General features: G+C 47.4%; 7 protein-coding genes and 2 long non-coding RNA genes across 11 annotated transcripts; 5 read left to right on the top strand and 4 right to left on the bottom strand.

Moving 5' to 3' along the window:
• Positions 1-2,848: 2,848 nt before the first annotated feature.
• Positions 2,849-7,279, top strand: GDF9 (growth differentiation factor 9). Its single transcript, XM_019286109.3, has 2 exons — positions 2,849-3,443; positions 4,508-7,279. The coding sequence occupies exons 1-2, from the start codon at positions 3,014-3,016 to the stop codon at positions 5,461-5,463; spliced, it is 1,386 nt and encodes a 461-aa protein (XP_019141654.2). The 5' UTR covers positions 2,849-3,013; the 3' UTR covers positions 5,464-7,279.
• Positions 7,280-7,869: 590 nt separating this feature from the next.
• Positions 7,870-8,884, top strand: LOC120410768 (cytochrome b-c1 complex subunit 8). The gene is made up of 2 exons (XM_039559927.1): positions 7,870-8,201; positions 8,656-8,884. The coding sequence occupies exons 1-2, from the start codon at positions 8,048-8,050 to the stop codon at positions 8,748-8,750; spliced, it is 249 nt and encodes an 82-aa protein (XP_039415861.1). The 5' UTR covers positions 7,870-8,047; the 3' UTR covers positions 8,751-8,884.
• A 2,212-nt stretch (positions 8,885-11,096) lies between these two features.
• LOC104689483 lies at positions 11,097-14,877 on the bottom strand. Its single transcript, XR_751831.3, has 3 exons — positions 13,832-14,877; positions 12,960-13,088; positions 11,097-11,495 (listed from the first exon to the last, which is right to left on the bottom strand). It is a non-coding gene; the product is annotated as an uncharacterized LOC104689483 (long non-coding RNA).
• On the top strand, positions 13,087-15,178 carry LEAP2 (liver enriched antimicrobial peptide 2). The gene is made up of 3 exons (XM_010399606.4): positions 13,087-13,268; positions 13,692-13,843; positions 14,843-15,178. Exons 1-3 carry the CDS (start codon positions 13,212-13,214, stop codon positions 14,877-14,879), a joined length of 246 nt encoding a protein of 81 aa, XP_010397908.1. The 5' UTR covers positions 13,087-13,211; the 3' UTR covers positions 14,880-15,178.
• A 543-nt stretch (positions 15,179-15,721) lies between these two features.
• Positions 15,722-62,800, bottom strand: AFF4 (AF4/FMR2 family member 4). The gene is made up of 22 exons (XM_039559926.1): positions 62,532-62,800; positions 46,196-46,322; positions 43,955-44,731; positions 42,607-42,651; positions 41,652-41,738; positions 36,571-36,607; positions 35,030-35,078; positions 33,816-33,836; positions 33,200-33,254; positions 32,183-32,220; positions 31,623-31,785; positions 30,227-31,144; positions 28,002-28,090; positions 26,274-26,511; positions 25,153-25,250; positions 24,561-24,624; positions 24,280-24,416; positions 23,806-23,877; positions 23,056-23,149; positions 22,307-22,350; positions 21,310-21,530; positions 15,722-20,766 (listed from the first exon to the last, which is right to left on the bottom strand). The coding sequence occupies exons 1-22, from the start codon at positions 62,702-62,704 to the stop codon at positions 20,648-20,650; spliced, it is 3,666 nt and encodes a 1,221-aa protein (XP_039415860.1). The 5' UTR covers positions 62,705-62,800; the 3' UTR covers positions 15,722-20,647.
• A 12,773-nt stretch (positions 62,801-75,573) lies between these two features.
• On the bottom strand, positions 75,574-76,226 carry LOC104689482. Its single transcript, XR_751830.3, has 2 exons — positions 75,946-76,226; positions 75,574-75,861 (listed from the first exon to the last, which is right to left on the bottom strand). It is a non-coding gene; the product is annotated as an uncharacterized LOC104689482 (long non-coding RNA).
• Positions 76,227-76,281: 55 nt separating this feature from the next.
• On the top strand, positions 76,282-92,384 carry HSPA4 (heat shock protein family A (Hsp70) member 4). The gene is made up of 19 exons (XM_039559457.1): positions 76,282-76,440; positions 80,558-80,615; positions 82,256-82,396; positions 82,600-82,722; positions 83,175-83,274; positions 83,626-83,759; positions 85,082-85,326; positions 85,701-85,777; positions 86,059-86,210; positions 86,333-86,439; positions 86,789-86,922; positions 87,356-87,537; positions 87,899-87,985; positions 88,489-88,641; positions 89,110-89,235; positions 89,942-90,049; positions 90,347-90,466; positions 90,838-90,999; positions 91,204-92,384. Exons 1-19 carry the CDS (start codon positions 76,334-76,336, stop codon positions 91,399-91,401), a joined length of 2,514 nt encoding a protein of 837 aa, XP_039415391.1. The 5' UTR covers positions 76,282-76,333; the 3' UTR covers positions 91,402-92,384.
• Positions 92,385-92,840: 456 nt separating this feature from the next.
• RNF14 (ring finger protein 14) lies at positions 92,841-99,937 on the top strand. 3 transcript variants are annotated; one of them, XM_010399600.3, is made up of 9 exons: positions 92,841-92,911; positions 93,214-93,358; positions 93,863-94,044; positions 94,539-94,690; positions 94,980-95,507; positions 96,217-96,445; positions 97,044-97,216; positions 97,725-97,855; positions 98,448-99,725. In XM_010399600.3, the coding sequence occupies exons 3-9, from the start codon at positions 93,891-93,893 to the stop codon at positions 98,509-98,511; spliced, it is 1,431 nt and encodes a 476-aa protein (XP_010397902.1). In that variant the 5' UTR covers positions 92,841-92,911; positions 93,214-93,358; positions 93,863-93,890; the 3' UTR covers positions 98,512-99,725. The 3 variants fall into 3 exon arrangements, with proteins under 3 accessions (XP_010397902.1, XP_010397903.1, XP_010397904.1); XM_010399601.3 differs by lacking the exon at positions 92,841-92,911 and having other exon boundaries at positions 92,966-93,358; positions 98,448-98,530; positions 99,239-99,937; XM_010399602.3 differs by lacking the exons at positions 92,841-92,911; positions 93,214-93,358 and having other exon boundaries at positions 93,962-94,044; positions 94,543-94,690.
• Positions 99,938-100,237: 300 nt separating this feature from the next.
• Positions 100,238-105,048, bottom strand: GNPDA1 (glucosamine-6-phosphate deaminase 1). Its single transcript, XM_039559618.1, has 6 exons — positions 104,748-105,048; positions 104,570-104,671; positions 103,270-103,452; positions 102,505-102,689; positions 101,748-101,922; positions 100,238-101,476 (listed from the first exon to the last, which is right to left on the bottom strand). The coding sequence occupies exons 1-6, from the start codon at positions 104,869-104,871 to the stop codon at positions 101,379-101,381; spliced, it is 867 nt and encodes a 288-aa protein (XP_039415552.1). The 5' UTR covers positions 104,872-105,048; the 3' UTR covers positions 100,238-101,378.
• Between the last annotated feature and the right edge of the window lie 4,556 nt (positions 105,049-109,604).

Genomic DNA, 109,604 nt, shown 5'->3' with positions numbered 1-109,604 from the left:
TTTGAGATGGGCCTGACACGGGCCAGGGATGAGAGGATGCTTGGACACACAGCAATCCTGCCAGGCAGCCTCAGGCAGGAGCAGGGAATTCACAGTTTGGGGTGATTTTGTGCCCAGGTCTGCAGCATGGGGAAGGCAGCGAGAGCCTGACCTAGTTCAGCAGCATGGGGAGAAACTGCTGGGAAGCTCCTGCCAGGCAGATGGAAAACCTGTCTGTGCTGCAGGGCCAGGCCAGGCTCCACCAGGGCCCCAGACAGCTCTGCTGAGAACACTTGGCAGCACAGTTTGTTAAATAAACAAACTGCCTGTGCACAGAGAAGCAGAGCAGCCTGAGACTCGTGCTCAGTGCTTTCTGTGTCAGTGAGACATCGCAGGGGACATTCCAGCAGATCTTGTCCCCTCCGTGCTGCTTTTTAGCAGAAGCCTCTGTGCTGTGACCCCCGTGGTGTCCCCAGGGTCCCGGGGAAGGGGACTGGCTCAGGGACAGGTGTGGGCTGGGGGTGCAGTCCCTGCTCAGGATGCTCTGCCTGGTGTGGAGGTGGAACAACTCAAACAATGCCCTGCTTGAAAAGCTGTCAGTGAGTGGAGAAGGGGTTCATACTGCTTTTGGGGTGAATAATGCTAAAATCAGCCTGACTCATTGATCCCAAAGTTAAATACCCTGAGAGTGAGGTGAAGATGTGGCAGATGATGAAGTGCCTGATAAAGGAACAAACAAGTGATGCTACTGACACCTTACCCAGAGGTGCTGAGCTGGCACAGCTGGCCCAGACACATCTGACTGACAGCCCAGGCCCACTTTTTAACAGAGGGTTTTCCTACACACCCTTCTGGGACTGTGTGTGGCGATTCCTCCCTGCAGTGGGGACATCCCTCAAGGCCACTCCTCAGGACTGAGCCAAAGAGATTTGCTCACAGTTGTTGGTCTGGGTGAGTAATACCATTCTCCAGTTAATTTTTTTTGTTATCTTTAGTATAATTGCCTCAATATAACTGCTTTAATATAAATGTTTCAATTTTGTTTCAAAAATAGTGCACTGTACTATACTAATAGTTCTAGCTACCCATACTAGGTAGCAAATAATTCTGTTTAATGTTTTTTTAGCCTTATCATTGGCATGATAAATCATTTATTTCTATATAAATATAACTGGTTTGCCATTCTTAATCCTGCAGGACAAAGTCACCTAAAGGTTCAATCACTGCTTCTGTGCATGTGCTGAGGGGGAGAACTGGGAGTGCTGAAATGTGGGTGACCATCAGTTCCCAGCCCAGGACAGGGCTGTGCCCCAGCCTGGAAGGATTTCCCCTTGTTTACCTCTGAGCACTCACTGGTTTCATTGCTAGGTACTGACCTTGCAGCCACGACAATTTAACCAAATGACATCATTCAGCAAATGCCAGAAAAGTTGAAATTCACCCAGAGGTTGGAGGGAGCCTAAAAATCCAGCAATAACAATGGGAGTGTGCCTCTCACCAAAGATAAGTGTCAGTGCTTTGGGGGTTTTGGGAGATACTAAGGGGAAGGAAGAAGCATTTTTCCACCCAACAGGCCTCCAGACTTAGTGTGGGATGGTGATTTGAGTAATTTTTATTGCCCTCCCTAAAAGCAGCTTGAAAATCTGTAAGCAGTCTACAGAGAGTGATTGTCCCTCTCCAAAAAACCCCATAAAAATGAGTCAAAACCCTGTTTAAACTTAAAGGATGCCCTTGAGACCATTAGCTCTGCCTAGGAGCTGCAGCCCTGACCCATTAAGATAAAAATAAATAGAGCTTATTTTAGGAAGACGGAAGTGGGAACCAGCCCAATCACCAGTGAGCCACTGCCAACACTGAGCAGATGCTGTGTAAAGGTTGGGATTTTTCTCTTTGTTCCATGTACCTTCTAATTCAAAGTAAATTCAACAACCTTTTTGACTCACCACAATTGGTCCCTGCCTTGATGCCAAGTAACATAGTTAGACAAGAAAGGATTTCTGAAAATGACTTGTATTTCCCAATTACAAAAAACCTCCAGCCCCCCTGCTCTGGAGTCTGTAGCAGCAGACCTGCACCTTAGCCATATCCAATAATAATGTAAAATAAACAAGACACCAACAAAATGATAAATCATTTCCCTACTCCTACCTTAAAGCCACAACGGAACCCCATGGTGAAGATGCTGCAAAAAGAACCAGAACTGTTATTTTATTTAGAAGCAATAAAAAAATTCTGAAAAATAACTCACAGCTGGTGTACAGCAAGTTACCTCAAACCTCACCTCAGGCAGCAAACAGGGCAGGTAGCAGCAGCAGGCTTTCCATTTTTCACAATTTTGATTCTTCGGGGCTTTCTTTGCTCTCCAGTTTGTAAGCAAGAACTTGTCAGGCAGGAAAATACACTAGGGAAGCTGAAAGAGATAGTAACGAGCTTGGCAAACTCAGCTTTCCACTGCAGCACGCCAAGGCAAGAGGGAGAACATCCAATCTAGACCCCAAATTAATCTACCTGTAAGATGCTCTCAAAGCAGCCTCTATACTTCTCCCTAAAAAACCCACAACTTTATACCCAGTGAGCAGCTGGGGGCTGGGTTGTTCAGCTCAGAGCTGGTGAAAACGACTCCACCAGCACATGGAGAGAGGCCAAAGGCTAAGAGCAGTAATATTTAGCTTTATATATTTCTGCAAATAAACCAGGATTAATTAGACCAGGCAACACTAACGCCTCCCCAGCTCCCTCTGCGGGCTGGCACTCGGCTCCCAGCCTGTTATTTCCCATGTGAAAAAGGTTAACTCAGAATTAGGATCTCGTTTATAATAAGCTTCCCGGGCCAAGGCTTAGCCCAACTGCAATGAAGCTGTGGCTTCAGGGGCCAGCTGCAGATCTTTCTCTTTGCTTTCTAATTAGAAAGAAACCTCCCTCACACTTCACAGCTGCAACCTATATAAGGGATGGGGCTGAAGCACTCTCGTTTTTCCTTGAATGTTTGAGGGGAGTTATTTTTTTCTTTTTTTCACCTGCAGCCCTCAAGAGCATGGAGAGCACTTGGAGGATTTGCGTGTGTTTGTACTGCTGCCTGCCCTGGCTCTCTTCTGGCACCCAGTACTCGCCCCGCTCCAGGGGCCGGGGGGGCTCTGAGAAGGCCCCTGGGTTTTCGGCAGCTCCTGAGGATGCTGCCAGGGAGCTCAGCGCGGTGCTGCAGCTGCCCCAAGGCGGGGGACCGGCCCCTACCCTCCTGCCCCCGCTGCTCAAGGTGCTGCACGGCCGCGGCCCCCGGGGCTGGCACAGCGAGGCCCCGCGGCTGCAGCCAGACTCCAGGGCTCTCCGGTACATGAAGAGGCTGTACAGGATGTCTGCCACCAGGGAGGGCATCCCTAAGGCGCACCGAGGCCGCTTCTATAACACGGTGCGGCTCTTCACCCCGTGCTGGGAATGCCAGCACCGCCTCGGGGGCCTGGGGAAAGGTAGGTGTGCAGTGCCTGGGCTGGAGAGGTTACACGGGGTTTCTGTGTGTTCTGTGCTGGCAGCAGGAGATAAAAATACCTCCTTTCTTCAGCGCTGTTGCTATTTTAGTCCTGGAGCCTCTTCTCCTAAACTGTAGGAGTTTTTCATAACCTACTTCTCCTTGAATGGCATTAGGCACAGGCTTCACAGGCTGGGGAACACCCCACAAGTAGTATGTACAAGACAGGCTGGTGTTCCGGGCTGACTCATCTGTTCATGAGTCAGAAAAAGCTATAAGCAGATCTAAGTAAAGTAAGAGAAGTGGAAAAAATGTTTAGGCATAACAGGCAGCACATTTCCTTCTACAGCCCGTTTTGGTTTTGCTTTTTTCTAAAAACTGCAGCACTGGTAAAAAAATTTGTACCAAACTGCCAGCACCTGTGCTAGAGAATCCTCTCCTTGTCTGGTACATTTGCTAGAGAAGAATCATGATCAAAACCTGAAGGGAAGAGAAGAATTACTCACAAATTGGGCTCAGGACTGGGATGGCTGGGCACCCTGTAACTTAAGATGCTTCCATGGTTTTCTTAAATGTGGGCTGGTCACAACAACAGCACCTAGAAATCCTTGGCTGATAAACCTACTGAGGTGACCTGAGTTCTCCTGACTCGGATTTTTCACTAGAAAGACAGATAAACATAGAAAGATAAACACAAGCATTGTACTGCTGCACAGGAACAGCACTCTGAGGTGGAGTTCATGGTTATTATCATCTGGAGTGTTTAGTTCCTGTTACCCCCACACCAGCACTAAAGAGACAACAGCTGACTTCCTCCTGTGCTGGTTCTTTTAATGAAATGAATCCTAATAGCTCTTATAATCAGGGGTTTTCTTGTGTTTATTTTCTTAATTTTTAACTCTTATGTCCCTGACCAAAGTAGAAATTTCATGCAATAAATGTAAGGGCATCTGAATTGTTTTCTTCTGCTGCTGAATCATTTTTACTTATCAACTACAACAGTGTTCATGTCTAGGTGGAAAAATAAGATGCAATAACACTACAGGAATCTGTTTCCCTTCACAGGAGATGTTCACTCAGTGGATTTACTCTTCAACTTGGATCGTGTTACTGCTCTGGAGCACTTACTCAAGTCTGTCTTGCTCTATTCCTTTGACACATCTGTTCCCATTTCCTCTTCCATTACCTGCATATGCCATTTATCCCTTAAGGAACATGATTCTTCCAGCCAAGTTTGCCCCAGCATTTCCCACTCTCTAGCTTTGAGCCTGCACTTTGATGTTAGAAAACGCAAATGGGTGGAGATGGATGTGACTTCTTTCCTCCAGCCTCTGATTGCTACGAACAGGAGGAATGTTCATATGGCTCTGAACTTCACTTGTCTGATGGGTGACCCACAACAGAGCACGAAACTGCAAAATGCTGTTAATGTGACACTGGTTCCCCCTTCCCTTCTGCTGTATCTGAATGACACCAGTGAGCAAGCTTATCACCGTGGGAGCTTGCTCAGGCACAGGAGGAAAAGCCCAGCGTGGGCCAGGCAGAGCAGCAGCCCGCTCGTGGATCCTCCAAAGGGTGACAAAGGACAAGGCAATCCCCAGGGTAAAAGGGCCTCTCGCCAGCGAAGGAATGAGAATCCAAAAGCAGCACCAGCCACTTCACCTCACAATCTGAGCGAGTATCTGAAGCAATTTGTGTTTCCTCAGCACGAGTGTGAGCTGCACAACTTCCGCCTGAGCTTCAGCCAGCTGCGGTGGGACCGCTGGATCATCGCCCCGCACAGGTACAGCCCCCAGTTCTGCCGGGGGGACTGTCCCCGCGCCCTGGGCCACCGCTACGGCTCCCCGGTGCACGCCATGGTGCAGACCCTCATCTATGAGCGCCTGGACCCCTCTGTGCCCAGGCCCTCGTGCGTGCCGGCCGCCTACAGCCCGCTCAGCGTGCTGACCATCGAGCCTGACGGCTCCATCGCCTACAAGGAGTACGAGGACATGATCGCCACCAAGTGCACCTGCCGGTAGTGGGGACTCTGCTGCACTCCACTTTGGGGTGGGTTTGCGCTCTCAAGCACAGGTTTTATCTTTGCATTCTCAAGATCTGTAGCTACAGTTGACTGAGAAGTGTTGCTGTAACTCCGGGAGCTGGGATTTAGCAAGGAGTTAGCAGAAGGGGTTCACATCAGAGCACTGATTTTTTTGTACTCACTCAGCCTTTCTAGAATGTGCAATTAAATGTAAATAGTGTCTTTTTATCGGGAGAATTTTGCATTTAAAATGGGGGAAAGGTTTCAACTACTAAATGTCTATTTTAAGCTGCTTTATTACAGATTAAAAAAAAAAAAAGAAAGAAATGGCTATCACACATACCCTGACATACAGTGCCTGCTACTCTGCCTCTGCAGAAACCTTGTGTGTGACATCTCCAGTAATGACTGGGAAGAGAAGAAAGCCCTTAATGTTAGAATTGTTTCCTTGGTCTTTCATTCTCTTCCAAGCAGGATGACACAACCCTTCCTCACACAGTTCTGTAAAGAGTTACCACGTTGTTTTTTGCTTTTCTTCTCTTGCACTCTTTGGGCTTTCTCACCTAAAAGGAGGGTAAGAATTTAAGGGCAGCTGTGGGTAATTTGTGAACATTTAAATTAGGGCACTATTTTGGTAAGAATTTGCACCACCTGAGGCTTCATTTGGTTCAAGAACAAGGGGCAGCTGTCCATGGTGTGAGGGCAGAGGATTGCCCATTGGAGCCACACTGCCACTGGCTTCTGAACTAGGAAGAAATGTTTAAAAAGCTTAATCCCCAAAAATGGCTTCTAAAAGCTTTAAATGAGTTGATGTAAATGCTGTTCAATGAGTTTAATATTCTGAAACATGGGGCCACAGCCTTGTTTCCTCTCACAATGAAACTGTAGGTAACAAGTGCCTCAACTCTAGGTGCTTTCACACCGAATTCTTACTGCAATTGATTTATTATGATTTATTGTCTCCTCCTAGACCTGGGGCTCACACACAAAACCTCTCAGCTTTAGTGGGGATTTTTCTTGTTTGTTTGTTTATTAAAGGCTGTGCAGCAGCACTGTCTTGTAAAACTTGTTTAGAACAGCCTCTAACATTGACTTGCTAATGGATTAATAAATAAATGCTGTAACTTTCTACACTCAACCACCCAACCAGCCCCTACCTTATATCCTGAGCAATTCCAGAGGCAGGGAATTCAGCCTGGCAGGGCAGGCCTGAGAGGCTGCTGTGTGGTGTCACTTTGATGGTTCACCTGGTCACTGAACCCACTCATGTTGGGGTGAGTCTGGAGAGCTCCTGGAGGTGCAACAGGCACAAACCTGCCTTAAAAGTGGGGATCCTGCTCCAGGTTTCAGTCTCTGACTGCTGAAATCAAAGTGGTTGACACCAAAAGCTCAAAATGGTATCCTGGTGTCACATAAAACCTTCCTGGTCCCAGCACCGTGGGCAGGTGGGTGAGTTTGGATTGTGTCACTCCTGCTCATCCCTTCAAACTCTGGGGATTTGGCTTTGCTCATCTGCCAGAGAAGAAAATAAATGGCATCGTTTCCTGACACAAATCCTTCTAATTATTGTGAAATGCATAATGTAGTCCAATAATCCTAACATATTCTAATGTTCCATTAATGGGGATCATGTTTAATATAGTCTAATAATTCAAATAATATATTAAATATGTGTCATATATTGTAATAATCCCAATAATGTTGAACCTATCTAATATATTGTAATAATAATTCCAACAATGCTGAAGTTTAACATATTCTAACAAATCTAATATATTCTAATATTAGTTCAAATAATGGTAAATATGTCTAATATATTGTAATGATCCAAATAAAGCTGAAAGTGTTTAATACAGTCTAATAATTCTACTATCATACAAATGGTAAAAATGTCTAATATCCTAACCATTCTTATCTATTCTAATAATAATTTAAATAATTTTGATGTCGAATATATTCTGTAATTCGAATAATATGGAATATATCTAATATAGTCTAATAATTATAATATAATCTATTAATGATGCCAGTAATATTGAAGATGTCTAATACATAATAATTTCCATTATTTGGAAGATGTCTCATACATTCTAATAACAATTCCAACATTGTTTACGATGCTCATTGCGGGGGGGTGTGGCGAGATATTTAACCTTTAAAAGCCTTTTCCAGTGCAAACTATTCCATAATTCCACGATTTTCTGCTTCAGCCACTCCCGTTGTTCAGCGGAACTCCACCATCGCCACATAAAAGTGTTTTTTCCCCATTATTTCTTTGGGCGGTTTCCGCGCTGAGGCACCGCCCCCCCCCCCCCTCCCCTCCCTCACGGCGCGGGTGCTTCCCGTGAGTTCCCCCCCCGTTCCCCTCAGGGCAGCGCCCGTTTCTGGCGCACGTCATTTATTACAAACCGCGTGTTAAAAACACGCTTTAGTAGAACTCTGATTTACCACCCGCCTATTTCACCGCCTCTATCGTTTATTACAAGCAGAAAGCGCCGCTGGCGGTGCCCCGGAAGGCGTCGCGCAGGCGGTTCCGGGGCGGGCGGCGGCCATTGCGCGGTGACCGCGGGGACGCAGCGGCCATGGGGAAGCACTTCGGGAACCTGGCGCGGGTGCGGCATGTCATCACCTACAGCCTGTCGCCCTTCGAGCAGCGCGCCTTCCCCAATGTCCTGTCGCACGGGCTCCCCAACGTGGGCCGCCGCTTCACCTCCCAGGTGTTGAAGGTGGTGCCCCGTGAGTACAGGGGGGATTCCCCCCTTTTTGTGCCTCCTTCGCAGTGTAAATTTGGGGAGGGGGACTGCCGGGGCTGAGGGGGAGGTCGTGGCTGGTGGTTTTGTGCTGTGCGCGGTGCAGTTGTCTCCTCACTGCGGTGTCCCCATATTGTGAGTATTCCGTCATTCCAATGCCCCCGTATTGTGAATATCCCCTTTTCTCAGTGTCCCCATGTTATGGAATCCCTTTATTCCAGCGTCCCTTTCTAGAAGTGTCCCCTCATTGTATCGAATGCTCCTTTATTGTGAATGTCCCCTTGCTGCAGTGTCCCCTCACTGTTAAAGTCCCCCTATTGTGAGTGTCCCCTCACTGCATTATCCCGTTAGAGCAGTATCCCCTCATTCCACTGTCCCTTTCTAGCAGTGTCCCCTCATTCTGGTGTCCCCTGACCGTGCCTGTCCTCTGTCCCTGACAGCCCTGGCCACTGGTTACCTCATTTATTCCTGGGGGACGCAGGAGTTCGAGCGGCTCAAGAGGAAGAACGCGGCTGGCCATGAGCACGAGCAGTGACCACGAGCAGTGACCACGAGCAGTGACCATGTGGCTCCGGAACTCCTTGGGGACCTGCTGTGCTTGTTCCCATGGCCGGAGGGGATTAACAGGGAGATAAGCCTTGGCTAATAAACTGTAACTTTGCCCCATGACTCTGTGTGAAATCCGTGTCTTGAGCTGTTTGAGGTGAGGAGCATCAAATCCCTTGTCTGGTTCTCTCTGTACAGGCAGATAATCAGGCTGAAGTTCCATGTGCTCGGATGTTTTTATCTCAGAGCACTTCCAGCTTTCGTAATTCTTACTTCTTTGAAATATTCTTCAATATAAAGCGCAGCAAAGGCTGGTTTGATATTGTTCCTTGTCCCCTTTATTTTTCCCATCACTGGCCACTGCTTTTCCTCCAGCCTTGAGATCTGTGAAAAACAAACACTCGCTGATTTGGTATTGATTAAAGCTGGATGAGCTGGCTGGTGGCTTGGGATTTGGGATGAACCCTGACCTCTGGCCGAAGGCTCGCTCTACACGGGAGCCCCGGGCAGAAGATGAGTGGGAACAGGTACAGGCTGCACCAGGAGAGGTTTCATCTCCGTGTAACAAAGGAATTTTTGCAGTGAGAACAATCAGTCCCTGGAACAGCCTGGGGGCTTCAGGAGGTGACTGGACGGGGTGCCAGGTAACCTCCTCTGGGCTCCCTTCCCACAAATGCCTGCACCAGTTGATCTGTCAAGGTCCCTTCCAAACTGGGCTGTTCTCTGATCCTGTGATTCTAATTACCTAGTTATATTAATGTTAATTGGGTGATTAACTACACTCTGATATCTGATCAGTGGTAAGAGGCTGCATTAGAACCTTCTCGAAAGCTGCCCGGAGAAACAACTTCTTAATGCCTGAAGATGATTAAAAAGTAGCTGCTGGTAGTAAAGTCGCTTAAATATGTGACAAATTCACCCAGTGGCTCTGAATACAGAAACACCTTCACTGTTGGAAGCTCAGAACATCTGGCTGGTTCCTTTATCCTAATTTTTTCCTCCCAGTGTTCCACTGACTGCCTCCAGCTCCCACCCCATGCAGAGCAACACGTTGGCATTCCTGCTGTGCTATTCCTGTAGCTGTCCTGGGAGTTTATCTTATCTGCAGGGCAGGAATGACGTTTCCCTGTGTGAGTTTCCCCGTGTGCTCAGGGCTGGGCTGTCAGGAAGACAATGATGCTCAGGCTGTCACTTCAGGAAGCTGGGGCAATGCAATTTTTACAGCTCAGTGCTGGAGTATTTTGGGGCTCAGAGCACACAAGACTGAGCTCAGCCTCTTGTGTTTCCTCCAAGCACAGCTCGAGGCTGGCATAAGTAACAATAAAATCAATCAGCCAGTGCTCCCAAGTTGTGCCAAAAATATTCTGTACTTAAATGCATTTTGGGTCACTGGTATTTTCTAGGCAGCTTAAGCAAGTGGTGAGCAAAACTGGCTGCTGTGGTTGTGAGCTGGCAGGGATGTATAGAGGCAGATTTATCCCAGAAGAGACCTTAGAGCTCACCCAGCCCCACCCCCTGCGCACCCAACCTTCCACTATCCCAGGTTGCTCCAAGCCCTGTCCAACCTGGCCTTGGACGCTTCCAGGGATGGGGCAGCCACAGCCTCTCTGGGAAATGTATGCCATGGCCTCACAGGGAACAATTCCTTCCCAATATCCCATCTAACCCTGCCCTCTGGCAGTGGGAAGCCATTCCCCCTTGTCTGTCACTGTCTGCCTGTATAGAAGTCCCTCTCCCTGAGATGTTTCATTCAGAACTTGGAGTCCTGCTCACTGTGCCTCCGAGAGCTGCAGAGCTGGGTGGCCTCAGTGACAGCCCCTGTGAAGCTGTGCCTTGGCAGCTCAGTCACTGCCCGGTTCTCAACTGTGTTGTCCCAGCAGCTCTGCTGGAGGGCAGCAGCTCTCCGGGGCTCTCATGAGGTCCCTGCTCCTGCTCCCAGACAGCTGAAGTGTGCCTGGCCCAGGGGCCAGACTAATGCAAACAGAGGGGCAGCGGCACTGCGGCCACGAGCCGGTCCCATGGCAGGGTCAGTCCCATGGCAGGGTCAGCATGGAGGGACAGGCCCAGCGCCAATGGGCAGGGTCAGCACTGAGCTGCTACATCAGCAGTCTGTTGCTACCCTGCCTGGCCATCCCCTGCCCCATCCCAAACCTTCCCAGCCATCCCGACTCTGCCCCGCCGTCCTGTGATCGTGCCCACCCATCCTGACCCTACCCAGCCATCCCAAGCCTCTACCTGGGATGCAGCCCCCATTCCCAGCTGGGATGGCTCCTGCCAGACCTGCAGCAGTGGGAGTTCAGCCCATGGGCATTTCAGAATCTGAACAAGGTGCTTGAAAAGTTTTCACTCATTTTATTTATTTCTGTTCTCTTTTGGGTAACTATTAGAAGTGGCAACAGAGCAACATTTGTGTCTCTTCTCACATCTCTGCTATGGCCTCTTACCGGCCTCCGGGAATTGTGGGCATGGACAGGACTGGCTCAGTTGTACTTTTTTCCCCAGTTTCTTGCACTGAGCAGTTTGTTGCCTGACAGGGACAGTCTGATGCTATTAGTGACCCAGAAGGACACAGCAATTCTGATGTATCATCACAGAGTACCAGCCTTCCCCAGCCAAAAAAGCTGAGAGATGATGACTTACAGAAGGCTCTGCTGCTATTCCAAATCCTGTGCTCCAGGGATGAAGTCAGGGCTCCGGCTGCTGCCTTGTCCTCCTTTCTGTTCTACACTAGTGCCTGGTGGAAACAGCAGAAATTAGAACTCAGGTGCGTGAAAAGAAAGGACTCCATGGGAAAAACAACTGAGAAATTCCCAGCCAATTATAAAATAAACTTTTTAAGTTCAGCTAATTGTCTGACATGATTTACTGTCCCACTTCCTTCCCTTTTTAACATCCAGGAAGGTGAAATAATGAAAATTTTGCTTCCTCCTCCCACAGAAGCAAAACAAATAAGGCAGAGGAAGGTGTGTAAGAACCAGCCTAGGAAGGGAATAATCCAATAGTGGTTGTAGACTGTGCTGGGAAGGTTTTTAATTTAATCCCAGTGAAATTTGGGCTAAGGAGTAGTCATCTGACATCACGGCATTATCTTAATCTAAGTCACTTGCCCTCCACGCTGGCACTTGTGCCTTCATATTAAGCAATCACAGAAATAGAGCCTGTGACATCCAAATCTGTATTTACAATTTAGCTAAAACACAGTTCATTATACACTTATTAGTTTATCTATAAAGTATTTACTTGAATTAAAACAGTGTGTTCCAAAACCTGCACACAATGACACAAGTAAGTTGGAATTCTCTGTCTCTTGGCAATCTCAGATATCTTGACCTGACAGATGTGGGGCACATGGGACAGATGTGGGAGCCAGACAGAACCACAGCATGGTTTGGGTTGGAAAGGCCCTTAAAGCTCTTGCAGTTCCCCCCACCTTCACCAGGCCAGGTTGCTCCAAGCACCACCCAACGAGATCCACAAGATCCCACAGGTGAGGAGGAGCAAGACAGTGGGACAAGCACAAGTGTGTAAGCACAGGAGATGAGAGGTATCACCTCTGCTCAAACACTTTTCTCTGCTGCTGCAATCTCACTCCACAATGGAAAAACTGAAGCTTCCTCTCAATGACAAAGAGCCCCTCCATCTCTATGGGAGCTGCTGGCACCTTTGGAAGCCTGATGGTGAGTGACACAGCTCGGGGCAGAGATGGCTCATCCAGGGAAACCACAGTCTGCACACCAGAGCTCCTCAGCTCCAGACAAGCCCTGAGCAGCCTCTTTCATTATCTACCTAGAGATGATTATCTTTGACACCTTTGGATTCCTGGGAGGAGAGCTCTCTGAGTTATCACACAATTTCCATTCCCAAACCCAGCTGGAAAGTGTTACACCTGCTTTTTGAGCACTGTGTGCCTGGAAATAAAAGTTTAAGCAACTTCCTTGTGGTTCTTTCACGTACCATGAGTGAGAAACAAATCAAAAGCACAATTGTCTGTTCCAAATCAGCTTGGCAAGACAATCCTTACCCCTGGTTGGCTAACTCAGAGCTACAGAAGTTAAATAAGGATTTTGATCTTGACCATAGTAATTTGGGCCACCCCCCCCCCCCACCTTTGCTTACAAATAGACCATGGGGTTCTGGTAACATCTTAGGTGGGCTTTAAAAAAAGGAACAGTTGGCACAAGGGGTCAGCACAACTAACCAAAGTACAAGTGGAAGCGGAGTAAATCATTAGCTTGAGCCAGGCCTTGAACCAGATCACTGCAGCAGATGTAGACTTAGCAATTCCCTCTTGCTCCAAAGCGAACTTTGGTCCTGTAATAACTGGCACCTGATGTAATGATAAGAGAATGAAGTCTATAAAAATGTAGCTGAAAGCCTGGGGAGTCCTGACTGGAGCTCTTCGTGCCTCCTCCGCCCACGGCTGCTCCAAGTGACAGCTCCCGCTGGGAAGATGCACTGGTGGAAAGTGATGGCAGCCCTTCTGCTCTGCTCACTGCTGCTCAGCCAGGTAAACTGAGATACTACTGAAATAAACTATTTAAAGGGCTAATTCAAAGGACAGGCAGTCCATAAAAGCTGTTATGATTTGGATGGACAACTGGCAGGAGTTAAGAGGTGACAGCAGGGCTTTTTAGAGGATTCAGCATCATGAAAATGTAGAGTTACTGCCTAGTGAATACTGGGCTACTCTGAGCCATAGCTCAGCCAGTGATTCTGCCTTCCCTCCCAAGAAGATTAAAACCATCATTAATTTTGGTCCATACTTCTTTGGGGTTGGGCTGCAAGCAACGCTTTACCAGAGGGTGCTGTGATCTGAAAACCAGAGAGATTTCAAGTGCTTCACTTAAAATGAAGTCTGTTGACCTCAGCAGCAGAACACAGAAGCGCTGCAGCTGCCACACATCCTAACAGGCACCCTGCTCTGTTTCAGACCCACGGCGTGTCCCTGTCCCTGAGCCAGCCCCACAGCCAGCCCCGCAGTCCCCGGCAGCGGCGGATGACGCCCTTCTGGAGAGGGGTGTCCCTGAGACCCATCGGAGCCTCGTGCAGGGACAACAGCGAGTGCCTCACCATGCTCTGCAGGTAACCACGCTCAGCGTGCTGGGATGGAGAGGAACTTCCCGCCTGGGCTCATCCAAACGGGATCCAGAGGTCACTCTGTGCATAAAAAAAGATACCAGGAATAGGGATGGGGCAACAGACTCAGACTCTTTAGTAAGCAGAGCAAACAGAGCAGAGTCCAGGTCTCCTGAGTGCCAGCCCCAGTCCTTTCACTGCAACCCCAAATAACCTGGCTGGGCAAAGGGAACAGAGGGCTCCAGACAGCTTTTGGGCAACTTACAGACCTTACCATTAATCCTTCCTTTTAAAGCATGTACTAATGAAAAGTGAAAAAGCCTGTATTAATATCTTACCCTAAATTAATCACTTTAACGTGATTGTTTAAGCTCATAGTTTAAAAAACAACTACAATATAAAAAGCTATTTAGTTCTCACTAGACATGAGCAAATTGTCCAACTACATATAGTTAAATTGATTAGTTAAAATTATCACTTAATTACTGAAAGGTGATTTTGTGTGGCACCTGCTGTACACATACACGAGCACTCAGAGACAGGATAGAAAACAGTCATTTTCTACTATATGTGAATAGCAGTAATGTGTAAGTATATCCTATTATTAATGAATATTATTCGAAATAAGTTTATTTTATATTATAAATAAATAGGGTAAGTAAGTAAATAGGAAAGGGTAGTTGGGCTGTTATGCTGTGTTTGAAACGCATCCCTGGGTTCTGCTGACCCAGAGCTGAGCTGGAACAGCAGCTCCAGGAGGTACAGCCAGAAAGGAGCCCATGGACAGCACTGCAGCTGTTCCCCATCCCTTCACTGCAATGAGCCTACAGCCCTGGGCAGCAGCAAAGACCAAAACTGTATCAGGACTGAATAGCTGAGGGGAACAGAGTGTGCCTGAAACCAGCACTGCTGGCACAGGGGCACAGAGAGGTACCTGGGCCCCTGGGCTGAGCCTGGCAGGGGCAGCCCCAGCCCTCAGTGCCTCATGATGGTTTTTTTTCCCAGGAAAAACCGCTGCCTCCTCTCCACGGCCTCGGCGTGAGCTGGCACCAAGCACAGGCTGCACTGTTACTGCTGACCATGCTCCACGCACTTGGGATGTATTTATTGACTGCTGAGGAGCTGGAAGGGCCTCGAGCAATCAGAGTATTTAATATTTCTGTCACATGTGCTGATAAAAGGACTTCAAAGAGCTCGAGAGCATCTCCTCCCACAGCCACGCCTCAGGAGGCCTCTGGCCAAGCTCAATAAAAGGGCTCTGCATCTCCTGCTCGTTTGGTTTTTTTGTAATGCTTCCTATTATTTATTTGAAGGTGTGAATTAAAATATATATTCAGTAAAGCAGCTTGGTTTTCCTTGTATCTCGAGCAAAGTGGACGGTGAGCACAGAGCTGGGGCTCAGCTCCAGCCAGACTTTGGACACTTATCCTTCCACCTGGCAAGAGCATGAAGTAGATCCTCCCAATCTCCTCCCAATCCAGCTCTTATCAGCCCTCAGATAAAGGCCTGTTAGAAAGAGGGAGGCAAACTGATAATACTGATAGCAATTCCAATATCCCAATATATTCAGCGATAACTGGAAAACTATTTACTTCTAATCAAATTTACTGAAAATACATGTCCTAGACTGACTTTTGCCACTGACCTTATCTCCTGTCTTAAAATAAATTGATCAAAATGCTGTTTTGATCTGCTGGATGTCGACTTGGAGGCTGAAAGACAAAAAAAAAAAAAAAAAAATTCAAGTCTGGACACACACACTGAATGCTACTTTTCTTTTGTTTCACAGAGCAATAGGATCAAGGAAAGAAAATTCTGCCTAAAAATGCCCTTCCAGGGAGGAGAAGGCCCCACAAAACAGATAAAAGCACAGGGGGTTGGAAGTTTAATACAGAAAATCTATTTGATATTTATTAAACTTAGTTTCTCCAGTTACAGTTTTGCATTGTACAAAGCATTTTAATGACACAGTAGTTAAAAAGATCTTTACAAATTGAAATGTGATACCCTTTTCTCCAAATATTTTAATTGCCATAAATTTGTTTAAAAATACACATTAAACGCATGTTTCAGACACTAAACTTTCTATAATCTCAATACCACAAAATACATAGAATATACTATACAGATGTGGAAAAAATCTAGTTAGTATATAATACTTTGCTCACCATTAACAGCTTTATTACGTGAAATGCACATACTGACTTAGAAATCCTAATTTTGAGCCCCAAAGTACCCTTTGAAATTTCAAATGTATTGCAACAAATAAAATCACAGTTTATTTTTTTTTTCTGGTTTTGGTTGAAGACAGATGCCCAAATCTTTTGATAGAAAACAAAATGTAACACATGGATTTGTCATGTACAAAGCATAAAACAGAGACATCCCATTAGTTACTAATAGTACCTTTCTGTAGGATTAATCAGGGCTTCATTTATAAGTGACAGGTTAAAAGTTACCTCCCCTCCCCAACCCTCCCCCAAAAGAAAAACCCCTTCTTCACCAAATAATAATTTGAAATAAGATAAAGGATTTTTAATAAATATATAAGCACTTTATCCTCCATATACAAAATTTTTTTAAAACAATTTAAAAGGGGGACCACATACAAATGTCAGGAACTGTGCTTGGAAAGTCATGCCTGGTCCTGGGAGTAGAGTTTGGGATGTGGAATGCCAAGGCAGCGCCAGGAGCCGTGTCCCGGGAGAGGGAGAGAGACTGCCCCAGGGATGGGTACACTGCCACGGGGAATTAAATTCCCAGGTGGAATTAAAACAGGGGAAGCACGGCCACAGCGCCAGCCCAGCTCCCTGGAGCTGCCACAGCAGCTGGAACTGCTCCCACAGCAGCTGGAATTGCTCCCACAACGGATGCGGGGGCTGAGCCGGAGCGGCGCCGGGGGCACCGCTGCCCCTTCCCTCCCCAAGGGCACCACAGACCAACCCTCACACACTCGGACACACCACGATTCCCACTGACACTTCCTGCCTGGGAAACCCCTCCTGGAACAGCTCTGGATCTGGGTGAGTTGGCGAGCAAAGCTCTGGCTCCTCCCTGTCCTTCGGGATGCCCAGCACTGACCTCATTGCTCGGGAATAGGGGTTTTCCAGAACACTGACATATCAGAGGGAGAAATTTCAACCCTGACCCAAGGATTTGTTGGGAAGGTAAGAATTTGGAAGTTGTTTACTCCCCAATGGGTAATTCAAACTTGACTTGCTCAGGCCCTTGTGGATCTGCCTCAATAGAAACACTGCAGTGACAGCAAAGATCTGTTCAGAAAATGACATTAAATACAGCAAAGGTAGTTTCTCTCTCTTTCCAGCAGTTTGCCTTTTGGGCAAACTCCATAATTCTCTGCCTACGGCTTTATTTTACTTGCCCCAGGCAAGTGCTACATCATTCCCATAAATTCTGACTCTGTGTGTTGGGGCCATTCATAAATACATTTCAGGGCATTTTTTGTTACCACAGCAATCAAGCCTCAGCAATCTAAAGGAATATACATTGCACTCCTGGATAATATGCAATATTTATCACCAATAAGATGGTGACTCAGCACTCAATAAATAATATATCAATATAGTCAGTTGCACCATAATCTAAAAACAAGTATAACATATACTTTGGACAGACTGAGTCATATATATATACATATATATTAAAAGACACATACAATACAAATTGCATACTGCCATCGAAGCCAAGGAGAGCCGTCCGTCTGCTCTGCTTTATGGCTGAGATTCAAATCAAAACAAAACTCTTGGGCTGGTTTACTCTGGTGTCCTGAAGATTTGTTTGGAATTAGAAATGGTTTGCACCTTTATCACCTGGAACCTGCAAGTCTGAGAGCAAAGTCAAACAGCACAGATAGCTGAGCAAGCCTAGTCTGATTGAGCCATTTTTAAGATTCACCAACTGGGGCCATGATCAGCAAGGGAATTAAAATTACAGTCTTGATATGTATTGATACATATTCCCCATCCAGGGAATCATCTGGGAAGCCAAGATTGGGGAGTCCCTCCTTAGTCACTCCTGTGACCTGCACTCCCTCTGTGGTGCTGGGAGCTGCCAAGGACAGGGACAGAGCCCTCCTACTTTGGCAGAGGGATGGAAGCCTAGGATGTACTTGCTTTTTTTGTTTTGGCTATAAAATCTGATCAAGTACAGAACTTTCCTCTTGGAAACAAGGGTCAATCCCAAATTAAGATATGCTCCTGGAACTGTGAGGTTTGAACTGATCTGTTTGCACCAGCCCCAGCTGCACAAGGCATTTCCTATCCATCCCCAAGCCCCCTGCGGATGCCCCGCACAGACACAACACCTGGGACAGCACTCCAGAGGATATTCCACCATGGAGTTCACCCTTCAGCTGGGACACTTCCAACCAGCTCAGGTCCACATTTTGACACAATGCAAAAAAAGCCTTCTGGTTGTTTGAAGCCAATTTCTAAGATCCACTGCTCTAGGGATAAGCGATGCGATTTCAAGAGGCCAATTTCGCGTGACACCAAAAGGTATTTGTGGGACTCTAGTTAAGGAAAAAAAATTCCCCGAGATGAGACCATTCCTGCTGACAGCAATGGTGACTGTGCACAAAGGAGCAAGCCAAGAACAGCCACGCTGGCTAGTGCAGCACTACACACAAACCCACCCATGAATGCAACTTCTACCAAGGGATTTCTCAGCGTCAGAGGTGTGCGAGGCACTTCAGAGGAGGAAAGGAAACACGGCTGACAGTGTCCCATGCCCACGGCGGGGAGTTCGAGGGTACAGAGTTCTGTCTCCAACAGCAAAGACTAACAGAAAGGTGACCTTGCACAGTGATTCCATAGAAAGGATGCTCCAACAGACCTGAAGAGTCGAGTCAGGGAGAGCCCCAGGTCTGTTCCCCGTTTATCAATCCGGACGTAGCAAAGCTTTTCTGGAAGTACAAAACACGCTGGGACGCAAAGGAAGCTCTACGAAGATGCAGCTACCTTGTAGTAGGTTACTAATTTGCAAAACTTCTAAACTCTTAAAGCCCATAGGACATACTGCAGTACTAAGGAGCGTAGAATTCTATTCCTTCTCTCGAGGTTGCCGTGATTTTGGCACTTAACTACACCTACACAAAAAATTTAGTGCAATAATTTTCCTGAACATGCACGTTCATATCTGGTACAGAATAAAGGGTTCAATGGGAGAGAAAACAAAGCAGCATTCCACAATCTCACTCCAAAGGATTCAGAGTTGGACTCTGGGGAAGGAGACCACCGCGATGAGTCAGTTTGTGTGACAGACACCGAGACTTTGAAAAAGGAAATGGAATTTTACCCAAGTACTGCAGAAGACCACTGCATACAGTATACCTGGTCCTGCTGTAAAACATCTTGTAAACAGTTCATAAAATCTTCATCTAAAAGTAAGGCATAAGGCACACCAGACATGTTGGGGGCACTAAGCAATACTGAAAGCAGTAGCATTTGAAACCTTTAACTCAGACAAGCACCTCACGTGGAAAGGTACTTTGGTTTGCACTCGGAGAGGGGCCACCTGCAGCTCCAGCAGCCCTCTGTGGCACCCAGTGGCCCCTTGGGAGTGGACATTATGTGACACGAACGGGACCTTCATCAGCACGGGGTAAAGCCAAGTTTGCCATCCATCCTGCACAGAACAGTGCTTCCTGCAGGAGCAGCTCTGCTCCCACCCCACGGTGGCTGCTGCACTGCCAGCCTGTAGTGTCCATCACCCAGCAGACCCTAAGAGGACAAAATGGACCTCGAGTTCTACTAAAGATTCCTGGTTTCTCAGTCAATGGAAAAGATGCAAATGACGGTTCTGGTAGGAATTGAACTACTCTTGGGTTTGGAACCACAAAGTTCCCCGATTTCGTAACTGTCAAAAAGCGACAAGCACGGAAACAAAAGGTATTTGAAATGAAGAGATGCAAAAAAGCACGAGATTGTCCTTTTCCAAAGCCTTTCCTGTTTGCATCGCACCCATCGGACTGAAGGTCATTCCTACACCATTACCTGGACGTTACATTAAATGCAAATTACTGTAATGTTTTGTGATTGTTATAGTGTTAATCGATGGCTTGAAGCTGCCTTGGAAACAATCCAAGGCAGATCCAGCTAAATATTTTTCCATATAAATTTCTTTATAATTCATTTAAATGAAGTATCTCAATACGTAGAAGAATATCTGGAACTTTTCTATTTAGTACAAATTCTGCAATAATAAATCTGTAGTTGTCATTTATTAGTCGACTCATAGGCATTAGGCATGAGAAGTATGGTGTCCCTACTCGTTAGAACCTATCAACCCTAGTTCCTTTTACAGGCTCTACCACCACAAGACATTACAGAGTAACAAAGCTCACGAAGTACTTAAATAAAGTGTCTAGGTTTAATTTCTAAGTACTCAAAAGGGGAAATTTAGGGAAGAAGAAATAGCTAAAATCAGCCCCAAATGGGGCTTTTCAAAATTAAAATTAAAAAAATTAAAATAAATAGGATTTAAACTGACTATTCATGTATTGTGACTGGAATTCCAATGATCTATCCATGACAGATCAGCAAAACTACAACTTTTATGTAGCATAATTTTCAAATATTTAAATAACTTAAACCGGGAATACTGAAGAAGTCCATGAACCAGCTGATTTGGGGTTAAACACAAACACAGATGAGGATGGGAGACATGGGAAAGCATTCCTTGCTCTTAGTGTCAACTAAGCAATGTGTTATGGCAGTCTTCCTTATTGACATGACACAGTGTTGTGGAGAGGAATCAGAGGCAGCTGAAGAATGGGCTGGGTTGGGTTCCTCACTTGGCGTCGAGGCGCAGCCAGTGCAGGCCCTGCCGGGTGTAACGCACCAGCTCCGTCATGATGCTCGTGTTAAACACCAGGGGCCCCATCACCTTGTCCAGTTCAGCAAAGAACTCTAAAACAGCACAAACACAAGTTAAAGGAGCACATTTGTAACCACATCAAGCTCCAGTTCCCAGCGTGAGTCGCTGGGCTGGAGAGAAAGGGGAGTGAGGAGAGGTGGCGCAATGGGGGGAGTCAAGGAGAAAGGTCCTTCCTAATCCATCTCTTTACTCTTCTGCACAAGACTGCTTGGAAACAATTAAACCATTGCCAAAATTCTTGGTTTTCCTCTAAAACTCTTATTTCACTAGTTGAAAATAAATAAAGCACGGCCAAACTTCATTAAGAAGTCTTCATGAAAGAATTTCAGAAAGGGAAATGCACCAAGTTCCTCCTCCTCTGAACATTTTACAGGAAACACAACAAAGATTATGTCACAACTCCAGCACCACCTTGACAACCACAACACCCAGCCTGGGGTATCCCTGCAATCCAAGGTGTCACTTTCTCCCTGATTTTGCACAGGTTCAGCACCCAGGGCACCATCAACAAAATCAAAGCCTGGGAGTGTTCCAGCCCTCTCTGGAGGTTTCAATCCCCCTGAGGCAGCCCTTACCTTTCTGTTCTCTTGAGAGCTGTTCTGCTTGTTCCCAGATTTCAGTGGCATAGAGGAAGTTGGAGGTGACCTGGACGTAGCTGGCAGCCATCTGATGGATGCGCTGCGGGATCGTCACCGAGGACCCGCTCCCTGAAGGGTTGGCTGCCCCGGAAGAGTAATTTCCTGAATTCCCTGGAGACAGCTTTGGAGAGACTGGAGATGGCATCCCGACAGGTTTGCTGCTCGCCCGGAGGGGAAGATGGAATTGGAAAGGCAGAAATGCACCAGCTTTAGACACATCATGCTCTGAGATGTCCCCTAAGATCCCTCTGCCCACAACTCAGCGTGTGGGATGGGAAAACACTCCCACTTTACACACCGAAAATCAGGATTTGCCCTACAACAAATGAAAATCTCAAGCTGGGAACTGCTGAGGATCCTCCAACAATTATTTATAGCTTGCAAAACCTAATTACCAAACCTCAGCATCTCTTAGTTCAATAAAATCTTAAATTCATTGTTTAAATGAACCTTAAAGAGTAAGAACAAAAAAATTACAGCTACCTGGTAACTCCAGTGCCAGAATATTGCATTATATAACATTACTGCAGCTAACACAATGGAAATCTGAAGTGCCCTCCTTAAACTCATTGAATAATTTATCAGAGGTACATTATTGGGTTTAAAAGAGCAGAAGTAACTGCTAAACTATGGAACAGAGAACCCTGCAAATACTGGTAACCTCTGGCCTTGCAGCACTACTAACGCTCTTGTTTGGGGGGAGAAGCATTAAATTAAACACCAAAACCCCCTGGGATAGGTGACTTGTGCGTCAGTGGCACGCTGCCCCTTTTTTGGCCTGACAAACCCTGCAGAGCTGCAGCACCTCCTGATAATTACACAAAAAACGGATCAAAATCCACACCCAATTACCCCAAAAGCTGCTCCCTGAGCTCCCTGGGCACACAGGAAAAATTTGAGTTGACAAATACAGAAAACAGCTTTTACCACTCACCTTCCCATACCAGGTGATGGTGCTTGAGAATTATTGTAGCAATTCTGTGTGGGGAAAAAGACACATTTCACCTGATTTGTGTTTATGCTTTCATGAGGTACATTTTAGCTGGTTGTTTAATTGGTTCTTTTTGACCAAATTATTTGTTGTAGTTGTACTTTCACGTAATGTTCTCAGTAATATCACAGTAAACTGAAATTTGGGGAAATATGCTTTTTTACTGATGGCTAAGACAAAAACTACGGGATTATTTTAGCAAAACAAACAAGTATTGGAGTAGTCCATTGCCCCTTATGGGAACACTTCAGTTTTTTCAGCCCTTTAATAGAAAGAATCTGTTATCACTGGCATTGAACAATTAAAGATGTCCCAAATCTGAGAGACTGGGAATGTGATGAGCCTGTTTCCTCTCAGCATTGAGAGCTGGAAGCTTCAGAATCTGCTGCACAGAAATTTAGATAAATTCATGAGGAATTTACCTAAACCCAGCCAACATCCCACTGCAAACAACCTTCTCCTTGAAGCCTACAGCATTTACTAAAGAAGATCAAATTAATAAAGAGTTGTCATGCCAGGACCAGCAGGGTTATGGTTATTAAAGCTCTGCCCAGCTTTAATACACCTGCAAGTCCAGTTCTAAACAGGTGTTCACATGCAGCAGTCCGAAAATTGGATTTGGGAACTTTAAGTGATGTAGAGCTTTCATACCATTAGGCTTTAATGTTCTAAGGAAATACAGATGCAATTACCTTCAGATGTTCAGTCAGAGTTTTTGAGTATTTCAATGCACTTTCCTTTTTCAGTTTGAAAAGCCTCAGGTACAGCAGAGCTTGGCACCGTAGGCTGCCCAAAGACAGGACAAAAACCAATGTCAGGTTTATCTCAACTCTGAGTTTCAAAGATCCAACAGCTGTGTTCTTAATGTTGTTCTCTCTGCCAACTCATCTCTCAAGCTGTAACTCAACCAAAAAATCCACAACCACCTTGAAATTCTGAAGGGAACTGGAACAGCTCTGTGTGCCTCAACCTGGAACTGGAATTCTCAGTGATGCTGCTGCTGCTGGGCTTGGGAGACACCACCCAGGAACGAGGGGTTCATTTATTGTTCACCTGTGCCAGGACACCCTGAGCCTCTCCCAGGGCCTTCCCTCTCCCTTCCCCTGAGCCAAAGGGTTCTGGTCCTCTCCAACTTCTGCAGCCACTCCCTCAGCCTCAGGGCTCCTGACAGTCCCCACAGCCAGTCCCAGTGTGATTTATCCCAGGCTCAGTGCTCAGGATGCACCTTCTGCTGTCACTCTTCAAGGTTTCAAAGCCTTGGCCTTTGCTGGCAACATCCCCACTCACAGCAGTCAGACACAGCTTCACCTTTGTGTACAGCCAAGTGGGAATCTGCAGTGTTTGGTTCAGGAACAGCCAAGGGCTCAGTGTCAAATAGCATTTTGTGTAGATAAAAGGTGTGAAATGCACGAGGGCACTGTAGGAAGCCCCAGCACACTCACCAAAGCACTGCCAGCCTTTTATCTGCAGCCGTCGCATCCGGGGCCAGGTAATTCTTCAGTTTCATAGTGTATCTGCAGAGAAAGGCAGCAGATCAGCCCCCGAACAAAAACTACTTTCATTTATCATTCACAAAACACTCATGTTCTCAGAATTTCCAGTTTCAGCTGTCTCCACTGTTTCACGAACATCTCTTAGCCCTGAATAAAACATTGACTCAGCAGTAACCAGAATAATTTTGCTCCTCGTGGGTTACTCACTGCAGAGGGACTTGAAGAGCCTCAGCAGAATCCACCTCAACCTTCCTGGAAATGCTTTAAACCCCAGCAACTGGAATGAACTGGTCACTGCTCCAGTGCTACTGGGAATGACAACAGATCCCAAAAGCTGGAGGTAAAACTTTCATACACCGCGAAGCTCTGATTCCCAGAGCTCCCCCCGCCCACCCGCCCCTGCAGGAGCTCTGCAAAGCTTACTTGATTAATTCCACAGTTTCTGAATACATAGGGAACGGGGACTTGGATTCCTGAGCATTTTTCTCCAATGCATTCCCACACTCAATGAAGGACACGACAGCATCCAGGTAGTACACGGCCTTCTCGAACCTGTCCGACTGCGGGGAGGGAGGAACAGCTCAGGAACAGAAAGCAAAGAAGTGCAAGGAAATTCCAGCACAGAAGGGCAGGAGAATGGCAAAGGCAGCAAATAACCCCTGGATCAGGGGCACACACTGGGTGGGCACTGGAGATCCACTCACCAAAGCATCTGCATTATGCTTCAGCTTCTTTGCTTCCTGCAAATAATGATCAGCTGAGTAAGTCCTGCAAGAGAGGACACAGATTTAGGGACTGGAGCCACCCACTTACATGGCCTTTTATGACTGGAGCTTCTTAACATTGCCACATTTCAGGGCTTTTTCTGTTCTAACTCAAGCTACACTCTGATAAACCTGTTTAAAGGAATGTGTTAAATTAGTTAACTACTATGACAAAATTGTTAAAAGTAGTTTCTAGTTAGTTCTCTAGTTTCAGGTAATTCAAACAGTATTTCAAGTAAGTTCTTAAGCAGAAAGTTATTTCATATTTGGTGCAAACAGAATTTCGTCTGTAAAGGGGATTTAAAGAAGTGCTTTCAGATCCAGCTGAGATCTGAACTGGCCCAACTGAAACCTCAAGTCTGCACGAGATGGTGAAATATTTGTTTTATTTTCTTTTCAAGGTATTTTCTTTGACAATGAGCTCGTGTGTAACATTTTCTGTGGAGCAAAATGCCAACTCTCCTCCATGGGGAGCTGCCTGTGCTCGAGATCCAGAGCCCCCCCAGATGGAAAGGGAATTTTCTGTCCTCACCTATCATCAAAAACGAGCTTGGCTCTCCTCGACTTTACACTTTCCGTGGCCTGAGCAGAGGCAGGAGGGCAGCTGGAAGAATTGTTCAGGATCTTTTCCTGAAAGGGAAACCCATGCCGTGATTACAAGAAGAGCATTTGTTGGATGAATTCCCCCGTGGCTTCCCCCTTTCCGTGTAGGAAGGACAGGCTGCAGGTGCTGGAGCCGCCCTGGAGCACCTGGAAGAACTCGGCTCCCAGGAGGCTCCCACAGGGCTGGGCTGGGGCTCCTCCCTGCAGGGGGGAGGATGCAGCCAAGGCTTTCCAGACATACCCAGGGCCAGGAAATGCCTCCCTCCACCTCCCCTGGCACTGATTCTAAATCCTGTTTTTCTACTCTAGCAGAGATGAGGAGGATCAACAACACTCTCTCTGAATGCCTTTGCCTTGAAAAAACCCCACAGGAGCAGCTACTCCTCTGAGAAAAGCATGAGTAAGCACACCTGAAGTATAAAACAACAAAGGTATCACAGATTAACAGCTGGCTTAGGGACATTTGTATTTTAAAATTCCATCACATTGATCTTCCCAACCTAAATCTCTTACCAACCATTTTCTGCATCACCCCCATAACCATCCATGTTTCCTCCTCTCCAGCCACAGAGAGCTCTGTAAATTGCTGAGCTGGAACTGAAATAATCTCTCTACAATGTCATAAAATGAGAGCCAGAGCTTCCCATCCCAGCACTGAGCACAGACTGAGCTCCTGCTCTCCTTAAAAACCAGGCCAAGTTGTGTATCTGCTCTGAGGAGCCAAGAGCAGCCTCACAGCTCCATTTCCAGTGTGCAGACAGCTTTCCAGTGATGTTCTTATGAACCACCGCAACAACAAACAGGCAGCACCAGTCACCAGGGGATGACTAAACCCATTCCTCCATTAACACAGGAATTTGGCAGGATAAGCATTCCTATTCCACACTCTCTCCAAGTTGTCTCCTCATTTACGGCCTTCCAAGGCACTTGAGCTCTGTGACAGGAAACAATGTGCATCTCAAACTAATGGCATTTTAAACTGAACTGCAAATGGATGTTTAGATCAAACTAAAAAGCAAAGACAAGATCAGGACAGAACCAGCCCTCTACCTTGGCTTCCTTGGCACTGCTGGACCCCTTCCCCTCTGTCTTCTTCTGCTTGGAAGAGGAGCTGCTCTTGCTGCCACTGCTGCTCTCCTTGCCTGGGTTGCTGCTGGATTTTAGGGATGAGGATTGACTGACTGTTCTCTTCCTGGAGCCATGTTCCTGCTTGGAATCCTTCTGCAGGGCTGGGGCAGCAGGGGAGGGCAGCAAATCCTTTTCTTTAACAGCACTTGGCTTAGAAGACCTGGAAAAGAGGAACAAACTCAGGGTTTGGGTTTCTGGGCTTTACAAACAAAGCCAAAACCAAAACCAAACCAAACAAAAACAACCCCCCAAAAAAATATAAACAGAAGTTTGATTTTTAAATCTTAAACTAAACACCTTTCCTCCCCCCAAGATTTTTACTGTCAGACCCAGCTTTGGAGAAAAGCAGAAGAATCCTCTCAGTGAATAGGTTTCTCCAAAGCCAGACTGAACTTGTTTTCCCCATTCTATTCGTTCTGACCTGAAAACACAGGCAAAACCAGACAAGTTCTAACCATAAAACCACACCCCTGCACCAGTTCTGTAGAAAAACCACCCCAAACCCTCCCAATTTCAGCAGTGGGAGCCAATGCCAGCGCCAGGCTGTCTGTGCACAGCAGCCAGCCCACAGCTCCAGGGAAAGATGCTCCAGATAAACCTCTGGAACCCAGGGAATGGGAAACTTCCCCAGCACAGCCTTTCAGGACACTCTCACCTGGCTGCTGAGGGATGCTGTTGGCTGTTCCTGCCTTCCCATCAGTATTATTTCTACACATTATGGCTAGAAAATCACAGTTTCATTTAATTAAATGTCCTTCAGAGAACTGCACTGGCAACCAAGCAAATACCAGAAAAAAATCAAGTATCAGGTAAAAAAGCAAACTAGGAATGTATCCATTAATTCTACAGCTGTTTCCTAACAAACAGTAAGACACTGTTTAATTCAGAAGGGCCAAACAAGAGTTGTAGCACCCAAAGTGCTGCAGCTTCTCACAGCTTTGCTCACTGGACAGGAATATTTTCCATGACACAATTGCACCAGTTTTCAGTTGCTTGAACTGAAACAGAAGTTTTAAAAAGCAGTGGAAAAAATTTAATCTTTCCTGTGGATTAACACTGACCAAGGAATCAATCAAATAAAGGCACAATAGGTGTTGCAAAGAGCGTGGCAAATGCAGAAATAACATACTAAACAATGGTACTGAGCTGCTAATTCTGTATTGCTCACACTTTTCTTGCACTAATAAACCAAGGAGATGGGAGGCTAAATCCATGGATCCAGAGCTCAGTGCCATCAGCTTCCCAAAGAAAGCCAGTTCAGGAATTTATTCCCAGTTTAAAACTTGCTAAATAGAGAATTACCAGATGGGGTTAATTTAAAAGCAGAGATTTTGATTTCTAGACCAAACCCAAGCCCCACTGTGTATTAGAGAAAACCAGGAAGGAAATATTCCCTTCACAGGAGGGGTCACCTCACTTTGTTAAGGAGCACAATTGTCCTTGGCCAGTGTTTTTGGGGATGGAAATTCATTTCCACCAATTGCTTGTAGAAGCTCTGAAGTAAATTTGTTTGAAGGATAAGAAAAAAATGAAATTTTACCAATTATTTGAGGAAAACTTGGGGTGGGAGAGAGCAGAAGAGGGGGAAGACAAACACCATCCTCTCCATGGCCACCCTGACCCTCAGTGCTGGGAAAAGCAGATACTCACTCCCTGCTGCTGGAATTCTTGTGTCCTGAGGGAGCTTTTTCTTCCAGTTTCGTTTTCTTGCTTTCACTGGCTCTGTTTTCATCCTCGTTCTGAGCAAAGCAAATGAGAAAAACATCCAGCAAAAATCCACATTTACACGTCCCTGATGTGTAATATTTCACATTGAGAGACATCATTCAGCAGGTGTTTCACAGTTAAATACAGACCCCAAAACCATGGTCTGCAGCAGCTCATCCTTAGCAAACCCTTACCAGACCCTGCTATTGGAACAAAATGAAAATCCCAGTCTGGCTACTAAATGGCAGCCTGATAAAATCAGCAACAGCCAAGTTGTTCATTTCAGCACAGATAAATTATCAGCACGAAATCCCAGGAAAATCTGCCAAAGGCTTTGGCAGGATCAGGAGACAGATTTGATGTCTAGGGTCTACAGAGGTGTCTGATGAATGCCAGGAAAGGGTAAAAATCTAATCAATCTATTTAAGTCAGCTCAGAGATGTTGAAGAGTAGGTATTTATATCAATTTAATCCTCAAGTCACAGGGTCTTGAAGGTAAATTTCTATGCTGTCTTCATCAAGCACTGGAGGGATCAATACAGTGAGTAAGAGAGAAAATGGGGCCTCACAGAATAAAACATTTGGTAACAAACCCCAAAGGTCTTCATTTGTTACTGATGCTGAAACCTGAGAATTGTGAGCAAGGAAACCCAGGAAATGTAGAAAATCAAGTGGTGCCACTTGTGCTTGGAGCACAAACCTAAAACTGCAGGGGTGGGAAGGGGTCCTGTCCTTGCCCCACACAGGTTTCCATCCTCTCAGGAAGCATCAGAGTGACCTGAGGCTTCACAGCATTCAACCACCACCATTTCCTGGGATAAGGCCTAAATTTAACTGGTCTCACCAAAGCTTTGTGGTTTGGATGTGAGAGCACAGATCTTTAACGCTGTAATTCCAAATGTGTGGTGAAAGGCAAAAGTGACCAAAGAGAGAGAAGTCCGGGAATTCAGGCCCACTGGAACATGTGAGTGCATTCCCAGGAACAGCAGGAGTTACACAGTAACACCTCCAAAAGGTAATTGTTCACTGTACTGCTCAGTTATTCCCATTTGACAAAAGCAGCTCATTCTCTCGCTTCATTTCCCTACCCAGACAAAAGAGGAATCTTAGGAACAGCACGGGATAAATCTGTTTGCAGTTACATGTCAGGGCTCCTGCATGACACTGACTTCAGCAAGTGATCAAGTTTACTTTGGTTGCTCAGTAGGAAACTGGTGTAACTGCAATGACCCACCTCCTCCAATGACTCTGGGAATGATCTCCCAGAATCCTGGGACTGCAGATATCAACAGAGTCTCCCAACTGCTGTCAGATCCCTTTGACATGGCAAAGGGGAATTTTCAGAATGACATCCAGAGCAGCACAGGGATTTTTGAATCCCTGCCCCAGGGCCTCACAGGCCTAAATTCATGGAAACCAGACTCCCTGGATCTCTGAGCCCATCTGACAGCTCCAGGTTTGCCCTTTATACAGAGTGTCCCTTGCTGAGCTTTCAAAAAGCAGTTTAAAATTACACCAGCATTGACTTCTCACACTCCCCCCTCCATGGGTATTCCCTCTATTCAGTTCCCCCACTGACTCCTCCTGCCCATTTTACTGCCCCCCAGCCATTCCTGCTTTTTACTTCTAGTTGGAAAGATGAAATGCTTTTTTGGAAAAGATTAATTATTATTATGGAGAGATCCCCTCTCTCAGTAAAGCAGCACCTGAGATGTTTTCTGCTGCTGCCATGCCCCAGGCCAGTCCTGCCTCATCCCTTATCCTAGCAACAGGCAATTCCATGGCTCAGGGAGCTGATCCAGCTGAAAACTGACTTTTGGGTTTTTTTCCAGGTGGATTTTCCTTCGGGATCAGCTGCCTGAGTTGGCCTGCAGAGCACCAGGGGCTGGTTCCAGGGAGGCAGGAGAGGGCTGGATGCAGAGCTCAGGGGCACAGGATCTGTGACCTCCCTGAGCTCTGGCTACAGGGCTGACACTCCTACAGGTGTTTCCAAAGGAAAATCCCAACAGTCTCTCCTGGAAAAGCATGGGGATGATCCAGCTGCTCTACACAAGGCAGCAAAGCCACTCCTGCACGGCTCAGTCCCTACCCTGAGGCGTGACCTGGATTTTGGGGTACTCAATGCTCTGAGGGCTGAGAAAACAGGGAAATGTCTCCAGAGTCCTCACCTGCTTGTGTTTCCTTTTGCCTTTTGTGGAGCTCTTGTCTGAGGGCTGTTTCTGGGATTCCCGGGCGTGTTTCTCCGGAGCGCTCTTCTTCTCTGTCTTGGCAGCGTCGGCGTCCTTGTAAGGCTTCCCTGGTATCCTGGATAAGAGGCTCAGGTCAATCTTCACAATGAGTGGGTACCTTTCATCAGGATCACTCAGTGGGGACAGAAGCTCTTTCTCTTCCATAGGAGAGAACATTCTTTGCCGAAAAAAGCTGTCATCCTCCTCCATGGAAGATTTAACAGGAGTCCTATTGCTCTCAGAGTATTTGGGTGTTTGTGAGGAAGGAGGCAGACTCTCATTTTCATCTGAATCAGAGGATGAGGTATCTGTTTCGATGAATTCCCTGGATTTCTGGGCAGATTTGCTTGAAGCCTTGTATTTCTTTTTCTCTGTTGTAGGCCGAGGGGAAGACTTGGGCTCCTTCTTTATATTGGGTTTCCTGGAGCCTTTGGTGGCTGCCTTGTGCCTGTTTGAAGGGATATTTGTTGCCATGTCTACTGGGGTTTCACTTTCTATTTTAAGACCTCCTCTGGGCTCTTCCACAGATGTCTTTTCTGCTTTCTTGGGCTGTTTTTTGCCTACAGTCCTCCTCTGAGTCGAGCTGTCGCTCTGGGCAGGTGATTTCTGCCTCCCACGACTGCTCTCCGAGCCCTTCTGGGTGGGTTTGGAATCTCTCCCTGGCGTAGAAGAAATGGAATCCTTGGATCCACCTTGATCAGTGTACCCACTCCCTGTACCCTGATCCCGTCCCTCTTTCTTGTAGCCTTGGGAAGAAGGGATATTGCTGTCCACGGAAGAAGCTGGTGACACTTTATGGGAATTAACTTTGTTCAACCAGTTATCCAATTGCCACTTGTTTGTGGGCGGTGGCTCTGGCTAAAAACAAAGTGAAAAACAAGAGTTAGATAAAATATTTCCCATTTCTTCCATCTTTTCCCCGTGGCAGCTGTAGGATGTTGCACACCAAAGCACCAGGTACACCCAAAACCTGAGACAAATAAACGAAATACAGGCACAAGTAATACAAATTTTCCCTCTGCCTAGAGCAGCTGCTATCAACAGGCAATATTTGATGCCATCAGTTTTTAGGGCTCTGATACCATATCCAACTCTGCTCTCCAACAGACAACTGGTGGTAAAAACCACCTCAAATCAAACGTCCAGTGTGGGCTTATCTAGAGAATTGTCACATCCACCACAGGGACTGCAGCAGAATGGCGCAGCCTGACAGCGAGCGAGCCCATGTTGGTCGGTCTATTTTCTCTCAACAATGTGAGAAAATTTATTGAACTTTTGTGCTGTCAATGTCAGGATGAGAGCCAAGCTGCTGAAGGGCAGGCCCTGGCAGCCCTACCTCGGGGGATGCACTCTGGGATGGCTCGTTGGCCTCGCTGTCACTGGAGCTGCTCTCGCTCTCCGAGTCGGAGCCAGAGCTGCTCTCGGAGCCGCTGTGGCTGCTCGAGTCATCCCTGGAGTTATCTGCTCCTTCACTGTTGTGCTGGGAAGGCTCAGAATTACTGCAACAAGAAGGAGGGAAACCAAGCATTACGTGAGGCACAAGTACATCCTTAAAATCCTTTAGAAGTAACATTAATGTAACATTAATTACATTAGAAGTAACAAAATGTAACATTTTAATCACCATTCACGAGAAAATTCAGTGTAAGTGAACGTGGTTCAGCCTGGAAACAAACAGCCTCTGGGTGCTGCCCCTTCCCAAAGTGGTCAGTCTCGTTTGCAGGATATATTTAGTATTTACATTATTTAATCATTGATTAAATTCTCATCACCTTTTTCTTTAGTACAAGCCAAAGGACAAAGATGAATTTTGGCAATGAGACCAAGCCAGGAGTGCTGACTGGGCTGAACATCCCCACTGTGCTGCCTATGCTGCAATCCCCCAGGAATTCCTACCTTCCAGGTGTGCTCCTTGGCACTGTCTTATCGCAGTCCTGCAATTAAAAACAAGAGCGTGAAGCTTCTAGAAGCTATTTTAGGCTTGTATATACCATTAAGTTGCAAAACATCGATTTAGAGCCTTTGATTTTTTAAAAATTCGTTACTTGCAGTAGTTTAAATTTATCTGCATTTTCCTTACACAGAAAGAAAAGCAGAGTTATTTTCTCCAAGTTTTCAGCACAAATCTCTGTATTTTGACTACAGTTTTGAGAGTTCCCATTTCTACCACTAATTAATATTCTGTTTCCACCTTTTTGAATCAGCATTTCACAATGATTTTCCTGAGGTGCCCAGGGTACTTGGAATTAACCAACTAAATGTATTATCTCCAAGTTTTCCACCTGAAGAAAAAAAATCAAGTACCAGAACTTGGAACAGGAATAAAAGAAACCCCAGAGCAGTGGAGGTTACTGGGCAGCACAAACATTCTATTTTTATTTAGCATGTGCCAGTCTGGCAGAAGCTGCACAAAGTTAATCCTGAAAAGAGTAAAAAAGAGAGTTTTGGATAAAAAAAAAAGGTGCAGCTGTACTCCCAGGGACAGATACAGCCCCTTGTCACCCCAAACGGTCCCAGAGCACCAACGCACACTGACACTCACACCATGAGCTCTGTAGTGGGACGGTAGAACACAGAGGGGTTTATCTTTAATTAAGGAGCCATTATATAAGCTTTAAGTGCACTATTGTCATTTGATGTTCAGAGAAGGCCCACGTGAAATCAGTTAATAAGAATTTCTAGGTAAAAGCAAACTCTTTCCACAAAACACAAAACTTCAATTTATTTGCACAAAATTTCCACCAAGATTACATTTAGGAATACCTGAGGTTTGCCTAAAAACATTCCATTAGATTTTAATTTCTTAATCACAGATCTGCCAAGCTGCCCAGTTTGCTGCTGGGCCACTCATCCCTGCCTGGGGCTGGCCCACGCACGGGTGCAGTGTTTTGGGAAGTGATTCAAGGAACATACCTGCTCTCCATCGCTGTCTTCACTACTGCTAAGTTTTAAGTCATCTTTCAACATACTAAGGGAAAAGGGAGAAAGTGAGACAAGTTTTTCCAAGTACTTTAATTACTTCCAAAGCATTCTGCTGGATTTCAACATGGCACTGTTTATCCTGCAGAGGCTGCGTGGGTGAGAGCCACCAGACACCACTCACAGGTTTCATGGTTAAGAATGGTGAGTTGAGTCATTCTTCAGAGAAGAATGAGGATTCAGGTACTTTGGCTCCTGAGTCCATTCTGTTAAATTTAGAAAGGAAATTTGACACAATTTACTGGTGTGGGAGGAGGTAACTGGTAAATGTTCAACTTCGCACACACCATGGCCAAGAATTGTGTTTGAAATGGAATAAAGAAAGCCAACCCCAGTGGCTGCTTCCTGTCTCGTGGTGTCTCATGGCAGCAGTGCAACTGTCCTAAGCCATCATTAATTATTATTATTCAAAGCCATAATTACTGCTGGTAGTCACACACACACAGTTTCACAAGACTGAGAATACACGAGCACAGTGAAAACACACAGCAGGGTACAGGGCCTTTGTGATTATTGGGAAACATTTGATGATAAGAATAAAACATCTTACTCTGTCTGGTTCGATTCACATCTGCAGAGAGAAAATGAGAAAGGATTAGAAGTGTGACTCTCCTGAGTTTCACAGTGAGCTGCTCTACCAATGATCTGAACAGGAACATCAAAATCTAGGAGCTCATTCCTGAACTATTGGTCACTGCTATCATTTTACAAAGGATGCATTTATCTCCTTTTAAGGGTTTTCTTTACCAGATGATAATCACTTAAAAAAAAAATATATATATTTGAAGTTGTATTGTCACAGTAAACATCATTTAAACTTCCTTCTCCTGCATCCCAGCTCAGCAGGTGTCCAGGGCTGCCTCTTGTTCTCAGGGGTTCTCCCATTCCCAGCCCTGGGAATAGCACGGTTCCCTCTCAGCACCTCCCTAAACTGCCCGGGTTTGGGACACTGACTGTAAGTTTGTATGAATGAAAGGGGGTTTCTTCTGTTTTATTTCTTTCCCATAGGTAAGGTACTTTTCCATCTTGCCAATTCTGTGGCAGAAGCCGCAGGCTGAATCCTGTGAGTGCATCCCAACAAAAGTTACCTGAGGAATGTCACTAACCCAGTCAGTTTTCAGAGTCTACAACCTTCATTAGCATACAATCAGCTGGTAAATACTTATTTTTATGGGCATATTTATTTGGAAACAATCTTTTAACTGCGTATCATTGATTTTTAAGTCTGGAAGATGGACTGCAGCCATGCAGAACATTCCAGTTGCCTTTGGGTTTTTCTGTGCTGCTGGGTCTGTGCGCAAAACGTTTGTCAGGGAGTGAAAGACTGAGCAGAACAAACCTCACAAGATCCCAGACCCAGTTTTCTGTCTCCTCCAATACAAAACCTTTCCTCATCCTGAACTTGTGCAACCTCCAGCTGACAGCTCTGCAAGGCCTGTTAGGTCCCATCCCATCCTGTCCTGCTGATCCCTTTCTGGTTCCCAGGCCAATTCCAAGGTCCAAACTCCTGCTCCTCTCCTGGCAGCTGACAGGAAAACACAGGAGCAGAAAGGCAGCTTGGGCCATTTTTTACTCACTCCAGTGAGCAGTATTGGGTTTATTGTCCCAAAAAACCTGCTGGGATATGATCCCCTTTTCCTGCCAGCCAAGGAGAAGGATGCTGGAGTGCCTGTGCAAGAACTGCCACACTCTAGCGAACACTATTTCCTAAATCTCTTAAAATCCCACTATTGTTTGTGCAATGTTTTCTCAGCAGCCACTTACGATTTGGATTGATGACCATTGGATGTTTTGGATGAGGGATTGTATCGTTCTAGGAGAAGAAAAGAAAAAAAAGCACAGCTGAAAACTCAGGCACAGCAGGAGAAGTCACCCCAAAGCTGCCACAAGGATGCAGGGATGGATAAAGCAAGGCCATGGGAGGGGACAGGAGGGAGCAGCACCCAGGTGACACCAGGTACAACCTCCCCCAGGCTGAGGGAGGGAGGGAATACAGAGGCAAAACACCAAATACAGCAAATAATTTAATCAAGAAAATAGAGAAATCATTTAAATCATTGCTGTCTAAACCAATACAACAATAATTTGTTATTAATGCTGTGAAAAACTGTTCTGCTCCTACCAAGATGAAACTACTGCCTTTTACATGCAGGATATGGGATACAGATCCATCTGCTGAGCTCTGACTGCTCCAGATCCCCACACAGCTTCCGATGGATGAGAAGCTCCACATCCCAAAATCCAGCTCACACACCAATTCTGACAGCAGGAGTACACCCTGATTAAGTCTGCTTTTCAGTCTGGGGTTTTTTCCCTTCCCTTTCATTTAATTCTGGTAAACAACTGAGTGCAGCTCAACAAAAGCAAGAACTGAGGCTGTTAAAAGCTCTCCAGAAAATCCAAACAGACACAGGAAACTGGCTCTGTGTTTAATTAACCTTGGCTCTTCTTTTCCGCACCCAAAGTCCAGCTGCTCCTATAACGTGAGCCTATGGTTTAGCATTATGGAATTAAGCTTCAATTTGTTTCCTTAATTCCCCACTGTATCAGGTGTTCAGATTAAGCTGCTTGTGAATATCTAAGAATAAACCATTCTTCTTTTACTATTTAAGCTGTTTAATCACTCCAAGAGGGAATGGAAGGACTTTGGGAAGGTAACAGCACAAATTTAATTCAATTTTACCTGGTATTTACCCGAGTTTTGTGTTCATTTCAGCAACATTCAAAATAATGACATAGTTTTAAGAAATAAAAGATGCTTTTGTCTAAAGTCCAAAAGTGCAAGAAATTCAAGGATAGAAGGATTCACATGATAGAAGTTCTTGACCAGTTCTCTCTCTTGATTTTAAAATGTCAAAGTGAAAATGAACAGTGAAACTGCCATGTGCTTCTTCTACTGAAATAAAAGCAAAAGCACTATTTTGGTTTCTAATATGTCCCTGAGCAGGGAGTTGGGTTTTCTAAAGTGTTTTGGCTTAATACTCAGTTATTTTCAATTCAGTCAACCATAGAGGCATTTTGTGAAGAATTAGAGCAATTAAAAACACTTTTTTTTTTTCTAGAACATACCACCCTTCCAACTCAGTGATAACTTCCAAGATCTGACCAAGAAATGCAAAAGAAAATCAAGCAACTGTTTAACAGCTTAAAACTTGAGAAAGCAGAGAAAAGTTGAAGTCAGACTCCATCCTGTGACCAGTCTGGAAAACCTCATTTCCTAAAACCCCTGACATCTGAGGAGATGCTGAGAACACCGAATGGCAACAAAAGCATTCAACACATTCCAGGAAGTTTCATGTACTCACTCTGTTCTCCAGTGCCAAAAGTGGACTGCTGGGACTCCTGGGGGAATAAAAGATCACAAGTGGGTTTTTTTCAGTGAGAATTTTAAGGTACAAAAAAGCAGGCTGTAAGGAAGGTATTCCTTCTACCTAATGGATGACACTTAATCTCTGGAAAAGGGGAAAAAATAGCAACAAGCAAAAAAAGGGATTCTTCTCTGGGCCCAGGGGCAGCCCAGGTGAGGAGACCGTCACACTCCTCTTCCTCGCCCACTTCCTGCTGTTCCTAAGGGCACATCAGGGCTGAAAGTCCCAAATCCCTGTGTGACTTCCCTAAATCCCCTCCTCCTCTGTGTTTAGGATGGAGAGGAACTGTTCAGGATGTTTGTTTATGCTCCTCATACACACACAAACTCTGCTGCTGTTTGAAGCGTTTTCTTTCCAACTCTTTTCTCGTCCTTTCCCTTCTCCAGGCACACACAGCAATGGGAACAAGGAAAACCTCTCAACAAAAAATACTCTCAGCCACAAAGGAGCCTTGGGGACAAGGTAAGGTTTAAACTGTGACCAGCTCTGCACACTCTGCCCCAAAGGCTCCATGTGGGTCCCTGGTAACCCCAGCCTGGGCAGACAGCACAGCATTCCAGCCTGGAACAGCCAAATCTCCAGGAGATCAGACAAAAGCCAGTAAAAGATGACATTATAGATTTACAGGATGGGCTGCAAGGGACCTCAAAGCCCACCCAGTGCCAGCCCTGCCATGGCAGGGACACCTCCCACTGTCCCAGGCTGCTCCAAGCCCCAATGTCCAGCCTGGCCTTGGGCACTGCCAGGGATCCAGGGGCAGCCCCAGCTGCTCTGGGCACCCTGTGCCAGGGCCTGCCCACCCTCCCAGGGAACAATTCCTTCCCAGTCTCCTATAAAACCAGCCAGGAAAGACAAAGCCTTGCAAATTTTAGCACTTGTATCATCCTCAGTATTCCCATTCCAGAAACCCCAATTCTGACTCCCAAGACACAGCAGATTATGAACTTGTTTGAAATCCTAAACCATTGTTTTAACAAACACACAGAGGCTACTGAGCCACTGCAAACCCCCTTCCAGGCTTGAGTGCCTGTTTAAAATAGGACCTTCCTGACCTCATTTCAAAATGAGGACAATGACGGCCCCAGAAAAACAAATCGAGTCCAATATTTTTAATTTCTAGTTCTGTACATGCATTTTACTTACGTGCTCTGGCAATGGCAAACCAGAACTACAATTCAACAATGAATTCCATTTTTCCTGGTACACCTGTGACCTGGTTTTCCCTCACACCAAGCCAGTGCCAGGCAGTGGTTACAGAGGCAATTTACAGAAGGAAGTTTTTAAACACACGAAAGCTTTACACAGCAAAGCACCCTTGAGATGTTTTCAATTTCCCTCAGCATTGTATTTCAAAAATGGAACAATGCATTGAACAAGAATTTTGTGGATGGGGAACTTCATAAGGAGATTTCCTTGGGAGGTATTTCAAGTACCTCTGATCTTTACTAACTGAAAGGAAGGGACAATAAAAATAATCTAAAAAAAATTAAAGAGCAAAGCAAAGATGGAGAGAAGTCTTGTGACTTCAGCAGAAAGCAACAGCCACACTTCCTTCAAAATAAATCCATTTTTTATCATTTACACAGGTAGGAGGAGGCAGGTGTGAATCCCTGGTTGCTTTTTGCCACTGGCAGCTCAGCCAAATCAACAAACTGAGTGAAAAAAGAAACAAAGGCCACAAACTCCACATTTCCAGAGCCACAGCACTGGGGGAGCATGGGATGGGGAACTGGCACCCCTTCCAGCAGCACACGGATTGGGAATTCTGCAGAACACACCTGCCTAATTCCTCGCTTGAGTCAACTTCCCATTTCAGAGGCAGAGCACTGGCTCTCAGCTAAGTGCACTTTAATGAGGTGTTATGGCTCGATGCGCAACTTTTTCCAACTCCCTTGCCATCTACTGGATATGTATTCCTTTAAGAAACTCAGAGATTTAAAAAAAAAGCCCTACTTTCAACTCCCAGGTTATTTAGAGCAGCAGCTTCTAAAGGTCTGCTTCAGAAAGAAATTGCAAACAACTGAAAGGAAGGAAACCCTTTAAAGCAAAATCTAATGGACTGAGGTTACACAGGGAAGACACTGGAGCAGGAAACAAAAACTCTGACAAAAGACCTGGAGAGAGGAATTCTCCAGCTGGACAGGACAGGGACTCCCATCCCACAGCCCTGGCTGTGGGGAACGGGGCCCAGTCCCAGTTAACACCTGAAACCTCAGGTCAGAGCTCATCTTTACTTCCCAGCAGGAAGTTTGTGTATTCCAGCAGGGAATGGAGGGCTGAGGGGATCCTGCTGGCCCCAGCTCTGCAGCACAGAACCACCTCTGCAGAGGTGCAGGCACAGCCAGGCCTCCCCTGGCGCCGGAGCCCAACCCTTCCCTCCCCACAGCGGCTGCGCTGCTCAAAGCGTTCATAAACGCTGCCAGTGCTTCTGGAGTGCCCGACTGTGAGCCCACGGATAAAATCAGAGTGTTAGGTCACAGGATAACATTTTTTATCAAGACACAGGAATCTGCATTTTTCCATAGCGTCCATAAAACTTTCCCTGACCTATTTCCATGGAGCTTTCTCTTCTGATCCAAAGACTTCCTGGGAACTATTAGATATATTTATAGTCATCAGAGAGGCCCCAGTCAGGAGTGTGGGTTCCTTCGAGTTACTCCCTCCCTCCCTACACACAGGGAAAGTGATCCCATCCCAGGAGTCTGACAAATAAAATCAAGTGGTTCACCAAGGGCAGCTTCATTTTATGTGAGCAGGAAAAACACACCAAGCTCTGCCCACAAGGGGAGTGCTGTGAAACACTTCGGCAGATGACTGGCAATAAATGGAGCACAGTATTAAAGAGAAGGAGCTTTCCTCCACCAGAACTGGCTGATTAAAGTAAACCACTGTTGTGTTTTGTTTGGTGGATTCTGCTCTGGGCCCAGACTGCACAAGCCTATGGCTCACTAACTCCCTGGAATTCTGCAGAGCTGCTGCTGCTGCCAAGAATGACAGAGGGGAGAAGGCAGAGGAAATTATAGGCTTTGGATGCAGAGAGAGAATTTGACAGAGTTCCATGGCTAAGATGTGCAGCCACAAAATAAAAAAGCTGGCAAAAAGTCAAAAGACTCAAAGCAGCCATAAATGGAATTTTTTGCAAACTGGGTGAAGAGACACAATCCAGGTTGAGAGGCTCAAAAAGCTCCACAAGCCACTTTTTATGTTCAAACATCACCAGAGCTGAGCAGTGTTACAGTGTCACAGCCACACGGATTTCTGCACACTTTCCTCTTCCCAAACTCAGTCAAGTGCCAGGTAAACTAAAACCAAGCAGCTCCACAGCCATGTGTGCCCAAAATGCAAAGGGAAAATATCTCCCTAAAGGTTCAGGAATGAGTACTCAAAGCAGCGGAATAAGGACCTTTGTTGATGAGGAAAGGTGTGGAATTTCTTTCCTTATAAGAAAAGGTACGAATTATTTCCAGGCTGACAGTTTTATGTAACACACAAATAAACCCTGACTAAAAGTAGTATTTGCAAGATTAATATTGATCTAATGCTAGCAAAACAGACAACAGGATTTATTTCTAGGCATGCCTTCCAAAGTAAAGCCCAGAACTGAATGGTAAATTCTGTGTTTTTTGATACTGGAGAGAAGCAAAATGCAGTGAGACAGGGACAGGTGATACAGAGGTGGTGACAGCAGGGCTGCCCCTGGCTCTGGGATATCCAGCCAGGATGAGAACCTGCACTCAGACCAGTCTGGGGGAAATCTGTGGATGTGCCCTTCCAACAGGGACTGGAACCTTTGGCTGAGGGAAGGTGATGTCGAAGCATTCACTTAAAATGATGGGATTAGTGAGATGACAGTAGAGACTTCAGTGAGAAAGCCTTCTTAAAATTATTCTGTCAAATGTCCTGTTTTGGGGAGCAATTTGGATCAAACAGGAAATTAAGAGCTGCAAGTGGTGTCTAGAACAGCAGCTGGTCAGAGAGAGCTTGGTCTGAGTTACTACAAAGGTAACTTTTAAAAGACAAACAGTGCAATTTCTTCACTCTGAAGCTCTGCCAAGTTAGGGGTGGAGCACCCCAATTCACCCCAGAGAGATGTTGAGTCTGGAGAAAAATCACGTTGTTGAGTTAAATCTTTTACTGGTAATCAGCAGATCCAGGAACCAGACCACGAATTCCTGGGTGAGTCAGCTCCCCACACTGGGTTTTACCCACAGCTGCCTCCCCTGCCTATCCTGGATTTCCAGGATCCTGCAGAGCTGCTCTTCAAGGCAAACAATTCCCAGTGCCCTGGAACCCTGGAGCTGCCAGGCCCAGCCTCAGGGGAGGCAGCAGGAGAATTCCTTCCTCAGAGGTGTCAGCTCCAGCAGCTCCCCTGGACACGTGCCCTGTGCTGTCAGCAGCAGCAGAGGTGGATTTCTCTCTGGAATTAATTGCTTAAACCCTTCAGCAGTTCTTAAGAACACAGGAGGTTGGGAAGGGGATCTTTTGGAACGAGTGATTTCTTCAGCAAAACACGTGATTCTTAAACTGTCTTAATCTTTTTTGTAATTAAAAATGTAAAAAGATCTCATACCACTATTAATGGACTTCAAAACTAAGAGGAAAATTCAGTTTATGCAGAAAAGCCCTTTTAAACTTCTCAGCATTTACCATTCAGCCTCTGTTTTGCTACATCGGGGGAAACTCACTTGGCTCTACACAAAATGGTGCAAAGCATTTCCCTGTTAGGGAAAGGGCTCAAAGGCATTTTTAAGCTTCAAAAGTTTGAAGGCTTGAATTTATCACATAAAAATTTAAAAGGCAAGTTGTATGACAGATAACCCTGCAGACTGTCTGTGCAAAGCAGAGGAAAACCAAGGACATTTTTCATAAGGCCACTGCTGACAGGTGGGGTGAAGAAAAATAAAGAGGGACAAAGCACTGAAACAAACGCAGATTATACAGAACTGAATGTGAGAGTTCCAAAATCCTGATCTTTAAGAGGCGTTACTTTTTCAACAGCAGTTTGATTCAGCACTGACCTTGGTTGGAAAGGGGAATTTGGAGGGTTCAGTTTTGCAGGGGGTGTGGATGGCAGTCAGTGGAGGAGGCCAGGAGTGGGTCATCTCCTAAAACACAAAAAAAAGGAAAGTTATTAACAAAATAAAGCAGATTTCACCTTGCAGTCTGGATTCTCTCCATTTTCAGTTCATTGCTTCACTCAGCTTTATATTCAAATCTTAATTTCCCAAATGTGCAATAAAGATTTTGCATGTAAACCTGAATGTTAAATTGCTACCCACAAGAAGAGAGAGTTATGACATAATAACAAGCAGCAAGGCATAAATCAATCAACTTGGTTGGCCTGAAGATAAACTGCAGTGCAAGTCAGAGTCTGATCCTTTCAGAGTGTGTGGGAAGAAGAATCCTAGGAAAGGGAAGCCTGTAGAGTTTGAGGAAAAGGAGGAAATCAAATTCCTGCAGCTGGAATGAAAGTGCCTGGTATTCTCTCAGAGCATCTCCAAGGCCCGTGAAGCACTGAAGGTCAGAGGAAATAATAAGCCATGGAAATGCTCCAGAGGGACCTGACAATCCTTTTGTGAGAGCAGAAAAAGGACCGGGGATCACAGGAGGGGTAAAAGGACTTGGAAAAATAACCCAGGTAGGGGAGAGGGAAAGTTCTGCTGTGGGGCAGCAAAGCATTAACTGTAATCTACAGTATCAAAATTAAAAACTGTATTTTGGTGGAAGAAATGGGTGGATCTGGTTCCCAGGAGGAGGAATGCAGTGAGGACCTCCAGGAGATGATGTGCACACCGCAACACCCAGCTCTGCTCTCAGTTTGGCCCAGTGTCCCAGTGCTGGAGGAGCACTGGAGAGCCCTCCTGCAACCATCTGCACTTGGACAGGCTCTGAGAACAGCAGAGCCCTTCCCCCTCCTTGGGAATGGTTGTATTTTCAACAAAGAAATGATGAACAAGAGCACTGAGAACTTACTTTGAGGATTTCGTCCACGCAGCTCACCTCACCAGAGGCTGATGCCTGCAAATCAAAACTCGAAATTAACATCTCCCAAATCTTCCAGGGACTATAAACAGTTAAAAACAAACTTTAATCCCTATCGTGACTCACACTGACTCTACATAGACACAAACAGCCCTTGCTAACTCTTTTCATCAATTTTAATATCAGATAGATCCATGTTTTTACGGCATGAGTCACATTCAGTTATGAAAAGCAAATACATGACATCTATAAAACTGTGATAATAATCTCTTACTTTTCACTTGACAGTTAAAGTGATCGCAGGCAGTCAGTGATATTAAAAACTTGTAGAGAGGGCAAAGAGAATCCCAGCTTTCAATCATTTCCTGGAAGCAGCCCCAGGAAAATATCTGAATTCAAGTGCAGGACTGTGAATGCACAGGAATGACAAACTGCATTCCCAAGTAAAACACTCATCCCAGAGTGATCCCAGAAACAGCAATAATTACCAAACTACGAATCTTCTGCATCCCTGGCTGCCACGAGCAGAAAGAAGCAAAGCTACTACAGGACTCAGGGCATCAGCACTGATGTGGCAAGTCTTCACAAATAAAGTAATTTCTGGTTTCCTTACCTGTGTCCTGGATTTTACTTTGCTATCTGCTGACATCCCAGGAACAAGGGCTTTTGTCTGGCTACCATGATTCAAGCAGTTAGACAGGAGATGAAATGAGATTTCATTACTAGGAAAGGCACTCTCCTTGTAAGTGAGCTGGAGTCAGAGTCTGTGTCTTAATGATTTGGGAATTACCAAACTCCTCAAAGTTGTTAACCCAATAGGATTTTATATCCAGCACAACTGATAAAAAGTTGTGCACCCTGTTCAATTTGGTGTGAAGGTATAATAATCACATCTAGTAATTGCTACTCACTTCAAAAGAAAATCCGATACAGGCAGATTGTATCAACAAGTCTAAGTCAACTCGGCTCCCAGGAACAACAATGTATTTACCCAGCTTGTCAAAATATTTGTGGATATCCTCCTATTTCCCTAACTCCTGACTACAGAAATACTCCATGAAAATTGGCCTCTTAGGGTTAAGTAAGCCTTTCTGAATGCCTCAGCCTTTATTTAATAAAAACCCCAGTATTTGCATGGAAGAAGCAGAAGACAAAAATAATTACTTTTGCATGCTCCCCATGGAAAATACAGCTTAGGTGAAGGTGCTTTGAGTAACAAAAACACAGTGTTTACTAAAAACTCCATTTGGGTTAGGCAAATTGGGATTTCGGAGACGCTGGAAAATCCCAGCCCAGGTGGATTTACATTGAAGAAGGCAGGACACAGCTGGCAACTTACATCCAGCGGCTGAGAAGGAATTTTCAGCTTGGTCAGGTGCGCTTTGCTGCTGGGCTTCAGCTCGTTGACGCCGCTGCTGTGGGTCTGGCTGCTGTAGTGTTCCGAGGATAACTTTGGTTCCATGGATTCCTGCCCATCCATCGGCCTGACGTAGGCAGTGGGTTTCTGTAACATTGAACTGGACTTGGACATTAGCGACGGTGGGAAGGACTGGTTCGAGTGCTGCCCGCTGGCGAACGAGGGCACGCGGGAGGGAGAGTCCCAGCTGGGGTCGGGATCCCGGGGCGACTTGGAGCGCTGGTGGTCCTTGCCGTGGTGGTCGCTGCCGTGGGCTCTGGAGTGGCCGGAGCCCAGCGAGGACACGGCCGGCGGCTTCCCGGGGCTGGCGGAGCGGCCCTTGGAGTGCTCCGAGCTGTGCTGGCCCTTCTTGCGGCCGCCGCCGTAGGAGTCGCGCTCGTGCCGGGCCCCAGCGCCGCCCGCGCCGCCCCCGGAGCGCTGCCCGTGCCCCCCCAGCCCCGCCGAGCGCTTCTGGGACTGGGCCGAAGTGCTGGGGGCCGGCCCCACCGGGGTCCATTTGCTGCTCTGGTGCGAGCCCGCGCCGTGCCGCTGCTCGCCGAAGAAGCCGGGCGCGGGTTTGTCATCGGGCGCGGCGGGAACGGAGGGCTTGGGAATGGCGACGATCTTCTGGAGCGGCCGGTCCCCGATGAGATCCGTCATCTCATCATAGTTACCGAGCATGCTCTGGATGCGGCTGGACAGCTTGTCTTCTTTGCTGGTCTGGGACAACAAGCCACAAAAATCAGGATTCAGAACCGATCACAACCTCGCTTGCAGTTAAATGATCTGGTAACTACAGCACTTAACCTGAATTGCAGCTAGAATCCACCTCTTTCTTTGCCAGCATTTCCAATTCTGAATTTTAGTTCTTAAAGCAGCAATTTGACTCCCTAAAACGTATTAAAAATATGTAATAATACATATTTAACTCCCTAAAACATAAGAAAAATTCAGCAGCAGGAAGAGCTGAACCACCAACAATCAAATAATGCACTGCTGAGCTGGATGCAAGTTCCGAAGTTGCAGATGGCTCCTGTCACCTTACAGACTGTAATTTCTCTAATACAGAATGCATCAGTCCTAAAAGGTTTTAATTAGCAGTAAAATAAAACCAACTTAACCTCACCCCTGTAAGTCATTTTTAATTGGTATTTATATTGGCACAATGTTTGTTGCACACAGTTAAAAGGGTTCTTTCTTCTATAACCATTTTGTTTTCCAGATCTGGGATCCTGGATCATTCCCTCATGCATCCCAACCAGCTCTGGTTAACTTCACACGTGGAATTTTGTTATCAAGCACAAGAAATTGATGGGAGGACAGGAATTAAAAAAAAACCACCAGGTATTTCTCAACTTTCCTCCTGAAGGAAGAGCTTTCAGTCATGATTTACTTCTTGCAAACCAGCTGAAATTGCAACAAGGGAAGGGTTTGCTCTCAAAGTGAGTTTTGAGCTACGTAACTAAAATCTTAAATAATATTTTATTAGTTATTCCAGAACTAGGTTATTTTTTCCAGTTCTGTTCAGCAAAGCAACCTGGAAGGAAACCCAGCACAGGCTGAAAGCTGTGCAAGATCACTAACAGAATCAACTCCTTCAAAACAAACTAAAATATCAGAAACAAACTACTGGAGTACTAGTTAGCACGGATAATTCTGTCATACCAGAATTATTTAATTTTTAATTAAAATTAATTAATTAATTAATTAATTAAAATTATTTAATTTTTAATTAAAAATTAAATTTAAATTTATTTTAGCATTTAAAATTAACTTCCCATTTAAACATTGTCTTCCTGAACTTATCCAGGTCTGGATTGCATTGATGAAAGGTTAGAAAGTTTAGCAACAGGCTAAAGCACCCCCAAAATAGCAATTTGGCATCACACAATGGACAGTTGAATTGTTTTGAGTCACTGTACAGAAAGTGAAGGAAGGAAAATAATTCGATGGTTTTATTTTCCTTTTTCTCACTCCCTATAAAGCTTCCTCCCCTTCCCAAGCACTCTAAATACCCCAGGGGAGCTGTGACTGTCCAGCTTTATTTTCAAGCCCTGCTTAAACCCTTGGTTGCCATAAGAGCCTTGAATTTAAAAAGAACATGGATAAAAATAAACATAAAATATGAATTTGCACATGATTTCTGTTATAAAACCTGCATTTTTCCGAGGTGCAGGAACTCACCACTTTGTATGGTTCAGCAAAGAGAGGAGAGTTGGGTGGGAAGGCTTCGTCACCCTGCTGAATTTCTTGATTTCGCCTTTCCCTTTCTTTCATACGCAGCACATTCCGGTCTTCACGGTTCATGTTGCTACAAGCAAAAAGATCAGTCCTGATCACAGAGGGGAACAGGAGGGATGTGAGGGCCCAGGGGAGGGATGAGAGTGCCCAAAGAAGGGATCCAAGTGCTCCCAAGAAGTCCCTGGCCCTGTTTGGCCACAGAATGAGCTCTGTTAAGAACCCTCTGAGGGCCACAGCTCCTCAAAACTCCCAATTTCAGCCCCTTCCAAAGGGCTGTAACCCCCAACCCACAGCTGGCTTCTAACAGGGAAACTTTATGCAGCAATTAAAAAAAAAAAAAATTGAAAAAAATCCACCAAGTCCTCAGGCAAGTAACTATTTCAAACCACTTCACCCGCTCGAGTCATCTCGGTTCCAGCCCACGCCGAACATCTCCAATTCTTTTCTAAAATACCTTCTCTCCCCCAGATGTTCTGCCATCCCCCCACCCATTCAGTGCTTAACTCCTCCTGCAGATTAGGGTTATTTTTGGTGCTGACATACCTTTTTTTGGCACCTATTCTCCAACATATTCTAACCTTAAGCTTTGATGTGGTTTTCAGGTCTCTCTCCCTCCCTGACTCCCAAAAGGCATTTCTACTCAAAGCAGTAATTTCAGGGAAGTTCTGGCAAAATTGCACCTTTTGCCTTGGACCATATCCTCCTACTGCAAAAATGCAGATTCAAAACCTGCCAATCCCCCTTCTCAACAAATTTTCCTTTGCAGTTTGGTCTTGCTACTTGTGTTATAAGAAATATGTCAAATTCTTGCAAAACACACACACACAAGAGTTGGAAAAGATTCCCTCTGAGCTTGACACAGCATCGGGACTGAAATTGCAACAAGGGAATAAAGGGACATAAAGGAGTAAACAAAATGAGATGATAAATAAGGTGCCACTAACTCCTTTAACATCAAATCCCAGAACGGTTTGGGCTGGGAGGGACCTTAAAGCCCACCCAGTGCCACCCCCTGCTATAGGCAGGGACACCTCCCACTGTCCCAGGCTGCTCCAAGCCCTGTCCAGCCTGGCCTTGGACACTGCCAGGGATGGGGAAGCCACAACTGGTGCTAAACTCTGTATCAAGAGATTTAGAAATGCTCTTTACTGATCTGCACAAAGTAAAATAAGTGCTTCCAGGAAAGAAACTGATGTTCTTCCACATAATTTACACCTAAAATGAAAATGTTGAGCTGCTTAGAAAATCATTATTTCATGTCTTTAGACAGCTGTCTGAATATTAAAAATAATAAATGATTTGCTAGAGCATGACTCTGAAAGCTGTGCAAACCCAGCCATTGCATTCTTAACAAGGAAACTTCAACCCATCACTCAGTTTTTAAAACATGAGTCTTTTCACCTCAATAACATTTTAGCCTCTTACATTTCTTCACCATTTGGCTTCATTTTGTCTATTGCTCTGAAAGCAGTGAAAGCTCAGAGGCTGCCCAAAGCAGACTAAACCCAGGGTGTAAGCTGAGATCTTTGATGCTTTCTAAGGCACCAGGTTTGTTTTATTTCCCTGCACTGCAAACAAGGCACAAGCACTGGCACAACCCAGCTCCGTGCTGATATCAAACACATGAATACAACAATTTACATTTTATGTGAAAAATCACTTTTTTCTTCAGTTCTCCTGTAACCTGCTGAACTCATGTAACCAGAGGTGCCTGTCAAGGCTGAGAGAGGGACCTGGGCACTAGAATGTGGCCAGCAAACTCCAGGGATCATTCTGGCATTGATGACAAACTTGTTTTATAATTTCGAGGCTTAAAAAGCTCATTCTTGAGAGTGCAGCCCAATTTGTTACATATGTAGGATTTCAACACAGATAAATATCAGATTTAATTATAGACACGGATCAGTTAAAGCCAACTGGAACAGTCTGAGTCCATGGCATTTACTATTAAAGGCAAATGTTGAAGCAGGGAATAGGAATGCTCTGGTTTTGGATGGTTCATTCCCACCAATACACTAAGATCAAGGATTATATACAGCTATACATCCAGAATATTATAATCTTAGCAAAGAGTTTTACATCTCTGTTTTCCAAACAGAGGCTTAAATATTTACAAAGACCTTCACTATTTTTTACAGAGACAAGCATCATCTTTTAAAATTGCATCAACATTTCCTGTAACTCTAGGACTGAAGGAAAACCAGCATTTGTACCAACACTGCCACACAAAAGGAAGATTACAGCAAAGATTCACTTGAGATCTGAGCTGGTGCAAACCCAGAGCTGATCTGGCTGTATCTGCCCAGGTGAATGTAAAATTAATCATCAGAAAGGCACCAGTTAATGACACTTTTAACCACTTCTCCCCAGCCTTTTGTAACACAGTACATGATAAACACCCTCATGGGGAGTCACCTTGATTTATGGGGATTTGGTTTGGGTTTTTTTAACTCTTTTACATTTTTTTATTAAAGCAAATAGTTTGACTATGATACAAGTTAGACTTGTTTGTATCTAATCATCCAATCTCCACACAGAGCTATTTTAAGTGCCTTGAACCTGTACGAGGCCATTAAAATCACACCAGCATTAAATGTGTAAATAGAGGAAGTTCGTGGGGCTTCCTTAGCTCTGTACTTCAGACAACTTCCCATTCAAACCCACATCTTCCACAGCCACGAGCCTGCCAGAAGGGAAATGTTCCCATGCTCAGGAAAAGCAAGAAGAGGTACTTTGAAAGGCAGATATCCAAGACCTGTCTGCTGATCAGCACCGCTGGTAAGTAACTCCAGCAGGTAGGAAACTACAGAAGTTCAGTTTTCGGACCACTTGAAGTTGCAATAAACCTTTAATATCCACTAAAATGTAGTGGTCCCATCACCCCTACCCCATCCTCTGGGAACAAGGACAGCACCTCTGCTCCCTCCCTGCACAGACTTGGAAGCGGAAGATGAAGGAGTTTTTGCCTACAAGATGATCCTGCTAAAATTCCCCTTTTCTCAGGAGGCCTGAGCTAAAGCGTGAAGGAGTAGCAGAGCCAGGCTGAGGGAGCCAGAACAATGTCCCTGCAGCAAGGGCCAAAGTCATCTTAGTTTCCACATCTGGGAAAAGAGAAGTTCCAAAATTGAAAAAAGAAATTAGAAAACAGGCCTAAAGCAGAGTATTTCCATTTTTAGGAAGTTGAACTCCCCATGGTTTGAGTCACTCCTCCTGCAGTGTGTCCCACTGTACTCTGCACAGTCCCTGTGTCTGAGACTTCCCTGCAAACCAACCCTTCACATCTCACGCCTCTGCTCCAGCTCAATAGGAAGAGTTGAAAGCAAGCAGGAAATCCAGCAGGGAATTCACAGAAACTCCTGAGCCAACCTCCCCGTGTGTATTCCTGCAGCACCAGTCACTGCTGCTCCAGGCGCCCCGAGCGTCATCGCATCACCGAGACCAGACACACAGTTTTCATTTCTCCTTCCAAGCTCTTCCTAAATCCCAGTTGGTATTTCTGCTCATCCCTAATCCAACAAGGGCATGGCTTTGGTTTGAGAGACCTTCACCTTGGATGTGTAACTTGTGGTATGAAATGGCAGTGTTGGTGCTGCCTTCTCCTCCTGCCTCCCACTTCCCACTCCCTCAGCTCCGGGCAGGGGGCACATCCCAGCTCTGGGACTTTTGGACCACAACTCCAGACTAAAAATAAACCCCAACCAACACACCCACACTGCCTGAGATTTCCTGGCAAAGCTGTTAGAAGAGGACCTTGGCCAAACCCTTCTTACCCCCCTGAACCACATCAGGCACCCAAGTCCTCACTCCAGCTCAGCACCAGCAGCATCTCTTCATCTTCCCCAGACACTGTGAGGCAAAACCATCAAAGGCGAAGGTTGGCCCAAGGAACCCTCCACACACAGCCCATCCAAAGGGATCCGACCCCACCACACCTCACCCAGCCATTAGTGCATCTTCAAAGCCTGCTTACAACACCTCCACTTCCTTCAAGACACCCTCATTTAACTCGAGGGCTTCTTCAGTCTCAATTGGTTTCATGAGCAAGAGGAATCAAACAGTTAATTGGTTAATTGGCTGCGATGAAACCCCAATTCTGTTTGACAACATTTGGCCACGAAGGATAAACACGCTCAGAGGGAACGTGCAGGATCCCAGCTCTGTGCGGGGCACACCCAGCTGCGGGGGCACGCTCAGCTCCCATCATTTCACCCTTTTTTCTTAGAAGAAAGGGGAAAAAGAGCTGAAAAGTCTGCTTGTAATAAGGAATTATGTTTTCAGGAGGCAGTTAATAATACTTGAAGCTGCCTTAATGCTGCATCCAAAGACGCCTGTTAATTATTTAAAATATTCCTTTTACCATGAACAAGGGGCATCTCAGGAGCTGGCACAGGACACTTCTCCCAGCTTGTGCATCAGGGCATCACCACAAATCCTGCCCTAAAATCATGTGCACAAGCCTAAAATGCTACTCTGTCAGCTAGCACAAATGCACTCCCAGAGGAGCTGTTTAAAAAGGGAGACATTGAAAAATAACTGCCCTGCAACAACAAAATTAGCACAAAAACACTGACACACAAAGAGGAACATGCCCTGGTGTCACCAAGAGTTACTTGTAGAAGTGTACATATAGCCTTAACGTCCACTTTCTGTGTGATGGTGAAGAAAAAAAATGCAGAAAAAAATATAACATTTCCTATTAAAACAATAGAGCTTTGCCCCAAAAAGCACAAACAGGATGATTCTCCAGGACAGGTTTAAAGGATGACCACGATGCAAATGGTGCATGACCATGATGACCATGGTGCAAATACAGAAGCAGCGGAGTCATCTTCAGAGTTTTATAACTGAAATAGGGAACACGACTAAAACCAAGAGTTTACATAGAATTCAAATAGTTTTTGTATTTGTCCAGACAGGAAAAAGCCAATTTCTCAAAAGCGTGGAGTTTTCTGTTTCTGTCCCTCACCTTCTGACAACACAAAGGCTCTGTGCCAAGAGAGGGGGATTTGGTTTGGTGCACATGGGATCTGCTCCACCAAAGGAAAGGTTGTGATACCACCAGGATTCCAAAATTCTACCCCAGTAAATTGGTATCACAGGAAGCCTTGAGCCATCATCTCACTCAGCTATTGCGATGAGAATGAACTTTTCCACAGCTCCTTCTCCCTCCTTCCAAGGTTTCACTTGAGCTCTTGGGAATACAATTCAAATGCGATTCTACTGGTAATAGGACACAAATATAAATCAGTGATTCACCACTAACTGAAGCACAAATGTTTCCCATTCCTACAACACAAACGTTTCTATCCCACCCTTCACATCAGGAATGCTGCTGCACATTCAACAGGGAGAACATAAAGTGCCCCAAGAGCTGTCTGGGAACTACTCCTTTGTCCGTACTGAGGGTGGGAGAGCTTTAAATAAAAATAATAAAAAACTGAGTTGACCTAGGTCTGGTTAATGTTTGACAAGAACTCCCAGGGAGGGCAGAGCCAGCAGTTTGCTGCAGGCACTTCTCCTTCCCACTCAGCTCTGGAGCACCCAGAAATCCCCACCAAGCACGATGTGCCTGGACTTGTGCTGCTCCCCAGACAAAGCAGCACAAATCCTTCACCACCGTTAGCTGAGAGAAATTCCACAGCACTTTCTGTGGGAGCACGGCCTTAATTCCAGCGTCTCAGTCAAGTGATGGAGCAAGTAATGACATCCTGCTCTTCGGTTTTAGCTGCCTGAGTCCCCTTCATCCCTCACATATCAGGTTACCTGAGGATCAGTCAGCATCTTCCACGTGAGAAGCCAACACACGGCGACGGTGGATAAAAGAATTACAGTGATCATTTGTAACTCAACACTAACCACTGGAAAAGGACTTGGGGATCCTTTAGAAAGAGGCTCTGCAAGTGTAACATTTCGTTTTACAAGTCCAGATGAGAACTGGGTGCATCATTCATCATGCATGAGATTCAGCACACAGAAGCAAGGCAGAAATGGAGTTTGGGTCAGAAGGGACCTTAAAAATCATCCAGTTCCACTCCTCCTGCCAAGGTAAGGTAAAAGAACTAAGGTGAACGTGAACCCCCAGCAAGTGGATTTTAGAAGCCGAGTTAAGGAGGACATTTGTAACTTCAGCACTTGCAGTGCAGCTCATTTAAAACCATTTTAAAGTCCATTTTTAAATTACACTACTAAAACAGCTTAAAATTGTTTATATCCAAGAATTTACAAGACTGGTTTGATATAATTCACTCAAGGGACCTTAAAAATGCACAACCACATATCTTAAATGTCTCATTTTTGTGCAGAAGTACCACACAGGAGGGAAAACGCCTGGTCCCCCCTCTCTGATGAACACAGAAATTAATTCCCAACTCTCTTCCTTTGCAGAGAGCAGAGCTGCTCAAAGGACATCAGTCCCTCCTTCCTGTCCTGTCTCTTCAGCAATGGGAGAGGAGCAGGAAAGCCTAGGAAGCGACAGCACAACTCCCTGCTCCCTCCTCCTCTCTCCATGGACAGGGAGCAGAGGGAGGGTCACTCCTCCACCCACTGTCCCTCTGTCCCCAGGCTCCATCCTGGGAGACACCACAGATCCCACAGTGACCCCACAGAGCCATCCCTGATTCAGAGGAGAAGAACCTCAGGGATTGACACCATGAGACCACAAAGCCACTAAAATGGTCATTTTCTGCACCTACCCCAACGCCAGGTCAGGATTCCAGGTCGGGTAAGACACAGGAGCCTCAGTGAACTCGTGTCACAAGAGCCAGCCCGAGCCAGGAGAGGGAAGTGAAGCTGCTGTTGCTCAGCAAAGCTGAATTTCAGCTTTGCCTTCCCAAGCCTTTGCATTTCTATCTGCTTCATCCTGCAATACCAAAACTACTCTGAGGAACAGGGGACTTTCTTGACCAGGCAGTGATATTCCTTGCCCTGACACCCCACAGCGGAGGAGATCCCCAAACCAGCAGCCCAGCAGTGCAGACTGACCTCGAGCTCAGCCATCCACCAGGAACACTCTTTTCTTTCCCACTTAAATCTCCTCTCAGCCAACTTCAGTCCAGTTCCATCTCCCACTCCACCAAGGACAATCCTCCCCATCCCCTCCACTCTCCGTCGCTGGGAAAGTTTTTAATTCCCCCAAGTGCAAAGATGGACCATCACAAATTCAGCATTTTTCCATGCACTCCTTTCATGTCCACACAGGCTAACCAAAGCGTATTCCAGTACAGTTTCCCAACAAATTTCTGCCCTTTAATTGGGCAGAAATTTAATAACCCAATTCCTGTGCCTACATGTTCATCTGCTTAAACTTTGAAGCCAAGACAATTGGCATTTAGATTTTATTAAGCAATAGTTATTCAGACATCTAACATTAATCTGGCTATTATCATTCTGACTTCCTCACATTAATTTACTTTCATAAAAGACATCATTACATTTGAGTGCTATGAACTCTGTGGCATTAGGATTAAGAAAGGATTCACTTGACAGAAATTCTCTGATAAATCTGCTCTGTGTAAGATTTGAAACAGCAGACAAGGTTTTAATGAGGTGCCACCTAAACCAGGAGTGAAAAGGCAAAAGGGAAAATCACATTTGAGGCTCACATCCTTCTCCCATCTCAACTACAGAAAAAGAAAAGAGAAAAATTTTATCAGATACTTTACCCTGGTTTAACTGTCACTTCCTCCAGCCTCAGTGTAAGATCATCTGTCTGCACTGTCTCACAAGACATTCATCTTGGACTTCCCATCGTGACCAAGGTTCACCCATTGTGCTGCATCACTCACTGAGCTGAACATCAGGGTTTGAGATAAAAATTCTGTAACGTGGTTGTGAGGGAAAGGGTGCTGGGGAGCAGCTCAGCAGAGCAACCAAAATTAAAAACTTCACCATTCAATGACTTAACTCTCCTCAGAACCATGGGAAACCACTCGGGGTGAGCCACAGAACAACTGCGAGGCCTAAAGGGAAATATCAGTGTCCAGGCTGCTCCCAGAACAACTGGAGGGGGAGCACCAAAGCCACCGGAGTGATGCATGTCAGCATCCGTGTGTTCTCTAAATGATCACCAATGTATTACATCAATATCTGTTCAAAAGTGGTGGCTTGACCTCTCACAGGGCCAGTGCTCCCTGCTGGCAGCTGCAGCAGTCCCAGGATTGCTTTACAGCTTGAAGATTTCACAAAATCCACAATTCTGAGTATCAGAAAAATGAAAATACGAATTTTCCCTCCCAGATTTCAGCCCTAACTTGTATGCAAAGAGTTTGCCAAACTCAGCATCGTTTCCTACCTGTCTAAAATCTGCTGTCAGAATGTGACAGCTCTGAGACCTGGGATGCTTCCTGGTACCTTCAAACTTTCTTTTTAAACTTAAACACACTGAAGAGGAGAGCCGAGACTAGTTAAAAACTCTGGAAAAACCTAGGGAACAGGAGCATTTAAGATTTGCAGGCAAAGCAAAAAAACTTGGAAGCGAGAGGAAGGGCCCAGAACCATCTACAGAGGGAAGCTGAAATGCAGCAGGAAAGCCACAGCTTTGATGTGCTGTGCTTCCAAACAAACACTGCTTAAAAAGTTGGAAAGTTTTCACCTTTCATCCTACCTACTAAATGCCACCTGTACTTTATAATCCCCCTGAGCAGACTGAGAGAAACATTAATATTTCTGCCCCCACTGAGTAACAGCACATTTAGTGCAGTATCTTTTACCTCAAGAAAACAGTTGATAAATGTTAATTTAGCTGTACAAACTCTTTTAATATAAATGACCTCATATTTTCCCATAATGATGCTGTTTGGGGTTTTTTCCCCCAAAGTTCTTACAACTTTTTGCACTTTTCTGGATGTGGCCTTAAACCAAAAGCCATGAAACTACAAAACACAGAATACTAACACCACATTTCACTTCCAGCCAGTGAGACTTGGTGAGTTTTGCCACCAGGAAAAGAAGTTCAGCTTTTTGTGGCACGAAGTTAAAGACAAACACAAGAACCATTGCAAAAGCCGTCTCAAAATTTAGTTGAGTTTCAAAACCCTTCATGCAAGAGGCCACTTCACACCAAGCTGGGTCAGAGCTGGAGCCTGGAAATGTCTCTGGAAGAGCCAAAACTGCTTCCAAGTGCCACAGAAATTCCATGGTGAGAACTGCTAAAGCTCCCAGGCTGTGCTGGGCAAACCAGCTGCAGCTGAGCAGGCACCAGGCACTGATGGACACCCCTCGTTAGGGGTTCAATTAATGGAATTCTACTAAGCACAAGCTCAAATTAAGTTTTTTTAAAGTATGACTCACTATTTATAGTGCAAGTCACACATAATAATTTTTCAAAAATTGAATAATGCATTGAAATAAATTGTATAGCAAGGAATCAGCCCACTAGAGCAGCTAATGAGATCCAAATTTCATACTCTAAAATAGCAACGAAGATTAAACCACACCCATTTCTGACCATCTTGAGCTTCAAGTTTGTCAGCAAGTCCTGACTGGATGGATTTGAACATTCCTCTGAATAAATAAGAAAAAACAAACAAAAACATTTTTGAATGCCAATTCAGCACGGACCTTGCTTCACGTAGCCAGGGAATAATGCAACTTTTTCCACTAAAAAAAAAAAAGAGAAGGCTGAAGAAAAAAAACTGAAGAAAAAACCTGAAGAAAGTTGTCTTTTAGGAGGTTATTAGTGATTAACAAATTTAAGCTGAAGACTACTTGTTAAAACTCTCTCCTATTAAAACACATTTCTGGTAATTATTGGCTAAGAATGTGTCACAGTGCAAAGTCCTTACCTGTGTTTTTTGCTCATTAAATGTAATTAGTGGAGCTCTTTCAGCACCAGCAATTGCTCCAGGAAAATCTTTTCACCCTTTATCTTTTAAAGGCTGGTCTACACCAAACACCAGTTTCCACCATGGCAAATCAATGCTATAATATGATGCTAATTTATCCTATTGGCATCAGAAGGCTAATATAAAATCCTAATTAATTAATTAAAAAATAAATTAATTAACTAGAGATCCTGAACTTCACCAGGCAATTTAAACCAATATTCCAAGTGGCCACAGTGCTTTTCACCCACAGCCAGGGGGGGTTCCAGTAGCTCCACACCAGTCAGAGGTGAACTGGACATTTAATGGGAAATGTCAAACACACACAGCACCTCACCCCAAAATATAAAAACCTCCTCAAAACACACAATCAGGAAGCTCTGCTCCATAGAGGATCACTCAGAACATAAAAACCCCAGGAAACAGGGAAAATATCACTACCTCAATCCATTTAATCTCCTCTTGGACAATCTTTGTGCTTCAAGGCCTCTTGCAGTTACAAAAACACAATAATGTTGGGAGATCTTTGTAAAATCAAGTATTTTTCATTCGGCAATTTTCATTAGGTTGATTTAATGTATGCCAAAGCACAGGACAACTTGCTAAAGTTACAACGTGTTCTTTTAAGTTCTTCAACCTGTTTCCCATATTCAATTTTCTGAAATCTCCATCTTAATGGCTCATGTTTTCAAATCTGGATTTTGACCAAACAATTTTTAAATTATCTTTAAATAAGGAAATGCTTATGCTAATTGTAACGCAACACTGGAAAGTTACGTTGGCAAAGCTCTCAAATTTTTTTTTTTTTTTTTCCCCACAGAAACTCTGGTTATTCCTCTGCCCACGAAATGCATGACATCACACAGACTAAATTCCCATTTTGATGTAGCTTTTCTTGGTTTGCTGTTCCCCTTCTCTGTGGGAAAAACAGAATTATAGAATTGTTTAGGTTGGAAAAGCCCTCCAAGTTCCTTGAGTCCAACCATTCCCACTGCCCCAAGTGCCACCTCCACACTTCAAACCCCTCCAGGGATGGGGACTCCAGCACTGCCCTGGGCAGCCTGTGGAAGGCTGGACAGCCCTTTCCATGAAGGAATTTTCCCAATATCCAGCCTGAACCTGCCCTGGCACAGCTTGAGGCTGTTTTCCCTTGTCCTGTCGCTGCTCCTGCGCCTTTGGGATTTCCTGAACACTTCCTCCTCCGTGAGTTCCTCTGCAGGCAAACCATACAAAGGGAATTGTGGACTCTTATCTCTTCATCCTCCTCGCTTTAATGATTTGTGCACATCAAAGCCTGATTAAAACCATTTAAGCACTTCCATCACTGAAATCTCTTTAACGTCTTTTGGAAATTAAATTAAATGCAGAAACAAAAAAACCTCCATGTGAATACACAAATCTGGACAATTATGGTTTGAGCTTTTATAGTAATGTCAGCATGAATGGGGAAATACATGCGAGCACACAGTATTTTGAAGCGTAATTTATATAAAAACATAGCAGACAACGGATATAAATATCAAATACTCATTTAAATCAGACACCTTCAACAGGATCACACCAAGGAAAGTGAACATTAGGAATTTCAAAGGAAATGAAGTGGAAAGTTGAATGACTGTTCAACGGTGTGAAATTTCCACAGGAACCAACTGTTGAGGGAAATATCTACTCTGGAACAATTTACCTCGGTGAAATCTTAGAATCCCAGCTAAGGACAAGTGGAAGGAGTTTCCTCTGTCTCAGGAGTTTAACTTGTTACTGGTCACAAACATTGTTTTCCCAATGTCTGGTTCTGCAAATTAAACATCCTTTATTTTCTTCTTAAACTGGAAAATGTCTGTCAATAAAGTGAAGTATGACCCAACTACAGTGAGGCACCACGGCCTCGCCCCCAATTCCAGGAGATGACAAAGTGACACCAAAACCTGGCTGCCCTCTCATTTTAACACCACACACAGCAAAGGTTACAGAGTTGGAAAAGCTCAACGTTTTGGGATGTGCTTTGGTTTTGAGACCTTCTCTGACACTTCCAAACCCTCAGCCACCCCAGGAGCTGTAGGAGGGGCGGAACCATTCCAGGGCTCATTTCTGCCCCTCCGTGAGGAACCCACTGAGCTGGAACACTCAGGAAAGTTTCCAGCCCAAAGGACAAACAGCTTAAAGCTGCTCCTGGAAACTGCAAAACAACGTGAGAAACATCAATCCTTCAGAAACAACCACATTGAAGAGAACCACACCATTATCCTGCCTTTTGTCTCCTACCCCTTCATGTTCCCAGTGTAGCACTGGGAATGAACAGTGAGAAACTGCTGTGGGGCTGCAGAGGAGCACACCTATCCATAGGGAGAGATTTGGAATGATAAAACAGCCTCTCCTGGAAAACACGATCACTACAGGATTACACATTAGTAAAAGTACACTCTATTTGTTTAATTATAAAACATGAAAGCAGCACATTCAAGAAATTTATCAATAAATGTTGTGACATGAATAAAAACGAAGATGAACTTTTAAAAAAAAAAAAATCAGTAAAAGGGGGCTCTGAGCTGCCTCATGACGTGTTGTTTTCCGTGAAAAGATGAGCAGGAAGATTTCTCTTAATGAGCTGTTAACAGAAGAAAATTAGTTCAAGACTTCAGGGCAAGAACTTCCCTTATTCCATGTTTGTACAGTATGGAGTGCAAAGAGATATTTTTTCCTGCTGGTACCTGGTGCTACTGGCAGTTAATAACCCAGGTTTTACATTCATCAGCAAGAATTAATGAACCAAGTAAGAACAAGAGACAGGACAACCTGAGGAACTCCAAGCACTGGGGAGAAGTGGCAGTGTTAGGGAAAAGAGGCGTTTGAAAGATGGAGCTGAAGAAAGAAACTTGGAAAGTAGTAAAGGTCTGAGAGCCTGGGGAGATGGCAGACACCGAATGAGACACGAGTGCATGAGGCAAACAACCTCCCAGCTCCAGGAAACATAGAATTTTGGCCGCACGTCTGAGACTGGCCCAGCCCCAGGGAGCTGTGCCACGCCGAGCTCTGAGCACGGCACACGGTCACCTCAGAGCACCAGCAGTGCTCCAGACTGGGAAGTGTTAATTCAGCTGGAATATGGGCATCTAGTGCAAGCAGCTAAAAAGAGAATAAACCTGGATCCCTGCAGGAGAGAGCCACAGGCAGAGAACAGCACAACTTCAGCACTTGGGGCTGACTGCGCTCACGAGAGCGGCTCGGTGACAAGGAAGGAGCAGGGGCTGTGCACTTGGATTTCCTAAGCACTGACAGCAGCCCTGTCATTTCACAAGCTGCAGAGGGTCTCGTCAGTCATTAGTGATTGCACAGAAGGAACCATCCTGCAAGAGAAGAATAACTGCCACACGAGTTCTTTCATCCTGAGTTTTGCAATTCTATGAACTTGATTGCTTATTTTCTTAGTTTAACACAGTTAGCAAGATATTTCACTAATATCTAACCCTGCTCTAGCTAAATGGAATCTGTTAAAGTTTCTCGCCGCGTCTGCAGGGCTGCACCCTCTCCATCCTACAGCCTCTCCATCTCCCCACAGCTTGGAGTGATCTGTTCTCCCAGTTTAGAGAAGGTGACACCAACCTCACTTTGGTTTTGGTACAAACTCTGAGGCAGACACTGAAGGCAAAGGAAGACGAGGCCTTGGTGGGAAGGGACCTTAAAGCCCATCCAGTGCCACCCCTGCCAAGGGCAGGGACACCTCCCACTGTCCCAGGCTGCTCCAAGCCCCAGTGTCCAGCCTGGCCTTGGGCACTGCCAGGGATCCAGGGGCAGCCACAGCTGCTCTGGGCACCCTGTGCCAGGGCCTGCCCACCCTCCCAGGGAAGGATTTCTTCCGTGTATCTACTCTGAACTGAAGTTTAAGTATCTAAGCTCAAGTTTAGTTATTGCTGAGCCTCTGCTGAAGATAACTGAGACACCATAGTAGGAGAGAAAGGAAACAGGCCTGTAGAACAAACCACAGGCGAGTAACAAACCGAAATGATGTGGCCAAGAACAATTATTGCCACAGAAAAGAAACCTCAGTCACCAAATCTCCAGTCTATTCCTACATCCTCACCCGGGGGACTCCAAACACGACACTGCAACTCCTGCTCCTCCCAGCCCCACACACACATTGCTGGCACCTCTTGGAAGCTGCTCGAGCTCTCTCCACGTGCCCGATCTGCCCATGGCAGAGGTGCTGCTTTCCTGGCTCAGCTCCCAAGACTCAACTCTCAGTATTTCCGCCCTCAACACTGTACATTTCTGCCGATCTGGAGCAAAGATTTCTGGCTTGCCGTGTGGCTTCTCACACAGAAGCTGAGCCCAGGGGCTCAGTCTCGCTCCCTCCGTGTTTGACACAAGTCATAAAGCAACAACTGCAAAGACGTTTCGAGGCACTATCAGGGGCCTGAGACAGCTTTTGAGATCAAAGCTGAAATCCACTGTTTTCTTTCCTTGCTGTTCAACTGTACTGGAGTCTGGGGGCACTTTTGGGCGCCACAATATACAAAAGATACAAAGCTGGCAGCATCCAAAGAAGGGACGTGGGGATGGGGAAGGGTGGGGAAGGACCATGAAAGAGCTGCTGAGGGCACTGGGTTTGTTCTGGTAGAGAAGTGTGAGGTCAGAACACATCGGGGCCTCCAGCTCTGATCTCTGCTCCCTGGGACACGGACAGGACCCAGGGAGCAGCTGGAGCTGGGCCAGGGCAGGCTCAGGCTGAGATCAGGGAAAGCCTCTTCCCCCAGAGGCTGCTGGGCACTGCCCAGGCTCCCCAGGGAATGGGCACGGCCCCGAGGCTGCCAGAGCTCCAGGAGCGTTTGGACAGCGCTGCCAGGGATGCCCAGGCTGGGGTTGTTGGGGGGTCTGGGCAGGGACGGGGCTGGGACTGGGTGATCCCTGTGGGTCCCTTCCAGCTCAGGATATTCCAGGATTGTCTCACTCCCCAACAGGGGAGAGTCTGCTCTCACACAGAGCTGCAAACACACTGTGCAGGAGGCAGCAAATGACAAAAATTGACATTGATACATTAATAAAGCCAAGATATTAAGCAAGCCAAAAGATAAATTTTCCCTTTTGCTCCTGACCAACAAGACCTGTCCCAGTCTCAGCACAGCCACTAAACAACTCCAGTGTGACACCGAGACTGTCTCACACCTCGAGGCCGACACACAACAGCAGCACAGCACCGGGAGTTTAATCACGTTTCCCTCATTAGAGTAGACAATTAAATGACCGCTCAGGTACACAACCACTCCTGCAGAGCGCTTCACTAGACCCCGTTTTGCAAGAACTCCCCCAGGCTGCAAAGCCCCATTTGCCAGGGACCTGAGAGAAGAATTCGGTAGTTTTAAAGGAATGTCAGGAACTAGGAATACACCTGAGAGGAGTTCAGTAGCTGGGAGGGAGCCCAGGTGACAAATGAACACACAGGCCCCAGCAGAACCAGCTCATTCCAAAGAGTGGCACTGAGGAAGGGCCTGGGCAGTCCCACAGGGGGCAGGTGGGCACCTGCCTGCCAGCACTGGGAACACAGGAATGTTTCAAAGCACCGGCACTCCTGAGAAAATGACCAAACAAGGCCGTAATAAGGCGAGAGATGAGCTGGGGGCGGGGGCAGTGGGTCCCACACCTGCCCCTTTTCCCTTTCTACTGTACAGCATCTGCCCAGGCTGTGAGCGAGCTTTGGCACAAGCACTCAGTTCTCCCCCAAAATCCACTGAACCACTTGCTCATCTCCCAAAGAGAATCACAGGCACAGCACTGAATGCACCGGATACCCGGCTTACACCTCTCAACACTTTCTCGCTTTGTTTTGCTCATTGAAAAATGGCAAAAAAGGAAAAAAGTCAGCCCAGAGCCCAGGAATGTTAAGCGACTTTTACAAAGTCCAACACAACCCCCCCAAGGATGAGGCTTTACGGAACAGCCACCCGCTCACTCCGGGACGGGATTGTGTCCAGACCCGCGACTCTTCCCTCCCTCACCTTCGGCAGCAGCCGCCCGAAGCCAATTCCCCGAGCACGGCAGCCCCGCGAAGCCGCCCAGAGCCGCCCCCAGAGCCCCGCAGCCCGTGCCGGTGCCAAACCGGGAGAGCAAAGGGGAAGGAACAAAGCCCTGACCAAGGCAATGACCGGAACAGGATTCAATCCATCAGCGGGGAGGGCAGCGCAGCGGCCCCGCCCGCCCCGAGTCCCCGTTCCAGGGAATGCCCCGGGTTGCGCTGCCCGGGGAGGGACCCCCGCCCTCCCGGGGTGTCCCCCACCGCGGGGCGCGAGCGCGGGGAAAGCCGCGGGTCCCGGCGGGAGCTGTGCCTGCAGCGGCCGATGCGGCCCTCGGGCCCGCCGGTGCCGCCCAGGGGGCGGCCGGGATGTCCCGGGAGTGCCCGGGGCGGGGACGGCGCGGCCCCGGCGCTGCCCCGGTGCCGGCGGGAGGCCAGGCCCGGCCGCGCTCACCTGCGCTGGCCGCTCCGCGAGGCCCGGACCATCTCTTGGCTGCCGCCACCGGCGAACGACGGAGGAGCTGAGGAGCCGCCGGGGGGCGCGGGGCGGGGCGGGCCCGGCCCGGGGGAGGGGGGGGGGGCGGCTGCCAAGCGGGCGGCCGATCCGGAGGGGTCCCAGCGGTCCATGGCGGGCCGGCGCCGGGCTGGCGGCTCGCAGGGCTCGGGCAGGGCCGCGGCTTGGCCGGGGCTGCGCTGGGCCCGGTCCCGATCCCGATCCCGGCCCGGTCCCCCCTGGCGCTTCCCGGCGGCCCCCGCCCCGATCACGTGACGCGCGGGGAACCACGTGACCCCGGCGGAGCGCGCGCGTAGGGGGCGTGGCGCGGGTCAGGCCCCGCCTCCCCGCGGGATCGACCGGGAAACACCGGGACACACAGGGACAGACCGGGAAACACCGGGACACACCGGGATACACCGGGAAACACCAGGACACACAGGGACAGACCGGGAAACACCGGGACACACCGGGAAACACCGGGACACACAGGGACAGACCGGGAAACACCGGGATAGACCGGGACACACCGGGACAGACCGGGATAGACCGGGAAACACCGGGACACACCGGGACATACCGGGACACACCGGGAAACACCGGGACAGACCGGGACACCCCGGGACAGGCCGGCAGAGCGGGCAGCGCTCGGCCTGCAGAGGAGCAGCTTCGGGGTGACCCAGCTGGGGCCGCCCAGGGCCTGAAGGGGCAGCAGGAAAAGATGGAGAAAGAGGATTTCCAAGGGACGGAGGGGACAGGACCCAGGGAATGGCTTCCCAGTGCCAGAGGGCAGCAATGGATGGGAGATTGGGAATTCCTGGCTGGGAGGATGGGCAGGCCCTGGCACAGGGTGCCCAGAGCAGCTGGGGCTGCCCCTGGATCCCTGGCAGTGCCCAAGGCCAGGCTGGACATTGGGGCTTGGAGCAGCCTGGGACAGTGGGAGGTGTCCCTGCCATGGCAGGGCTGGCACGGGATGGGCTTTAAGGTCCTTCCAACCCAAACCATCCTGGGATTCTGGGATTGTTATAAATGTACTGTGGTGTTGGCTTTTTGCATGTTCCATCATTGTTATGGATGGATTGTGATGTTGTTTTTTTCATGTTCTTTAATGTGAGAAAAGCTTTGCCGAGGTTCTGTAACGTAATGCTGCAGAACGTCTGTAGTTTGGGTGACAGTTTGGGAAGGACGGGGGGGGTCTTCACATTCCTGGAAAAGGAGTGGACTAGAACATCTGAGCCTGGTGATACCAAGGTAACTCTTAAGAGGGAACTGGGGTTGATGCGCTGGGAAAACCCAAATGATTCAAGAGATACACCAAGAATCACACCTGACTGGGAAATAAAGCCAAGCTTATAGCAGTGGTTTCAAGTGTTGCCTGGACAAGTCCTGAGACACCTCCGGTACCCTCCTTGGGGAGGAATCCTTCCACTCCAAACAGGAGGATCAGGACTATTTCGGGCTGAGGGTTCTCATGTTCTGGCCTTAGCCTGTGATTTATTCAAAAAGGAGGAGGAATTGCTACCTCCAACAGTGCCACCTATGCGTGTTCACCCAGCTCCGACCCCGGGCTGGGGCTGCTTTTCTCCATCGTGGCTTTCTGTGCGATCGATCTTCGGCGCGGAATAAAATCTATTTCTTTATGTAATTTAATTGGCTGAATTTCTTTACCTCATTCATAACAATGACTGTAACATGCGAAAAGCCAACATCACAATCCCATTTATAACAGAGGGATCCGCCCGAGGCACCCGCGGTGCTGCGGTCCTGGCCGCGGAGTGATCTCGCCGAGGGACTATTTGTGATGCGCTCCTGCCCGCGGAGGGATCAGCGGTGATGCCGCCCCGCCCGCGGAGTGATCCGCGAGGGACTGTTTGTGATGCGCTCCTGCCCGCGGAGGGATCAGCGCTGATGCGACCCCAACCGCGGAGGGATCCGCCCGAGGGACTATTTGTGATGCGCCTGCCGGGAGGATCGCGGTGATGCCCCGCCCGCGAGTGATCCGCGAGGGACTATTTGTGATGCGCTCCTGCCCGCAGGGTCCGCGAGGGATCGCCGGAGGACGCGAGGACTATTTGTGATGCGCTCCTGCCCGCGGAGGGATCAGCGCTGATGCCGCCCAGGCCGCCAGGACTGCTCTCGCTCCCTTTTCCCGCTCTCCCCTCTGCTCCCAGCGCTTCTCCTGCAAAAGGGCACAGCTTTTCCTGGGCTCTTTTCCTGCCGGGCTGCAGCGAGCGCTCCCCTCAAGGAGAGGGGCAGCTTTGCTCGCGGCAGCAGCGATTAAACAGAGCAGGCCCGGAACGATTCCTGCTTAGCTGGGCTTTGATCATCATTCCTGAGCCAGCACGGCAGCAGTCGAGTGAGGCAGCGGCACAGAAGGAGGCTGCAGGCTCTGGGCCAGGCTGGGGAGGGGTTCCTCTGTAAAATAAGAACATGGAGAGACAAACCAGAAAGGGCAGGGAAAAAAGAAAAAGCCAAGACAAACTAAACTTTTTTTAAAAAAAATAATCCGGATCCAGAGGGACTTCTGGCTGGAGAACTTGGTGGGGAGCAATCCTGCCCCTCTGGGAGGCAATGCCAGGGCAACTCCAGCTGAAACCTGCACACAAACACCACAAAGATTTCAGATATTTGCAGGAAGCATCCACTTAGCAACTGCTGGTTAATCATTTATTCACTTTCCCATTAAATGGTACATTCAGTCCACAAGACTTCAACACCTTTCTGGTAGTTTTATTTACAGTCTGCAGCGTGTTCTGTAAAACACAGGAGTGCTCACAGACACACACACAACATAGGGATTTGCAAACATTTAAATAAGTACAGTTTATTCCAAAGGAAGTCTACGTACTGCTTTTTCCATAAAAATTATAAAAAATACTTTAGTTACTGTATTTTACCTAAACCAAGATACTTGAGAATTCTTCCACAAGTGATGCCCCCTCCCCACAAAGGGCACTGTTTGTGAAAAGAAGAAGAAGAAGAAATTCAGGAGACTGCATCACCAAATAAAATCCTAATGGCAACTGCTTCAATGCACCAGAAGAACAAAGAACTCCCACTCTGCATCCAGCAATCCCTGCTCTGCAGCCTGTCTGCATCTGCTTTTGTAGGGCTTGTGGGGCTTTTGCACTCACTTCCTTCTCCAGGGCAGTTCCCACAAACAAAGAATGACTGAATTTCTGCAGACTGTCACTCGGCAATCCTGCATTTCACACATCCAAAGGGAAACACTTTCCTTTGAGCCCTTTATTTCAAGGAGCCTCTTTTTTACTGAGCATCCAGTGAGAACAGTGCCCAGTTGTGGCTGTTATTATTTCTCTGCTTTTGCTGCGTGGCAATATTGTGCTGGAGCTCTGCAGAACACGCACTGCAGCCCTTGTCTCACTGGGGCACACCGAATTGACAAAAAAAAGGCACAAAGATGAAACTCCTAAAGCAGCAGCAGCCCCAAGTCACTGAGCTGCTGCTTCCCACCACCAACACTCTGTGTCTCAGCAAACACTTCCAACACATGAGCCAAGGCCACAGGGGAGTGAAAAGCCCAGAGCCTGCGGGCAGGACAAGCACTCCATTGATCAGTAACAAACCAACACAGCTCAGCTGGATGGTGCACTTAAGACTGGACCTGGAAGCATCAGGAAAAGCCATTGGAACACAAGCTCAGCAGCACAGAATCCATTTGTCACCAGCTGATGAGATGGGAGGCTCTGTGTGGGACACGCTGTGCATTCAGCTTCAACAATGCCACAGCTCCACAGCAGCGCTGAAAAACTTCTGCTTTTAACTGTTGGAGAGGATTTTCTCAATGGAAGTGAAGCTGTCATTAACAGAGGAACAGCACATGATGCACAGCATAACCTGCAATAAAAAGCTTTTGCTTTCCAGCATGTAAACATCCAGGTTACTGGACTTTAGCTCATATCAACGAATCTGATGATAGATTTTTTTTAAATTTTTCTTGGAACTAAAAAAGTAAAATCTTCCATAAAAGGATAAAGCACAAAAATACTCTCTCAGTAAGTCTCAGGAAGCCATTTAATGCCTTCCATGTCCTAGGAACAACTAGGCAAAACACTTGGAAAGTGTGAGCAGTAGAAATGTTGACCATTGAATGTTTGGCAGCCGTGTGCTCCAGCCCCTGGGAGGGGCTTGTCCCCCACTCCACACCAGTCCTGCAGCTCCCCAGCTATTTCTTCTTCTTCTTTGGGAGCTCATCCTTCCTCAGAGCTGCTGTCACTGCTGCTGCTGCTGCTGGAGGAGCTCGGATCCGAGTCGAAGTCGGAGGAGGAGGAAGAGCTGCTGGAGGAGGAGGAGGAGAAGGAAGAGCTGCTGGAGGAGGAGGAGGAGAAGGAGGAGGAGGAACTGTCCTCACTGTCACTGTCCTCGGAGGAGGTAGAGGAGTCCTGGCTGGCAGAGGAGGAGTCGCTGGCTGAGCTGTCACTGCTGCTGGAACTGGTCACACTTTTGGACCTGGGAGAGAACAAAGAGCTGAGCACAGCCCTGCCAGAGCCCACGGCACCGTGTTCTCTGCTCTGCTGTAATATTCCAAAGATCAATTAGTTGCCTTGAAAATTTCCAGGCCTCACCACCTAAGATGAATTCCTGTGCCCTCCCTCCCTTTCCCACTCCTGGATGAGTGGATTTTGGCCATTTGAGCAACAATGCAGTAACACAGTAGCATGACATAGCCCAGCAGGACTGCAGAGAGGGGCAGAGAGGGAAAGCTGGCCAGGATCTCGTTCCCAGCCCTGAGCAGGGGCTTTACTGGCCTGACTGTCCTGTACTACCCGAGCTCTGGGGACAATGAACCAGGCTCAGTCCCTGCCTCACCACGGCCACCCTGAAATTCTGGCACTGCAAGAGTCAGGGGAGATTTCAGCAGTGATTTCAGCAAGGTCAGAGCTGCTCCCAGCAAAAGCTGTTCTTAGACTACTCCTGGCAGAAGAACCCAGAGTACCTGCCACTGCAGGATGCTTGTGACTTCCAGGTGGAGGAGAAGGGTGGAAACAATCCAAGATGAAGACAGAATGATGAACACAGCAAAGAGGATTTCTGTATGCTCTGCACTGTTTTGTCACGTTCAGCCCTTCCTGGGCTGTTCTCTGCTTGTTGTTCTCAAGATCAACATCTCCGACTAAGGGGGGGTGATGTGAATTCCAAGGAAGTACAATTCAATTCTCCCCTAGATCTTTCCCTAAAGTACAAGATACTGATTCACCTCCCTTCCCACCAGAGTCAATCAAAGACTATCCAAAAACGTAAATTATGATAATGCGGAATCTGGTCTCCATTAGAAAAATTAATGTAGTATTTTTTATCAGAGCTTTGGTTAAATGTAACAACGCAGGAAGTGCCTGTGCTCAGGTTATTGGAGAGTGCGAGGTTTTCTCATCGCATCAGCCCTGTCAGCTGACAAATGTGGGTGTGCACTAAGGCACAAAGCACCGACGTTTGCACACTACAGCTGGAATCTGCTATCTCCGTGTGCAGACACAACCACTGCTCATTACAGATAAACCCACAAGGGCTGCTCCAACACTGACTTACCTGGGGAAAAACCAGCACTAAGAGGAGGAAAATAAAAAGCATGGGAGTAGTAGTTTCACCCTGACCAGCTCCATGAGATGGGCAGCAATCAGAGGATCCCCTGAGTAACTCTGAACTTGCTTTTCCTGATCACCTTTCACAGAATCCATAGCAGCAACCCATGGACATCCCGTGTGTAGGTTTATTCCAAAACCCACTCCCAGAAACATGAGGATATTGCACCTAAAGCTGCCTCTGCCAGAGGGAAGCAAGAGCTGGGGCTGGGAGAGGAAACAGGCAGGAACTTGCTCTCAGGAGAGGCAGCACTTGGGCTGCTGGCACTGCCAGCAGGAGGACGCAGGTGGGAGCAGGTAAAATTCCAATACAAAATGCAACTGGGGAATGTGACGGTGCAGAGGCTGTAGGTTGGCAGTCTAAGACTTTGGGGTTTATCACAGCTCTGTGAAAGCACCGAATTTCGCCAGCAGGTACCACTCATCCTCCTCAGGACAAGCTTCCAAGAGTTCATCTCTCAATCTGTGCCCCAGTGTGGGCCAAGTGCTGGTGGAGCCTGGGCTGGCACCCCGAGCTCTCACCCCCAGCTGGCACCCCCAGGGCTTTCCAACATGCCACTGCCACCCAAGCCACAATGGTGGGGCCTGAGGAAAGGAAGGAATGAGCAGGGACTTAGGACACAATCCTGCCCTTCAGACAGGCAGATTTACCTGTGCTCCAGTCCCAAGGGGGCTCTCAGTGGATAACTCAAGCATCCCACGTGGGACACGGGGGCCAAGGAGCAGCTGGAGGCAGCTCTGTCCCCGGGGCTCCCAGGGCTCTGCAGCAGCTGCTCTGCCCCAGCCTGTTCTTCTGCTGAGGCCTGGGCTCCCTCAGTACTGCTTAGATCAAAACAAACACACTCTGGGCAAAAGAGTTCCTGCTCCTCCTGCCAGAACCCAAGCTTTTACAGAGTTTTATTTTAAATCTGGAAGTTATAAATTTGCTGCATTCCCCACATTTAATTCTTCTCATATTAAAATAAAAATCTAAATAGCAAACCATCTGGAAAGGAATTTATATTGATGGACTCTGTGCCTGCATAGAAGCTGGAGAATCATTCAAATTTACAAGAGTTTTAAAATTTCAAGGGAAAAGTGCCCAAACCACCCCCTTCTCCACGAACCCTTCTGCTCTGCTCATTGTTGCGCTGGTTTGGAGCACAAATACTCTGTAAATCATGATGCCAGCACAGGCTGCAGCACCTGAGGAAGCTGAGGCAGGAAGAGGCCTGAGCTGCCCAGCTCAAAACCAGTTAATTCGTGATCTCACCAGTCCCGAGTAACTGCAGCAATAAACTGGCACTTCTGGGAAAGCAGCCTTGGCTAAACCACACGGAGCCAGCAGCCCAGCATTCCAACAAAGCACATTCCACAGGGCAGCCTGGAATAAAGGAGCCCTTTGGACTTCTGCTCTGCCTTATTTCCTGCCTTCCACACCCAGCAAAGGCCTGCCCTTGAAACACCTCCTGAAAACGGGCTGAGATCAGACTGCGAGACAGAGAACTGACAGTAAAGGGGAAGAGATGCTGGGGCTGGTACTGCTCAGCCTTTCCCCGGAGTCAAACTCCCAACACGATGCCAGCAGTGTCAGAGCCACAGCTCTGGCTGCTCCTCCTTTCCATTTGCTAAGAAAGCAAATTCCCAAGTAAACATAAAGTACAAACAATGTGCAAAGAGTTCTTGGCTCCAACCAGGACTTGGAGAGGGGCAGGGTTATTTCCTGGATTTTGGTTTAGTTTGGGATCGAGGGGGTTTTGTTTGGTTATGGGCTTGGAGTTTTTTAGATGTTTTATTGCATTCTCTACACAGAGCTTGAGAGAGAGAGAACTGGCAGGAGAAGGGAATGAAAACAGCACAAGTCAGAGCAGGATGGGCAGGTGGAGCACTGAGGGAGCAGAACCCCTGAGCCAGTCTTGTTTCAGAGACTCCTGATGCCCTCTGAGGCAGAAATAGGAAGACTTTTATTACTACAGCAAGATCACGCAGGGGGAGGAAAATCAGCAGGGAGGAAAACAGAGAGTAAAAACTTGAGAGTTTTTGGACAGGGAGGAGTAGAAATTCTCCAGATGTCTGTCAGACAAAAGCCTCTAACAGGCTCAAAGCAGTAAAACCAAAAATAATTTGCAAAGTTGACTTTTGCCACCCCCCCTGCAAAAGTCCTGCTGGAACAGCCAGTGCAGGACCAGTCCCCACTGGTGCAGGACCGGTCCCCACCGGTCCCCACATACCCTTTTTTCTTGGTCTTCTTTTCTGCAGCACTTTCTCCAGCGCTAATTAAGGGGGGAAAAGTAATGGCTCTGATGAATGCAATAGGAAAATGAAATAACAGCAGCACAGTGAGGCTGAGTTCAATATTCCAAGGGCACTGGGCAGCTCAGTGCCGTGCAAAGCAGAGCAAAGGGGAGGAAAACCCAGCAATTCACCTCTCATTTTCTGTGCTATTTATGCTCTACTCTCCCCTTTGCCTCCTTTTGTATGGACAGCAGCAGCTGGGATGCAAAAGGCACAGGAGAAAAGGGTACAAAATTTGTGTGTAGCCATATTTAGCAATATCTGAATTGATTGAAATAAAGGGTAAAAGCTTGACTCAGCCTGTAACTTTCACCTTTCTTTCAAGTGCAAAAAGAAGCAGAAAAATCCATTCCTGTTGATGCTTTCCAGGTATGTGCCTTCCAGATTCCCAGGTGTTCATCCCCTCACAGAGTTTTAGTGGTGACACAGAAGAAAGTTCTTTGTGTGCTGCCAGAAAAATGAGATTTCTCCAATTTTTTATTTTCACACCTAAAGTATGAAAACATTATCATCACACAGAAGAGTTCTGCACACTCTCCTGTGGGCAAGGGGAAGATTCCCTGATAGGCAGATTCCAACCCCTCCTGTCCATATTTACATCCCTAAGGCCTCAGACCCTCTATAGGTAACCACGGGGTTCCCAGGTGAGAGGAGTCACTGTGAGAACAGAATTAAACTCCAAAGCACCTCTGAGGAGACAGCGCCTGACTCTGGGAGTGCCTCCCTCTCACGTGGAAGGTGTGGGTTACTCAGGAGTTACTCCAGGAGTTCCTACTCTGCCCAGGCCAGGCCTGCTCCGGACACTCCCCATGCCCTCAGAGCCACAAACCCAGCTCAGGGCTGGGCTCAGAGCTCCAACACCACCAGCAATGAGCACTCCCTGAGCCCCCTGCCCTCCCAGCCCTGCTCTAGGCTGGGCAGGCACTGAGGGGCTCACTGACACCTCCAGTGTGGCTCTTTAAAGGTGGTGGCACAGGTGCTCCGCAGCAGACCTGTGCGAGACCCAACTTCTCCACGGGCAAGGAAGAACCTCCCAAAGCAGGTGACACAAAAAGCTCTGGTGTGGCCCAGGGACTGCTCAAGGTCACAACCAAAATTAGTTCTGAGCTCAGGGTGGTGTCACTTCAGTTCCCTGCCACTGCTGCCACCTTCAGCTTTTGTTCCAGGTACCAAAATATGAATTTTTCAAGGCCAGCCCATCTAAACTATCTGAAATTGCAGCCTGGCCGATCTCGGGAGCTCCCAGACTCACTCATGAGGATGAAGTGACAGACCAGCAGTGAGCACTTCTCCCTCTTCCAGCCAAGCTGTGAATTGCTCCTCCCTCGGCTTCAGCAACCACTTTTCGTGCCAGTTCCTGAAGAGAATCTTGTGCTGAACATCCATCACTTTTTCAATGCAGAGCATTTGGCTTCATCCTCAAGCCCTAGAAATACTCAGCTAAACCAGCACTAAAACCTGATTAAACTCGCATCCTGCACAGCACAATGAACTTGGACTTGGGCAGGAATCAGAATATCTGGGAATGAAGAGAACCCAAGAGCTCGGAGAGGTTTGCTTTGCCCTTGTCCTGCCTTGGGCTCCTGGCTCTGCCCCAGCAGTTACAATAAGCAGAGCAGTGACCTCCCCTCCCCTCCTCATCAACACAAACCCCCAAAAGCAGAGTTTGTCTCTCTCAGACCCACCTTGAGCTGTGTCCGCAGGAACAACGAGGCTGTTGAAAGCAGCAACCCCACAGCTCGGCGTCTGCAGGGCTGCACCCGCTCCCACCAGCAGACACTCCCATGGAAGCTACAAGGGTGAGGCTCAAGCCCCAAAGCCGAGGTAATGAACAGGAGAACATCAGCTCTGCTCAGCAGCTGCAGCTCTACAAACACCACGCCAGCACCAACGAGCTGACACTGAGGAAAAGCACAAAACTGAAGGAAACTTTTAGCAGGGATCAGTGACCCCAAGCCGGGAGCAAAGGCTGACAAAGGGACAGCTCAGCACAGACCCAGCGGGCACAAAGACATCCAAGCTAAGAGAGGAGTCCTTAACTCGAAGGAAACAGCAACTTAAAAGAACACTTTGAAATCCCAAGTTGCTTTCCTCTGGAAAACAGGAAAGCGATTATTCCCATACAGAAGTTGTCCACATCCTGCAGACTGTGATTAGGCAAAGCCCCCAAACACAGTCAAAACTATTGAAACAAGAGAAATCAATTAATTTAAGGAAAAAAACAACACCCAAGCCAACAGAGAATTGGAAAACCAACACCAGCACTACCCGGGAGTGGGACACGCATTTGCTGCGCTTCACAAACAAGCAAAACCGCGGTTTCCTCGTTTCAGGGCTCTGCAATCAGATCCCTTCGGTGCGGAGGGAATTGCAACATCCCCGTCCGAGCCAAAGGCGCTCTCTTGGCTTTCCTTTGCTTTTCTGACGGTTCTGGAAGCAAACCACAACAACGTGACGCGGAGGTCATTTTTGCCGGTTTCAGCGCTGAGGAGCTCCCGACGCTGCCCAGCGGCGGCACCGAGCGCCCGAGGCCAGCAGCTTCCTCCGCCCCTGCCCGAGCGCTGCCGCTCCCCGAGCAGCGCCCTGAGCTGCAAAGGACCCGCCGGCATCCCCGAGTCCAAGCCCCGGCCGCGCACGGGACACCCCGAGGCCGCGATCGTTTCACCTCAACCGTGTTTTGGGGCGGTTTCCCCTCAGCGGAGCTGCGCTGCCACAGGACGCAACGCAGCGGCGTGGAAGGCTCACAGCGCCGGGAAAGCTCCGGGCCCCGCGGCCCTACCCGTGCTCGCCGCTCCCCAGCCCATGCCCGCCCGGCGCGGCCCCCCCGGTCCCACTCACGCCTGTCTGCGGGCAATCAGCCGGTGCATGGGCGTCGCCATCTTAGCGCCCGGGACGGAAGTGAGGGTGCGGCGGGGCACGCCGGGAGGTGCGGCGGCCGCGGGACATGCCGGGACACTCCGCCCGGTGGGCCGGGTGCGGCCGCCATTGAGAGCGAGTCCTCCGGGACCATAGAGAACAACTCATCGGGGATCATAGAGAGCGAGTCCTCCGGGAGCATAGAGAGCGAGTCCTCCAAGACCATAGAGAGCGAGTCCTCCAAGACCATAGAGAGCGAGGCCTCCGTGACCATAGAGAACAAACCCTCCGGCAGCCAGAGAGGCCGCGCCCGGGGGACTGCACTCTATCGTACCCCGTGCCGCTCCCGCCTTGTCATTGCAGCGCCCGGGCCTTGTCCCGGTCCCTGTCCCGGTCCCTGTTCCTGTCCCTGTCCCGGTCTCTGTCCCGGTCTCTGTCCCTGTCCCGTCTCTGTCTCTGTCCCGGTCCTTGTTCCTGTTCCGGTCCCCGTCCCTGTTCCTGTCCCGATCCCGGTCCCGGTCCCGGTCCCTCTCCCTGTCCCTTTGCGGTTTGGTTGGTGGGCAGTCATCCAGCTCTGATGGTTTAATTTGTAAACATGTGATATCTAATAATCTTTCAGGTTCGATGGAAAACTGTGGAACCAGAAGTAAAGGAAATTTATAATTTTAATATTTATTTCCCTGCAAAATCTTGAGGTAACGGAAGTGGTGGAAATGGCTCCTGGGTGACTTCGGTAGCACAGGGAGGTGGGATTTCGGAGAACTGGGTTGTTTGTGGTGTGATTCACATCAGAGCTTGGGGCAACCTGATTCCCAGATCCCTCAGCCGAGGCGATCACAAAGCCCTTTCCTATTTGAATATCCCAGAATAGCCCGGTGAACCTTACGCCAGGTGACGTGTGAGGGCTATTTACAGCAGCCCGAGGAAGAGCCTGTGACGGATACCGGCCAGGGATTATTTAAGCCCCCGTTCGGGGTCGTGTTTGGCCTGCGTTAATGAATTCCGAGGCTGGACTGGAATTGCAGTGAACTGTAAACTGAGGCGGGAGCTTCTGGGAGAGCACTGGCACACACCGTGGTGCTGGATTTCCACTGAAATCATGTATCTGTTTCTTACCCAGATCACAGGAAAAGGAGGGTGTCAAGTGTGCCAGGCAAGGATTTATGTGTGAGTAGGTTTTGGGCGAGTCTGAGGGCTGCAGGCTGAGATCAGGAGTGACCACGGCACGGAGCGAGTAAAACTCTGAACGGAGCACAGGGTGGAGGCTCCGGGGAACACAGGGTGTGCCCAGAACTGTCTGTGGGGCTGGCAGGGCCCCTCTCCCCACCTCCCTCCCTCCCCTCCCTCCCGTGCCCAGGGCAGCAGCCCTGGCAAAGCCCCAGGATCATGTCCCAGCCCAGGGTCACTCCGGGGCGCTCCGGCCCGCTCTGACGCCAGGCTCCGCTCCCTGTCTCTCTTTGGAAAAGCAAAATGAAAATCCTAAAAGGAAGCTGGGTTCCCAGGGCTGTGGGTTGTGCAACATTCCCCACGCGGAGCAGCAGCCGGGGCCGTTCCTTGGCACCTCGTGCTACGCTCAAGGACGTCCGAGGTCAAAGGCTTCATTAATATTCTGTCATTAGCACCGTGATGCAATTCCCGCGGCAATTCCCAGCCCACCGGCACTGCCAGAGCGGCATCACCGGGACGGCTGAGCCATGCCGCGGCTCTGGGGCAGGAGTCCTTCCTGCCGGCACCAGTGAGCTTCTCTGCCGTGCGTTTTCCGTGTCCCTAAAACAAGGAGCAGCGATGTAAACACAGCGCTGGGGACTCGGCGACGCGCAGTGTTGGCGTGTTTCGTCACGGAATTGAAAGCATTCCCAAACATCCCGTTCCACGAAAGTCATGGATGTAAGGATCAGGATTAGGTTTGTGTTAGGATGAATGCACCAGTCCCTCGTGCTTTCATCCCAAAATGCTTCCCCCAGCAGAACCTTTCACACTGCCAAGGTGAGCAGCTCCACTTTTCTCTGCCCCCTCCTCCACTGCTGCCACCATGGAACGTGCTGGAAGTTCTAGGGATTTTTTTTTTTTTTTTAAATTGTTTAGCTCTTTAGGGATTCCTGATCCCTAAAAAGACTTTTCTCCCACGTGCCCACAAATCACTTGGGGGCCAAACACTGCCCAATGTATCTGTACTCATCCAAACTGCAGTGAGAGGGGCCCAGTGAGATATAAAAACATTAAAATATCCCGTAATGATTATAGACCAAGTGTACTGTAAATACTACCGGACATAAAGCAATCATATGCTGAATTTTATTGGGAGCACGGTTGGTACCAAATTATCTTTTAACCACAATCTCAAATTCTCACACCTTGGATTTTCAACCTAGGATCTCAAACCAGGCGTGGACTTTCTGCTGCAATTCAGGAACAATCAGAACATCGAATTCCAGAATGGTTTGGGTTAAAAGGACCTTAAAGATCATCTTATTCCACCCCTGCCATGGGCAGGGACACCTTCCACTATCCCAGGTTGCTCCAAGTCCTGTCCATCCTGGCTTGGACACTTCCAGCAATGTCTGAACCGCAAAAGAAAAATAGGAAAGAGGCATTTAAGTCCTTTTCTGCAAAAACTGTCTTTCCATAAACTGTAATTTTATTACCATTAAATCTCACGGTGTGCTGTTTCCATCCACCCCATCTGTCACCCTCAGGTCGTTACATCATGGGCAGGAAAAAGTTCCACTAGACGGCTTTCCTGTGGCACCGACAAGCCTCGGACTGAGGGCAATAACTCAGCGACCTTTGCAGTGCCGCCAAGTTGAGACTTTATCGCCTTTTTCTCCCGTTCCTCGAAGATTACGCAAGGAAACGACTCCGCCGAAGGGAAAAGGCGGCGAGCGCGGAGCCCCCTCAGAGCCGCCGCCCCCGGCCCCGCCGCCCGGCCCGCGCTCTCGCGAGATCTCGGCCGCCCCAGCGCCGGCGCGGCCGCGGCCCGACGGGATCTTTCGAGAATTGCCGGTGCCGCGCTCCCCCCTCAGCGCCGCCGCCATGTCCGTGGTGGGCATCGACCTGGGCTTCCAGAGCTGCTACGTGGCCGTGGCCCGCGCCGGCGGCATCGAGACCGTCGCCAACGAGTACAGCGACCGCAGCACGCCGTGAGTGAACGCCGGAGCCGCGCTGAGGCGGCGGCAAGGCTCCCGCGGGGCCCGGCGTGGCGGGGCCGGGCAGGGAGGGAAGCGGCGGGGCCGGGGGAACGGAGGTATAAAGTGCTTAGAGAGAGAGAAGCGGTAAAGCGCGGCAGTCACGGAGGGGGCTCCCGGAGACCCGCTCAGCTGCCGTTCGTAGAATCACAGAATCATAGAATGTTAAGGGGTTGGAGGGGACCTTAAAGCTCATCCAGTTCTACACCTCTGCGATGAGTAGGGACACCTTCCAGTAGACCAGATTGCTCCGAACCCCATCCAGCCTGGCTTCGAACACTTCCAGGGATGGGGCAGCCACAGTTTCTGTGGGCAATATGTGCCAGTGCCTCATCGCCCTCACAGGGAACAATTTCTACCGTATATTTAACCTAAATTTCCCCTCTTACAGTCTGAAGCCATTCCCCCTTGTGCTGTCAGTCCAGTTCCTGATGCAGAGTCCTTCTCCAGCTTCCCTGTAGCCCCTTCAGACGCTGGAAGATGCTCCGAGGTGACCGCAGAACCTTCTCTTTTCCAGGCTGAACAGCCCCAGCTCTCTCAGCCCTTCGGTGCAGTACGGCCGGTTTGTCCCCCCCGAGGCGGGGCTGTGCTCTTGGGATTAGAAGGACGGGGGCTGTGAGTGTAGGACAAAACATCCCTGGCTGCTGGAAGTGCCAGACCTTAATTCCCTGTGTGTTCACACGGCGAGTTCTGGTAGCATGGTTCTCATTCCCCTGCAGTCCCAGCGCAGCAGGACCGGGGAGGGCTCAGCTGGTGCCGGGCTCGGTGTGACCCCCACGGCCTGTCCTGGGATCAGAGTTTGGGAAAGCTGCTCAGCAGCCTGGAGTGCCAGGACAAGGGCAATAGCTTCAAACTGACAGAGAGGAGGTTTGGATTGGATATTGGGAAGGAATTCTTCCCTGGGAGGGTGGGCAGGCCCTGGCACAGGGTGCCCAGAGCAGCTGTGGCTGCCCCTGGATCCCTGGCAGTGTCCAAGGCCAGGCTGGACATTGGGGCTTGGAGCAGCCTGGGACAGTGGAAGGTGTCCCTGCCATGGCAGGGGTGAGACTGGATGAGCTTTAAGGTCTCTCCCAATGTAAATCATTCCGTGATTCCATGATATAACATGATCAGTATATTCTAGCCCTGCTCATATAATGATCCTTCCCAACACATTCTTAACAGGGGTGTTCATTGCCACTTTTAATAAGGAACTTCCTAAGAAGGAGAGAGAGAACTGGGGTAAAACTCTGTGAATGAATTGCAAAATGAAAGCGGAAAAAGAATTTGCATCGGACCTGGAGGGGAGCTGTGGGGAAAGCTGTCCTAAAAGTGTTCCTGCAGCTTACCTTCTGTTGCAGTATGGCTTTATTTGAGCAGGTATTGAAGTAGCTGTCTCCGTGAGACAGTTGCATCATCCTCCATGTTTGGGTTTTTTTAGATCCCTTGTATCTCTTCAGAAAGCCCAGAGTGACCTTGCTTCTCACTAGACAATACATCACTGTTTGCTTGCCCCTGTCTTTAAGCAATGAATAAATGGAGAAGGAAATTTTGAATTCAGCACATATGCTCAAGTATCTGGAGATCTTTTAAGTGTTCTCAATAATGGGGGAGTTTAAAGGTTAGATGTGCTGGGAAAACGTTGAATGTAGAGACTATCCGAGCTGTGCTCTAATAGCTGTAGGTATTTGGCCCTCAGGGAGTTGAAGTTCTGCTGATAAATATATCTGTGTATTTGAGATGTGAGCACAAATCTCCCTTGTTGAAGGAGATGAGCTAAATAAAATATCTGACACAGTGCATCTCTTGGGAAATAATTCAGTTATGGGAGCCTGAAGTGGAATTGGAAGAAATGAGCATAATGAAAATGAGAGGGTTTTAACAGGACTTAATCTCCAGGTACTGTTCTGAGGGAATGCAGAAAACCATTTTGCAAGCAGACCCTTCTATTAAAAGAAATTCCGAATGGTGTTTAAGTGACTTAGAATCAGAAGCCTGGTTCAAAAAGTCAGTGCTGAGCAGTTATAGTGGGGAAGCCATGCAAGGTGGTGTGACAGGTTTCCTCAGGCACTGGCTCATGGTCAGGGTTAAACACTGTGTTTCTATGTGTTATTGTAATAATTTGTATTACTAAAATAAACCCCAGCTGAGTGCATTGTATTGAGTTCAGTGGCAGATGACACTCCCACAGAATCTGCTTTCAGCTCTGGTACTTGGATTCTTCTGGAATCCTGTAAAAGTTGAACTTGCACATCCCAAAGCTGTGCAAACCATGTTTGTCTTTGGACATGGAAAAGTGGTAGAGAGAGAGAAAGGTGGTGGAAACTGAGAGGGAAAAATGAGATAGTTTCATTATTTCTATAGAAATGAAGGGACTTCAGTTAAAATCATTGTGATTGACCTTCTGGAGCTGGTGCTGATGGTCAATGCTGAGGACACGAGCTGTCAGGGGACAGGGGGTCTCAGGAAGTGGCAGTGGGTGGGAGGATGAGGTGGTGCCTCCAGGTATGTGAAGCAGAGATTTTAACTTTCTAAAGCTGTTTCATTAGACCTCTGATGACCTTCACTGTGATGGTTTCTACTTTAAATGCACTGGTTAGTTATTCAGCTTCCAGAAGTTGTGTAAGAGTGTAATTTGTTTTTCATGAGTTTACTGGTTCCTGTGAACTGATTTGCAGAATGAGACTGGATGAAAATTCTTCCTTCTCTCCCTCCTTCTTCCCAGTTTCACTCACCTCTGTGCTAGTTCCCTGCATGACTCCCCAAGGCTCTCATCTAAATCTACATTTGTGTTGGTGAGGGGATCTTGGTTTGTGAATTCAACAGTGAAGTAGCAGGATATTTTTATTTTGGCCAAGAGAAAGGTAACAATTCACATCTTAATTCCTTTCAGGAGACAGAGTAAATTAATACCTAGCTCCCTGCTCTGGGCTTGTTAGATTTTTACCCCTGTTCCATTGGTGTGGGCCTGAGATTAGTTTTTTAAACTAATCTCTTGAGTAGTTGTTTCAAACAACTACAGATTTATTTGGAAATGTTAATTCTGTTGCAACACATGCTTAGGGTAGGCCTTGTTGCATTTGTGAAGATATTAATAAATTAGAAGAAGATATAAACCCAGTGCAATTCTATCACCCCAGCCTTCCGGTCTGGTTTTGTCAGTTTCTGCTTGGAACACCCAATTCCAAACCTCAGGCTGAGCTGGACTGTTTCCTGTGGCAGCCCTATGGCATCACCCTGCTGTAAAGCAGATTCTTAACCTGCTGCATGGAGAGCAGCTTAATTAGACTGTTGGGATGTTGTGTGAGCAGTAAAGATCTGCTTGCCTAATGTCAGGGTTCCCCCCACCAAGTTTACCTCAGTGGTATGAGGAGCTTGGATTAGAGGGCTGGATTTCATTTTGTTAGGGCTCCTACAGTTCTTTAAATATGTAAATCAAAAGGCTGAATTGGCCTAGGAATTTCTCCAAAAAGGAGGATTTCTTTATTCAGAACTGCAGGCTGTCACAGAGCAGTGGGGAGGGAACATAATTTCTCTTTCTGTGGTTCATGTTATTTCAGTGGGTACAGATGAAACTCTGAAAGACCAATCTTTCTCTGCAGGTATTTTCTTCCTGCCCTTGAAGGGTTTGCCTTAAAACTGGAAAGCTTAGTTAGCATCTCCTACAGACGTGTAGGAACGATTTCCTTAATATCTGATTCACCTCCTGTTTGTCTGCTAACAGTCGAATGTTTCCTGTGTTATTAGCAACCAACTTATCCTTGAGTGCATCAGATACACGGGCAATTACTGAGATAAGGCTGTCTGCCCCGTCAGTGCTTAGAGGGGAAACTTGAAGGAGCGTGGATGAGGTTGGGGTTAGTGCTGTCCTGCAGGGAGGACTGTTGCTGTTTTAAATGCAATTACAGCGCTTGTTTTTCCCAGAATCCACAGAACGTTCCATGCGTAGATTGCAGTGAGTGACCAACTTCCTTAATGGACCAAATCATATTAATTAGACCAGTGATCTTCTAAACAGCAGCAATACTTTTTACCCAAAAGATGTGCAGTGCAGCTCTACAGTCACTGACTGAACTCACTCTTTTCCTTGCAGAGCCTGTATATCCTTTGGGCCCAAGAATCGCTCGATCGGTGCTGCAGCTAAAAGCCAGGTGAGCGTGGGGTTTGGGTAAAACAACTTCAGAGCAGCAGTGTGGGGCTTATCGCTGCAGATAACAGATGTCCCTGAGCTGCTGCCCTGGTGTCTCCATAACTGATGAACAGCTGAGCTTCCCTCAGCTGTTCACCATGGACTGCTGCTTTGTCATCTGGCAGAGAAATCTCAGGGTTGATCCTTGCACATAATGAATTGTACAAAATAAAGCTGTGCCTCTTAAGAAATTCTGAGGACTGCTGATTTTGTTTTTCAGGTTGCAAACATAAATTCTAAAGCTAAACAGTGGTGTTTCACCCTGCCTTAGCTTATTCCATTTCCTGTGCTTTATGATGGCTTTTAATTATGTGACTGTTCTATAGAATTCCATTAAGTGCATGATTTTGGCAGAAAGGGGACATATTTGAGTGTAAATAGATAGTGCTTTCTTGACCCTTTGTGGCTGAATTACAACCTAAATATCTCTCTTGGGTGTTCTTGCCCACGTCTGAATTTCTGTTGCTGTAGGCAGGTAAATGTGATTTAAGGATTGAGAAGAAGTTAAGCTGATTTGTCCTACTCATGGTATTTGGGTCCTGCTGTATCAGATTTAATGTTGCTGTGTAAGTAACCCCTATAAAAGATGATTTATTTTTTTCAAGTCTTCTACAGGAAGTGACTAGTCAAACAGTTGGTTTTTCTTAGCCTAAAAAGCCTAGAATTGTGTGAAGATTCATTATCTAAAATACAAAAATCCCTGGACACAGCCATGTTATTCAAGAACAGCACAACTGTACTAGAACCAAACACAGCTGTTTTTTCTGGAATTGAGTGTCTGCTTAGCTTAACGAAATCCATTGGTGCAGAGCCCTGTAGAGATGAGTATGTCCTGCACAGACTAAACTTAGACAACGTCCAGCCCAAGTTACTTAGGAAGCAGACACCTGCCTGAGCCCAAATCCCAGGTAATGCTCTGTGGAACAGTACCTGTCTGCTCTCAGTGCCTGTGGTTTTCAGTGCGTGCCTCGCTCCGGTGTCAGTGACAGAATTCCCTTCACTTGTGCTACGTGAAGCAAGCTGGGATGGGCTTTCACTTCTCTGTGCTGATCTCTGCTGTTAATGAAAGTCAGTCTACCTTTTGTCAGTTAAATCAAGGTGACAGTATCATCTTAAGGGGACCTCCTGACTTTTTAAAGCTTCTTGAGCAGGTCCTTGAGCTGTTTTCTGGGAATATCTGTGTGTTGAGTGTCATGTGCATGTGATGAACCTGAGCTGGAATTTACATCCATGTGCTTGTTATGTTTGGGCAATCACTGATTGTAGAAAGGTAGGGGGTAGAAAACAGGTAAGTGGGAAGGAGGTTTTGCTAACCGTTCTAAAGTGTGTCCTACACATACACTATGAAATTTGAGTGCTGTTGTAATCAATATTTTATAGACTTGGCTCAGTTTTTAGCGTACATTTTATTTTCCATCTCAAATTCCTGTAGGTTCCCTGAGCAGCCAGAGGGAAGTTGCCTCCCAGCACCTGCCCAGATACTGTTAAGATACAAATGACAAAAATATTCTGGCAAGAGAAGCATGAGAACAAAACTCTGTCTTCTGTTTGAAATTCAGATGTTCCCCTGCCATGTTGTATTAAAGATTTCTTTTTCTCTAGGTTATTTCAAATGCAAAGAATACAGTACAAAGTTTTAAAAGATTTCATGGTCGTGCATTCTCAGATCCCTTTGTTCAAGCTGAAAAAGCAAGCCTTGCCTATGAACTTGTCCAGCTGCCAACAGGCTCAACTGGCATCAAGGTAAGTGTGGCATGTCTGAGAAAGAGCCAGAGGAGGAAACTGATAAAGTTTCCTTTTATTTCTTTGGTTTGAATCTGCTCGCTGTAGTTTGTGTTCTCTTTTGGATGGAAAGCCTTAATAGGGAAGGGAATAAAAGGCAGATGATGGGGATGGTGCATGGGTTCCACTGCAGCGTAATGAGCGTGCACAATCTTTGTTTGAAGGCCATGTATATGGAAGAAGAAAGAAACTTTACAATTGAGCAGGTGACAGGAATGCTTCTTACCAAATTAAAGGAGACTGCTGAGAATGCGCTTAAGAAGCCTGTGGTTGACTGTGTTGTTTCTGTAAGTATGGAATCCAACAGAATACACAAAACTTAGTTACTGTCTGAACTGAAATGGCTGCAGCATTAAATGAAATCTGATTAAATTGCCCAGTAAACTTGAATATCCAGATATCTTTCTTTTCTGTTTAAACTCAATCTTACGTCTCTTGAAAACTAGACTTATTTCATTAATGTTCTTAAATTGCTGCTAATTAGCAGCATAAATAATATTTGATACCTATTTCTGATTATGTGCTCCAAAAATGAGTGGCTTGTGATAGGGAATGGAAAAAGTAACTTTGTGTTCATGTAATTTTCTTTTTTTTTGCTTTTTCTCTATTGCAACTGAAATGAACACTGCATTTGAAGGAGGCCTCAGCTGTGCTCCTTGAGCTCACTGTCCACACTTGTAACTGTTTACTAAAGGTGGCTCCTATAAATGTTAATATTGGCTCTCTGACCTCCTTGCAGGTTCCTTGTTTCTACACAGATGCAGAAAGGAGGTCTGTGATGGATGCTACCCAGATTGCTGGTCTCAACTGTCTGAGACTAATCAATGAAACAACGGCAGGTAATTCCTTCCTGTCCCTCACTCAGTGTTGTAGTTTGCTACGTCAAAGGGCTTTTATTCTGCCAGTGGGCCTTGCTTTCTGGAATTACAGCTGCTTTTGTACACTTGAAATAGATGAGTTGATCAGAAAGTTTCCTAAATTCTGGTCTGTTTTTTCATTGCTTTACAAAAGCATAAAGATACTTTGTGAATATCTGTTTTAATGCAGCTGAGGGAAGGGCTGGTACTGCTTAATGTTCTTCCATGTTTCTTTAGCATTGGGAGTTTTGTTTAATGTGAGAAGCACACTGAAATGCTTATTTCTTGATAATTATAAACCTGAATGTCTTAACTATACTTTTATTTCTGTAGTTGCCCTTGCATATGGGATCTATAAGCAAGACCTGCCTGCCTTGGAAGAAAAGCCACGGAACGTTGTTTTTGTGGACATGGGGCATTCTGCATATCAAGTTTCTGTTTGTGCATTCAACAAAGGCAAACTGAAAGTAAACAAGCTGTTACACATCCATTTTAATTATCTGTAGAACATTCATCAGCACATCCATGGACTGTGGCAGGCAAGCCTGCCTGGCTTCACAGAGGGGCGTCCACACAGCTCAATTCATGTTCTTAAAATTGCACTTTGTCTGGAGCAAAAAGTAGGGCAGGGAACTAGAGAGCTTTTGAGCAGTGTGTGGAGGAAGCAAACATGCCTTAATCAGCAGACTCTGGCAAAGAATAAAAAATCTGGATTAAATGGTTTATTCAGAAATTATCATATCTGACTGTGTGCTGCTTTCAAAAGACTACTCCAGTTCAGTCATGAGATCTGGTGTTAAACCAAGAATTCCTACAATGGTGTAAGCGCCAGACATTGTTTCTGAACCCTCACTGTGGTGCTCATGTGCAAGAGTAGAAACATTCCTGATTGCTTTAAGCTGCCAGTGGAAGCTCAGCAGATGACAGTGTACTTCTGAGTGTACATTGCCAAAGCATTGCTATTTTCCAGCAAATACTAACATCTTAGTGGCTTTTTTATTATTACAGTTTATTATTACAATCTGGCCTTGGCAGTTACAATAACTTTCTCATGAGTGGCTGGAGAAACAGATGCAAAATTTAAAGCATTAAATAATTAAATGCTGAGAAATGTTCTGAAAACATTTGTTTTCTCATAGTTTTGTTTAGTGAAGAAATGTAACCTTTATGTTTCTCTTGGATTTGTTTTTTAACTTGGAAGCCATGGCAGTGTGGAAGGAATGCTTGGGGGTGTAGAGTGGAGGGCTGTTGGGCAGTGTAGAGATCAAAGCCAGTGTGAAGGGGTATTGAGGGTAATGTGATACTTCACTGATTTCTGTTCCTAAAAAAATTAATTCATGGTGTGTTTACAGAGCAGAATGAGCTGAGGTGGGTGGGCTACAGGTGTTCTTTGCAGATAACTCCTTCACCAAAAATGAGCACCTGTTTTAAGAGTTAGTATCATTTATTCTCTTCCTGTTTTATTTTTAGCTTGGTGTAAGCACATTCCACCCTTAGGAGGCATCAAATATTAAACTGGGATATGACTCAAACTGACAGTGGCTAAGCAGAATTTGGAAACAGAGGCCTGCTCCCAGCACAAGCTATGGAACAGATTGTGTTCCTAAGTCCTGCACTATCTCCCTAAATTCCTTTTAAAGCAGTTGTCACCTCATTCCAGGAAGGCCGATTTCTTTGACTTAGGGTTGAACTATATTTGAAACAAAGCAGTGCTTTGATGTTAACTGCTAATTGCTTTCATGGAGTACTGGCACATTGTTCTGTTACTGAAGCGTTCCCTTCCTTTAAGGTTCTCGCTACAGCATTCGATACAACCCTTGGAGGCAGGAAGTTTGATGAGGTGTTGGTGGAATACTTTTGTGAGGAGTTTGGGAAGAAATACAAACTTGACATCAAGTCCAAGATCCGAGCGCTGCTGAGGCTGTACCAGGAGTGTGAGAGGCTGAAGAAGCTGATGAGTGCCAATGCCTCTGACCTGCCCATGAACATAGAGTGCTTCATGAATGATATAGATGTGTCTGGAACCATGAACAGGTAACCTTGGCTCCTCTACATGGGGAAACTTCAGAGTGCCCTTCAGGCAATTGAAAACTTGGTACTAAGTGTCAGCTTTTAGGGCTGCAGGGGGGTGAGAAATGAAACAACGTGTGCAGGAATGCTGCTGGAAATGAAAATGTTTACAGCCTGGTCAGTGGCCTTGAGTTAGGAATGTGAATATTGCAAGGGTGCCACGGTTACTGGAACCAAGTTTTGTCTGGGAGAATATACTAAAGCATAAAGCTAGGACTGGAGGAGAGAAGACCCTGCAGTAAACAGTGAAGGTGGCATTCCTTCAGTTTGGGCATCCTTTTGTGTTTGCAACGTTGCTTATGGTGTGCTAGAGTTTTGTTTATGGCTTCTCCCAACAGAAGCAAATTTTTAGAGATGTGTGAAGGACTCCTGGCAAGAGTGGAGCCACCCCTTCGCAGCGTGCTGGAGCAAGCCAGTAAGTGGGGGTGTGTGTGGGGCTGTTCTGCGTGCAGACAGGAGCCAGCCAGAGTGCAGGCTTCCTTTGCATGTCGGACACGAGGATTTACCACAAAACAATTGCTTGTTTAGTAGTTACGAGATTAAAAAACTTTCTCACACAAGCTGAAATCTGAAATTTTTACTGCTTAGAAACTTAGAGAACAAGCCTAGTGTTGGTCTGTTAAAACTTCTGGTTTATGACGTCAGTGTGTTCATGTGAAAAAGAAACATTTCATCTACTGTCTGACTCCTTTCTAGGGTTAAAGAAGGAGGATATTTATGCAGTAGAGATAGTTGGTGGTACCACAAGAATCCCTGCTGTAAAAGAGAAGATCAGTAAGTTTTTTGGCAAAGAAGTCAGTACGACCCTGAATGCAGATGAGGCTGTGGCACGAGGCTGTGCACTGCAGGTAAAAAGTGCTGCTTGTTCTAGCTGTGAGGATATTAAGCAGCATCAATAGCTACTTGGTGAATGAAATGCTTGTTCACCTAAAGTCTGAACGTTTGTAATGTGGCTTTTGTGCTCTTGCAGTGTGCAATTTTGTCCCCGGCTTTCAAAGTGAGAGAGTTTTCTATCACAGATTTGATACCATATCCCATCTCTTTGCGATGGAATTCGCCAGCAGAGGAAGGCCTAAGGTAAAAACAGCTCAATCTTCTTGCATGTGACAGCTTAAAATTACTGGTGACAATCAGAGTAAATAACAAACATGAGTAAGTACCCTTAGAACAGGGTATTTCCAGGGTTAAATACCCATTTAGCACTTCAGGTTTGATACTTGTGAAGTTAATGATGGTAGAAAACAAAACCAAGGTGGAGTGGCTGTTTGGCACTTCCTGCATGGCTGTTTGGTGTTATTTAACCTGAAAAATCAGGACAGTCTTGTCACTTTTTAAGGAAGCTTTTCCATTAGGAGTATCTAGAAATGTGCTGTTACCTTGCCAGCTCTGTTGTCATACTGAACACAGGCTGTGTTTTCTCTTGCAGCGACTGTGAGGTCTTCCCCAAAAACCATGCTGCTCCCTTTTCCAAGGTCCTCACTTTCTACAGGAAGGAGCCCTTCACTCTGGAGGCCTACTACAGTTCCCCCAAGGAGCTGCCTTACCCAGACCCTGCTATAGGTTAGCACCGTTCTGTACCTTTAACTAAGAGTCTTTTCTATGTTTCAAGCTTTTTCTGTCTAATTATATAGTCTGCACATGCAGCCTACTGCAAATGCTCTCAGGGTGACATTTCAAATGGATTTTCAGTAAAATAGGTGGAGTAACATGAAGTTTGTGGGCAAAAAGAGCATCCTAATACTGCAGCAGACCTGGTAGGGGCACGCTGAGAGTTGTGCAGTCTTTTGCTCTGATAAAAGTAACACCAGGTTTTACATAGAGAATTCTCAATAGCTGTGCCCCTGCATTGCCGAGTAAAAATACTGGATTGTCCAACTTGAGTAGGTTTTAACATTCCCTGAGCACATTGCCGTGAGCTGTGTCAGCAGCAGTTGGGGTTTGCTTTGCATTCAGTGCTTGGGTTAATCAAGTGTTCGCTTTTTTCTCTGTTTAGCTCACTTCTTGGTTCAGAAGGTCACTCCTCAAACAGATGGATCCAGTTCCAAAGTGAAAGTCAAAGTCAGAGTAAATATCCATGGCATCTTCAGTGTTTCAAGTGCATCTTTGGTGGAGGTTCATAAATCTGATGAGAACGAGGAGCCAATGGAGACGGATCAGCACGCAAAGGAGGAGGAGGTAACAGACTCACTGGTGCCAGCTGCTCAGAATCCCCGTGAAGCACAGCTGGCCAAGGTCTCAGGCTTGTGTAAGGATTTACTAGACATGCCCACAACTAAAATACGAGATTGAGTACTAATTGTGGTATGTTACACCAGTGACAGAACTCTTGAAACTAGGATTGAGGTATAGATCAAATTCTTAATGATGGAGCTGTGGCTTGCTGGAGCAAAGACTGGGAGCTCATAATTGATTCCTTCAGTTTTCAGTCTGTTTTTTTTGTCTAAAGAGCATTAGAGGTGTTAAGGGATTAGCCTAGGAACTGAAGCAGTGATCTGCATTTGTTTAATGTGTGAAATTGGATCTCTCTGAATTTCAGAAGATGCAAGTAGACGAGGAGCAACAAAAGGCTGAAGAGCAACAGCAAACCCAGCCTGAAAATAAGGCAGAGTCTGAAGAAATGGAGGTAACAGGAGCATTTGAGACTTTATTTTCATGAGATTCCTGAGAATATGAGGAGTGTGAGCACATCTGCTGCCTTTGTCATAGTTCTGGAAGCCGAACTTTTATTTCAGTGCCCTGGTGGTCTATTGTGATTAGAGCTTTAGAAAGGACACAAATGGCACTGATAACTGCAGACCTGTCAGGTGATCTGGTACTGATAAAATGGGGGAACTCTCCTGTTCAGGGAAGAAATAATCATCTAGTTTTCAATACCTTGACTACTAGAACAGTGTTCTGCCATGAGCACCCTCCCCCATGAATGTAGACAGAGTGCCCAGAAAAGGTCAGTGCCTGCATTAATTATCTCAGGCTTCAGCAGCTGAGGTGCCAGAATGGCAGGGAGCGCTTGGTTCTCTTGTTGAGGCACTAATTCAGCTCTTCTGGTGTAAACCTTGACTGCTCCCCTTGAGCTGAGTGGTGATGGTGTTTTTACTGTGAATATATTTATGTATTTCCTTAATGCAGACTTGTCAGGCTGACTCAAAGGATAAGAAAGTGGATCAGCCACCTCAGGCCAAGAAGGCCAAAGTGAAGACGACCACAGTGGACCTTCCCATCGAGAACCAGCTGGTGTGGCAGATAGGGAAGGACATGCTCAACTTGTTCATTGAGAATGAGGTAAACTCTTCCTTGCCCAAGCTAAAAATGTCACTTGTTGGTCTCCAGAAATGTTGTTCATTACACATGGTTAAGGATGGTCAAGGAAAGATGAAAAGGAATCAAACAAGCAGTTAGAAGTCAGAGGTGAGCAAGAGTGCCCCGTGGAGGCAGAATACATTCATTGCTGCTGATCCGTGGAGCTGTAACTCTCCAAGGGCTGTTCTGCAGGAAACCTCCAGAATCACCTGCAGGCACGAGGTGCAGGTGACCTTCAGGGTGGAGGTTCCTCAGCTGGAGAAGGATTGTCCTGTGCTGTATTGGACATCACACCAAAACTGAAATGAGTTTTCAGTCATGTGCTGTGCTAGAACCGTTCTGTAAATCACAGTTTTGCAAAATCTTGATCTGGTTTGCAAACAAGGTGTCCTGGAAATAAATGGTAAATTATGAGCTTTTTAGCCAACTAATTTGACACCTTGTTGACAGGGTAAGATGATAATGCAGGATAAGCTGGAGAAGGAGAGGAATGATGCCAAGAATGCAGTGGAGGAATACGTGTATGAAATGAGAGACAAGCTCTGTGGTGTTTACGAGAAGTTCGTCAGTGAGGATGTGAGTATTGCTGCTTGATTGTCCTGGTACAATCAACAGTTGGATTTAGTAACTCTTGACCTGTATCTCATACTATGTTTACATAAATTACATATTCAGACTTCAAATTTGAAGAAATAATTGTAACCTTTCTGGCTCTGATGATAATCTACTAAAAGTAGGCACTTGTATCTGAACTGGTTGCCTAAAAATCTCCTGGCATTATTATTAATCAGCTTTCCCTGTTGTACTGAAGGAGCTGGGTGTGTAATGAATTTAACTCTGATTCAGGGATGAATCTCTCAGCTCCTGACTGCATCCTCCTTGCTTTTAATGGAGCTTTGCCAGCCAGGTGTCTGCAGAGCCCAAACTGGGACATGCCAGGTGGCATTTACGGCACCTTTGCTAAAGAAAAGTTTCCCTCTGTTCTCAGGCTTGCTCATGTAGTGACAATGAAAACGTGCAGGGGACAAAAAAGCCTTTTATGTGACAGTATTGATCTGAACTGTGGCTGTCACAGAGGTTCTTCCTTGGGCCTGCAATCTGCCACAAAGCTGTATAGAAGAATATTTTATTTCTTATTTTTTACTAAAATAGGATAAAGAGTTCCAGACAGAGTTCTTCATGTTCTAAAAATACAACCCTTGCAGAAAGGTCCAGGTACCATTTAATACCATCTGTCACCTAATAAGTGATGTCACCTGCCTGTTTTGTGTGATTGCTGCAGGATCGGAATAGCTTCACGCTGAAGCTGGAAGATACAGAAATTTGGCTTTATGAAGATGGTGAAGACCAGCCCAAACAAATATACATTGATAAATTGACAGAACTGAAGGTCAGTGGTTCTTACATTCCCATGGGAATTTACTGAAGCTGGGGAACTTGGTTCCAGTGAGGAGCTGTCTGGGGTCTGAGAATCTGCTGATTCTGAGGTAACAAACTGCCTGCTTTGGATTGTGTGTGAGGAGCGGATCTCCAACAGACCTGTAACAACTTGGCTGAGGGAGGCTCAGGCTTTGCTGTAAGCAGAGGGAGTTCCGAGGAGTTCGGGAAGGTTGATGTGTCCTGTCAGACCTTGAGGATCCCTCAGTGATGCTCCATGAGTTTTGGTATCTGTTGTGCTTTGTTTCAGACTCTGGGTCAGCCTATTCAGGCAAGATTCCAAGAATCAGAGGAAAGACCAAAAGCATTTGAGGACTTGGGAAAGCAAATCCAGCAGTACATGAAAGCTGTTCATGCATTCAAAGCAAAGGTATTTCCATATTTAATTTCTGGAAAATGTAAGGAAACGGTACAAATATTTTCTGAATTTTAGGTAACCTGCTTCAGACAAAAATCTGGTGCAACCTCCCAGTAACAGATTTTCAGAAGTGGATTTTAGGCCTTGCACACCTCAGTCTCTTTTTAATCAGGTGTTTTATTTCCTCATGGAGGCAAAATGCCAACAGCAGGAGAACTTCAGGTCCTTGGTTACCGAGCTGTGGGTGATAAGCTTGGTTGATCTGTTAACCACAACAGCTCTTGGCTAAATGGCCTTTAGTATTTTGAAGCTAAGTTTTGAGGAAATCAGGATGCAGTTTCTGCTCAACCACTGACACAGCTGCTCCTGTTTGGGTGTTGCAGGATGAACTGTATGAGCACCTCGATGAAGCAGACGTGGCAAAGGTGGAGAAGAGCGCCAATGAAGCCATGGAGTGGATGAACAACAACCTCAACCTTCAGAACAAGAGGAGTCTTACTTTGGACCCAGTTATAAAAGCAAAAGACATACAAGCTAAAGCTAAAGTAAGTTTTTCTGCATAACTCGCTGTATTTCCATGAATTTTTGTGTTTATTGCTCTATCAGAAAATTCTGAGGTGAGAAATCTCAGAAGTACCAGGGAACATCAGCCCTCAACTGGAGCATTCCCAGCAGTGGTTTCAAAGGTTAAAGTTCAACTGTGGAAGATAAGACCATTTCTAAGGATGTGCTATTTCTGTGTGTTCTAGGAATTGGCAGGTATTTGTAATCCCATAGTGAACAAACCCAAACCCAAGGTGGAGCTGCCGAAGGAGGAGCAGAAGCCGACGGAACCCAACGGACCATTGGACGGGCAGGGAGACGCCGGGAGCGGGACCCAGCCTCCCGAGCAGGGCTCTGCCCCCACAGCCACCGACAAGAAGCTTCCAGAAATGGACATTGACTGAATTTCAGCACTTGTTTATATTATTGCAAACTACAATAAAGCTTTAAGTTGTTGACTTTGTACGTTCTGAATACAAACTGAAGCAAGTGAATCCCACAGCGCTCTTGGTAACTCTTGGAGAGGTTTGGGCAGGGCAGCAGGTCAGAACACGGAGGTGGCGAAGGACTCGCTCAGCTCAGCAGTGTTTGCCTTTATTGATTGTATTTAGAAGTTTTGGTAGTCTCTAGACCTCTAGGAACAGCCATAAGCTGCTTCTCCATTGTTAATGTCCAGGCTGAGTCAATCCTCCCTTGAAGGAGGGAGACAGCAACATCTGAAGTCTGATGTGCACCCTGCTCTTCCCTTTCCCTGCGGATTGCAGCACTGGCACTGCAGGGAGGGCAGGGGAGAGCCAAGGCAGAGTCTTCCATTGCCCTTGGTTTAGTGTTAATGCCTGCTCTGGACTCACTCTGATTTGCACTGGAACAGTTGATGGTTACAGGAGGTTTGCAGAGCAGGGGCTGGTTCATCAGCACCTTTATTCCTTAGCCCAGACTGTAGATCAGACTCCGAATGTGCTCCTGGACAGGGGAGTGCGTTTCTCACAAACTCCCCAGCTTTAGGCCCTGTAAACTCCTTGTCTCTAGTTAAATTAGCTGCTTGTAGAAAGAGTGAATACTTGTATTTCAGCTGCCTATGCTGATAGTTGATTCTGACTTGTTCCTAACTTTTTCTGGCAGGGGTATGCTTGCTTCCACGAGGCCTTCATTTGGAATGCTTGGTTTTTTGTTTTGGTTTCTTTTTTTCCAGGAAAACCAAGAACTGACGGAGATGTTGGTTTGTTTTGTTGGTTTTTTTTTTTTTTCTATGAGCTTTATACAATGATTTGCTTCTAGTACTGATTGTCATTAAACTTGCAAAAATTAATTTGTATGTGTTAAAATCCAAAGCTGAAAAACACCCGTTCAGATATTGCAAGAAATAAATGCACTGGATTCTACTGGATCACCTGCTGCAGCTGTTGATTCCAATGCAGAGGGAGCGGTGGAGGGAAGGGCTGTGTCCCCGGTTCTTGGGGTGTGCGGGGAGCTCCGCCGGGCCGCTCCCGGGCTTTGCGGCTTCCGTGCCCACGGGCTGTGGGGTGGGTGTGAGTTCAAGCTCCCCTGTAGTGAATCACAACCATGGAATGCCCTGAGTTAGAAGCGCATCCCACAGGGATCCGTGCGTCCAACTCCTGCCCGTGCACAGACACCCCAGCACTCCCTCCGTGCCCCTTCCCTGGGGTGCTCGTTCAGTGCCCGAGCACCGCTGCTGGAGGCGGGCCCTGAGCAGCCCGGGCTGGCCCGGCCCGGCCCGGCCCTCCCGGCCGCCGGGGGAGCTGCGGGGCCGGGCCGGCGCCTCCTCCGCCCGCCAGCGCTTCCCGTCCCTTCCCTTCCCGTCCCTCCCCGTCCCTCCCCGCCGCCGCTCTGCGAGGGGCAGCGCCGGCCCCCCTCGCTGTTCCCGGCCCGCTCGGCCCGGCCGCGGCTGCCCCGGTGAGGAGCGGGTGAGGAGCGGGTGAGGCCGGGCCGGGCTCTCTGCCCGGGGCCGCCGGGCCGGGGCACAGCGGGGGCAGCGGCCGGAGCCGCCATAACAACGGCGGGGCTGGGCCTGCAGCCCGGGGGTCGTTCCGGACCCATCGCCGCGGGGACCCCGGCCCAGCCCGGCCCCGCAGCTCGGTCCCTGCTCCGGCGGCTGGAAACGAGCCCCAAGCCGTGAGCGAGCAGTCGGGCACGGAGCGCTGAGGGGACTTTAACCGCGAGCCTGTGGCGGTGGTGGTGGTGTTGTTTGTCCGCAGCAGCCCCGGGCCGGTGCCAGCGCCGCGGCTGTTTCCCCTCGGCAGCGCCGTGTCCGTGCCTTGAGGGAGGAGAAGACTGCGGCCCTGCAGGGATGGTCAGAGAGCGGCTCCTCGGCTCTGCCTCTGCGCTGCTCTGACTCGAAAGGTAACTCATCAGACTGGATTTATTTCCCTAAATGTAGAGCTGAGATGCTCCACGAGCGCATCTACAAGATGCCTGTGCAGGATTTGAACCTTTTTCTGATATTTTCAATTACAAATGGGACTGTTTCCCTGTTTGCATTAGAACACTGGACAAGAGCTACTGTTACTAATTCATTTCTCACGTATTTTGGGGGGCTGTTTTCTTTCAAACATCAATGAAATGTCCCTGTGTGACTTGTGTCATCTCCATATTTCATTATTTCCTCCCTTACAGCTGTCTTTACCTACTAACACATAGTTTGCTTTCTTTATTCTGTTGGTTTCTTTTTCTTTTTTTTAATTTTATAAAGCTACCAATATTTTTTTCAACATGTAAAAGACCTTAATTATATTTCTCATTGTTTTAGATTGATTACTTGGGTTTTTCTAAAGCTTACTATGCTATAAAATCGGTGCCTCAAATTGATAATTTGAATTGGATGCATTAACTTGGTTGATGTTGCAGAGTGGTGGTAACTCCACAGAAAAGTTAAATGTCTTCAGAGGACAAGGAGGCTCAGGAGGATGAGCTGCTGGCTCTGGCCAGCATCTACGATGAGGATGAGTTCAAGAGAGCAGAGTCTGCCCAAGGAGGAGAAACAAGAATTTGTTTGGAGTTGCCTCAAGACTTCAAAATTTTTGTGAGGGGTGAGTTGAGGTGCTTTGTGTTGTCCCAAGAGAGGCTTTACCAAGCTCAGGTGTGACCTGAGGGAACAGTGACTGGACAAAGCTGTGGCTCACCTTGTGCTGTGCTTGTTGGGGATTGTGTTTGAGCAGTTTAATCCTCATACACAGAACTTCCTTAGTAAACTTCAAAATCACAGATGAGTAACAGCACTTCTTCAGAACAATTAAGTTCATTTATTGGGTTTTTATTCCCCTGAGGATATGTGTTTCCAGGCTTCTGGTTTGTGCAGGATGTGACATTTCACAGTGCTGCTGTTTAACTGCTTTAATCACAGAGCTCCAACCCCGTGACATTTTACTGCGCTGAGAGTTTTGTTATTTAGGGTTGAACGAATAATTTTAACCCCAGAAATGTATCAAGTTAACAGACATTGGGTGCTGTCAGAAACAGCAGCTGTTTGTTAGTTTTCATTTTCCTGTTATTTCTCCAACTGCCTCGGTGGGCCCTGGCTCAGGCAGTTCCACAGAGAGCCTCCAGAGCAGCAGGTTCGAGTATTCCGTCTGCTTCCTGCCTCCCCTCGTGCTGAATTTCGAGCTCCCACCTGACTACCCATCGACCTCCCCACCTGTCTTCACCCTCAGTGGGAAATGGCTCTCCCAGGCCCAGGTTTGCAGAAGATTTTTAACGTTTTGACAGCTGAGTAAATTAATAATTAACAGTTAAGCAAATTAAAAAAAACCAATGAGGTTGCTCCTTGGTTGGTTCTTCGTTTGCCTCTTGGTCACTATTCTGAGGAAGGAAAACTTGCATCTGTGAGAACTACTTTATGTGCATTTTATGGATAAAAACTGCTGAATTTGAAATCAAAGTTTGCACTAAGGATTGTGGGAGGGGAGGAGCCCAGTTAGGAGTTACCCAAACTTACCAAAATCAGGAATTCTTTCTTCTTTCCCAGCTCAGTGCTCTTTGCAAACACTTGGACAATGTGTGGGAAGAGAACCGAGGCTGTGTGGTCCTGTTTGCCTGGATGCAGTTTCTGAAGGAAGAAACACTGAATTACCTGAATATTTCATCGCCATATGAGCTGAAAATGTGCCCTCAGGGGAAGGGGCAGAGCCGGACACCAGTGGGGCCCCTCGAGGCTGGGAAGGACTGTGGGGGTGCCACAGGCTCTGCCACAGCTGAGGAGGAAATCATGGATGCCAGGGCTGTGCAGGATGTGGAGTCCTTGTCCAGTCTGATCAGGGAGATCTTGGACTTCGACCAGGCCCAGAGGAGAAAGTGCTTTAACAGTAAGATGTACTCGTGCAGTATCTGCTTCTGTGAGAAGCTGGGCAGTGAGTGCATGCACTTCACCGAGTGCAGCCACGTGTACTGCAAAGCCTGCCTGAAGGACTACTTTGAAATCCAGATCAGGGATGGCCAGGTGCACTGCCTCAACTGCCCCGAGCCCAAGTGTTCTTCTGTCGCCACTCCAGGCCAGGTAATTCCCGTGCACAGGGGCTGTGGAGCTCCTTAACCTACCCCGATTCCAGAGCCAGGCTGTGGCTCTGCAGGGTGGGCACTGGCAGTCACAGAGTCATTTAGGTTGGAAAAGATCTCCAAGATCACCAAGTCCAGCCTTTGACCCAGTCCCACCATGCCAGTAAACCATGTAGTGAAGTGCCACATCCTTGGACACCTCCAGGGATGGGCACTCCAAACCTCCCCGGGCAGCCCCTGCCAAGGCCTGAGCACCCTATCCATGAGGAAATTCCTCCTGGTGTCCAACTTGAGCCTCCCCTGGCCCTGCTTGAGGCCATTTCCTCCTGTCGTGTCCCTGTTTCCTGGGAGCAGATCCTGACCCCCTGTGAGCTGTTGGAGAATCTGGAGTGGATTCATCCCAGCTGTGGGTACCTTTTCACTGACTTGCTGGTTTTTGCTGCAGCAGGCTCAGAATTACAGATGCAAGGAATCAGAGAATCCCAGACTGCTTTGGGCTGGAAGGGACCTTAAAAGCTCATCTATTCCACCCTCTGCCATGGGCAGGGACACCTCCCACTGTCCCAGGCTGCTCCAAGCCCCAGTGTCCAGCCTGGTCTGGGACACTGCCAGGGATCCAGGGGCAGCCACAGCTTCTGTGGGCACCCTGTGCCAGGGCTTCACTGCCTCTGGGTAAAGGATTTCTTCCCTGCACGTGGCTGTGTTTGCAGGTGAAGGAGCTGGTTGGGGAGGAGCTGTTTGCCCGCTATGACCGCCTGCTGCTGCAGTCCAGCCTGGACCTGATGGCTGACGTGGTTTATTGCCCCCGGCCCGGCTGCCAGACCCCCGTGATGCAGGAGCCCGGCTGCACCATGGGCATCTGCTCCTGCTGCAACTACGCCTTCTGCACCCTCTGCAAGATGACTTATCACGGGGTGTCCCCCTGCAAGGTCACTGCAGGTGAGTCCCCTCCCCCTGGGCTCCACGGTCACACCCCGGCACAGCTCAGTCTTGGGTGGCAAAGCCCAGAGTTGAGCAAGGGAGCTCCTCACCCTGAGCTTTCTGAAAGGAACATTCATTTGGAGGAGGGCCGTTTCTGGCAACTAAATATTCCTTTGGTGACACTCCTCAGCTCAGGAGCTGCCTAAACTGCTGATTGTCAAATGCTGAGAGGCTGTAGCAGGGGGAGAATTACTTTATATTCTCACTCTGTATTGTCAGTTGATACTGGAATCAGGTGGAGGCTTCTCTCTATCTGGCCTCAAAATCTTGTGACAGAATTTCATTAAATACACAGTCAGAAAAAATACTCCCATTTTTAGTTTATTTTACATTGATCCAATTCCATCAACAGATCTTTTTTATAACAAAGCAGTGTAAAACTGCTGAATTTTGGGGAAGAGTGGTTTTAATATTATCATCTTAATGTATTTTAATAGTTTTCTTGCTTTTTAATTAATGTTAGTTTTCTTTGAGAGTCTTTTTGCTGCAATTAGCTGGACTTCTATATCTAATATCTTACCAAAGTTGTCTGGTTTGGTTGGATTTTGCCCCCCAGAGAAACTAATGGATTTGAGAAATGAGTATTTAGAAGCAGATGAGACAACTAAAAGATTTTTGGAACAACGCTATGGCAAGAGAGTGATTCAGAAAGCCCTGGAGGAGATGGAGAGTAAGGAATGGCTGGAAAAGAACTCCAAGTCTTGTCCTTGCTGTGGGACCCACATCGAGGTGAGTGTGGAGGGAAAGGCTGGGGAACCATGGAACAGAAAATAACCCCCATGGAGGCAGTTCTGGGTGGGTTGGAGCCTCCAGGTTCACCAGGGAGGGGAAGTCTCTAGGAAATACTAAAAGAACTTTCCATTTCTGTCTGTGGGACATGGAAAAGGAGGTGATGTTTGTGGATCCCAGGGACTGGAGTATAAACAGTGACTGGTGATCAGGCTCCCACACTAAACAGATCCAGGCTGACTGTGGATCTCTAGAAATCCTTTTGTTTTCCCGGTGTTTCAGGCTACTGCTGGTTCCCATTAGAGCCAGGAAATAAATCCAGCTTCAGAAAAGTCCTAATTTCCAGTACTTTTGGTATTCTAACCAATTTCCAGTGCTGGGATCAGTGTGATGGAGCTGGGAGGGATGTGTTCACTGACTGCTGTGGTTCTGAGGGCTGTTGGCAGAGAGGGGCTGAAGCCTGCCACAGTAGGGTTCTGTTCTCACCATTTCTTGGTTTTTCCCCCAGAAACTGGACGGCTGTAACAAGATGACCTGCACAGGGTGCATGCAGTACTTCTGCTGGCTCTGCATGGGCTCCCTGTCCCGGGCCAACCCCTACAGGCACTTCAACGACCCCTCCTCTCCCTGCTTCAACAGGTCGGTGCTTCAGGGACCTCCTCCACTGCTGGGACACCTATTTCCTACTTTTCCTTACAGTCTCTCCCAGATTTTTACCTGAAATTTGTAGCTACAGTTTAAAACAGTTTCTCCTCTCAAACATTTGCACTAAAGAGTAAAAATTGGGTGTGATTCAGGATATGGTTTTCCTTTTTAAGAACTTTGGTTTTAAAATTCTGGAGGAGTCTTCTGAGCCTATTCCTGATTTTTTTGGTCAGGTCATGACCCCACCTTTCCTGTGCTGCCACAGCCTGCAGGGAAATGTTTCCCTGCCAATACTCAGGTACAGCTCGAGGGTTTGGGGAAGAGCTGCTTTAAGGAGCTGCAGATTTGCCTCACATTCCCTTGGGGAAGAGCCAAGGGACAGAGGTGCTGCTGTGAGACAGGTGCACAGGAGGGTGGCAATGGCAGCCTGTCAGCCTTGTGTATTCCACAGGGCACGGATTGGTTCGTGATCCTGGAAAAACCAGGGGAACTTACTGCTTTTGTGCTGTTGTTGCATTTAGAGTGATACTTTTTTAACATACTGGACTTTTTTATGCCCTGGTGTCACTGATTTTCTGTCCTGCAGATTGTTTCAAGCCATGCACATCGATGATGGGGAGTTCTGGGAAGTGGAAGATGATGATCAGTAGCCTCCTCCAGCAGCAAAAGGTGAACAAGCCAGAGACAGATGCTTTTTGTGTCCTTTGTTTGCTTTTCACTTCCATTGTGTGATACAAGAGTGGTAACTGCCCTGCACTGCAGGACACTCACACCTCAGAGCCTGTTGCCAAAACCAAAGGAGACTTTTCCCTATCCTGGGATCAGGAGCATCATGGAATACCCAAACAAACATGTTCATTAGTTAAGAAGTCAAAAATTGGAAAACCATTGGAAAAATATACACTTTTTTAAAAGCCAACAGACAAAACTGAAGCCTCAAGTCCTGGAAGTATTTGGGGGTTTCCTTTAGGGAGACTGACCCTTGCAGACCCTTGGATCCCCTTGGATCATGAATCTTGTGGGTTTGGGGTGGTTTGGTGGAGCTGTAGTGCTCCCTCTGGAGCTGCTCGGATGGGGGGAGTTTTCTGATGCAATACAGAAAATTTCTTTTGTGTTCAGCAACAAAGTTTGTTGCTTTTCTGAATTTCCTGATGTGCATCTCTGCAAAGCAGCTCCTGGCTCTGTCACTGGTACTTTGTAATGACATTAAAGCTGATTATCCCCAACCCTTCTTGCTGGCTGCTGTGCCTGAGCCTTTGCATCCCTGAGGGCTTGGGCAGAAAATGACCAACAGCCATATCCAGGGATTTCTGTGAGGTTGGTGACTCCCAGTGTTGCTGTTGGATTCCCTCACGTTGCCTGTCCTTGTTTTGGCAGGGATGAGTGCCAAGGCAGTGAGCTGAATATGTGACCAGTGAGAGGGTAGAAAGTATCAAGAAGAGATGAACTTGAATTCTTCAAGATACTGACAATTACCTTGTGTTCTCAGATGATGAAGTAATTTATTTTTTACTAACTCTTCATATACAAAATTTGAGTATTGATACTTTTGCTTCTGGACTAGATCCTTTATTTCCACTGGTTTTGCACTTCAAGTTATTCCAGAAACCAAATTGTTTCCCCTAAAATCTCAGCAAGTGGTTTTGTGAATATGAAGGTGATTACTGGAAGGAACCACTAATTTTTTACAAGTTCTTCCATTTGCAGAACAGTCTAAAAGTTTATTTGGAAACTAAAGCTGCATGTGCTGTGTTCAAAAGCAGAAGGGCCTGGATGGAAAGCTCTGGAGCTGAGACTCCTCAGGAACTCAGGGTGATCACAGCTCACTCAGTTCTGACTGACAGTTAATAAATTTATCCTGGGATACATGGCCAAAATGAGTGGTGCTTCAGCTCCTTCTGCAGAGGAGGAGTCTGCCCTGTTGGAACTGGCAGAGATTAAAAAGATGAAAGGAAGAGCAAATCTCACCTCAGTTTAAGCTCTAGGTCAGTGTGTAGGAAAAATGTACATTGTGTATGGTTTGAGTTGTACTTCCTGCACCTTTCACATGCACTAAATTCACTTTAAGATGGTAAACACAGCTGTGTCCCTGTTTGTCTTCCTTCTGGCACAGATTTGGCAGCACAGGCATGTCCAGGTGCTCCTGGGAATGGGACAGCCCAGAGCTCCCACCTGGAGCTGGCACGGGATGTGTTCTGCTCCTGGGATTTCTGTGGATGCAAAGTGCCCTCCCACCCTGAGGGCCCTGCTTTTCCCTCAGAGAAAAACCTGCCAGCAAACACTGGGCAAAGAAGGGGGGAGCAGCAGGAGCTCTTCCCACCAAACTGCCTCCAGGACAGCTTTGGTACCATGGGCACAGTGAGACTGAGCACCAGATAGAGTCAATGTCACCGTTTAAAAAAAGTAAAGACATTTAGTGTAGAAAGTTACATTACAGATCAACCGTTTACAAAATTTCTGTATGAAGAAAAGAAATGTTGCCCAGTTTTCTTGCCACTCATATCCTCATTGGATAGAAATCCCAGGAATCCCATTTCAGAATTGGTGGGGTCTTGGCTGTTGTCCACCTGTGTGGGGTGTCTGTAATTGAACAGAAGCTGAAGCCAGTAGGAACAGAGTGTTTCCTTTGGGGCTGGTTTGACATTTCCTCAGAGAAATGGAAAATTTTTCAGTGGGGAGAGCACCAGGCAGAGCAAGTCATGCCTGGGCCTGAACATGAACAAGGGCTTTGTGTGTGACAGCAGTGACATCCTCAGGTGCCTGAGCTGCACCGTGGACCCCGTGTGGGGGATGCTGCTGGAGCCTCTGCTGCTGAGGGGTCTCAAGTCCAACATGTGGCTCAAAGGAGGGCTCAGCCAGGGCTTTATCCAGTCGGGTCTTGGCAGCCTCCTAAGGACAGAGCCTGCACAGCCCTGGGGATCCTGTCCCACTGCTTGGCTGTTCCCACAGTGGGGTTTTATCCTCTCCAGTGTGAGCATCATGTCTCCACTCAGGCCCCACTGTCCCTTCTCATCTATCCCTGGTTCCATCTTCTCGCTGACCTTTTGTGCTGTGGGTGCTGCTCTGAGCTTTCCCTTCTCCAGCTGGACAATCCTATTTTCCAGGATTCTAGTGTGTTTCATGGAGAAGGAGTAACACGAGGTACTTGTCCTAATTGCAAGGAATACACCCCCCAGTGATCACCCACTTGTTTCTACAACATTGTGCTTCCATTTATCCTCACATTTCAGTTCTGCAGCCTTCAGTCCATGCTTACAGTCAGCTCACAGATCAAAAAACTCCATTCTTCATTTCCTTCAGAGAATGAGTTGGTGGCAGAAGTTTGTGGAACACAGAACACTGGATCCCATCCTCCTTTGGTTAATTAAGGCAGGTGTTTGGCATCTGTCTCTTTAATGGAGAGAAGGAACCATATGATCATTCTGCTAATTTAAGAACAAATATGAGATCAGTTTCTGCAGCAAATCCCTTTTCTCCCAGCTGTTTGCAGCAGCTGGTTCAGCACTGCCTCAGCACATTAATCACTGTATGGCTTCTTGGACTGGCTCCTCTCTGCTCCCATCTCCTTCATGCTGTACAAGGGTTCCACGAGCTTGTTGTGAACCAGCATTAAACCTGATGGAGAGAGTCAAAAGACAATTTAAGTAAACATAATGAAGGAAAATGCTCATTCATTGGATGCTAATGGAATTAGACATTACTGGTGTCCTTGTGTCTTTGCCCCCACACCAAGCATTAAGCATTTACCTTCACACTTGTACCACTGTGGTGTATTTAAGGAACAAACTCCTTTGGGAGTTGATTATACAGCAACATCTCTGCAAAGCACGGCTCGTGGCTCCTAAAAATCTAACAAAGCAGCTGCCTGGCCTGGTCAAACATTCACCTTTGAAGTATTTCACTGTTTTGACTTTGAGCTCCAGCGTGGCATCCTCGTCGCACACGAACACGGTGTTGGGGTGCTGCTGGAAGGCCGACACCGTCCACATGTGGTTGACACCGTCCTCGATGGCTTTGTACAGAGCAAAGGCTTTGTGGGCTCCTGTGATCAGGATCATCACCTGCACCCCCAGACACAGAGAGGGGCAGTCAGGGCCAGGCACAGGGGCTCAGGGAGAGCCCAACCACACCCTGCCAAGCTGAGAATGGGGACACCCCAGTCACCCTCCCCACAGCCACTTCTGTGTGCTGCTGCTCTGGCTGTTTCGGCTCTCAATGAAATCACAGCCTGGTGGGTCGCTGGAATGATCCTTTGGGCACCTCTACACTGAGATTTAACAAGTGTAGACCAAGGAATAGACTCCAGTAAAAGTGGTCCCACACAGTTCTCATGACCGGCTGGTGTGACATCAATTCAACCTGATTCCTGCAGTTACTCTCCAGGTGAGATTCCTAACCAAAGACACCCTCCCAAACCTTCCTGGCTCCCTGTGGGGAACACCTGCTGCAGGGTTACACAAACACAAGTGCCAGCAGAGATGGAACAAGAGCCTTTCCATGGTGTTGCAGGATGCAAGAGGACAGGAGGTTCAGGCATTCTGTGGCAGGGATACCCTACACTAGAAGACATGTGGCTGCTCCATAACAGGATAACCTTTGGCTGCTCCAGAGGGACTGGAGGAAGCCACTGCTTTTTTCCTCACCTCTTTGGCATCCATGACAGTGCCTACTCCGACTGTCAAAGCCATGGTGGGCACTTTGGAGAGGTCACCATCAAAGAACCTGGCATTGGCCAGTATGGTGTCCATGGCCAAGGTCTTCACTCGTGTCCTGGACACCAAACTGGATCCCGGCTCGTTGAAGGCGATGTGACCGTCGGGGCCAATACCTGGGAAGGGACAGCGTGAGCAGAGGGTCAGCTGAGGGAGCAGAGCCAGCAGCTCTCCCAGGAGAAGGACAGGCAGTGCTCCTGGGAACACAGAGCTGAGAAAAACCCCTGCAATTCCTCTGCTCCTGCTCAGGTTTGTGTCTGGTAGGAACGACAGCAAGAGCCCCCTCAGAAGGCATCAGACAATTCCCTGATTGTGCTGGGACAACAATAAAGCAAAGTAGGTGGCAGAACCTTATGGCAAACTGATGGGAAGAGCTTGTGTGGGAAAAGCTACTCCCAGCAGTTTCCTATTGGCACTGACAATTGATAACACTTCATATTTGTACAGTCCCAGCCCTTCCCAGTTCTCCTGCTAACATTTCCTGAACAATTCGCTGACTGCACTGAAAGACCTAAAGCTGGGAGTGGTACGTTGGGAGACAAGGCTGCCAGGACACAGTGCCCAGGACCATGGACTGTGGGGTGGCTTTCACTGCAAATCCACTGAAAATGAACAATCCTGACAATAAATGAGAGCTGGGGAGGACAGGCACAGCTTTGGGACAGGGTTTAGAGGCTGCTGCTCTCGGGTTCTCACCTCCAACAAAGAGCTCGATGCCTCCTGCTGCTTTGATTTTCTCCTCAAATGCATCACACTCTGCCTGGAGATCAGGGGCATTTCCATCCAAGATGTGGACATTTTCTGGTGAGATGTCAATGTGCTTGAAGAAGTTATTCCACATGAAGGAATGGTAACTTTCTGGGTGATCCCTCGGGAGACCTGGTAACAGAACACGCAGACTGAGGCCAACTGGAACAGTTATCACCTGTAACATAAAGCACTTCCATACCCTTGCAGTGGCTTTGGTGACAGAGCACTGCTCTCTGTGTCCTTTGTCATGCCCTCAGCTTTCAGAGTTGTTTTTATTTCCCTAAATACCAGAATTAAAATCAGCTCCTGTAAGATATGTGCCCATATTCTATACGACAGATGTTCAAAAAGCAGGTGTGTGCTGTCTCATCTGTCAGCACCTTTTCAGCCTTCCTCCCAGTATATATTAACGTGAATGATTAAAAAAAACTGTGTAGAAGCCTGGGAAATAATAATTATTATACAATTATTGCATATTTTCCCCCATTGAATGCTATAAAACCACACTGGATTGCTTACTCCCTAATGCTGCTTGACTGGGATTATTCACAGAAAAAACCCCTCTTGACCAGGGTAAAATAGCAAATTAGCAAAATTAGCAAATATTTAGCCTGTAGGTTTTTCACCTTTGGATCTTTTTTTCTTCTGAGGAGAGTGTTTCACCATGGCTTCAGAAAGGAAACAGTCCCCTGCTATCTCAGCAGGAGATACCAGAGGGCACTCAGGGAACACACTGGACCTTGTAAGGGACCTTTATAATCCCAGAGCAAAGGTGGACGTTAATGCTGCACACTGAGCCTGCAGTGATAAGCTGCTCCTTACCTGGTCACTACCTGAGTGCAGCTAAAATACAGCAGTGTCTGTAACAGTGTGTGCAATACTGGGCAACACCCAGTAGCCAGTTTTGTCCATACGTTTTCAAACCTATGCAAGAATTTCAAATTTTTTCCATAGGTTTTCAAATTGTCCCCATCATTCCCTTTGCTAATTCCCTGGAGGTGTTTAAGGAAAGACTGGACATGGCGCTCAGTGCTACGGTTTAGCTGACACGGTGGTGTGGGGTCACAGGTTGGACTCGATGATCTCAGAGGTCTTTTCCGTCCTAACTGATGCTGTGACTCTGTGCAATGTTGTCCATCTTACCTGGACAGGTGGATTTCGGGCACCACCAGGCTCTGCCGGGGTCAGGGCCCAGCAGCTCCCGGGCAGGGACAAAGGCGACAGGCCAGGTGGCTGCGGCACTCACCCACGTACTCGTCCATGTTGAAGGTCTTCACGTACTTGAAGGAGAGGTCCCCATTCCGGTAATACTCCACCAGTTTGCTGTAGCAGCCCAGGGGGGTGCTGCCTGCGGGGAGCGGCCGCCTCAGCCGGGGCAGGGCCCGCGCTCGGCCCCGGCCCCGCGCCCGCCCCCCGGCACCCACCTGTGGGCAGCCCCAGCGTGAAGAAGCGCCCGGGGCCGGGCCCGAACTGCACGATGCGGTTGCGGATATACTTGGCCGCCCACTCGCTGGCCTGAGAGTAATTCTCCAGGATGATGAGCTTCATGGTGGGGCCGCCCGGCACCGCTGCTGCCTCCCGGGATCGCCTTCGCCGGGGATCGCCGCTTCCTCCCGGATCGCCTCTGCCCGGGATCGCCGCCTCCTCCGGGGACCGCGTCTGTCCGAAATCTGCGCTTCCTCCCGGCTCGCCCTGCCCGGGATCACTTCCGCGGGCCGGGAAGCGCCGCCCGGGCCGCCCCCGCGGGTGGGCGGAGAGCGCCGGGCCCGGCCCCGCGGGGGAGCGCGGCGGGGCCCCGGCAGGGCCGGAGGGCGAGCCAGGGTGCCCGGAAGGGCTGAATGGCCCGGAGCGATGCGCTGCGGCTGCCGAGCGGCCGCTCGGGTCAATCAGTCGCCACACTGCCAGCGCGCCTGTTGTCCCGGCAAAGCTGGGGAAAGCAGAGTTTCCTCCAAATACATTAAAAAGGCCATAAATATCTCGGTTCTGCTGGAGTGCCACCGTCACAGCAGGGATCCACCCGACTCCGTCCTTCAGGTTTTCAGCCCTAAAGCGAAGCTCCCAGTCTTGTCCCACCAGAACGAGCTGCTCTCACACTTGAACTGTTCTGTAGGGACCCACTTTGGGGCATGTTGGGGTCGTTTCGGGGGATGAAGAGACCATGATCTCTGTCTGTCCTTGCTGCTCCTGGCACAGTGGTATCCCCAAAACACCTTCCTGCTGTTGCTCCAGCTGCCTTAAAGCTCTCATGGAAACGTGCCCGACCTCTCCTTGCACAGGCTTGGTTCACTGTTGGGATGCAAAGCTCTTACTTCCAAGTTAGACCGATTTTCAATTTCATCAGAAGGAAGAATGAGCTACAAATTGCTTTGCTGGGATCCAGCCCATGCAGTTCCGTCTCATTTTAATAATTTAAATGACCTGGCTGGAACCAGTGCTCCCGGTATTGTTTTATCCCGGAGAGCCCTTGGTTTAGGACGGGAATGACGGGTGTGGCGGGCTGTAGCCGGACGGCTGTGGGCAGACACGGGAAGAGTTTTAGGCCACAGAGACTAAATAAATTCCATGGCCATGTGTCTCCACGAGCAGTGTCGGCCCACGGGCAGGTCTCTGGGTGGCTGGTGTTGAGTGAGGAGCTGACAGCAGCGGCATTCCCGGCTTTCCCGCAGGCCAGGGCAGCCTGGGTTCTGGCTCTGTGGGACACAGCTCTTGTTCCACCGGGGCCATCTCGGTGTGACAGACCCATGGGTTCCACGGGCACGGGCAGCAATCACGGCATCGGAGGGCTCAGAGGCGCAGGACCGAGGTGCTGGGCTAGCCGGGAGCTGTGCCCCGCTGGGATGGAGGGGATGGAGACCTGGCTGAGGTCTGGACCCTTCCCATCCTGGTGCTGCTTCAGTCCTTTCTCCAGGTGCTGCCGGCACAAAGGGCACCTGGTGAGCGCACACCTGACCTGCACACACCCCTGGGAGCTCCCGCATCACCCCTATTGTGGCACAACTGCAGCTTCTGGTGTGCAAAGCCAGAACTGCTGCAGCCTCGGCAGGGAGAGAGCACCGGCGCTGGTGCTCTGCAAAGAGCCCTCATCGGATCGCTCGGCGTTGCCGTGGAAACGCGGCCAGCGCTCGGAGATTTCGGGAAAACAAATACTGGAGGCACAGCCCGCATAGGAATTGATTGCAAGAGACACCATGGACTTCCCTCGGCGGTGAGCTCTAGGGCAACAACCGGGGTGATGAAGGGTTGTGGGCTTTGCCCTCAGAGCGGCCTGTGGACAGTGTCAGCTCATCCCCTGCCTCCCACCTCACCTGCCCTGGGTCTCCGGGGAGGTGTGGAGAGCTGCTGCCGCCTTTGACATCGGCCTGGCAGCCCCCCAGCTGCTCACACAGTCCCGCTGTGGGGATGGGTTCGGTGAAATACAAGTGTTGGAGGGCTCTGACTGCACAAGGTCTGCCTCTGGCTTTCGTCTCCCCTGCGACTGGCTTGGGCAGCTGCAGGGCACGAAGATGCAGGAGGAGCCGGCAGCTCCCTGTAAAAGCAAAACATGATTTGGTGAGAGCAAAAACTGCAGCAGAGCCAGGCAGGTGCCCCCGCGCTGCCCACACCCAGCACATCCCGTGGATCCACATGCTCCATCCACCCTTCTGAGCTGCTCCGGGTCTGGGTTATACGTGTGACTCGCATGCAGGGTATTTTTAGGTATGATAATTTCTGCCCGTTATTGTTCCTGCATTTACAGCGAGCTGTTCCCATGCTGAAGAACTTCCTGGTGTCTGAACAGGCTGATTTTCCTTCCTTGCAAAAGCAGCAGATGGAAGGAAACAAACACTTCTCTGCAGGAGAACTTGAAGTTTAATGGGGGAGCTCTAACAAGCACAGCGTTTTCTTTTGCCCCATGTTGAAGGGATCAGAGTCAGCAGTGCTCAAAGACCAGGGCTTTTGCTATTGGGAACTGCTTGGGAGCACTGGAATTCTTTTCCTGAAAAAGTAACAATTAAAAAACTATCTCCATGAAGTACCGCCTCTCCAAATCCTGTAATTAAAGAGTCTTTTTAATATCTACCATCAGTCACCTCTTCCTGCTCCAGCGTGTTCCATTTACCTTCTGACCCCAATTTATAAGAAAAGGAGAAATAATAGATCTGGAGGGGAGCTGCTCTTTCCTGCAAGCCCCACTCACATCTTAGCTCTCCTGGCAGCACCCAAATCGCAGTTAGGATTTTTTTGGGGTCACGACAAGCCAATGTGTAGAGTAGTGCATGAACAGGGAGCTCTGGAGAGTGCCAGTCCCTTCCCGTTTTTCAGGCGAGGTTCCCATGGCAAAGCTGTCAGGACTTCACTCCTCACCAGGTTCAAAACTGCCAGCCTAAGCAGTAAGTGATTTAATCTGGATAGCAAGGGTAAATTAACCATTGGTTAATTGTGATTTCTCCAGTAGGCTGAAGAAATAACAGAGCAACAAAGGACATTGGTGAAATCAGTGAGTTGGGGCCCCCAAAGTCAGACTGGACCGAGCTGGCTGCGCTATGTGGAGGCAATTTGCAGCTCAGCTCTGCCCTGCCCTGCACCATCCAGCACAACTCACTGCATCACTCCTTATCTGCCCCTCAGTTCTGCTGCTGGGTTTCAGGAGAAGAGAAGTCCTGCTGGGAAAATCTCCCAACTCAATGCTACTGTTGTTTTCATTCCTCCTCCTCACAACACTCGTGGCTTATTGGGGCGTAATTTTCCACACCAGTGAACGAGGCGCGGCTTCCACCCCGCTCTGCGCGGGCTGTGGGACGTGTGGCTGTGCTCGCTGGGGCTCTCCTTGTTCCAGCAGACCCGACGTGACCGAGTGGCTTTTGTTGTTGCAACAAACACAGAAATTGCAGCTGCCTGTGTGTCCAGAGCTACGTACGGAGGCCACAGCTGCAGAACCTGCTGCTTCTGAGGCAGTGGGGCAGTTGCCTTGGGCAGGGGCTGTCACAGAGTCACAGGATGGTTTGGGTTGGAAGAGGCCTTAAGATCATCCAGTCCTACCCCCTGCCATGAGCAGGGACACCTTCCACCATCCCAGGTGGCTCCAAGCACTGCCAACCTGGCCTTGGACACTTCCATGGATGGGCCAGCCACAGTTTGGCTTTTTTGGGCAGAAAGCTCAAAGATGGTTCAAATACAAGATGGTCCCAAGCACAAAAAGTCTTTGTGGCCAAGTGATGTTTTGGGGAGGAGCATCTATTAGACAGCACTTATTAATCCTTGACAAATCTCTCAGCTTAATTATACAACTCTAATTCAGGATGTTATTTCTCAGTGGGAAATGACATCTATGTATATTCAAACCCTGTGAATCCAATTCTTGCACATGGAGTGTCTCTGCCTCCAGGAACACAGGAGTATTTCTGAATTGATGACAACAAAGTTTTCGTTATGTGAATATTTTGATTTTGTTTTTTGGGTTTTTTTTTAATTGGGTAATTTAGCACTAAAAGGTTAGAAGACAGATCTACTTTTAATGTCCTGCTCAGTTCTTACTAGTTTGGCTTACACGCCCTGCTTTTGAGGTTTATTATTTAGCTTTTAGTGTTCAATATTTATTACAAAGTGCATATTAAAAGTGTTCCCTTTATTGCTCAGTTGTACACAATAATTAGAGGAACACATGTACAGCTCCAAGATTTCAGAGGACTCACTCCACTGCACTTCTGTCATACTTTCAACTGCTTTCAAATACTTTCACAGCACATCCCGTACGGAAGTCACTAAAATCAATGACTTCAAGCTTCAAGTGTCTCTTGGGAGAAAAGACATTTTGTACTGGAGAAAAAGTCAGAAAACACAGAGGCATGAAGTGATTTGCCTCAAACCACTTGGGAAATGAAAGCAGAACCAGTCATGTGCTGTAACCACAGTATCATCTTTTTACTGAGCTTCCCCACCTAAGGAAATAAAATAAATACAGGGAGAGCAGCTGGAAGAAATTGCCATTACCCCTCCGGAATCAGTCATGCTCAGACTAGATGGACTAATTAGGCCATGATTTGCCTCCACTGGCCCCAAAATGGCTTTGAAAGAAATAGTTTCACCATTTCTCCAGGATACATTCCAGCATCTTCTCTGAGGACGTGCACAGGTTGCATCTTATTTTAATCTCTGTTGTCCAAGTCAATCACTGTGCAGCTAATTAGCACTGCTGCTACAGCCTTACTTAGGGATGTAACGCCACCTCAACAGTGAGTAAATCCATCTATGTCATCAGGACAGCTCCTCACTGCAGGGAAATTCTCAGTGCAAATTGTAAA

This window comes from Corvus cornix, chromosome 13, assembly GCF_000738735.6.
Source record: "Corvus cornix cornix isolate S_Up_H32 chromosome 13, ASM73873v5, whole genome shotgun sequence".
NCBI classification, from domain to species: Eukaryota; Metazoa; Chordata; class Aves; order Passeriformes; family Corvidae; genus Corvus; species Corvus cornix.
This window is presented reverse-complemented; position numbering and strand designations above follow the sequence as displayed.

Coding starts and splice junctions, on each gene's coding strand:
- GDF9 (XM_019286109.3), top strand. CDS start 3,014: ATGGAGAGCACTTGGAGGATTTGCGTGTGTTTGTACTGCTGCCTGCCC. Junction 3,444..4,507: donor CCTCGGGGGCCTGGGGAAAG/GTAGGTGTGCAG, acceptor TTCCCTTCACAG/GAGATGTTCACTCAGTGGAT.
- LOC120410768 (XM_039559927.1), top strand. CDS start 8,048: ATGGGGAAGCACTTCGGGAACCTGGCGCGGGTGCGGCATGTCATCACC. Junction 8,202..8,655: donor GGTGTTGAAGGTGGTGCCCC/GTGAGTACAGGG, acceptor TGTCCCTGACAG/CCCTGGCCACTGGTTACCTC.
- LEAP2 (XM_010399606.4), top strand. CDS start 13,212: ATGCACTGGTGGAAAGTGATGGCAGCCCTTCTGCTCTGCTCACTGCTG. Junction 13,269..13,691: donor GCTCACTGCTGCTCAGCCAG/GTAAACTGAGAT, acceptor GCTCTGTTTCAG/ACCCACGGCGTGTCCCTGTC. Junction 13,844..14,842: donor TGCCTCACCATGCTCTGCAG/GTAACCACGCTC, acceptor TTTTTTTCCCAG/GAAAAACCGCTGCCTCCTCT.
- AFF4 (XM_039559926.1), bottom strand. CDS start 62,704: ATGGACCGCTGGGACCCCTCCGGATCGGCCGCCCGCTTGGCAGCCGCC. Junction 41,739..42,606: donor GCGTGGACGAAATCCTCAAA/GTAAGTTCTCAG, acceptor TTTGTGTTTTAG/GAGATGACCCACTCCTGGCC. Junction 28,091..30,226: donor GCAAAAGGAAACACAAGCAG/GTGAGGACTCTG, acceptor TGCTTTGCTCAG/AACGAGGATGAAAACAGAGC.
- HSPA4 (XM_039559457.1), top strand. CDS start 76,334: ATGTCCGTGGTGGGCATCGACCTGGGCTTCCAGAGCTGCTACGTGGCC. Junction 82,723..83,174: donor TGGTTGACTGTGTTGTTTCT/GTAAGTATGGAA, acceptor ACCTCCTTGCAG/GTTCCTTGTTTCTACACAGA. Junction 90,467..90,837: donor TTCATGCATTCAAAGCAAAG/GTATTTCCATAT, acceptor TGGGTGTTGCAG/GATGAACTGTATGAGCACCT.
- RNF14 (XM_010399601.3), top strand. CDS start 93,891: ATGTCTTCAGAGGACAAGGAGGCTCAGGAGGATGAGCTGCTGGCTCTG. Junction 94,045..94,538: donor CTTCAAAATTTTTGTGAGGG/GTGAGTTGAGGT, acceptor GCCCTGGCTCAG/GCAGTTCCACAGAGAGCCTC. Junction 97,856..98,447: donor TCCTCTCCCTGCTTCAACAG/GTCGGTGCTTCA, acceptor TCTGTCCTGCAG/ATTGTTTCAAGCCATGCACA.
- GNPDA1 (XM_039559618.1), bottom strand. CDS start 104,871: ATGAAGCTCATCATCCTGGAGAATTACTCTCAGGCCAGCGAGTGGGCG. Junction 102,690..103,269: donor CATCGAGCTCTTTGTTGGAG/GTGAGAACCCGA, acceptor GTCCCTTCCCAG/GTATTGGCCCCGACGGTCAC. Junction 101,477..101,747: donor AACAGTGAAATACTTCAAAG/GTGAATGTTTGA, acceptor TCTCTCCATCAG/GTTTAATGCTGGTTCACAAC.